At 46.5% G+C, this 105,193-nt stretch overlaps 2 protein-coding genes across 7 annotated transcripts; one reads left to right on the forward strand and one right to left on the reverse strand.

Moving 5' to 3' along the window:
* Positions 1-5,128: 5,128 nt before the first annotated feature.
* ZPBP (zona pellucida binding protein) lies at positions 5,129-52,715 on the reverse strand. 6 transcript variants are annotated; one of them, XR_012504385.1, is made up of 9 exons: positions 52,491-52,713; positions 47,762-47,842; positions 41,163-41,288; positions 34,750-34,899; positions 30,430-30,648; positions 27,686-27,762; positions 17,972-18,149; positions 10,310-10,425; positions 5,129-5,339 (listed from the first exon to the last, which is right to left on the reverse strand). XR_012504385.1 is itself a non-coding variant. In XM_074358640.1 (8 exons), the coding sequence occupies exons 1-8, from the start codon at positions 52,615-52,617 to the stop codon at positions 5,245-5,247; spliced, it is 1,053 nt and encodes a 350-aa protein (XP_074214741.1). In that variant the 5' UTR covers positions 52,618-52,710; the 3' UTR covers positions 5,129-5,244. The 6 variants fall into 6 exon arrangements, 5 of the variants coding, with proteins under 5 accessions (XP_074214741.1, XP_074214743.1, XP_074214742.1 ...); XM_074358640.1 differs by lacking the exon at positions 10,310-10,425 and having other exon boundaries at positions 52,491-52,710; XM_074358642.1 differs by lacking the exons at positions 10,310-10,425; positions 41,163-41,288 and having other exon boundaries at positions 52,491-52,715.
* A 3-nt stretch (positions 52,716-52,718) lies between these two features.
* Positions 52,719-88,096, forward strand: SPMIP7 (sperm microtubule inner protein 7). The gene is made up of 9 exons (XM_010950220.3): positions 52,719-56,115; positions 59,247-59,344; positions 64,477-64,553; positions 67,002-67,140; positions 68,030-68,097; positions 73,704-73,745; positions 75,042-75,149; positions 83,527-83,634; positions 87,939-88,096. The coding sequence occupies exons 1-9, from the start codon at positions 55,557-55,559 to the stop codon at positions 88,060-88,062; spliced, it is 1,323 nt and encodes a 440-aa protein (XP_010948522.2). The 5' UTR covers positions 52,719-55,556; the 3' UTR covers positions 88,063-88,096.
* The last annotated feature ends 17,097 nt before the right edge of the window (positions 88,097-105,193 follow it).

Raw genomic sequence — 105,193 nt, forward strand, 5'->3', positions numbered from 1 at the left:
CTGCCTGTTTGCAACTTTGGGGCTATAAATCTCTCATCTTAAGACTTTCCTTCACGGTTTTGAGTGCTCCTACATAGTTTAATATTTTTGCATGACATAAGCAAGCACCTCAGTGATGAGACATCTGTGCAAAAACAAACAAACAAAAACCACAAGTTTCCACAGCCTGTAGGAAAAGCGTTAAAAAGTGATGGTTGTCTGTTACTTCACCACGGTGTCAAATTTCGGTCTCAGTTTGGCAAAGCACCTACTGTTTTAACCTAACACATAAAAAAGGGGCAGAAATTAAGTCCCAAAGCCTAATTTTAAAAGGAATAAACCCCACTGAACATTAGGTGACCCCGGACACTCATGACGGCTGGGAATGCTCGCCCCAAGTTCCAATAACACTTAGAAAACTTAAATGGAAATGTGCTCTAAATGCCTGGCACGTGGGCGTCTCGTGGCCTAAGAGATGCGTACAGCTTACCTCCCCCCCGGTACGTTCAGGGAAGTACACAGAGCCTGTGGCTCCCACATTACACAGACACAGAATTACCCAAAATTATTTAAAAATATCAAATCATATACCTGAGCCATCGTAGCAGACTGTTGACACAGCCTGATGAATGAAAATGACTGTCAATATTGACATCTTAAGTCTTAAATTCCATTTTCATTCCATTCATTCCTCAGTTTTACTTGATATTTAATAATATTCAATGATTAATAATATTCAATGATTAATATTCAATATTTAATATTCAATGATTAATTTAATAATATTCAATGATTAATATTCAATATTTAATAATACTCAATGATTAATAATTAAATAATATTCAATTAATTAATTTTAAACAGTTCCTGGAATTAGTTTGAGGCAGAACTGTTTTTAAATATACTTTGTGGCAATACTTACTTCCCACTTTCTTTCTTTAATGTATTTTTATATTATCACATGGATGCAATTCTATTTTTATTTCTATTTGATTTAAGGGATTATTCCCTTCGTAAGCATGGATTTCTTACAAAATGATAAACAGTGAAAAGTGTGCACTAAGTAAGGTCTTTCTAAGAAATTATTAATGTCCCGGTATAACAAAGGAATTTATTCTTAGCTTCAAGCAATCCACTATCAGCATATCCATAAAGGTATGTTGCAAGCCAAGAATTACGCAGTTTCCCCAGGCAGCGGTTAACATTACCCCCCCTTTTTTTTTTTGCAGAAAACTCAATGTACGAGCAGGGAGTTCAGAAAGTGGCTCAAATTTCAGTCTAGTGAGCAGTGGGCTTGACTTAGGAACCAGGCTGTGCTTCACAACAGAGCCCGGAACTCGGTGTCTTAACCACTCGCTGTTAGGGCAGAAATTAGCCAGGAAATTTCAAAATGCTCCTCTAGGCTAAGAGAGGGAATGGACGGCCACAAACTCCCCCCCCCGACTCAACTGTGGTCATCTCGACAGTTCTGAGAGTGAGGGGCACTGCTTGCAAAAACGTCGTGACCCCCATCGTCGTCATGTTTGCTGTGTGCTTTTACTCCTAAGCAAGCTGTAGCCGGCTCTCGTGGGAAACCAACGTTCAAGCATCAATAGTGTTTTGTGGGTCTTTGTTCAGGTGTGGTCCTCGCCCTGAAATTTACAGGACACGACCACATGCTATGACCCATCTCCCTGCAACTAAACGAAGGAAACTGCCGTTCGCTGTGAGCCAGTTATGTGACAAGCACGACGCTGGACATCGCGGATTCTCTCATCTGGTCTCCCTTGTCACCTGTGCTGCGTCACCGAGGAGGGGGCACACGGCACACACGCGCCCAGGTCTCAGCGACGGAACGGAGGCCAGGTCTGTGCGCTCCCAGCCCTGCGATGGGCCCTCGCCAGGGCTGGGGCGGGCAGAACTACCTGATCGGACCTTCCTCCAGAGGACCACGTGCTGACCTGTCAGTCACCGAGACCCCCGGACGGACATTTACGGCGTGCCTCCTGTATGTCCAGAGTAAGGTTAGGCCCACGGGGCTCTCGGGCCAGGATCCCCACAGAGGCCCCGGGGTCAGTAAAGACAGGCCACCCTGTCACCTGCATTCAAGCCATCCACTTGCATAGGTGTTGTCATTTATAATTTAACATGAAAAGCCCGCTACCTCCTGATAGACAGCAGCAACTGAATTACGAAGTCACTACGGTATGGAACCGGAGCAGCCTGGGGCTCAGGCATGAGGGCAAACGCAGCGGCGTTACCAAGGCCCCAGGCCCCAGGCCCCCGTGCCTCCACGCTGCGCGGTCGTCCCGGGGCGCAGCCACGTGCTGCTGGCTGGGGAGGACCGGCCCCCGAGGGAACACCCCTGGGGCTGCGCCGGGAGGGCGGGGAGAAGTGCGCTGACACTGGACGCGCAGTGTTGAAAAACTGATTTCAAAGCAGGAGGTGGCTGCCGAAGTGGAAAGGTCCCCCCTCTACCCCGGGCTATTACTTTAACTTTTCAAAGTATGTTTACTGCCTCTGGGGTTTTGAAGAGTAATTCATCTCACTGCAGAAAATCTGTAAGACAGAGGGTTATCAGAAGCCTCACACGTGGCCCTGTTACATCAGACAACCATCGTTGGCATCTTGGTTCGGCTGTTTTAAAAGTCTAAACAGCACTCCACTAACATTCGACCTTGTAGAAATTGCCTAATTTATTCAACCCCTCCACTGTTGTAGATAATTAACATTAATTCCATTTTCATTATTGTCTATAATGTAGCTAGGACCAACGGACACAGTATTTCACATCACTTCCAGTTTACTTATTTTAGGACCGTTTCCTTCAAGTGAAATTAGTGGACCAAACGTACGACTCTTTTTACATACTGCCAGGTGACAACACATTACACGTCTATAATGAGAAAAATAATCTAATGAAATACACAATGGGAATCATATGTGCCCTAACGTCACAGGTCAATGTAAACATCAGATGGTATAATTTTTTAAAAAAAATGCTTTGTTAAAATTAAGGCATTGTATAAATGTAAGATACTATTTTTGACGTAAAGAAAAATAATAAAAGAGTTGAAACAATCATCCCAGTTAGGGGTTGGTTTATATCCTATTGTCATTGCTTAAAACAACTTTCAGCATTGCACAACCCGTCTGTTAATATAATAGAAGCAATTTTTATCTCAGTTGTTAAAGCATTTATACATACAGGACCTTAACAGTCTAGTAATTAATTTTTAAAATTATTAAGCACGTTAAGTATGTGCTATGAGGAGGGCCAGGAAAGGAGGAAGACCTTGGTATAGCTGAGTGTGGAAGACAGATACACAACCAACTAAATTACATGAGATGTAAGTGACAAAGAGCAAAGCGCATTTCACTATGGGAACCAAGAAAAAAAGTAAACAATCCTTCTCTTTCTTCTCCTGGTTCATTCTCTGCTTAAATTTCCATAAGCTGTTCTCTGTGGCTGGACTTTCAAATCTTACCTTGTTCTGAAACGTGTGGGGTCTTGTGCCCGGTCTGTCTTCAGAAGCTAAAAACCTTTAACTTCCTCGGACCACTCTCCTGTTATCGGTACACTCTCCTCCCAGGTCACTCTCCGGCCTCGATGGGACTCCGGCCTCCGGTAACGGTCACCACCACCACCGTGACGGCCGCTGCTGTCCCGGGCTCGTGAGCCAGACGGCCGATCCTGTTCACGCCTCAGAAAAATGCACCGGAGGTTAAATTCCCCTGCGCTTTTGAACAACGGGAAAAAAGTGATCCCAGCTTCCGGAGTACAGGGGGAAGTAAGTATTGCATTTCATCCTTCCACAATCGAGACATTTGGAAAATCTGAGGAGGCTGCACCTTTTACAGATGGAGACGTAACAGGTTTTTCCTAGTTCCGGACAACATACGCTAGAGGAAGCATAACTCACCCCAACAGTCAAGTGGCAAATGTGTGACTTAATAGTGGAAAGCAGGTTCTTGGAAAACCTCTCAAAAATATATGGAAACAATTAAGTCACGATCGGACACTGCGAACGTCCGAAAGGGACTGTTGAACAGACATCGGCAGGGCTGACACAGAGGTGTCACCTCTGTTCCCTCTGGAGCTGTGAGAATCCCAGGGTGACGCTGTCCACAGGCTGAGCAAACTATTAATTGGCCATTTTTAAACGCCCCGTGGAGTCTAGAAACAAGCAAGCATTTTTCCTGCCCAGTGTGTCGCACCCTTGTGGCTCGATCCGACCTTTGTGTATGTGCCATTTACAAGTGTGCGTGTCTTAAGAAAGGAAACAGGGAAGAGAAAAACGGGGAACGTTCCGATGGAGTGTGAGGTGGAAACAAACACAATTAAAGCAGTAATTAGAAAAGCGAGAAGCTACTGATTTTGCAATTTTCTCATGTTATTTCCCAGGTATTTAAGTATTTAAACGCCTGGTAAGTTTTCACCTTCAGACACAACATCGCAGGGTAAGCGAGGTTAAGACCGGGTGGTGGCCGCAGTGGTTTCTGCAGCATGACGCTGACGGGGAAGGAGGTGACCGTGCTGTGTGTGACAGATGTGATGACCGTCTGGCTCTCGTTCCCAGACGTGCTGTCCGGGAGAGGAACTGCTCAGTTTCTCTTCCTCTCCACCTGGTGGAGGTTGACATACATGCGACTTGATGCCCATACAATGATTACTCCATTCTAAAATGTCAAAAACATAAGTTAAGGGACTTTAACCCGGAAAGTTTAAGACAGTCACGCTGAACTGTGTTAAAAGCCCATGGTGTGGCTGGGATGAGCCACTTAAAAGTGGCCAAAAAGTGCAGTAACAATTAGACCTGCAGGCTTTTAAAAAAGTGACTTTGAACCAAGAAAGGTCAACTGGAAGGTACAAAGTCCCCCAAAATTAAAGCAAAGGAATGAAACGGACACATTAAAATGACTGTGGAAGAAAACAGTGGCCTGAGATTAGTCAAAATGTAGTAGTGATGGAACGGGCTAGTTTTGAAAAATCATGAAAAATCTTTTGAGCTAACTAAATACATTACATTTTAAAACCATTCTTAAATCCGTTATCCAGGAAATACGTTGGGAGTCATATGCAGGTCTGGCAGCAGTGAACAAAGACTATTGGATTTTCAATTCATAAAGCATTTGGACGTACAGTGTTTCAATTAAAACGAGGACACCATTTTTTGGTAAAATCTGATACATTTAATTTTGGCATAATAGTAATTTATGACATTTTAATATTTCAGAAATACACTTTTGTGTTTAACAAATCACGGAAGAGCTCAAAATAGTGGCCTACAAGCACGCTTTCGCTCCGAACACCAGGCTGCCGTTGCACTGCAGGCAGTGCGTGCCGTCCCGGGGGTTGTAAGATCCAGGGCTGCAGATCACTGCGGAGGAAAGAGGAGTCAGTAAGGAGCGGGGTCCCAGGGCCACGCAGATCAGCTCTGCACAGAGGACACGCTTTCAGAGAAGATTTTTTTTTTTCAATTGTGGTAAAATACACATAAAGTTCACCATCTTCAGTGGTGTTAAATACAGTCAAATCGCTGTACAACGGATCTCCACAACTTTCTCACCCGGGAAAAACTGCAAATCTGTCCCCGCTAAACTTCCCGCAGGTCCCCATCTCCTCACTCCCGGCAGCCGCCAGTCCACAGCTTGTTTCTACAAGTTTGACTCCTCTGAACACCTCGTGTAAGTCAAAAGTCGTGACTTTTCAGCTTAAACCAAGACCATGACCTCAAACAGGTTTCCTAATCATGTGATGTGATGCTGGAAGGCTGACGGGGCCGTCCCGTAAGGCGCAGAAGCAATTAAAGGTCAGGAACCAAGTGTGACGGTCAGCCGGTCCAATCTCACTGTGTTCAGAGGTGCCGAGACCGCTCGCCACGTGGGGAGGCCTGCGGGTTACTTCTGACGGTCCTGATTCCAGTTCCTACTTCTGCCCCGGGCTGAAATGTGTGGCTTGGGAAAACTTCCTTAGCCTAACTTCCCTCAGGGCGACATGCCAACAAAAGGACAACGTGCATCGTGAGAAAGCAGCCAAGGTCACACACATCCCCGCCCCCGAGTAACTGCGGGATGCTGGGCCAGGAGGTCAGTTCTCTTAGTTCCAGTCTTCCCCGCGGCGTGGGGCCAGGGAGCCCATGCGATGCCACCGGTCCTCCACCCCGGTTACCCTGTTCCTCCTTGTCCTGCTGCAAACGCTGCAGGCCGCCCAGGACGCACGCGGATGCTAACGGCACCCCTGAGCCCGGGGACTACAGGCCGTCTTCCTCTAGCGCCACGATTTAATAAACAGTACATGCCACCGACCGGATCTGGGTCATAGCATATTGTGTAATTTCACATCGTTCCCTCTAAAATATTTTTTTTTCAAGTTGGGAAATATTTTAACTGTCACTCAGAGGAAGTATTTTCCATTCTAGGTTCTAAGGAGTTCCTGAAGTTTTAATAAGCATTTTATTTGGGAAATAATGTTCCAGATGCAAAAAAAAATTACTGGGTAAACAAAACTAGATAGACTTGTTTGCTGCTGTAATGGCGACGTGTGTGAAGTGAGACCATGTGTGGTTAAACTCTCCTGGTACGATGTTTCTCGCAGGCGTGTGACGACGGCACACTTTCTCTCAAAACACGTACTAGTATCTCTAAATTTCTATAATTAAAGTTAAAACTTAACCAAAAAAAAAAAAACAAATAAAAGTAACAACAGTCAAGCAACAAAAGGGGAACCAGTTTGCAGCTAGAAAATCAGCGATGTCTGCTAAACAGAAAACATAAACAGTTCAGATGAAGCCATGATGAAAGGACAGAAAACTAATTTAAAAATAGGCATGAAGGAACAGAAAATCTGGAGGAACCTGTAGCGAGCAACGGGATTGAGTCAATAATTCAAAACCCCCCAATAAGGAAACTCTCAGGGCAGGCTGGCTGCGCTGGTGCTACTACCAGAAAGTCAAAGGAGGGTTGAACCAATGCTGCTAAAACGCTTACAAACACAGAAGAGAAGGAACACTTCTTACTGAACCTATGAGGTCGGCACTGCCTCAAGTGGATACTCAAGCAGGTGTTCTTCCGTAAATGTTCCCAGAAGCAGCGTTTACAGCAGCCAAGATGTATAAAGAACCCAAACGTCCACCAGTGGATGCGGGTAAACAAGTTAGGTATGAACCAACAACGCAGTACTGTTCAACCATAAAAGGAACGGCATATGGACACATGCTCCGACGGGGCTGAATCGCAAAAACATTACGCTGGGTGAAAATGAGCCACACCCGAAGCGACACGTATGGTGTCTTTTCATTTATGTGAAATGGCCAGAATAGGGACAGAAAGCAGCCTGGCAGTGGAGAGGGGCAGAGGGTAGCGAGAGCAGGGAGCAACCACTGAACAGGCACCGAGCTTCTACTGGAGACGATTCAGGTACCTGGGAACTCGGCAGCGCGGTGTTTGCACAGCACTGGGTACTCAACGCCACTGAGCTGCTCGCATTACAATGTTCGCGTGGAGCTGCATTTGACCCATGGGCCAATATAAACTGGTGCAGCGCGTGTAAGTGATAACCAGAAAGGGAAGAGAGAATAGCGCAGAAAGCAATAAATGACACAGATGACCCAAATTCGGTGCTAAAAGGCAGACTACAAAGCCACGGTGAACTCTTAAACGCATATTACTAAGGGAAGGAAGTGGATCTGAAAACGCTACACACCGTGTAATTCCAAATCTGTGACACTCACACTACATACAAATATTAACTATGACCTTAACGTAAGAGCAAAAAATTCCTAAAAGAAAACATAGGGCTAACTGTTCATGACTTTGGGTATGGCAGTAAATGTTTAGATACGGCAACAAAAAAATAAATAGGACTTCATTAAAATTTAAAAAAATGTGTGCATTAAAAGACATTGTCAAGAACTCTGTCAAATGGCTGAGAAGCAACGTTAACAGGGTGTATCTCCAACTGACACGAGATCTAAGAAACCGGGAGTGATTACATTAATGTCTAACAACGTAGACTTCCACGCAAGGACTATGACTAGGAACAAACAGGTGTGTCACATAATAATGGAGAGTCCAGTCATCAAGAAAAACAGCAATCCTAAATGCTTAATTAATCACTTAATTACTGAGTTTCAAAAGCCTTGGAAGGAAGTAAAGGCGGAGCAGTCTGACCCACAGCCACAGCCGGGAGCGTCGGCGCCTCACTCCCACAGACCGACGCAGCACGTGGGAGCCGGAGCCACGGGTCTTCTGCAGGAGGCGACCGCCACCGCCGCAGGCACGAGACCGAGCTTGCTACTCAAGTGCGCACGGAGCGTTCGCTCATCAGGACGAGCCTCTTCCTGAGCCTCAGAGCCTTTCTCAGAACAACTCAAAGTTAATACATGGTGTGTTTTCTAAACAGACAAAGTTAGTTGGAAATCAACAGAATAAAGACATACTGGGAATGACCGGTTATATGGGAATTAAAAAGAATGCCACTAAGTGGGCCCTGGGCCAAAAAAAAAGAAATCACAAAAACCAAAAACTAGAAAGTATTTTGTGCTGATTGAAAACTTAAAAATAAATCAAATTAGTGGGATGAAGGTAAACCAATGTTAGGGAGAAACATACAGCTTCACATGCTCACGTAAGAAAAGAGAAAGATGTAAAACCAACGCAGTGTGATGCTCCCTTAAGAACCTAAAGACAGAAGAGCACATTAAGTTCCAATGAGAAAGAAAGCAAAAAAAAAAAAAAAAAAAAGAAGAAAATGTTAAAGAGAAGATATTAATGAAAGAGAAATCAATCAATGGAAAAAATTAATGAAGTGAAAGCTGACTCCTTGAAGCCACTAATAAACTTGATAAACCTCCAGCTAAAGCTTGTAAAACCGAAAAGAATTAGTCAAGATAAATGAGCAGTATCAATAATTAATGAAGAGACATTACTACACATTCTACAAAATTAGTGGTAAAATAAGACAACATGGGGATAAACGTGTGGAATAAATCTGACCGTTTAAAGAAAACGGACAAACACCTTGCACATACAAATTCTAAAAATGGGCTCAGAAAACCTGAAAAGCACTTTGTCCCTTCACCACTGTAATTACAATTCCTCCCACAGGGAGCTGCAGTCCTGCTGGAGGGGCAAACCCTCCTCTCATGCCCACTCAGCCCACTGATGGCGGCTGAAAACTAGAACCAAGACTGTCCTGACTGCCTGGGGGGGGGGGGGTCGCTAAAAAGCAAAAGACATTGGGTGACTCTAGAAAGGAAGTTAACAGAAGCGACTCACACAGAGACAAGCGTCACATTTTTTTTTTTAAGTTTTCTCTCCAAACTGAGATTTGCAATCATACAGGTTACAGCCTAACTACCATGTTCACTGTTTGGAAGATTAAGTATGTTCTGGATGACAAGTTTTCATCGATTCTGCCTCTAGAGGGGATGCAATCTATTCACATCACAGTAGGCTTCTTTGAAGAGACTGACATGCTAATTCTAAATTATATATATAGTACTTAAAAAGCCACAGAATAAGCAAAGTAATTTTTAACATAACAGGATAGTCATTATTATAAACCTACAGTAATGAAGCTTTGGTGAAACAATAAACATAAAGGTGAACAGAGCAGAATTAACCCCACATGAATATAGTCAGTTACATTTTTGACAGAGGTACCAGGAAAATTTAATGGGAAAGGAAAAGTCTTCAACAAATGGTGCTGGATCTCCAGGACAGGCTATCTGCATTTGTGAAAAATGATTATGGACTCTTATCTCATATCAAATAGAAAAATCAACTCAACACCCAGCGTAGACTTACATGCCCAACCCCAAAATACCAAACAAAAAGCCCAGCTGAAAATCTTTGTGACCTTAGGGTAGGAAAAGGTTTATTAGAACACAAAAACACACGAATCACAGAGAAAAAAATTAATAAACTGGATTTCTTCAACTTTTTGCTTTGAAAACAAAAATTCAAGCCACAGCCCAGGAGAATGTATTCATGGCACATATATCAGGAAAAAACTTTTGTCCATACTATACTGAGAACTCTTACAACTCAGTAAGACGAACAACCCACTTAAAAACGGGGAAGATATTCAAACAGACACTGTGCAAAAGAATATCAACATCCAATAAGAACTTGAAAATACCTTTTAAAAGGAAAATTAAAACCAGAATGAGATACCACTACACATACACACATTTGAGTGGCTACAATTAAAAACAGTGACCATATTATGTTTTAGAAAGTATTTACAATAGCTGGAACTCCACAGTTTTGCTGGTGGAATATAAAATTGTACAGCCACTTCAGAAGTAATTTGGCATTTTTTTTATAAAGTTAAACATACACTTACCGTATGACCCAGCAATCACAATCATAGGTATTTTTCCAGAAGAACTGAAAACATATGTCCACACAAAGACGTGTACAGGAATGTTCATAAGCAGCTTTATTTGTAATGGCCTAAAACTGGAAACAACCCAAATGCCCATCATCAGGTGAATGGATAAACAGACTGTGGTATGTCCATTCAATGGACTACTTACTACTCAGCAACAGAAAGGAGCAGACTATCAATACATGCAGTAATACTGACGCCGCCCAAAATCATTGTGCTGAGGGAAAGAATTCAGACAGAGGTTACGTACTGCATGATCCCATTTACACAAAATGATAAAAATGCATGCAAATGTATAACGACACAAACACACCAGTATTTGCTTGAGAATGAGTGCTGAGGTAGGACTGATTCCAAAAAGGCACGAGCAAAATTCAGAGCCATGGCCAAGGTCCTTCTCTTGACTGCAGTGATAGATTCATGGCCACATACGCGTCCAAGCCATTAAACTGTGTGATTTCAGCATGTGTAGTTAGTTAATTGTATGTTAATGCTGAGCCCAAATTAATGTTTAGCTGAGACATCATTTATTGATTATTGTGTTGACTGACTCAATAAAGGCTAAACGTATAAAATCCTGAATTGGGATGAAAATACCAATTTCTGATAATGGATCTATTATCCATTTGTATGTGCAGAAAGGGGAGAAATGGATTGCTCAGGCCTTCACTGGAGGCTTCAGCTGTGTCCTACTTAAATCACTTTAAATCTTAGGACACGAAGCAAGTGACAGAACACGGAACTTGTTTGCAATGAGTGATGTATGTGTGTTTACAACATCATATTCTATATTTCTAGATGTTTGAAATATAACATTATAAAGAAAGATTTTGCTTCCAAAGAATCATAATGTATCACACACACACACACACACACCTTCCCCTAAAAACCAAAACCAAACAAACCTCAAGGTATAGACAGCTTCAATGAGAATGAAACATTTGAGGAAAAAACTATTAAAAATTTTACACAAACCATTTAGAAAAAAAGCAAGAAGAGGGAACATTTGCAATTCATTTTATGAACAGCAATGCCCTAATAAAAAAAAGTTTACAAGTATTTACAAGAAAACTACAGATCCAAGTTCCACATGAATACAGACACAAAAATCCTTAATTAAGTATTAGCATTTACACCCCAACAATACATAGAAATTAGGAACAATGATTGCATGTAGTTTACGAGGTCAGTTCAAACAAAGTTGGCTTAACTCCTATGTATCAATCAGTGCATCATAAAATGTGATAAAAGACACTAAACATATAATCAACTCAATGGTCTATAAAAATATGACAAAACTCAACCTCATTTATGACGGAAAATCAGAATAAATAAGGAATGGAAGGGAATTTCCTTTGTCAACTGGATTAACGGCATCTCTGAAAACCCTCCCACTAGAACCACGTCTAACTGGAACAGGAGGAGGCGGCCAGCTCTCACCACTTGTGCTGAGCACTTTGCTGAGCGTTCTAGCCAGACGAATGGAAATCACAGATGAAGCAGTAAAATTGTCTTTACTCCTAACTGGGATGATTAGGTATGAAGAAAATCAAAAAAATAAAGAATAATTCTTAGAACTAAAACTGAGTTTTAGCAAGGCCACGCAATACAAGGTCAGTATTTCTGGAAGAAAACAGGAAAAAGTCGTCAGGAATCTGAGGTAAGCAGAAATCTCTTGAATGGACACAGTATCTTTGAAGCAAAAATTGAAAAACTCAGTTTTGTCAGAGTTAAAACTTCTGTATTTGAAAGATATCATTAATAAAGTAAAAAGAATACATATGGACTTGTTGCTAGCATATGTAAATAAACCTTCTAAGTCACTATCTAGAAGAAATATAACCCAATAAAAGGGTAGAAGAAAAGGTTTCAACAGTTCACAGAAGAATACAAGTGAGCGCTCAATGAGAACGTGGGAAGATGTTTGACATCGTTAGTTACAAAGTAAATACAAAGTGCACCACAGACAAAACAGTACCACACCCTCATCGGGACGGTGAAAATCTAAAAGATGGCCAGTACCAAGACCGCAGGAAAAACGAAACAGCTAGAAAGCTCACACACTGCCCGGTGGAGGTATAAAACCAAACAGCTGCTCTGTAGAAGTCTGGGAATTTCTCAGTAGTTTTAAAATACGTTTTACCATTTTTAACCTACAACTTAATTCTTACGTGTTTACCCCAGAGAAATGAAGACGCAGTTCCACAACAACGCTTACAGAGAAGCTTTATTCACAATAGCCAAAAGCTAGGAACAACCCAAATGCTGATCAAAAACGGAATGGATAAGTAAGTAGTGCTGAGGTTAACAGGCAGTTGTAAGTGGTTACAGGGTGGCGTAAGGGAACAATCTGGGGCAATGGAAATTCCTGTATCTTCACTGTGGTATTGGTTAAATGGATGAATACACCTGCCCCAACTCACTGAACTGTGCAGTTAAAACGTGCACGTTCAAAGGTAAAATGAGTGCATTTATTACATCTTAATAAAGTTGCTCAAAACATATTTCCCCACAAATACTGCGTGGTCTCATCGAATTGGGTTTAAAGATCCCAAGTAAGAGGCAGATGCCATCTGATTGGATTTAACGAGCCAGATCAAATTATCTGCTGCCTAAACAAGTGTGAAGACATAAATTTAAAGTAAGGGGCTAGTAAGAGTTACAGCGTTTGTAGCAGTCAGTGTCATATGTCCGTCTGGCTAAGGGATACAGGCATGGCTGTGAAGGCTTTGTAGATGAGATAAAAGTTTACAATCAGCTGACTTTCAGGAGGCAGGCTGGTGGGAATGACTTAATCAGCCAAGAGCCTACGAACGGAGCCGAGGCTCCCCTGAGAAGGAGGAAATTCTGCCGGTGGACTTCCGCTTCAGACTGTGCCCAAGAGTCCTGCGCCTGCCCTTCCTGAGGGCTTGCTCTGTAAATCTGACAACGACGTAGCTAGCTGTCACAAGCACATAAGCCAACTTCTTGCAGTAAATCCCTCAATATGCATATATCCTACCGATTCTCTGGTGTAACTCTGACTGATAAACCGTGGTAACACTGCGATTAGAAGAAGAAGAAGAATCTGAAGTTGGCAGTATTAATGTCAGACAAAGTCAAGGCAGAGGAAAGGCTGTTACAAGGAATGAAAAAATATTTCATAATGATCACGGTGTGACTATAACCAGAAGATACAGCATGAAACATGTTTCAGTAAATTAAAAAGTGTTCTAACCACACAAAGCATGTTCTCTGATAGCTGAATTGTATAAGGTTTCAATAAAAGAAGGATCTCTGGAAATCCCCGTAACATTTGGAAACTGAACATCACAATTCTAAAAAACAACTACCTGAAGAAGAAATCAAGAGAGAAACGAGCATTTTGAAGTGAATGGAAATGAAAGCACAACAGGGCAGGTCCTGTGAGGTGCCCCTGAAGCTGTGGAGAAATCAATAGCTGGAATGCCGCAAGTTATTAAAATGTTGCCCTCCCCCGAATAACCTGAACAGCCACATGTACTAAAGAAACTGAATTTTTAGCAAAAAAAAAGACCAAACAAACAAACAGAAAACCAAAAAAATAAACTTCTCAACAAAGAAAACAAAGGTTTTACTCCGCTGTTTCAGCTGGTCTCACCCTGCTGCTTCCAGGAAAATGCAGGAGGCAAGGCGGAAACTGATGAGGGCACTGTTAACGGATTCTTTCAAGCAGATTTACAGATGCAACACGCTGACAACCAAAATGCAGCAGCCGTTTTTACAGAACGTGGCAAGCGGATTCAAGAATCGGAGCGGAGGGGCAGCGGACCTCCTGGTACAGACGGACGGAGACTGGGACTCACTGAAAGTTACAGCGACCTGCTGCAGGGACCGAGTAGGAATCAGGGGAGCAAGAGAGGATTCAGAAACACGCCCACCCATGTGGACAGCTGAGCGCAGCACCGGGTAAGGATGAGCTCTGCAATAAACGTCTCTGAGAAACATGAAGTAGAAAAGACTCAGCTGGGGTCTCAGTGCCGACCGCCTCCTCACACTCAGCCAGCGCTCTTAGGCATTTCTGAATTCTAACACCTCCTGGATGAACCAACGTAAGTGTTACAATAAAGGCATTTTTGAGTTTCTAAAGACAAGGAAGATTTGGTTTATAAAGGGCATGTGGTGAGTTAGGCAATGAAGCCGGGGTTTTAGTACTGAAGGTTTAAAGTAAGGAGATGATTACATTTGGAACTGAGACGTGTAACTGGAAGCCATGTGGGGTAGGGGCTAAAACGGGGAAAAAGTAGAGGGATCCCACTCAGGGAAGGACCGGGACCAGCCCAGGCACAAGGAAAAAGGATCCAAATTAAAATTGTTACAGCGGGAATGAAGACAAGGGGATAAATCCGGGAGGAGGGCAGTGAGGGAGAAAGAAGGGAAGGAGGACTTCCGCTGCCCAGTTAGCAAGCCCTGACTGGCAAAACCGCGATTCCTGTGGGTGAGGCTTCCACCCTGAGCAGACAGCGGCCGGGGGGGAGACACAGTCCTCACTCCACGTGGCTGTAAAAGTTTGCCTTCATTTTCTGAAAAGTCACGTGCAGAATCCATTAAAGGAAATTCCAAAATGTCTACGGTTACCCATACACTGAGAGAGAGCTTAATTTAAGATGCTGTGAACATTCTGAACTGTTAAAGCAACATACCAAAAAAATGTGAAAAATCAAAGTGTTCATTTTTTTGAGATCAGTACTCACATTTCTGTAAATCCACACAAGGAAACGACTCAAAAAATTAAAGCTAGTTAAGTACAACTGTAAATAACATTTAACGCAACAGTAAAAACAGGAAACACTCTAAAGGCCAACATAGACGAAATGTTTGAACGTAACTCCTGTAATTAGCCGTTTTCAGTAAACAGAAGCCATGTGCAGACAACAGAAGGGCATGGAAGCGTGTCGACAACTTAACGGTTAACAGAGCAAAAGGCATACTGATTTCATCGTTCCTGCGAGCCATTTATTGATGGCTCTGTTAGAGTGGTAAATTCATGAAGGCAAAGATCAGGTGATAGCCACACACAAAGGAAATGTCTGAATGTCGGAGAAATAAACACTTGTGAACGTTTATTTTTCTTGAGTATGCCTTCAGTGTTACAGTGTTCAAGCTTTAAGGGAAGATTTAAATTTTTTACCTTTTTACTATGAAATGTTACACACAGGAAAAAAAAAAAGAGACATGAATGTACCGTGTGATGAATGTCAGCACAGAACACCTGTCTGGGGACGATTCAGGCCACACGCGGAACGCTGCCACCGCCTCAGAATCCCTCTGTGTTCCTCTCTGTTCGTACTTCCACCCCGCCCTCCAGAAGTCAACACTATTCTTCTGTGTTACGGTAATGATTTCCTTGGACTGCGTGGCAGTTTTAGCTGTTAGTGTTCGTGAACAAATCTCTATAACACAGACCTTACTTACGCCTAAGCGGCATGCATTGACTCTACTGCATTTGGCTTCTTTTCCACACGTTGATAAAATGCACCCAGACGCTTGTGCCCCCCAACCCATGGATCGCGGTCACGCCCCTGCAGTGTTCCAGCGGATAAACGTCTTACTGTTACTCACACATTCTACCACGAATGGACATTTGGGTTGTCTCTAGTTTGGGACTATTAGCAAATACGCTGCAAGGAAAGTTCCCTGAGAGTCAGACGCTAGATCACAGAGCACGCGCACCGTCACGTTTACAGTAACGCCAAACGGCCCCCCAAGGGGCATCACTTACACACTCGGGCAGCGTGACCACATCTGGGACGGCACAACACACCCTTCTCCGCACCTAGCATGCGAGGGCTGGGTAGCTTCTCCAGCCTGACAGCTGTGTAGCCGGATCTCATTGTGTTTTTAATGTACATTTCCCTAGTTACAAAAAGGTTGGACCCATTTTCACGTGTCCATTGACCATCTGGAATTACGTGTTTGTGAACTACTTGTTCAAATCCTCTCCCATTTTTCAAAACTGTTTTGTCCTTTCCAGAAACGTTTTCTAGGGGCCCTGGATATGTTCTGGGTGCCAGAAGTCTGAGGCTCAGTCACGCCCTAGCTTGGGTGGTGCTTGCTAAGACTGTCTTCAAAGTCCTGCCACGGGTCTCCAGTCACCCACAAAGCCCTCTTCAGGGACACAAGTTCATCTTTCAGGCCCCGCCGACCTCTGACCTAGGCTGCTGTATATAATCTCCCCTTGGGTCCCCTCCCTGTGGTTTAGCGGTTTCAGGTTCTCTAATTAATTCATGGATGCACCTCCTGTGTCTCCAGACTTTGCCAGCTGAGAGCACATATTTGGGGGGAGCAAAACAGTTATTTTTAGAGGCAGAAAACATTATAGAGATTTTTACATACGTTCACTTATATAGTTTCCATGGTGTCTGTTGTCAGGAATAAAAAAGTTGCTTAATGAACTTGATCACGCAGGACAGCACGTAGTAACATTAATGTGAAAACCACACAGTAAAATTAGGGTACCTGAGAACAGTGTTCTCTGAACTTTCATAAAGGCAAAAAATATTGAAAGGTAAAATTATTTGTACCTCTGCTCAGAGGTTCAAAACCTATTATTTCACTTAAAAGAGCTATGTTTAACTATTGCAGAATGCTTAGAATAAATAAGATGCAAGTATGTAAAAATTCTAGTTCGCCTTAAGACGTCACTGAGTGACGGTATAAACGCACTTAACAGGCAGCCGCAGCACTCAGTTTCGTTTTCACTGCTTGAGTGATAAACATCACCACAGGTTATCAAAACAGTGGCAAGGCTGGCACTTCTAAGTGCTTCATTAAATCGGTACTGTATTTCCTAAGATAAACATCTCAGTACATTTTATCCAATTTCATACCCTTAAGCAAAAAACAAAATCATGAAAAAGTTAAAGCAAAACACAACCAAATTAAACAAAGCGAAGCAAAAATAGCATTCAGCGCTCTGTCATTCAGAAAGGTCTGTAATCTGACGTAAGACGGGAGGAAGAGGAAAGGACAGAAAAGACTGAATGACCACGGTGCCAACTCAGTGATACTGTATCAGGAAGGCTTCCGAGACTGACGGCCAACTGGCTCACTCGGCAGCTCGAAGCGGAAATTCAAAGACTCTGAGGCCCCGGGCTCGCGGTAAACAGCCTCCCCGGGCCTCTTCCCCCAAAAGCCCGCAGATGGGGGGAGCCTGACAGCCGCTCACACCCTGCAGGGCTAGGGTCAAAGGTCGGAAGCAGCTCCCGGGGAGAAACAACTCACAGACTTATTTTCTGCAAAGGTAAACAGGTACCGAATGTACACTATACAAATGCAAATTCACCCCAAAAAATGATTCTAAAAGAAACATATTTTAGCTCTTAAGGCAAGTGACTCTAAGTGACTTGGAACCATCATCTGCATTTCCTGCTCCGAAGCCCTCTTTCCTGCCACGTGAAAACAAGGCAAAAATCAGGTTAGATTTTTTTTATCCTGTTCTGTCTTCAGATTGACACGGCCTTTTCAGATACATGACTTCAAATAAATTAGAGAAATATCTTAGTGATAATAAAAATAAGCGACAGACATTGTTAGGTAGCATGAAAATAAGTGAATTTTCACAAACGTAAGCCGTGAGAATCAGAGCTCGTCACATACCACAGCACTCAGGACACTTTGGGTGTTTCAGGACGTTTATCCCGAACCCGGGAAAGCAGCGGTTAATCCACACCATCTGGAGAGTGCCTTCGATGTGGTAAATCTCAGGCAGGGATTCTGCGCGTCTGCCCACCACTTCCACTTGCTGATTGAAAAATCTCTCTATGAGATTTTTAGCCTAAAATAGAAATAGAACTTTTTTCATATTATATTATCATAAATATATCATTATATTATATTATCATAAAGAGATGTATTTTAGGACAAATAAAGTTGCTTGTGTATTCAGAAGCAGGAGAAACAAACTCTCAGTCTTTATTTTTTCTTGAGTTCACAGAATATAAATCATACACGTAAAACTGAAAAGATGTCACCCAGAGGCCTCAAATATTTGCAAATGTACTTCCTGAGACAACACAAAGGAAAATTTCAATACATAACCAAACTTTTCTGGTCCCCCTGCGTTTGAAGAATACATGGATGGACACTGGAGCAATACGAAGACAGCTCTTTGAAGTTAAATTTACTTTTAAGCAATGCTCTCTAGCAATGAACTGTTCTTAGAGAAATGTACTTTAAGAATCTTCGTAAGAAGTACCCTGAGGCGGCCAGCCGCTCCACTCTTCCCACAAAGAAAAATTAGGTTTAGAGACAAGAGGGAACAGAGCACATGTTAAAACTCGTAGCTCTGTTTCAGAAGTCAAATGTACAAAGTAATCGAGGCTTCACTCCAATCTCTGATAATTAATTACCTCTTGCCTGGTAATAATTACCGTGGTGCGAGTCCTAAGGTCCACAAGAGGCTTGTAACATCTCAGTGACTGGTGCGCTTCACCGTCGGAGCAGGAGTTGCGGGCAGGAGCTCACACCCTCCGGCAGCCAGCCGCCCTCCAGCCCCCCTGCGCTGCCCTGCCCTCTGGTCCCGCCAGGAGCACGGGCTCCTGGCACCACGCTCATCTACGACCACTAACGGTGTACCCCGATCTACTCATTTCTTCAGTATCTTGCAAACTGCGTCCCTCCCACGAAAATGTCTATAAATAACTGTGAAAAACATTTTTCAATATACTGTATTCAAGTCTTATTCTATTCCTGAATTGCTGCATTTTTTACAGATTAAATAGTTTTCCTGGGCTTCTAATAAATTCTGTCAAGTTTGCCGCTATTTACAATTTTGGTTAAGGAAGTGCTTTTATGAAGTAATCAGCTACAAATGTGGTATTTAATTAAGTATATTTAAATGCAGGACTGCCAATGGAAGTTTTAGGAGACACAAACATAATCACTTGGCTTCCTGACATCTTATCCAGAAAAAAACAAAAACAAAAAACAAAAAGCAATGAAACTGGGCCTGAGAAAACCTGATAGGAACAAAAATCATGTTGTAAACCAGATGCCTGTTTTCCTTGTGAAAAGGAGAATGAGGCTAAATCTCTTATTTGACAAAAATGGAAAGAAGGTAAGGAATTACCTGAATCATTAACAGATTTTTTTTTATATTAAGTACGTTGATGGTCGACAAAGGGTTAAATTGTACCAAACAAAGGGTGAAATGGAGGAACTCTCTCAGTTGGGCAAGGATTAAAGATGAGAAAGTAAAACTTCCTGGACCAGTCTGGACGACGACGCAAGAACCAACCGTAATTACAGAGACACAGATAAATTAATCAGCTGATTTAACTGAACAGACATCAGATTGCCTGGCCCAGGCTACTTCTCCCTTCACTCCCCTAAAGAAAACTTTACAGAAGGATCAAGTGTACATACAAGGGGTAAGTTCTGTAATTACCAGGTATTGATTGCTGGACGATAGTAAGAAACCATTACCACCTCGACAAGAAGCAGTTTGTAAAATAAACTTCTGGGGGGGCGGGGGTTATAGCTCAAGTGGTAGAGGGCCTGCCAAGCATGCGTGAGGTCCTGGGTTCAATCCGCAGGACCTCCACTAAAGAAAAAAAAATTAAATGAATAAACGTGATTACCTCCCCCACCCTCTCCAAAATAAAATAAACTTCTGCATGGAGAGGCTGAACAGCTTGCTTTAAATGCCATAATCTGTTCCCCTGTTCATCAAATTAGGGACCGAGAAAAGTGCCGAGAGAGGCTTTCGTATTTGTTCGACTGAGTCCAGCCAGCCCAGAAAGCAACTACTTAAAACTACGGCGTCCCAGGACGGGTAAGAAACGTCACACCGCGCACACGCCCCGAGTCCACCTGGTGCCCCGCCACGCCCACGGGGAGAGCGAGCACGTGCCAGGTGCTGCAGACAGGGCGCTTTCAGGACCGAGTCCGATGGAGACCTCTGGTTAACATCTGTATGGGGTATCTCTCTGGACAAGAGCTACAGTTATCAGATGGGGCTGGAACAACAACAACAACAAATGGAAACAGAGGTAAGGTGTCTTAGAGGAAAGGGAAAAGAACTGCGAATCCGCACGGGATTGCTCAGCGAGAAGAAGATCGGGAGGGTGTCCGGACCCTGCAGGACATGTCCCAGTGAAGAACTCCTGAAAACGATTAAGTGAAAACACAGAGGCGTCCCTGTCACGCAGGAACACAGCACGGACAACGCACATGCATGCGTACAGTGAGCGGGCGGAGACTCTGTGGCAAAGCCTGGCTGCGAAGCAGAGCCGACGGGCAGAGGGTGGAGGGGAAGGGTCACGTCACCCCGTGAGTGCTGTGAAAGCTGGGATCCATGCTAAGAAGTGCACTGAGTCCCAGAACTTGGCAACACAAAAGTGTAGCCTCACTCTGTAGAGACGGCTTCAATCCTGAAGCCAAAGACAAGAGTCCCCTCTCCACCCCGGACGTCCCTGAGGACGCGGCTGTTCCCCAAGGCCTGAAACCTGCTCTAGAAAACAGGGTTCTCTCCGAGAAAAAGTAAAGGCAAATTACAATTCAGGTTTTGAAATTATTAGAGATCTAAACTGTGACATTAAGGTGTTTAAAGCAGCATATTTCAAATCGGAGAAAGCAGAAAGGGAGTGGGAGGACAGAAGCGACACTTAAAAATGCAGAAGGCGCCACATCTGCAACCACACGGTGGGCCAGACACTCTGAGGGATCCTCCTGCTACAAAGCACCCAACTGGACAGAACAGAACAAAGGTCTTGTGTAGCTGCGTTTCAACAGCAAGAGAGGGAGAAAAGCAGCAGAAGGGAAAAAAGGACAAGGGCAGAGAGAGAGAGAGAGAGCGCAAAGGGCATTAAAAATGAAGAGGAAATTACAAACCGAGCACTAGCCAAGTGCCCATGTCATTTCACGTCAGTCTGAGTACTCCAGTGCTGTAATTTACCAGCCGAAAGAGACAAGGAAGAAAAGCCTTGAACCTGTTGAAAAACAGGCAAAGCAAAGCACTGAGCAAGACGCTAAGTACAACAGCAGAGCGAGGGCGATGAACTTCAGTCACAAAAGGGAAATAACAAGAAACCTGCCTGCCGGCCCTGGGGTAGGGAGGGGCGGGGGTGGTGGAGAGCAGACTCCTCCGTGAACTCCTGCACAAGGGCTGCCTCGCAGAGCGGGTGTGGGCATCGTTACTGGGTTTGCTGTGTGGCACAAGACGCCCTCGTCAGAAACTACCGTAACGTCTGGCTTTGCTGGAGAACGGCCGTGGACCGCCAGGCAAGAGCCAACACCGAGACGCTGCGGACAAGCACAGACAACCTAAGCCAATGGGGCGCATCTGCCGACAAAGCGCTGCTGGTGAGAGAGGCCGCATCGGCCAGAATTAAGAGGAAGGGGATGGAGTGAGAAGCGACAGGAGCGACAGCAAGCTGCCAAGTCAGACCGTCAGCGGCACCTCAGTTACCCACACTGGAAAACAACGATACGAAGCACATCCAGACCTAAGAGCGCTTAAGGAAGCACAGGAGAAGAAATTTACACACCACAATCAAAGAGACGGAGTATCTGAAAAGTAAGCCACTTAACCACAACCAACGGAGGGAGTGGAAAACGGAGTGAAATTTAAAACGCACCGGACAGACTGAACGTCAGATGAGACCCAGCTGGGCCAGAAATGCTGAACACTATGAATGACTCGAGAAATTACTCAGAATAAAGAACACATAAAAGAAGGGGGGAGAAGAAGCAGGAGACACGGAGAAATCGAGATAATCTAAAAACGTACGAAATGGAAGTTCCAGAGAAGCAAATGGAGCCAAAGGCAATTTTCAGGAGTGTTCTGGCAGAAAATCTCCAGAACTGATGAAAGCAATGAATCCTCAGGCTGCAGTGGAACAGTACGTACTGGAAGAGGAAGAATGACCTGACCAGGAAGGCTGGGGTGCAAGGAGGAGCGGAGAGCAGAAGGAAAGAAAAAAACGGGCAAAACTCTGAGGAAACCTAGATGGACACTGACACTCTGAAACAATCCTAAGAGTAAGTAAAAAAATTTTTAAAAAGAACTACAACACTAGAAAACCAAACCTTGAAAGATTAAAGCAGGTCCTAAGAGTAAAATGTCTTTAAGGTCCTTGTTCGTTTCTGGGAGGCGCCATGAACTATGGAACTTTTGGTTCTGTTATCAAGAATGGATGTTACAATTTGAAGCAAATCCACAAAAAGAGTAAAAAATATATATATAAAACAAGAAAATACATATAAAACAACAAAAAGTCAATTTAAAAACCTTTAATCAATCCCAAAAAATAGGGAAGGAACAAAACCTGAACAGAAAACCTGGGTAAATGATATGATGCATTACGCTAATTGCAGTAAGTCTAAGAAAGACATATACTGCATAATCTCACCTACAAACAGAATCATAAAAGTATCAAACTCACAGGTACAGAGAACAGACTGGTAGTTGCCAGAAGCACGGGTTAAAGGGTGGATGAAGTTAATCAAAATGTAGTCAAAAGGTACAAACTTCCCGTTGTGAGGTAAGTCAGTCCGGGGAACGTGATGCACCGCACGGCGACTCTCGGTAATACTGCTCTGTATATCTGAAAGTTGCTCAGACAGCAAATCTTAAAATTGTCATCACAAGGGAAAAGATGGCTAACTACACGTGGTAACAGATATTAAGTGACTGTGGTAACTGTATCAGAATATATACATATATCAGATCACTACGTTGTACACCTGAAACTAATACAGTGTTACTGCTTACATCTTAGTATAAATAAATAAATACATAAATGAAACTCTAAAAATACTTTAACAACTGAGTAAGAGTGGCATAGGAAACAGAGGAGGAACAAAAATAACAAAAGACGACGGAAAATGAGGAAAAATGAGGAAAATAGTAGGTATTTACAGCCAATCATATCAAGAGTTACATTAAATGTTACTGAAGTAAGTATTTCAACTAAAGAGTTTTTTACTGGGGGAAACGGGGGTCAATCGCATGCTTTCTACAAAAGACATGCATTTAAAATATAAAGACAGACACACTGAAACTAAATGGATAGAAACACACAGCTCTTGCGAATAGTAACCATCAGAAGACAGGTAACAATATTAATTTTAGACGCAATTTGAGAATAAGAGATAAAGGGGGCGTTTATGAGGATAAAAGCATAAAAGGATAAGGGAGGCACAAGGCTTTTAAGTGTACATGTGCGCAATACACAGAGCTTCACAATGAATGAGATGAAAACTGACAGAAGTGAAGGAAGAAATAAATAATTCCACAATCATAAATACAGATTTTAACACCACCTTTTTTTTAGCAAATGATAGAACTACACTTTTCAACAAAAATCAGCAAAGACACGGGAACAGGGCTGACAAACTATACACTGCCCACCAGCGAGCCACCCGTTTCTGTAAATGAAGCTGCACTGAAGCACAGCGACAGGATGATGGCAGATTTCTTGGTTGTGAAAAAACTAGTGGGTTTGTGAAGTCTGAAATATTTACTGTTTGGCCCTTTACAAGGAAAATTTTATCAACCCCTTAAAAAAAACCTAACAACTGGATCACTCACCTTTATCTGATGACAAAACATTACGCCCAGCATCTACATAACACTCATCCTTTCAGATGTACATAGTACATTTCACAAAACTCGGCCATGTGATGAATAAACTTAGAAAGACTTAACATACACAGTGTTTTGACCACAACGGAATTAAACTAGAAATCAGGAACAATACAATATAAAAAATGCAAAATATTTAGAACTTAAGCAACCTTTTACTAAATAATTTATGGGTCAAAAAAAAAAAAAAGGGAAGCTAGAAAACATTTTGAAACAGAGAACACATACAACTCAACAATGCAGAAATGAGAGATTACCAGTACAGATGCTACGTATGTTAAAAGCGAAATGAGGGGATGCTGGGCAAAGAGCACAAAGGTCCAGGGATGTGGGATGAGTAACTTCTGGAGATCTAACGTACAGCCTGGTGACGCCAGTCACCCAGACTGCACTGTACACTTGAGATCAGCCAAGAGATGATCTCAAGTGTGCTCACCACTCCCACCAAAAAGCAAGCACCTGAGGTGACAGACACTTTAATTAGCTGAACTGTGCTATCATCTGTATATATCAAACCATTCTGCTGTACACCTTAAATATATACAATTTTTATCAAGTATATTTCAGTAAAGCAATCAAAAATATAATTTCTAAAAATGATGCTAGAAACAATTTTATGCCCATACAGTTTGACAGTCTGGATGCAATGTATGATTACCTTGTCAAGTATAATTTACCAAAACTGAACAAAATGAAAACAAAAATCCAGATAGTCCTACATCTAATTAACAAATGTCATTGCTAACGAAAATGTGCCTCAAAAGGACACTGCAAGCCGAGGTGCTGTCACCAGTGAATTTCACCAAACATTTAAAGAAAAAGAGTAATCCGATCGTTAAAACCTCTTTCCGAAAATGCTGAGCAAAGAGAATGTTTATTAACTCACTGTGTAAGGCCAGTGTTCCCCAATATCAAAACCTGACCAAGTCATTACAGAAATAATAATGTAACTATTCACACAGACACAAAATACTTAACAAAATTTTAATATAATGAACATACGTCTTTCTTCAATAGAAGCAGAAAAAGTATTGGACACAACTGAACAAACATTCATAACATGATCTCTCAGGAAACTAGGAATAACAGGGAACTTCCTGGATTGCATAAAAGTCATCAGTGAAAAATTCAAGTTAATATCTCACTTAATGGTGAAAGACTAAAAGCCTTCCCCTCAGATCAGGAACAAGAAAAAGGCGTCCACTCTCACTGCATCTGTGCAGCATGACACTGTAGACTCTAGCCATTCCAACAAGATCAGGCAAGAAACATCAGAAAGAAGAAATGCTGTCTGTCTGTCCGTGACAGGATGGTCCCACAGAAAATCCTAAGTATTTCATAAAGCAACTCTGATGAACTAACAAATGAACTGAACAAAACAGCAGGATACAGCCTGCAGATATGCAATATGCAGACATTCGCTGGGAATCGAAACAATCTGACAGACCAAATGATTTCTTTAAATATTCCATTTATGACAGCACCAAGAAACCGCACAGAACACTGAGGAATGAATTCAGCAGAAAACATGTAAGACCTTTAAGCCGAAAAATGCAAACAAACAAACATGGTGAGTGTTTTTTAAACCTAAATAAATGGAGAAAGACACCATTTTCAGGTATTAGAAGACGTGATGCGTAATGTCCCTTCTCACCAGCTGACCTGCAGATACACTGCCACTCCAATCAGAGGCCAGGGTTATTTTTAGAAAAATGACATGCTGATGCGGATTTTCAAAAAATTTTGGAAGTGAAAAGGACCCAGAACACCCAGAACAATCTCGACAGAGAATTAAGATAAAGCATTTCTACTACTTGAGATTATTACTAAACTTGCTGCAGAGGTGCAGAAGTGAAAAAGCGGGGCCCTGGCATGAGCACGAACAGATCAATGGAAGAAGACAGCGCAGCTAAGAGGAAATATAAACTATCTGGATCAAATCCCCAAAGAGCCAGACAGATCTTCACTGGGGCAAATATGCCCAAATAAATTTGGACTTAGTTTGGGGACAATTTCAAATTACTTAAGTCTTGCTAAAACCAAAGAAACAAATTTAGTAACACATAAGGAGCTAATGCCAGATGAAGAAGCCCTAAGGCAGAAAACTGAATGAAACCAACAACAAGGCAGATAGATATAGTCAATCGTCTTTTAAGTCCCCAGAATGTTTCCGTAAAAACACTCCTGCCTGTAACTTCTAAATTGTTTTTATTATGATGCTAGACATTTATAATGTTATCATATTAGCAACAAGCCAGAAAGCATCAATCTTTGTTTTGCCCTATGAAACCAAAAAGAGACTATTTTATGCCAAGAAAAGAAGGAAAGAAAAGAGGAGGAGGGGAATGGGAAAGAAGGGAAGGGGGGAAAAAAAGAAAGGAAGAAAGACAGGTATATAGCAAAACAAAACAAAACAAAAACCCAAGTGACAGAAAGTCACAGGGAAGAATGTTCCCAGAGCAACGTAATATAAGCACATTAAGTTCTAAAGGAGCCAACAGAGCTAACACAATTGCAGACCTTTCTCACTGAAAGCTTCACGATTGGACAGTTTCATTTTCAATTCTGCGTTTCTATTTAACAAGCAGATGGGAAGCTGGCCCTCAGCGTTACAAGCGACGTAAGAAAACCGCGCGAACGCCTCTACGAGACCATCCTGGAGGACGACCGCGAGTGGCACGTCCTCTCCCTGCTCCCGGCTTCTAGGCTTCAACGCACGTTCCCGCTCCTCCCGCACAGAAATGACATCAGCTGAGGGTCTGTGACTATTTACAAGTTTAAATATTGGTAGGAGGCTAAAAGGTACAGCAGGCAGTAGGTAAACTGTGATTAGTAAAGATTAATAAAAAGTCTTAGAAAAATAATGTGACCTTCTATTCTTGGTGCCCCCCTAATTTAAGTCTCATTTCCAAAGTAAAGAAAAAAACCTGTCCTAGGAATGGGATGTTTTTCAAATGAAAACACCTTGCCATATATAAACAGACAATTTAAACCGTATTTCAGGACGCTGAGCGAGTACAAATTAAGAAACCACCCCTCCGTCAGTTTCACCGGGCAGAACGTGATGGACGCTGACCTGAAGGCGTTACCTGTAGTTTTAGTAGGAGATTTTCACACTCATCATGATGTAAATTATTTCATATTCCAAATATGTTAAAGTGCTGTTTTTAACAAAGTGTTCGGAGTCCCTGAACAGTAATCTGAGATGGGAAAGTTTGCCACAGATTTACTGAACATGAAAACGATGTTAAACATAAGGTAAAAGAGAGACTAAATTAAAGTGTGGCTGGGAATTACAGGGTAATCTCCATCCTGAGCACAGATACGACGTGCTGGGCATCAAGCAAGATGAAAAGAGCGAACACACGGCACGGATCAAGTTTAACATCCAGGACGAGTCACAGTAACATGGAGAGAACTTTGCCCAATTGTGATTAAATTACTTCGCAACAGCCAACAAGGCCGGATAAATGGGAAAACTGTCTTTCTTAATACGGTTACAGAATGCTCGATTTCAAAGCGTTTCATAAAAACAGGAACTCTACTAAACCCTTACCATTTACTGTTTGATGTCATTTGATACAGTTTCAGTTCTATTGTCGAGTTCCCTACATGTGTCGGGGGGGCGGTGGGGGTAACGCATTTCACAAATATCTAAGGTGCTTACCTACACACTGAGCATGTTCTTTTTTTTTTTCTCTTTTTTCTCACCTCACATAACATACCTTAGCTAGTCTTTTGGAAGATTCACAATTATGGCCTGTACATGGCTTGGGTCCTTTGTCAGTGTCTACAGAGGAAACTGAGAAAATATGATATATTTTATCATGGGTCTAGGTACCACACCACAATATTTAAATCGGCTTTTGAAATATAAAACAGATCGTATGTCTAATATTTCTATTCCACTAAAAATAAAGCTATTTTTCTAATGTTACATCACTCTTTTCAGCTAAAACCTAAGTCAAAAATTATTTATACAAATCAGGAAAACCTCACCATCACAGTGAAGTTAAGAATTAAGCAACCACGTTGACAGTATTTGGCAACTGTAACAATGGAATTATTTTGACTTCTATACCATATTTATGTATATGTATGTATAAATGTGTGTATTCACTCAATATTAGACTTAACTCTACCCATATTAATAATACAGTGTCTATCATTTGACCAACTCACTCAATTCTTAATCTCTGCAAAGAGATAAACCATTATAACACCAGGGGGAGGAGGAGGTCGGACTTCAGTCGCGGCCATGGCAACCACAATCGTGAACACATTCGTATGTGCACGCGTGTATACACCTATTCACTCCACAGGTAATTACTGAGCACCTACTGCATACTAGGAGCCAAGCTAGGAGCCCGAGATACACAAGCGGTCAAAGTCTGCAAACTCCCGGACTTTCTGAAAACTGTGTTCTAATGCAGAAAATCAGAATAAACAGTAACACACAGAAACAATAACCCATGATCACCGCAGAGACACACTGTAGGGTGAGGTGCTACGTCCTAGAAAAGAGAGAGAAGGGAAGACAGCTGTCACCTGCAAACTGTCCTTGGAGAGCGAGAGGGCAATGAAGACTTCCCAACACGCACACAAGCTGAGGGGTCCACCACCTCTGCACCTGCCTGCGGGAGCTGCTCGGGGGGGCCCTGCGGGGCAGGGAAAGGCCACGAGACAGCCGTGCGGGGCGGAGGAAGAACACGGGCCTCGACAGAGGGAGGCGCGCGGACAACACGGAAGAGCTGCCAGCACTGTGAGACTGGGTCCTAACGGCAACTGCCCTACACGTGATTTAAGAGCCTCATGTGCTTGAGGAAAAACAATTCGTCCGAGAGCCAGTGTTACCGCAACTCTGGCTTGTCACTCTACGCTCTGCTCGCTATATGATTTGAGAAACCGGTTATCTGGGGGCACACAATGTATAGAGTGGCAGTTTACGCCACCAAACAACAGAAAGGTGGGAACAGAGCTGTGAAAGGAGAGCGTGCTACTGGATAGAGGTTAGGCGGGGAGAGGTTCAGACTAGAGTGCTCTAAAATGAGGGTGCTCAGTGTAATTCCCTCGCCAGCAACAGGGAAAATCACTACAGAGTACACACAAAAGGAAATGAGAGAGACCGAAACATTTAACTACAAAAAAGACCGTAATGAAGCAATGAGGAACAAAGCTGCTGTAAAGCACAAAGAAAACAAACAGCAAGACGGCACAGGTGAGCCCATGATCCTTTTAACATAAATGGATGAAATTCCAAATGAAAAGACCGAGATTTCAGAATGAGTCAAAAACAGAATCCAACTGTATGCTGTCTACAGGACTCACTTTAAATACAAAACCAAAAATATATTGCAAATAAAAGGACGGGAAAAGATACTGCATGCAAACAGTAACTAAAGCAGAGCAACAGACAAAGGAGGACACTGTAAATTGATAAAAGGTTCAACACAGCAAGAATCTGCAACCATTATCAACACTTGCAGACCGAATACAAGACAATAAAAAGGCTTGAAACAAAAAGCCAACAGAACTCAGAAGAGAAATACGCAGCTCGACAGTAACACCTGGACACTCCGATACCTCACGATGATGGACAGAACAGTCAAACTGAAGACAAGGAAATAGAGGACTTCGCAAACAGCTGGTTTCAAGCGTGAGGTCTAGCCACAATCAAGAATCAACACCAATCCTCTCAAACGCTTCCAGAAAGCTGAAGAGGAGGAAACACTTTTAAACTCATCTGTTGAAGCCAGCATCATCCGGACACAAAAGCCAGACCAAGACACGATGAGGAGACTACAGATTAATATCCCAGATGAACACTGATGCAAAAGCCCTCAACGAGACACCAATAAACCACACCCAGGGGCTAATTAGCAGGATTGCGCACCATGACCAAGCAGGACTCACTGCCAGAACAGTGATGGGGCAGCAACAGAACAAAACCCATTACTGTGACTTAGAGCATACACATGAAAAAGAATGAAAGGGAAAAAGCCCACAGGAACATCTCGTCCGATGCAGAAAAAGCATTTTACAAAATTTAACATCCTTTCATGAAACAAAGCTAGGAAACACAGAAATCGGAGGGAAATAACACAACCTTAAAAAAAGCCATCTATTAAAATTCCACAGTGAACACGACAGTCAGTGGTGAAAACCTGAAAGCTTCTCCTCTAAAATGAACCAGCAAGAACGTGCACTGTGCCATTTCTTCCCAACACAGGAATGGGCGGCCCAGCCGGGGTCTCACGGCCAGGAAAGGATGTCGGGAGTACCCAAGTCGGAAAGGAAGGCGTGAGCTCATTTCTGCTCCCAGGTAACGTGACCGCACGCGTAGGCACTAGGATTCCACCAGAAACGTGTAGACTGACACTCTATGAGAGCTCCCAGGACTTGACAACGTGTCTTTAGAAGCAGCCTTGCATTCTCAGTGTGCCCCCTTTAAGGAGGTGCATTCACTTACCTGAAAACGTGAAGAACAGCTCATTTTGCAGACCGGCTCTCTGCATCTTAACGCGATGGCACTCAGACTTCAGCAGGGAAACTTCACAGGAAAGGTCAAGAACCAGTTTGCTTAAAATCTGAAGCAGTTTCTTCTCAAAAGAAATGTTATAAATACTATTGCAGGGGGCCGCGTGGTACCGGGCCGTGAACTGGTAGTAGCTATGGGGCTCCCGGTAAGCTGAAAGACAGGGGCCACAGGACGACAGTCAGGGTTATTCTGGCAACGCAAACATACCGATATACCGCAGCCATTCGAGAGAAGTCACTATTTGGAATAAATTCACCGTGCAGCTGGCCCCTGAACAACCCACGGTCAGGAACGCCCACCCCCAGCTCGGCTGAAAGCGTGCACCTGACTCCTACAGGGCCCCCCTTGCCCGGGTTCCTCTGCGCCCAGGGTTCCGCATCCGGCAAGGCACGTCACGTGACCCTGAAGAACGGCCACGTCCAACCGGAGCCACAGTTCAAGTTCACGTTGTCCAAGGGCCAGCTGTGTACGGCTGTGTGTACAACTGCATATATTCTCTTTTGTTTGGTCGGCTTTGTTTTGTTTTTTTTTAATATGTTTTTACTGAAGCATAGTCAGTTTACAACGTGTTGATTTCTGGTGCTCAGCACAGTGCTCCAGTCATACATGAACAGACATATATTTGTTTTCACATTCTTTTTAACCGTAAGTTACTACAAGATATTGAGTACAGTTCCCTGTGCTGTACAATGTAAACTTATTTATCTAACATTCTTTTTAATTTAACACTTACTTAGCAATTACTAAGTGACAAACACTTTAGGCACTTCACAAATGGTAACTCATTTAAATCTCCTAAAATTATTACAGATCGGACCTTCACATCTATCGCGAGGAAACTGAGAGACACAGGGGTGAGGTCACACGCCCCACGCCTATGCTCTGAAAAGGAATATACGTATGTGCATGTGTGACTGAAGCACTGTGCTGGGCACCAGAAACTGACACAGCATTGTCAACTGACTACACTTCAATAAAAATATATATAAACAAACAAACAAAAAAACCCAAAACAAAAACAAAAACAGCGAACAAGGTTAAAAATGTAATGATACGTTTGGAGACCAGGTGATGCATTCTCACTCGGCACAGAGCGAAATCAGAAACAGAACGGTACGAGGGGCAGGGGGCGAGCCCGGACACGCAGCGTGAAACGGAAGGAGCGCCAGAAGGAGAGCAGAGAGGGCAGGGCCGGAGGCAACTGAGGGGCAAATGGAAAGCACTCTGCAAGCTGGACAAAGAACCCTATCACCGCACCACAAAGGTCCACGGGCCTGTCAATACGCACGCTGAGAAGAAGTGTCACACTGAGACACAGACGGTAAAACCCAGCACGCGTTTCCCGAGACACCCCGCGGCACCTGCGCGTGCACGCCGATCCGCACGTCGATCGTGTCGTGACTGATCACACCGAAGCCCGTGACGGATCCACATGCGGCACACAGAGGAGGAGCCCTGGCAGATGGGGCTGGAAGCTGGGGCAAGGCTCACGGCAAAGCCGGAGCACAGAGCACGTGCTCCTCTGCTCAGGGGATTGGAAAAACCCCTTTTCTCTCCGGAAATCTGGCACGTTATCAAGCTATCAGCTTTGACAGAAAGGAGTCTGAATATAAGGCAAAATATTGGCAAAATGCCCTCAAACCTGTCTCGGATGCATCCGCCTCTGAGAGAGCCCCAATCTCCGGGGGACGCTCCCCACACACAGCAGCCCAGGGCCAGCCACAGCGGGACGAGGGTCACAGAACAGCGGCATGGGAGGGAACGCGGCAGGCTGGAGGCCGCACACTGCCTGGCACGGCTCCCCGCGGGACAAAACTGCTCCCCAGTCGAGGGGCCGCCCCTCACCGCGGGGCGTCTGCGGCCTCTGCCAGGCAGAGGGAACCTGCGTGAGCTGGAACCTCGGTGCCGAGTCTCTCCGGCTCCCCGGACAGACACAGAAGCCTACAGGGGCTGTTCTCAAGGTCTGGCTCTAGGGTCCCTTTACATCCTTGAAAATGACCGACGGCCGCCAAAGACCTTCCACGCAGGCTGCATCTAACAATACCTGCAGTGTTCGAAACTCAACCTGGGAAACTTTTTAAATGTTTATTAGTTCATTTTAAAATGAGAAAAGCCCATGAGACATAAAGAACCATGAAGGAACAGACCTTCAGGCACTGGAACACGCTTTCCGGTCAGGGGCAAGAGCGACACCGCTTTATGCTTTGGGAAGCTCTGTCCCGTGCGGCTCGGGAGGAGGCAGCCGGCCCCCCGCTCCTGGGCGCCCAGTGACAGGCGAGGCGTGGCCCCTCAGACACGTGCAGCTGGCTGGAGGGACAGCGTTCTTAACAGTCCTTTCAAGTGACTGTGGAGGACTGTTCCACAGCGGTTCACCCACCAAAACTGAAAATCTCAACACAGTGGAAACAGTGAATTATATCACAGTATAGTTACAGAAATAGCGTTCACCTTACTGACCCCTCGGGAAGGACTCAGGGTCCCCCAGGAGCCCAGGGACTACACCTTGAAAACTACTCATCTATATTCGGTTAGAGTATTTGATCTTACTAGAAACTGACAAGAACACAACTTAGAAAAATAGGGTAAAAAAAAAGCATAGAAAACCTCAACAGGAGTAATAAACACAGGAAAAGCTGCTCTAAGGGAAACGCAATCCTAACAGTGGTACAGAATTTTACACCTGTTTTCATGTGTACTGCTGGATGAACAGATAGAGAATTTATGTAAAGTTTACACACTCACACAAAACACCCACTCCATGCCTGTTTCCTCATCTCTACAGGGAGGAGAACTACCCTGCCTATTAAATAAGGTAAATAATAAACAGAGCACTTCAAAAAAAAAAAAGCCTTGCAAAAATAAGCAGTGCATGTGTTTCGCTGTTGCTACTGTAATTACACGTGAAACAGCCAGCACCGCCTGGTGAGCCTGGCCCCTGGTAAATGCTCAGTAAATATCAGCAATCATTTTCATTACTATAAACCAGCATTCACGTCATGCAATTACATTTGTGAACACACGAGTGTCCCCTTATGAGAGATTCCAAGGCGTATTCGTTATGAACTACATGAAATAACATACATCCACGTCTGTATCATGCATTACAGAAAAAACCACGTGACAAAAATGAAGTGTGACTGATGACAAAGTTTAAACAGATTATTTGCCTCCCCAAGTTAACACAACTTGTCACAAAAATGACGTCTTTCTTCGGATGTCTGGGGTGGTGTGTGTCAGTGACCCGGGACGCTCGGGAAACCACTCATAGTTCCGCCACCCGCTCTGCATCCAGCTGCGACAACAACGCCTGTCAGCTTCCTACTGCTACTGTAAGAAACTGCCACAAACTCAGTGGCTTAAAAGAGCACAGACTGACTGTCTTCCAGTTCTGGGGATCAGAGGTCCGAAACGAGTCTTACAAGGCTGGTGTCAAGGTGCATCCTTCTGGAAGCCCCAGGGGTGAACCCACTTCTTTGCCACCTCCAGGCTCCAAGACGTCCTGCGTCCCTTGGCTTGGGGCCCCCTCCTCCGTCTTCAGAGGAAGCCACTCCAGCCTCCCCTTGCACGGCCACGCTTCCCTTCCTGCCTCGGGCCCTCCCGCCTCTTACACTGGGCCCGCCCAGGTGACTCAGCGTAGGCTCCCCTCCTCAGGATCCTTGACCTCACTGTCTCTGCAAGCCCCTTCTGCCCTGGCAGGGCCACGCATTCAGGGCTGCTGGCGGGTAGACACGGCCATCCCTGAGGACCCTTCCTCGTCTACCACACGCGGGTCCCACCAGGGGCACGGAACTCTGCTTCGGGCTGTCCTGGCCGCTCCACTAGCAACTCAGCTCTCCAGTCTCAAACCTCAACTTGTCAAACTGCTTGTAGAAAAGGGTTCTGCAGACAGTGGCCATTCCTGCCCCTGCATGGGGGGGGATGGCAGTGCACCATCAAAGACATGCAGACTTTAAAAGCAGTGCAGACTACGGTATCAGCACCTCAATCTGAAAACAGGACTCCACACTGCTCTGTTTTTATGCATTGTCTTAAACTGACCCTTGCAAGCCAGTCCTCCCCTGAAGAGAAAAACGGGCTTCCCTAACCACGAACCCCTTACAGAGCACTCTGCAAGATGCAGGCAGCCAGTGACTTTTCTTTAATTAAAAGAGACTAAAAACAACAGACCCCCTTTAATACAAGCCTGTTAAAATGTGCAAGTATTTGAAAACATTAAGAAATGTTAAAAAAGCAAGCGGCAGCACTTCTCACCGTAGATGACGTACTTCAGCGGCAGGTTTCTGACCACCGCCTCCACAGTCGGCTTGTACTGCAGGAAACACGTGTACACGCCGCTCATGCTCTCCTCGAAGTTCTGGAACACCAGGCTCCCTGTGGATGTGATCTGCGTGGTGCTGTTCTCTAGTACAGGGACAAGGAACGGCCATCAGCTGCTTAGGTTAAGTAAGAATGGAGACAAAAACCCAAAATATTCTCTAAACAGAGAAAGTCCTTCCAAATTGACTTGCAGAATCATTAAAGGAGTTGGGGACAGAGTCGTGACGTGTGGCATTTGTTGACAGTGGGTCCCAGGACGAACTTCTTAGGGTCAGGATTTCACTAACCGGAGATCATCAAGTGTGTGGCTGTCCAGGCGCTGGGACTAACAAGTCCACGTGCACAACGTGCTCCTGACCGGCTCACGGGGCCGGAATGGGCACCACCAGATACTCGTGCATGTATGAAATAACACTGATTCTAACATAGATCTACAAAGTAATCGGATACACACATGTATATATACTTATTGGGGAGTTACGTTTTCAACTATCTGTGAAAGGGAGGGAACAAGGTACCCACAACAAAGGCTACCTCAACACAGTCACCGGCAACCGGGGATTTCTCGTCATTACACACGGCACTAAGGAATACCCGGGCTACAGCCCTCGGGGCTGCAGAAGGCAGACGAGAGGTGGTAGGGGCACGGGGACTGCCCAAAGCCACACAGTCAGACCCGCGGCGCTGGGCGTCAGCGCTGGACGGAAGAGCCCTTTCCACGTCAACGTGCTCCGTGACTTAGGCATCACGCTAGGAGAAGGCGACGACGTGGGACGCAAAAGCGGCCTGATTTAGAAGCATGAAGACCTGGATCTGAGGTACACGTTTCTTTCTCACAAACTGTGTAACCCTGGGGTAATCACTAAATCTTTCTGAAGTCTAGCTCCTTCGTCTGTAAAACAAAGAATCCTAATAGACGATAACGTGTCTCATAGAATTGTCTCCATGTAACAAACGCAATGAATGTTAAAATACTTGAAAAAGCTATAAATCATTAAGCTTAAATTCAAGTTGTTAATTCTGAAAGTGCCATGGTTTTCCATCAGAAAAAATTGTTAGTTATTAAAAGTCACTCAATAAACCACTCTTTATAATTGAAAGTATTAGTAAATAATTGCTTTTCTTTTTCAATTTTAAGAAAATGATTTATTGCTTATAAATCTCAGGTTGAAATTCACTTTGAAGTTTATTTCTTCAAGACAAAACAGAAGATGAATGTTCTTAGTGATGAAATGTTCGTTATTAATTTTTTCACGAACGATTTGTTGGGTTTCTAGCACATGGAAGCCCCTGTTTCAGACGCTGAAGGAGAAATGAACAGATGGCACACCCACCCTCAGGGAACTTACACAGAGCCTGGTGCCTTGATGACTCCCTTTTCTACGCCCCGGACGAAGCCGAGAAATGCGATACATGTTTAGAACGCATTTCTATTGCGTTGCCCATTTCTTCATGAGTATCTTTTGGTGAAAGATTACATATTTATCAATAACATGCCTCTTTTTTAGAACAGAGTAGGAGGTTTTCAAGTGTTTGCAGACACAGAAAGAAACATTGCAGTAACGCGATAAAAGGTGCCACAAACTGTAAAGAAGGTTGAGAATATCACATAAGCATCGAGGCTACGCATTCCTTGGCGATAATCTGCAACAGAAATTTCCCAAACCGGAAGCACCACCCAGGAAGCGTATTAATATACATCTCAGTGCCTACCTCAGTGTTAAATATTACCACAGCCAGAACCTCTAGCAGCATGTACTTCTTAAGAACATACCCTCTGGCCACTTCTTATTTTAAAAAGCTTAAACGTGGCACACTTTGAAGAGATGCCCAGAGGGCTTCACAGCCAAGAGAGGAACCCACTTAACAAATCAGATCTTTAAATAACTCAGTTTAACTGGGAATTTCAGGATGCCAAGGTTTAACAATATTAAAAAAAGGTGTTCATCTCAAAGCATAAAAACACTTATCTCAATTCTACGGTCTCATTCAGGAAGTCCAACACTAACAGCAAATTAAGAAGCATACAGGAAGGCTAGGAATGGCACATTTCCCAAATACCAAGCAATGCTCGAGGTCAGACTTAAATGAGACGGATGTCAGAAGTCTGAGTTTGTTTAAAATAACTGTGAATAATGTATTAAAGAATGCAGTGGAAAATGTAGAAAGCACGCAAGATGAGACAGGAGATTTCAGCACAGACTGAAACTATAAGAAAGAATTAAATGGAAACGTTAGAACTAAAAACAAAACAAAATGAACAGAAACTATAAAAAATACAGTAACACAGATGGAGCCTTGCTTCAATGGGCTCATAAATTAAGAAAAGAATCAACGAACTTGAAGACAGGTCAAAAGAAATTTACCCAACCAGAATCAGAAAGAGGAAAAACAAAATAACAACAGAAAAGAAGAAAGAATCCAAGATCCGTGGAACAATATCTAACAGTGTCACCCACGTGTGACAGGGATCTCAGAAGGAGCAGATGGACAGGACGGAGCAGAACTGTCTCAACATACAACGGCAGAGAATTTTCCCAAAAGCAATGACAAACCCAAACTACAGACCCAAGACGCTTATAGAACATAAGCAGAATAATACAAATAACAAAAAAACAAAAAAAAATCATTTAATATCCAAATCACTGAAAACGGAAGGCCAAGAGAAAATCCTGACATTAATCAGAAAAAAAAAAAGCACACTGCCCCGAGAGAGCCAGGGATGAGGTTACAGCAGCCTTCTCATGAGAAACTCTCCAAGCCAAAAGAACACATGGGGTCACCTTTAGCATGTTGAAAGAAAAAAACCTGCCAACCCAGAATTCTACAACCAGCAAAAGAAAAAGATGAGCAAATTTGACCCAAAGCAGACAGAAGAAAGGAAATAATAAAGGTAAATGCAGAAATCAACGAAACTGAAAACAGAAAAATACCAGAGGAAAATAAATCAAACCAAAAGCTGGTCCCTTGAAAAACGGATAAAACTGTTAGCCAGAGACCAAAGTGAAAGAGAAGAGACACGACCAACAGCAGGAGTGAATGAGGGCACATCAGAGAGGTCCTGAACATACCGAAAAGACAGCAAGAAGGTAGCACAAACCGCGTTACACGTTAATTCACCAAGTCCAAGAAAATCAAAGCTGGACAGATTCCTTAAAGGATACAAAGCACGAAAACTCACAAAACGGCGTGAAGGAAAACCCGATGTATTCCTCATTTAGGTTATTACCTGTGAAGTCTGAGGCCAGACTCCAAAGGCACATGACCTCATTCTCTCCAGGCCTCTACTTTTCATGGAGGACATGGCTGTACTTACTGCAAAGAATTGCTATGAAATTTAAATGATGAGTATGTGCAAATTGCTCAGAACAGTGGCTGCCGTATGATTCAATTTAGATGTGTTTACTGTTTTTATAAAATTCAAAATAAAAATGAAAATACGTTCTTGTGGAATACATAATACATACAGATCTATATTTATATCCATAAATATGTGCATTTACTCTATGCGTGAACACACACACAGATACAGATATGCATTTATACACACACAAACACATCTATGACACAGGTCACAGAAACGTGCTTGTGTACTCATGAACATAGTAAATGCACGTATGTGTATATAACGTGTTTATATGTGTAGCATTATATATAAACACGTTAATTATATATAACATATATAATGTGTATCATGTGTTTAACGCACGTAGTAAACGCACTGAAAAAAAGCCACGGAATAGCATTGTGAAAGGGCGGCACAGGGCTTCCCTGGCAGGCGCCTGGGCTCAGGAGAACGGGGGCTTTGGACACGAGAAGGTTCAACAGGCTTGATGATGGTGTCCCTTGTCTTCTTACTCTTAGGCGGTTTTATGATGCCTCAGACCCTACCTCTACCTCATGTAGGGCTGTGCATATCGGACGCTTCACAGTAAAAGCACTGCGGGAGAGTAAGACATAACCTATGACCTTTCTTCACAAAACACAGCGAGGATGCAGGCCCGGGGTACAGGTCAGCGTGTGTGCGGGCCCGAGTCTGCGAGGACACTTAGAAAAGTGGTCCCGCTACGCACCAGGAAGAGTTCACCCACCAGGACGGCATCAGGGCTGGAGCAGGAGGCACAGGCCCCGTGGCCATAAATGCTCCGCCCCGTAACTAAAAGCCGCCGAGGGGGAGGCACGCGGCGGGGGGCAGGGGGGAGGCAGACGCCGCGTCTCAGGCTTGGAGCCCACACTCTGCAACCGCGCGAACCCCCCGGCCGTTTCTCGCCAAAGCAGCGTGCAAGTACGGACTGCGCGCTCCTTCGGTTCAACTTCAGGGGAACCACCTTTGGCACATCCACAGAAAGATACCTAAAGGACAGCGTAGTTAAACCTAGGGTCCAAAAGGGTTCTCTGTTTCCCAGGCTGTAAGAAAATCAGACACTTCCTCAGGTCTTCCTGAAAGAACTGAGAAGACTAACGAGCTTCAAACGGCTGACAGTGAACTAGGATGCGATACCGCATGAAATACCAAAATAGAATCATGATGTCAGAATCCCAGGGTTTTCTGGGAACAGCTTTTACAAATATTTATAAATTACAGATACAAAAACAATTGCATTAATACAATTTTATCCTTACCTGGAAACAGCTACATTTCTGAAAATCTATTTTTCCGTTACAAAAGTAAGTAAAAAAAAAAAAAAATGTCACTTCCAGTTAAAGCATTCAAAATTCACTTACACACTATATTTCGCAACACTGGCATGGCATCTTGGAGGAGAAAATGCTTCAAGTTCCAATTTCCAAATCAAAGGAGCAGCAAATTACAGCAGAGCAACGTAATACTTAAACGCTTCTATTTTTGAACTCAGGGTTTCAGTATCAAATGCAAAACAGATTTAATATTTCTGTTTGTATTACGTTCTGTGTTTTCAGGGAGCAATGAAAATAAAATTTGGTTCTATCCTCAGCACCGGATGCCTTTACACCTGGCCCATTGCACTGACTTGTGCTAACGGCCCAGCCTGTCAGGGTTCCCGTTCCTGGCCTCTGCCGGCTTCTCCCCGCCGCTCTCCGGCTGCAGTCGGCTCCCCGGGCCTCCCACGATGCGTAGCACCACGCAGTCACCCCTTGAGAGCTGAAGAACTCACGCTGAAGAAACGCCACCTCGCGTACAGCGTCGAGTCACTCTCTAAGCCTTGAGTTATTTTAGAATCAACGTAAATATTAGAATAACGTACAAGGGATCGTTCAACTACATACAATGTGAATTAAAACGTAAAATATTTCTTCAGCAAGTCTTCGTGTGAATATACTGTTTTTCTCTGTTCCAGTTTACAGAAGGAGCCGGTGGGAAGAAATATTTTGGACGAAAATTCACTAATATGAAGGCTGGAAACAAAACCAGCTAAGCTGATTTATATTTTTGAAACAACACCGCAAAAGCAAACCAGCTCTTAGCAAACAAAAAAATTTAGAATGAAGTAAGATAGGTGTTTCAAAATAGCAAAATAAGACGGTGAATGGAGAAAATGTTGACCAAATCAATCAGACCAATAGTAGTCCCCCTGTGGAAAAAGCACCTTCAGGGGAAGGAGAGCTTGCTTTCTCAAAAATCTGAAAACTTAAAGGCTGCCGTTAGGGTGCGCCTCAAGTCCCCCCTCTCTGGCTGAACACCCGAGCACTCAATTTCCGCTTTTGTAAGCACAGCATTGATACCGTGTCAGTACATGGCCACTGCCAAACCATGCAGGATATTTAATTAAAAGTATGTTCTTAACACTAAAATATGTTACATTTAGTCATTTTTTTCAAAATGGATAGTAACACTTAAGTTAAATTCACCTATAATCCATACTGTGCGGTCAGGACTTTGGTCGGAATGAAACAGAAGTTCAAATACACACAAGAGCGTAACTACTAATAAAAGCCTCGAGCTGCCTACGTGGGGCTGTGTAAAACACACACCTCCACGGTTACAGATCCAGAGCTCAAAGTGCTCATTGGTCTTCTGACCAAAAGCCAGAGTCACATTTGTGTCTTCATACATTCTGTGCGAACAGAAGTCTGACTCAAGTAACCAAAATGATTTTATGAACTTTACAAAGAAAAGGCAGCACTGTCTTGAAATAAGGATGCTCAGAGAATTTTCCACTTTAATCATCCTGCATGTATCTATCTCAGACTCAGCTCTGCGAAGCGTGGCCGCACCACGTACACTTTGAGACCCTGACTCCAGAAAGAAGTCACAAGTAAGGCACTGAGTTAAGAGATGAATGTGGACGAGATACAAGGATTCCTTCTGCTCTGAGCACAGCTCACACATGTCATTTTTAATCACGACAACTGACACCGAGTCCTACCTGAAACAATTTTCCCTTTCGGCCCGTGCCACTGGAACGACGGGTCCACCAGCTCGGAATTCCGGAGTTGCTGCGTGACACACAACACGTGCGGGCTCTTCCGATGGAGCAGGACGTACACTTTCACTGCAAATACAACATTAACATGTTCTCATAGCATTTCAGGCTCATTCACGTTCCACAGCGGCTTGCATCTGGCACTATGGGCTGCACGTTTTCGTCCGTTTTCTTTGGACTGTTGCTATTACCTGATGAGAACTCAGTGCCACTGCGCTCCACAAAACTAACACTCAAGACGCACTTACTTGGGTGTGAGAACGTATCTCAGTCTCAGCACAATGCACTGGTCTTTTTATTCAGAGCTCACAAACACTAACTTATTTTATTCTCAGAAATGTATTTTAATTACAGAGTACTAATTAATTCTATAACTAGACTTTATCCGTTTTGCGAAGACCAAACCTGAAAGAAAGTGACAAGATAAATTTGTTGATTACAGGAGTAACAGACTGAAGATAAGAAGGCAATCGTTATTTAAATAAAATATAAAGTAATACTTTGTATCTTTGGGATATGGAATGATTCTTAACGTAAGAAGCATAAACATAAAAAGAAAAACACCTAACTCAACTCCTTAAATAATAACAATTTCTGTTCAGTCCTACAACACAGACAAAGTTGACATCTGGGACCAAAAGCACAACCAACTTGGCATCTGGGAGAAGCTGTCTGCAAAAAACACAGTCAATAATGAATTTATAACTGGAGTATAAATAATATGAAACTGACTCCTTCGAGGACAGCAAGAGAATGATGGGCAGAGGTAATTTAACTTTCAGTTTAGCCAAAATGGAAAACCTGGACGGCACGTCACGCCGTGAGGGTGTGGGGCCCAGTGCGTGAAGCGGAAACTGCAGAGCAGCTCAGCGGAGCGGCTCTCCTGACGCTGAGAACGCCCCGTCCTGCGATGAGGACCTTCTAATCCTGCGTATGGCAAACTCAGAAACCTTCTCAACAGGCACAGGGTGAAACCGAGAAAAAGGTCTTCACACACAACAACAACAAAAAAAAGAAATGAATTCCAAGTGCAACAAAGATGTAAAGAAATAATTACTGAATGAATGGAAACATGAGGGATGAAACTAGAAAGAAGAAGTAAAAAGGGAACAAGATAAAGAGGTCACAGAATGGAAAGCCAGCTGACCTCACGTGACAGAAGAAACTGAAGAGGTTCTAGGTGAGAAAAATCAGGCAGCCAGCATTTTACACAGGGACAACTGGCAAAATATATAAGAACCTACTCTGGGATATGAGAAATACGTATCAAACAAAACTAATGCGTTTTAAGGATAAATGTAAGCATATCCGGTAGAAGAAAGCAACAAAAAGGGAAATTAGTTACATGTAACTTTTATAATTTATGTTTAAAAGCTATATAGTTTTTTTTTTTAAAGTTGTGATGATCAGTGAAAATGGCAGAGTAAAGAATTCCAAAAATCACCCCTTCATAAAGGTAATGAGAAAAATGGCATAAACTGTCAGAATCAACATTTTCAGAACTCTGGAAATTAATCAAGACTTGCAGCAACCCAGCAAAAGCAACCGGATCTGGGCATGACGGGTTAACTGATCTTCGTTCAGTTACCAACGATAATTCAGCTGCCCCACTCCCATCACCCCTCCCCAGCTCTGCGTAACCTGGAAAACCACCTGCCGCAATGGCTCCAAGAACCAGCAGCCTGGCAGCCGCCGGGGGGCAGACGGGCTCAGACGGCCTTCAGCGCCTCCCTCCTGGGGCAGCGTCATCACCCGACCTTTCTGGCAGGGTCCTGGACGGCAGCACTCACAAGGCGGGCTTCACCGGATCCAGCTCGGAGCACGCCCACCGCAAAAAGCCTTTTCCACGAAGGGCATTTGTCAGAAACCACAGCGGTAGACAGAGGCGGCCACTGAGCGCTGCAAATGCCTGGCCCCGTGGGCACGGCCGGGGGAGCATCGGGCTACCGAAAAGCTTCCGAGGAAAAGTGGGGCGTGACACGCCAAGGGCGCTCTGCAAGGCCTGGCACATCCCTAGGGAGACAGGCGGCCAAGTGCCCGCGGCGTGCGGCACTCGGCCAAGGCCGGGCGAGCTCGGGGAACAACGAGAGGCCTTGCCGTTCCCTCCTCGGGCTGAACCCGAGGCCCTGCACACAGCAGAGCCATCAAATGCCGGCTGGCAGTGGAGGGCATGCCACGGCGGGCACACCTCCCAAGAACCAGCATACTAACCGTTCTGGGCGTTAAATGAAATGCCTGCCGAGCCATCAGCCCAGCTAAGCCACCTGAGCGGCCTCGCCAGTGGCTACACAAGACAGAGAACACATAACGTAAGAGCTAGCTCAGAGAAGTCACTCAACAAACACCAGAGGAACACCTCGGCTCACCGCGCCTCACTTTACTGTGCTTCACAGATACTGAATTTTTTTACCTTCAGTGGCTTGTAGCAAGCCTGCGTTTCAGATGACGGTAAGCATTTTTTAGCAGCAAAGTATTTTTAAAATAAGGTAAGTACATTGCTTTTTAAGCTGCAATGCTATTATTGCACACTTAATAGAACACAGCACAGCGTAAGCATAACTTTCACAGGCCTGGGGAAAGCGAAAAGCTTCATGCGACTCGCTCTACCGCGACACTGGCTCCGCTGCAGTGGTCTGGACCTGGCCCCGCAGCGGACTCCGAGCTGTGCCTGTACAGCCAGCCGCGACGACGTGAATCCCGGTGAGGGGGAGGAACGCGGCCTCCCGGGCACTGCACAGTATCACCTACAACGTCCAGTTTTCAGCCAAAAATAGGAGTCGTGCAAAAACCAAGGAAGTGTAACCACAGTCAAGGGGAAAAAAACAAACAACAGAAGTGTCTCTGAGGAAGGCCGAACTTCCGAGTCATTGGACGGTGACTTTAAATCGGTTATTTTAAATATGGTCAAAGCACGTCATGAAGTACCAGAGAAAGGTATGCAAATCACGTCTCTCCAAAGAGAAAACACCAATAAAGCATCAGAAACTATAAAACAGAGCCAAAGAAAAATTCTGCATTGAAAAGTACAACAACTGAAGCGAACATTCGCCGTAAGGAATGAAGGGCAGAACTGGGCAGAGGGAACAAAGGATCAGCAAGCTTTAAAACAGAGCGACCTTGCATTATTCCACCCGAGAAGCAGAAAACCAGACACATAAAGATGAACGGAGCGCGGTAAGAGGCCGGTGGGAAGCCATCAAGCTGGACGGCAGATACTCAACAGCCATGGGAGAGTGCAGAGAGAGGGGCAGGAAGAGTACTTGAAGGGAAAAGGCAACGCTTCCCCAAACTGATGAAAAGCCTGAGCCCACACATCAAAGCAGCTCAGTGAACCCGACCTGTAGTAAGTAGAAAGAGCCCCCACCTCAGGCCCATCGTAAACAGCTGGGAGAGCCCCAAAGCAAAGGCAGAATCCTGGGGGCAGCAAGAAGAGAAGCAACTCATCGCACGCGCGTGACCCTCGACGCAATTAGCTTATTTCTCAACAGGAACCACAGTGAAGTGGACGGTCTGAAGGGGCCGAAAATAAGTAAACTGACCGACTTAACAACAAAATGTTCTCCCCAAGGAAAAGCCCAGCAGCAGCCGAACTCACTGCTGGCTGCCAACAGGCGCGGGAAGGAGAGCTGACAACAGCGCGCCCCAAACTCCCAGAAAGCAGAGCAGGCGGGAACACGCCCCACCTCAGTCTGCGAAGCCACTACGGCCCTGAAAGCAAAACCAGACACAGACAACGAGAGAGAACGTCAGACCACTTTTCCTTATGACTCAGGACCTAAAAATCCTCAAAGTACCAGCAACCAAGCACGGCAGAATGAAAAAGGATTATGCACCATCATCAACTTAGATTTATTCCAGAAATACGAGGCTGGTTCAAAATACAAAAATCAATCGATGTATTCCTATATCATATCAACAGGAAAAAGGACAAAAACCACATGATCATCTCAATATGCACAGAAAACAGTTTGACAAAATCCAATACCCTTTAACAATAAAAGCACTCAACAAACCAGGTACAGAAGGGAACTTTCTTAACCTGATAAAGGCCATCTGCAAAAAACAGCTCACATCACGCTTAATGGTGAGAGACTGAAACCCGTCCCACCTGCCACCCTCAGGTACAAAACAAGGCCTGCCTGATGACATCAATACTGAACGGGAGGTTCTATCTGGAGCAACTAGCAAGGAGAGAAAGGCATTCATATTGGAAAGGAAGAAATAAAACTATTTCTATTTGCAAGTGACACGATCTTTAATTTAGAAAATCCTAAAAAAAGAAAAGGTTGGAGAGCTAATAAATGATTCAATGAGGAGACAGGATACAAGGATACAACAACAATTTACAAAACTCAATTGCATTTCCATACAACTGCAATGAGCAATCCAAACACTAAACTGAGAAAAACGTTCTATTCACAATAGCATCAGAAAGAGTAAAATATTTACGGATAAATTTAACAAAAAAAAAGTACGAGACTCATACACTGAGAACTTTAAAACACCACTGAGAGAAATCAAAGAACACCTAAATGAATGAAAAGGCACTCCACGTTTATGAACTGGAAGACGTTACAGTGTTAACGTGGTAATACTCCCGAACAGACTGCATGCAGTCCCTATGACCATCCCAGAGGGTTTTTTTCCAAAAATTGACAAGCATGGAATCTCAGAGGACCCAGAGTAGCCAAAACAATCTTGAAAAAGAGCAAATTTGAAGAACTCACACTTAATACTTTCAAAACTGGCTATAAAGCAACATTAATCATGGCAGCATGGTACTGGCGTAGGGGCAGACATACGTATCAGTGGAATTTAGAGTCCATTGAAAAAATACATCTATGGCAAAATGCTCTTCAACAAGGGCGCCAAGACAATTCAACAGAGGGGGAAACGTCTCTGAGACACACAGTGCTGGAACAAGCGGATATCCGCACGCAAAAGAATGAAGGCTGGCATCTACATCACACCACATGCAAAAAAATTAAATATGGATCAAACACCTAAATGTAGGAGCCAAAGCTATAAAGTTCTTACAAGAAAACAGAGGATAACACTATGTGACGTTGACTGAACAATCATTTCTGAGATATGGCTCCTAAAGCAACAGTACCAAAGGAAAAATAGAAATGAGACTTTATCATAGTTTAAAATGTGCTCTTAAAGAACACCATTAAAAAGTGAAAACACAATCCACAGAACAGAAGACAATATTTGCAAATCCAATATCTGACAAGGGTCTAGCATCCAGAACGTATTTTAAAAAACTCTTCCAACTCAACAAAAGACAACCAAATTAAAAATGGGCAAAAGACCTGAACAGGCATTTCTGCAAAGAAATTTGTTTATTCAAATAGTCAATAAACATATGAAATGAAGTTCCACGTATCAGTCACTGGGGAAATGCAAATCAAAACCACAATGAGAATCCACTTCACACACACTAGGATGACTATGATTTAAAAAGATGGACAATAATAAATGTTAATATGGATGTTGGGAAATTTGAATCCTCATACATTTCTGATGTGAAAGTACAACAGCTCAGGCTCTCTGAAAAACAGTTCGTCAGTTCCTGAAAATGTGAAACACAGAGCTAACATATGTCCCAGCAATTTCACTCATAGGTATATACCCAAGAGAACAGAAAACATAGGCTCACACAGAAACCTGTACAGGAATGTTCACAACAGCACTCTTCAAAATAGTCAAAAAGTGGAAACTTTCTAAATAGCCATCAACTTGATGGACACACAAGTATAGTATATCTATACAGCGGAATATTATTCAGCCATAAAAAATGAAATATTGATATATTCTCTATAACACAAATGAACCCTGAAAACATCATACTAAGTGAAAGAAGCCAGACACTAAACAGCACATAGTGTTTGATTCCACTTATATGAACTGTCTCAAATGGGAGAATGCAGATAGAACAGAGAGTGGATCAGTGGTTTCCAGGGGCTGGAATGTGATTGCTTAATGGGTATAGTGTTTCTTTTTGGAGCAATGAAAATGCTGTGAAATTACATATTGCTGATGGTTTCACAAGCTGGTCATTATACCCAAAACTAATCAGGTGTATACATTAAAGGAAGAATTTTAAGGTATGTAAATTTACCTCAATAAAAATAATATATATACATAATATATACAAAAAGTTGTAGACGCTCATGTAACTACTGCAAAATCTCATTAATCCAAAATCTTTATGATTTATAGCTCTCATCTGAAAAAAGTTTTAGCATACTGAGCTGCATACATTTAATGCTTATTATATAACAAGCAAAAACACTATAGACAAGTTTAATTAGATAATCTTTAGAAATAATTATTTCTTGCACACTTAAGCAGTTACAGCAAACAGAATTAGTATGAATCTAACTGTATGGAAATAGCTTTAATCGGCTTCCGTAGTAGGAAAGGGGCCATAGGAGAGGAGGGTAAATGGGGAACAGCAGCCTTTTGAAAAGGGCTGACAAAATTAAGCCAGATGCCAGTTGCTTTCTTACCGTCGCTGCAAATCTACTTATTAATACCTGGAAAACCTGGTGATCCCACTATTTTCGCTGAATCCTGGGTATAGCGGAAACCTCTTGGTAATCGAAGCAAATCTCCAACTATCAAACATAAGAAGAACAGAAATGGTCAACAATCTGCCTCATTAGTAATTTTGAACTATTCAAAGAGCGCAGTGTCACGGTATATTGGTGTCCGTTGAGGGGGAGAGCCATGAATCAACATCCTCTGATGTCTGGTAGCTCTGTCCCGCCTCTACCCCCCACAGGCTCCAATGAAATTAACGCACCCACTGCTCCTCCCGTCATGCCTCACCTCTGGCTTTTTCTACACCCACTTAGAATACTCTCTTCGTTTTTAAAAGTCTAAATCTCCACCCTCCAAAACTCAAATCACAAATCCCTCCTCCCCCAAGCTTTGTCCTTATTTCTTACTTTCCACAGAGCATTACCCTCTCATCACACTCACTCTATATTGTATTACAGTTCTTTATACACATATATAGTTCTCCTTATTTGATTACAAGCTCAATTGATAGCAGAATCCATGTTTATGTCAACTTATCAAAATGAGTACCTTTTGATTGCCTTCTTCCAACTCCCTTACCCCCCACCCCCACTCCCACCTCTGGCAACCACAAGTCCAATCTCTTTTCCTGAGTTTGTTTGCTTTTGAAATAGAATTGACCTACAACGCTGTGTTAGCTCCTGTTACACAACACGATGATTCGCCATTTCCATACACATCAAGATGATCACCGTGGTAGGTCTACTTACGAAAGCTCACCATACAAAGACATTGTAGTTACTGACTACATTCCCCACACTGTGCATTTCCTACCTGTGGCTCATTTATCTTGCAACTGGAACTGTGTATCTCAATCTCCCTGGTCTAGCTCTTTCCTCTGTATGTTCTGTTTCTATAAATCTGTTTATGTTTTGGTATGTTTGTTCGGTTTTTTTTTTAATTCCATACGGAAGTGAAAACATGTAGTGTTTGTCTTTCTCTCATGTATTTCACTCAGCATAATACCTCTATCCCCATCAATGTTGTTGCAAAAGGCAAGATCTCATTATTTCTTATGGCTGAGTCCACTAAATGTATGTGTAATCTGTATATACACACACACGTTTTTTATCCAGTCATCTACTGGTACACACTTAGGGTGCTTCCGTATGTTGGCTATTGTAAGTAATGCTGCTATGGACATTGGGGTGCATGTACCTTCTCTAATTAGCATTTTTGTTTTCTTCAGGTAAATACCCAGGAGCGATGTTGTTGGATCATAGGGCAGTTCTATTTTTAATTCTTTGAGGAGTCTCCATGCTGTTTTCCATAGTGGCTGCACCAATTTACATCCCCACCAACAGAGCACAAGGGTTCCCTTTTCTTCACATCCTCAACAACACTTGTTCTTTGTCGTCTTTTTGATGATAGCCATTCTGACAGGTGGAGGGCGGTATCTCATTATGGTTTTGATACGCATTTCCCTGATGATTAATGTGCTGAGAACATTTTCATCTGCCTGTTGGCCATCTGCATGTCTTCTTTGGAAAAATGTCTATCCGATCCTTCACTCATTTTTTAAATGTTAATAGTTGGTTTTTTGATGTTGAGTTGTATGAGTTCTTTGCATATTTTGGATATTAGCCCCTTATCAGATATATTGTTGGCCACTATCTTCTCCCACTCAGTAGGAGGTGGCAGTCAAAGGCACAAACTTCCAGTTATAAGGTAAATAAGTGGTGGGGATGTAATGTGCAACATGATAAATATAATTAACACTGCCATATGTTATGTAGGAAAGTTGTTGAGAGTAAACCCTAGAAGTTCTCAAGACAAGGAAACTTTTTCCTATTTCTTTAACTTTGTACCTATGAGACGTGGATGTTCACTAGACTTGCTGTGATAACCACTTCACGATGTATGTAAATCAAACCGTTATGCTGTGTACTTTAAACTTACACGGTGCGCTGTGTCAATTACAACTCAACACAACTGTAAGGAAAAAAGAATGTTCCTTAAACCTGGAGGAGAGAGGGAAGGGAGGCAGAAAAGGAAGGTAGGGTGAGACTGGGGCGGTCTTTGTAAGCCATGCTTTTAACTCTGCAAAAACCAGAGTAAATAAAAGAGTTAATCAAAAGAAAAAAAATCCGTACCAAGCACTACACCTTGCACACAGCATCTGCTACAGACAACATACGCTGGTACTGCTCGGTCATCGGTGAATGAGCCCATGTGACCGACGTGGCAGTGTACACAAAACACGTGGGAGAAGCAGCATGAGAAACGCAATGACGCTTACACCCAAGTAATCTCGGTTAACAGGGAGGGAGCACTCCACAAAGAAAGGCGTACGTATTCAAAGCCCGGTGACCTGGGTTTAAACCCCAGCGGCCGCTCTCTGCTCTTAGGACAGTCTTGTCAGTTTTCTCATCTGCAAAACGAGACTAAATTCCAGACACAGGGCCACTGGAGGAACTGAACGGACTATTGTATGAACAACACTGCAAACCATACCAGTAAACAAAGAATGCTGAAGCCATCAAGGCACCAGTGGCTGCCACCACCCCACAGTGAAGACCAGCCTGCAGCCCGGCTCCTGCAGCCACTCACAATGGTGCCCTCTGAGCAGACTCAGAATAAGAAAGGACAGGACACTGGCCCGACAGCTAGGTGCTTCTCAAAGGAATGAATTCAGTGAGCCCAAATGTTTGCTCCCTCCCATACTAGAAAAGCACTAAATTCTTTAACTTGAAATGTCTATTTTTCTTTAGATAAGTAATCTTTCATTGTTCCGACTCCCTGGTCTTTGCTGTAAAGCTGCTGTATGTCCTAGCTCCTCCCCTGCCTCTTCGGAGGGGTCCCTCAGAGCCATCTAAGAGGCTGTCATCCCGGCTCGAGTCCTCCCACCAAATAAAACATAACTCTCAACTTTCAGGCCGTGCATTTATTCCAGTCGACAAACTATAAAACGCTACAGGAACGCCCCCTCGCTACTCATAAGGTATCGCCTGCTTATTCTGCACCTTATACCTCACGTCTGATCTTACTCTTAGACCAGACAGTGCGTGCGTGTGCATGCACGTGCGTGCGCGCACACACCCCGCTGCAAGTCTAGTCTAAGGTCGCGGGCATGGTCAAGACGCACCCTCCTCCCACAGGGCAACCCACGGCTGTTCTGGAACGATCCTTGGGCTCCCGGTGCCTGGACTTGGCGCGTTTCGCACCATTTCCTTTTGTTCCCCCGCACATCCCATGCCTGCCTCCACGGCCCTTCCCCACTCACATTCCGGGGTGGGGGGACTTCTCTTCCCCATGCGCCCCCTTCCCTGAACAACTTTCACTTTAAACGAACCTCTCCTGTGCCTCTTGACTATTCAATTCCGGGAGACTCTTTCTTTTTAAAAAAGGTCTAAAATGGGGCACACAAAATAATGCAGCCGAAGCCTTTCTAGTCAAGTGACAACCATTTAAACTCTCACTTCTGAATTATCACTTATATTTCAGACACATAAAACAGCCTTTCAGATCTCTGGATACAAAGGAGGAAACATAATTATACGTAGAATCTAAAAAAAAAAAAAAAGACAAAGGAACTTATTTACAAAACAGAAACACTCACAGACAGAGAACACTCGGTTACCAGGGGAGAAAGGAGGTGGGAAGGGATAAATTGGGAGTTTCAGATTCGCAGATATTAATAAATATGAAACAGATAAACAAGTTTATATTGTAAAGCACAGGGAACTATATTCAATATTTTGAAACCTATGGTGAAGAATATGAGAATGGATGCATGTATGTCTCTATGTGACTGAAACATGGCGCTGGGCACCAGAAACTGACACAACATTGTAAACTGACTATACTTTTAAAAAAATATTATTAACATAATAATAATGACACAAGTGGACTAATTATCATTTGCTTTCTTGAATATGGGAAAGTACATCTGACTGTCCTTTATAATTGGATTACCGCGTTGTTCTTATTTTGTGATTGGCTTTGTTTCTTTGGTAACTAAGTAAGTTTAAAAAGCTATAGATGTATTCTGTTCTTAGAAACAATAATTAATACATATATGAAAACTAAAGAAAGCGCAGTATACTCTCTCTCTGTATTTACATGCAGTATAATGTGTATGTGCAGTAGAACTATAATAATTACAGCTAATAAAACTGAAAAGGAGGAGAATAAAGTAGTGAAAAGGAAAAAATAAAGTGAAAAAGAAAAAAATAGTGAAAAAGAAAAAATAAAGTAGTGAAAAAGAAAAAAGTAGTGAAAAATATAGCGAAAAAAGTGAAAAAGAAAGTCATAAAAAATTTAGTGAAAAAGAAAAAATATAGTGAAAAATAAAGTAGTGAAAAAGAAAAAAAAGTAGTGAAAAAGAAAAAGAACAAAGTAGTGAAAAAGAAAAAAAAGTGAAAAAAAGCAGTGAAAAAGAAACAACCAGCAGCAAAGAAACGAGCAGCCTCTGGAAGCCCCGCCCCCCTGCACTTCCCGGCCAGCCCGGCAGGGGGAGCCCCCGGCCGCGGGAACCTAGGCATCCGCGGGAAGTCCGCCCGTTTTGAAGCGCAGGGGCCGTCGTGCGGGGCGGGCCCGGCAGGGCGGTCACCTCACGGCTCGGGCGGCGCGGCCGCGGGGCGCCGCTCCCTCCCTCCCTCCCCGCCCCGCCCCGCCCCGCCCCGGGAGGCCCGGGGGACACAGGGGACCCGCCGCGCCCGCGCCGCGCCGACGCCGCCTCACCTGACGGAGGCGCCAGCACCGCCGAGGCGGAGAGCAGGAGGACGACCGCCGCCGGCGAAAGCGGAGAGCCCGCGGCCCGGGCCCGCCGCCAGCCCCGCCGCGCCCGGCCGGGGGCCGAGGCCGCCATCCACACGCCGCCGCCGCCGCCGCCTGCCCACCGTCAGCGCAGAAGGTCGTTAGGCGGCGCGCGCCCACCGCCCGCCGGAAGTCGGCGCGGAGGACCGGAAGTCGGCGGGCTAGGGCGGAAGGCCAGAAGGACCGCCCAGTTCCGCCCGGCCGGGGGCGGGGCAGTGCGGCCGGAGGAGAGGCGCGCGTGCCGGGCAGCCGCCGCCGCTCGGGGACGCCTGGGGCGCACGGGCGCCGGGGAGCAGGTTCTGCAGCCGGAGAAGAGGGCTTGGCCCTCGGGGGGCCCGCGTCGCGGGGCGGGGCGGGCGTGTGGAGCCCGCGCGCGGGCCGAGCGCCCGGGCCGAGCGCCCGGCGCGGCCTGGGGCCGGGCTGGGGAGGCCCGGCGCCCGGAGACGCGGACCGCCCCGACCTCCCCGCCGCGCTCCGCCCGGAGGGTCGCCCGGCCCCGCGCGCGCGGGTAGCCGGAGCGGCTCGGGGAGGAGCAGCCCGCCTGTGTGCGGCTGGGAGAGTTCACCGCGTGTGGACACTGCACACCCGGTGCTCGGGGCCCGGCCGAGGACGGTGCGCCCTGCCGCCTTCGGGAGGAAGGAGCGGGCGGCCTCCAGCCGGCGGGCCCCCGCCTGCGTGGGCCCGGGTCTCAGGGAGTTGGCGCCGTTAGGAGCGGGCGGGCCCCGCCCCGGAGGGCGTCGCCCGTGCTGCCCTGGTGGACGCGCTGGGCGCCCGGTCGGCCAAGCTGGGGCCCGGTCGGCTTTGCAACCGTTTTAACCTCAGCCTCGTAGGGTGGCTTCTGGTATACTGCAGGCATTCGGATAGTCCACAATTTAAAAAAAGGAAGGGAAAGGGGAGGAAAAAGGAAAGAAGGAAAGGGAAAAGGGGGGGGGAAGGGAGGAGACAAAAGGAAAAAAGGGAAAGAAAGAGAAAGGAAGGAAAAAAGGGAAGGGAAGAGAGAAAGAAAAGGAAAAAAGGGAAAGGAAGAGAGGAAGGAAAAGACGGAAGGGAAGAGAGAAAAGGAAAAAGGGAAGAAAGAAAAGGAAAAAAGAGAAGGGGAAGGGAAGAGACAAAAAAGGAAAAGGAAAAAAGGGAAGGGAAGAGAGAAAGAAAGAAGGAAAAAGGCAAGAAAGAAAAGGAAGAAAGAGAAGGGGAAGGGAAGAGAAAAGGAAAGAAAAGGAAAAAAGAGAAAGAAGGGGAAGGGAAGAGACACAAAGAAAGAGGGAAAAAAGGAAAAAAGGGAAGGGAAGAGAGAAGGAAAGGGCCCACCTGGTGGGACCAGGATGAAGGCCTTTCTTAAGGGTTATGTAAATACCCTAGGAAATCCTTAGTTCTTATTAACAAAGTAAATTGAAATTTCTGCATTTCCCTTGTGGTTTTTTTTTGGCTACAATTATACATGTGTTAATTAGTAAGATGTATACAGTACAGTTTATTGCACTGAGTAGATTTACTCCTTCAGGACTTCTAATCTACATAAAGTTCTGCATTAATTTAGCTTGTTCCCGCGTGTTTAATAAAGAGAGACCTGGAGGGCTTCGATCCAGCTGGCACTTTGGCCAAGGTCTTGCTGTTCCTCTACACCTGGTAAACATATCTATTTACTGAATAGTGCCCAGTCACTACATTTGTCTAGGCACATATTCTACTACAACTTTTAATTTTTATAAGCAAGTAAACCTGCATGATACGATTTTTACCAAATCAGTGTTGAACTGTGGGCTTCTAGTGAATAAAGGGTACAGGGGACAATTCAGGCCGTGCTAAATCCTGAGGCCTTTGTTTTCTGTCACCAAGAATTGGCTTCAGTTCATCAGTCCATCCCCCCCCCCCCCCCAGCCTGGGTCTGCTGTGCAAATTCCAAATAGTCAACCTGAGAATAGGAAGTAATATTGGCGACCTCAGTTAATGGGTGGTGTGAGTCCGAAGGGGGAAAACTTATGGCTGAAAATCAGAAAGTAGGTCTGCATTCATGTTTGCATTTTGCACTCCAGCAGGGATGCTGTGAGCCATTGCACCCAAATGCTATGGCCTGGAGTTCCTTCGGTAGCAGTTTTCAAGCAAGACCAAGTTAATCTAGTTGAAATGAGCTTTTAAGTGGACAGTATATTGATCTCTCTCTCTTTTTTATTTTTTTTCCACATGTGAGCTAATGGCTGCTACGTGCTGCAGTTTCCTGAAATGACTTAGGGACCTCCTTGCTCTCACTCTGGACGTCAGTCAGGGTAGCAAAAAGATAAGTAAGGACAGTTTAGGGCACGTGAACAGTGAGTCTGTACTTTGACTATAAACTGCAAAGTACTTCCCTTAAAAATTAGATTCACTAGTTTAACCATTGTATAATACACCTTCATTTTTTTGCCTTGCATTTAAATGTACATTTATTTAGGTAGTGTGTTTTGTGATTTATTATAAGGTAAATAACTAATTACAGTCAGATACATTTTAAAAAATATATTGTCACGCGGTTAACTGCTTTAACTTAGACTCTTTGCCGACTCTCACTTGCCCATGAAATACCACCTTAGGGGAAAATTTAAAAAATTACACTTGCACGGTTTCCCTGAGCGTTGGTGAGGAGACCGTCATGGGGGTGGCACCCACAAAACTGCTTTGTTCTTCCTAAGAATTAAATTATGATGTACGTAATAAATGGTCCAGTGTGGTACAGTTCTAGCCGTTGCCAAGCAACAGGGACTCTTGTTTGTTTTGTTTCTGTTCTGGTCCCTATTAAGGACCTGTCGTTTCTTTGGTGCAGGAAAAATACCTTAAAAATTAAAAGAAAAAAAAAAAGCAACCTACTCTATTGATATTTAGAAAGCCAGATCGAAAACTATATTAGATTAACCCATCCTCCTTGATGATTGGAAATCCAGGAGTTTTATAGTTAAAGGGAAAGGGGACACCAGAAGACTTAATACACAGTCACGCAGAGTTTTAAAGAGGAAAGCCATGGCCCTGGATTGGCAGCACGCGCCTGGAAAGATAAGCATCGCTGAACGGTCCTTCCTTTCCGGAGCGAAGGCTGTTGAGAACAGAGATTACCCACACTACTGTCAGCTCTTAAGGAAAATGAACATGCCTTTTGTGAGAGGGGTTGAGGACAGACACGACTGCGGCAGGATTGAGAAGAAGGGCAGCCCAGCTTTCCTCAAGTTCCAGCCCCACCCGCCTTCCGTGCTGCCGGACTACCATTTGCATTACCCTCACCCGCCGCCGCCCAGCCCGGGTTACCCGCTGTTTCCCCTGCGGGATGATGTCCCCCTGGGGGATCCCTGCTCGGGGTTTCTGAGTCCTGGTGGCGACGCCGAGTTAAGGCCTGGCGTTGGCAGGAGCGTCCCAAGCCTGGCAGACGTCAGCGACGTGAAGCCCCAGCATCGCGTCCCCAGGCCGGACACGGGATTTCAGACGACGCTGAAAAGGGAAAAAGTTTTATTGGAAGAGCTGCAGCAGGACAGGAGGTGGAATTCCAGGGCAGTACCAGACGTCTCCATCAGAGCAAGCCTTGGAGGTAAAGAGACTGACCTGGGTTTTGCTACTTGTAAACACCCAGACCAGGGAGGAGGGTGTGGATCCAAGATTCAGGATGCGGCCGTTAACGTAAAACTGCCAAGAACCGGAGAAGGAATTCTTGTTTTTAAACCACAGATTGTAGGGGGAAAAGGAGGAGGAATGGTAAGCCTTTTATGAACCTATTTGTAGCAGAATATTGGTTTTCGTGAGTGTAAGTGATCAACACGAAGTGTGTATCGGATAACTTAGTCTAAACGTGGAAACAACCTAATTTCACCACAAGGGGATTTATGTTTGATTTTAATAATTGTGTATCATGCCTCCTTAGCTGTCCGTCTCCCTTGAAAGAATAAATCGGCTGGTGATTATGAACGAGTTAGGTTCCAGGGCCTGAGACGGAAGGGGGAGGTCGTCGGAAGTAAATTGCTGGGGTCTCGTAAAAACAGCAGCTGAAGGATGGGTGGGTAAGCGCAGCGCAGCCCTGGGCGCAGGGTTGATAACCGCTGCCTGAGAGCTGCCCCTTGCGGGGGTCTCTGTAAGGACCCCCGGGGGTGTCACAGGCCTGGCCCGGAGGCGGCGGGAAACGCTTCCAAAGCAAAGCCCCAGGCAGCGTGCCTGTTAGAAACGTGTCTGGCAGGCGGGGGGCGACAGGTGATGAACCTGTGCTGGCCAGGTGCTGGAGGAACAGACGCGGAGCTGGCCTCCTCCGCAGTGAGAGGCCGCGCCCGCCTCCACCCCCTTCAGCACCCCGCCAGGCCCGACGGGCCCACGAGGGGAGCAGCAGTTGGCATCCCCACTTTTTGGAGCAGTGGGGATCCGTGGTTCCTGCCACTCCTCCGAGAAGAGAGGCCATCGGCACTTGGGGCCAGGAAGGGGGTAGGAATAAAGGCAGGGGTCGTAGGAATGAAAAACCCCACCAGACAATGGTCCCCATCCCCACGCTCCAGATACCCAACCTTTGAACGAGAAGGAACAACTTGCTAAGAGATGAGCACAGAATAAGAGTTAACGCTTTTAATAGACCTCCAGCAGGTGGTCTCCGGGAAATTCCTTAGTTTGGAATTTTCAAATAAATAATATAGCTGAGGTTCAGCGACCTATTTTAAGAAATACTTTATAATCCAGCGGCAATGCCGTCGAGGGACATACGGTACCACTGAGAAGCAAGTGCAATTCATGCTGAGGGAGCCCTTGGTGAGTTCAGGTCCGTCTGGCAGATACAGGACGTTTTTCGTCGATGCTGAGCTACCGACCAACTTCCGAACCTGTCAGGAAGGGAGCTCGAGCTCAGCCTTTCACTAAGGTTTCCATGGACTGTAATCGTCGTTTCAAGAACACATCTTTAAAGAATGCAACGCATTTTCCACTGGAGTCCATTTTAGACCAGGGTGTCACTTTGTAAGCAGCAAATCCCAGCCTCGTCCGATGTTCAAGGGCAAACTTGTTGGTTTGTTTTTGTGAGTTTTTCCAAGGGTGGACTGAAAAAAATGATTCCAGCAAGTTAGAGGTTGCAGAAATCATTTCTTGAAGCTAACTTATGGATAGAACTTATTATCTTAGTGTCAACTTTAAAGTATTAACTTAGGGTTAACAGGCATTACGCCTGCAGGTTAGAACCAAGTATAGAGTTCGTCCAGCCTCTGTTTCACTGCCTAGGTCAGGACAACAGAATCCACTCAAATCCTAGCAGAAAGCTTCCTGTCTAATGTAATTCGTGTAAAAATATTTACGACAAGGGAACGAGCCAGTAACGTTTGTTAGATGTGGGAGCGAACCAGTAACGTTTGTTACGAAGCCTGCAATTTTCACTTCCTTTGTGCATAAATTCTCTTATAAAATCGTAAGAATTCAATGAATCAAGATGGTTAAAATACGTGGCACAATTTGTGGAAGCTGGTAAAGCATTTAATCAGTCGTAGCTGTTAACTAGCCCTACCTGCAGTGCAGGGATTGGGTTCAATGTCGTTTCCCCTGGGCCTCCAGGGGTGTTGAGGATTCTGGAAATAATCATTAAGTATAAGTGATAAGTGTGTACAGTTTTTAGCCAGACCTAAATACGCATAGTTTCTCGTACATTCTGATAAAAAAAAAAAAAAGACAGGCTGTTTTCTCAGAATGAAGTACGTCACACACCAGCGTGCTTGTCAGTGGGCTTATGTAAATGTCAAAACATGATCCTAAGAATAAAAAAAATAAATAAAAATAAAAAACCATGATCCTAAGAGATTGCATTGCTGACGTCCACGCAGCCACCAAGCCCAGCTCACCTCACCTCTGCTTAGACGTCTCTGTGCTGCCCCCCCCCCGTCTCCCAAACTGTAACTTTTTAGTTCATCTTTTGCTGAGTTAGACTAATTCATGGGGCAGAGCTAAAAAGCAGGGGCCAGAGTCACAAGCCCCCGTGGAGTAGGGGAAGGACGTCTGTGGTCCAAGAGTCATCCTCACTGACACTCGTCCCCAGTCCAGACCAGAGGCATCGGCCAAAGTTGTCAGTCTCTCCGATTAAACCTTGCCCAGGGCGGTCTGTCTGGAGCTTAGGTCCGTGGCCGCTTGGCCCTGACTTTGGCCTGCCTCTTGTTCATCTTCCGCCATCGCCTGCAGTCTCACGATGCAGCCGTGCGCATCCTTGGGTCAGTCCTCATGAGGACTGTGATGTTGCTGTCACAGGGCAGGCCTACCGTCCGCACACCGTTCGTGAGCATCTCAAAACCAGGAAACCTGTTTTCCGTCTTCATGCGTCATCTGCTTCCCTTTGTCGTGCAGTAAATACTTGTTTAAGGCAACCTTCACATTTTGTAGTCTGTTGTATCAGCAGGTGAGTCGCTACATAGTAAACTCTGTGTCTCGCCAGCCCCAACACATCCACACACACACACACACACACGCAGATTCACGGCACCCAACAGGTCTCTTCCATTAACGCGTAATAAACAACAAATAATTCTGCACTATTGCAATTACCCCAACACGTAAGTTCCAGAGCTATTCTGTTCTCTCTGCTGAGACAAGCTGTCAGATAGTCCCTTGAAAAATCAATTAGCACCACGCAGTTTAGCTTTCTGGTGGGAGAAGGAATTCCTGCTGCATTTTGTGTGTATGCATCCCAAACACGTGCACCTTTGTTTTCAGGTTGGACGAGCCCCGTGAAGGTCACTCCGCTGCAGCCTCTTCGTGAAGGATGCTCAGTAAATCACACATACACGTTTGATGAGGACGCAGCGCCTACAGTAAGGTTTTCTTTCCAGATGGTGTTGTGTTTGTAACCAGTTTGTGTCATTGTCTGTGTATTTGGTATTTTATGCCCTGTAAAAAATAGCTGCCATTTACAAAGTACTTCTTACGTGCCCGGCACTGTGGGAAACCTCGCTGTCATTGTGTATCGTGTCCCAACAACGTTGTGAAACAGGAGTGAGTGGCAGGTGATGGTGGGACCCAACCCAGGCCCCCTTTGCTGACCAGTGCGCCTTCCCCGGTGGCCGTGAGCAATGGCCACCAAGTGTGTGACGGCCACCCGCAGGAGGACAGCTCCCTCCCACACCGTCCCCCTCAGAACCTGGCCAGTGACTGACACCCTCGAGGAAACAGATTCAGGCCAGTCTTTAGCTGAAACCACGTTCCCGTGTTATCTTTTCCCCGTCCTATCCTCCGCTTCACCTCGAGCACGCCCACCGGGCATTAAATGAACAAAAGCTGTGTTCCAGGCCCTGCTTCCAGGCAAGACGGTGGTGTTAGCCCCATAGTATTTGAGGAAGCTGAAGCCGAGGGATGTCAAGGAACTGGCTTTTGACCACCAAGATAGTAAATATCAAATCAGACATTAAACATAGATGTATTTCTGGATTGAAGGATTATGTTATTAACCATTATCCCACGTGGATTTTATAGACTAAACCCTTGGTGTTTGAATTACTTGAAGACTTCCCAGGGGTACGTGGGTATGACGAGTTTGGTTTTTTATTTTTAAAGAACATCTTTATTGAGATACATTTTGCATACCATAAAATTTACCCACTTGAAGTGTTCAGTTCAGTAGTTTTAGGCTATTTACAGAATTGTACAGCCATCACCACAGTCTGATTTTTGATCATTTTCATCACCCCAAAAAGAAACCCCGTGAAGATACGGATGCTTTCAAAATCAGTTTCCACTTCTGTTACTCTTACATGACCTCCTTCTTGAAGTTGATCTGCCTGATAATTCATCTGCAGTTAGACACTCAGATGTTTTGAAATGCTCAAAAAGTAAAAAAGATGAGCTCACAATTTTTGTAAATAAATTAGAAATTAGAAAATGGAAAATTAGGAAATTGGGAGGGGGGGGAGTAGTTCCAGAACTGAAAAATACAGTAAACAAGGAACAGGAAGTGGGGTGCAGCAGCAGACGAGGCAGTTAAAGCAAGAATTGGGGAAATGGTTGATGAAAGAGAAGAAGCTACACAAATTTACAGAAACATGGAAAGTGCCTCAGTGAGAGTAAGAAACATGGACAATACGGCAAAAAGAAGAACATATGTTTATTTGAAATCCCAGATGTGCAAAAGAACAGGACAGAAGCGATATGTGGAGACACACTTGGTACCCCCGCTGCTGTGTTTATTTCTGGGGGCTCCCCGAGGCGTCCCCACACGTTTTCTGCTGCACATTCAGGATTACTCACGGTTCCACGCCAAGTGAGCCAGACGTGACCCCCACAGCAGGAGTCTCGGGAGACAAAGCCCGGACGACACAGAGATGCAAAGAAGCAGGATGTTTCTGAAAGTTACTTTTCACGTTGTTTACTGCAGTGTTTGGAACCCAGGCATCAGTTGTCCGCTATTGTTAGGTTTTGTGGAAATGAAGAAATTCTAGGGAACTGAGGAATTCATGACAATGATGCTGATGGAGGGTCTTCCTGTGAATAATGCCGAGGTGTCAGGATGTAAAGGAGGAACCCTTCAGTGTCGTTCTTAAGACTCGATATGGTGGAATAAAACAGTGCAATTAACAAGCTGACGTAACAGACATAGTTAAATAAATTCTTTTGCAAGGACCGTTAATAAAAATGACCACAGACTATGCCATAAAACAAGTGTAAATTTTTTTTTCCAAATGTTTCAATCATACGGAGCAGATTCTTTGTCCACGAGACAATTATGACAGATCACAACATCTGGGAAATTGTGTGCTTAGAAATGGGCACCTATACTTACGAATGAGCTTCGGGCCAAAGAAATCCTAAAGTAGAAACGAGAAAACATCTTGAACTAAATAATAATAAAATTATTAATAGCCATGTGTGTGAAAATTGCAACTATAATGACACCCTGGGGAAAACGCATAATCTTAATATTTTATAACAGAAGAAAACCTGAAAATTTTCAGAACTGAGCAAGTATCCATCTCAAAAAGTGAGAAAAACATGGCGAAATTTTTTTTTTTTTTTTAGGGAGGGAGGAAACGGTAAAGATAAAATAAGAAATGAAGGAAATGGAAAATAAACATATTTTAAAAGACTACCAGAGCCACAGGTTAGCTCACTGAGAAGAAAATTGACACATACCTGCCAATGCTGATAAGAAGAACAAAAAAAAGAAACAAAAAAAGAAAAAAAAATATGACTTTAGGGGAGCCAGATGCAATGGTGGCCGCATACAGCTATGCTTCCCCACATGCCTGAAAAAAAATGCCGAACAAGACAAGACGTAGCATATGAAAACTGTGCCACAAACATAGCTAGAAGACAGAGAAACCCTAAACTTCAAATTACTGCAAGTTTAAAAAAAAAGGAAATATAAAATCGTAACAAGTCAAGTCTCAAACTTTCAACAGAAATATTATTATGATTGTTGTTTTTTGGTAAATGAGAGCAGTATTGGAAAACTGGTAGACAGAAGCCAGCCTAAACTTGGTTAAAAAAAAAAAAAACACTGATAGAGAGAGAAACAGACTCTAACTGTTCAGAGAAGGAGTGGAAACACGTGATTTGAATGTTTGAAAGGCGCTGATTGTGCAGGAGAAGAAGGTTAAACAGAAGGAGAGTCACGCTTTGGAGGCTGGGTGGTAGGTAAAGGGAAAAAAGAAAAAGGAACAGTTAAGATCCTGAAAGACTGAAAAATTAATTAATGGGGGTTACATGACTTCCCTGGTGGCAGTCATCTAAGATAAGGGAAAAATGTTATTAAAGAAACTGTACTTGGCGGCCCTGGCAGAAGAGGGCGCCACTGAGCTATGGACGTGTAAACCACAGCACGTTCACAGAACGAAGGCAGAACACAGAGTAGGTCTGCAAAGAAACTGAAAACAAGACTCGAAATACTTTAGTAAAGGCTCTCCACCCCCAACCAACTATAAAGCAGGAGAAAAGTGCAATATAACACTCCAGAGTGAATTAGTATATTTTCAAACAAGCATTTGGGGATATGGAAACCTGCCTTCAGACAGAATTTCAACAATTAACTACTAATACAGTTGTAGGTGAAAGAAAATTCATTCAGAAATTAAGACTTAATTACATGATGTCCCAAGGGAGGGAGACTGAAGTGAAAATTTAATGAGGGATCCTGAGGTTTAAAGACAAGACAATAAAAAGAAAAAAGCTACAAAATGAACAGTGTAATAAACTCCGAAAAAGCACAAAAAAGAGAAAAAAACGATAAGAGAAAAAATTAATCGGGGGGGGTGGAGGGTAGAGCTCAGTAGCAGAGCACGTGCTTAGCATGCACAAGTTCCTGGGTTCAGTCCCCAGCCCCTCCATCAAAATACATAAATTAATGCCTAATTACACCTCCCCCAAAAACAAAGCAAAAAAAAAAAAAAGATTTTAAGTTAAAAACAATCAATGAAGTAGAGGAGATGGAGTGTCGCACGCTCAACGTACCTTCTTGCTCTAAACAAACAGAAAGCTGAGCAAACTATTATCTGGACTGAAGGCTCAATGTTTTTCAGAAATTTAGACTTTTCTAAGTTGACTTCCAGTTTCAGGGCAATTCCAGCCAATATCCTAGCTGTGTTTTTGTGGAAATGGAAATTTTCTTTATAGAGTCAGAATAAACCAAGACTATTCTTAAGAAGAGGGAAAAATGAATATTTATTAGTAATAAAAACTCTCAACAGATTAGGGAACTTCCCCAACCTGATATAAGGTATCTATGAAGAACTAAGGCTAAATTAATGATGAAAGTTTCAATTTTTCTTCTGTAAAACCAGGAAAAAGACAAAAATATCTGCTTAACACTTTAATTTTCTACCTGATGGAGGTGATGGCTATTCCAGTGAGGTAAAGGAACGAAGTCATAAATAATTGAAAAGGAAGCAATGAATCCATCTCTACACAGAGATGACCTAATATTTGTAGAAAATCCTCAGGTACTTACAAAACAGCTACTAAATGTAATAGTTGAATTTATTTAAAGTCATAGGTTTATTGCTAATACGCAAAAACCAGTTGCATTTTCACATATCAGAAGCAAACAATTAAAAAATGAAATTGTGAAAGTCTGTTTACAAGCGTTAAAACCAGCATACAACGTAATGAAACACATGCACATTTTCCTCACCGACAACCACAGTACGTTACTGGATGAAATAAGTTAAAGACCTTAAATAAATGGAAAACAAACCCGATTCATGGGCTGAAAGACTTATTCTGGCTAATATGTTAATGGTTGCCCAGTTGATCTACAGGTAGTTTCAACGCAAACTCCATCAAAAATCCAAAGAGGCGCTTTTGAAGAAACTGGCAAACTAATTATAAAATCTGTGTAAAATGGAAACCTGAAAAAGCTAAACCAAGTTTGAATAAAAAGAATAAAGTTGGAGCATTTTGCCGTCTGATTTCAAGCCTTCCTATAAAGTTACAATAATCAGTACCAGTTGGCAAAATGATGGACAGGGTAATGGGACATAAAATAGAGCCACTTACATACCCATTTGATTTTTCTAATATGCCAAGGCATTTTAGTAAAGAAGGGAAAGTCTTTTAACATATTACTGAACAGCCGGATATCCTATGGGGAAAAAAACCAAGCTTCACTGCAGAAACATCTACAAAAAATTAACCTCAGAATGGATAATGGGCCTCGGTATAACATTAAGATGATAAAACTGCTGGAAATATTTAGATTTTCAAAACGCATCATTAAGAAAAAGAGGCAGCAAGCCACCCAAAGGGCAAATATTCTGTAAATTTTAACTTAATCACCAGGAGAATGTAAATTTGCCAGACAACAGAGGAAGGTAGGAAAGCGTTTAATCTGGTTGATCCAAGAGATGCTGTGAAAGAAGGACACTGGAGAGGAAGAAAAGAAAGCATGGTGAATAGAGAGCGTTAACAATTCCCTTTTATATCTAATCGCTTTTAACGTACTGTTCACCCCTTCTAGGATGATGGAGAGCTGCTTTTACAGCCAAACAAGAAATCTAATGCCAAAAGCTCATTTTACAAGTCCTCTACACAAAAGTAAGCATGGGTTTCCCCGTAGAATTTGATTTAAAGATGTGTTTAAGAACACCTCCCCTTTGTGTCCACAATATCCTGGGTCCTGTGAGGAATTCAAAGAACATCAGACACCGGTCTTTACTCACTTACACGATGGCTAGAAATAAGCAGCTCAGGGAGGAAGACCTACATTTACTAGCTGCAGGCCGGCTTCACATTTCCAATGGCAGCTCCAGCTACGTTTTTATGAAACACACACGTGCATAAATATTACCCCGAAAGGTCAGCAAAAACATAAAGACGTATATGATGCAGAGATGCAATTCAGAATCTTAGAACAATTTTAGAAAAGAGCATGTATTCGTAAGTCTTGGGTTCTAGTTAAATTTTGCTAAGGAATTTTTTTTTTTTTGGTCTGTTCTGTGCATATTAGACTGTAATTTTTCTTGCAACTTTTTTCACAGTTTGGCAACAGGATTCTTTTGTCCTCAAATGTGTCATTTGGGTAACATGACATTATTTCTTCCTTAAATTTGACTTTGGCATCCTCCAATAATTTGGGCCCTCAGTTTTTCTCATCTTAAAAATGAAGGATTGTAACTGAAAGGCCTTGAAAGTCCTGTCTGGTTTTTCAGCTCATTCCCTGTTGTATTCTTATCTCGGTTTTTAGCAGGAAAACATTCCAGTGGTCATTTTAGAAACAGTTAATAATGAGTTGGTTAAATTTATTCTTTACTCAGAATACAGTAGTCGTTTTTACAGAACAAAGTGTGAAATTATGCCATTTACTCGTCTCTTTTTAAAGTAGTTTATAAAAGTTTTCTTGGTGAAAAAACTTGTGTAACTGCTATGGAAAGTCCATGAAATACTCATGAAATACACAAGGCTGAGAGGTAACTTGCCTTTCAAGCTCTGGTTCAACTCAGAGATTAACTTCTTAATACAAACTAGTTAAATGTGTCAAAAGAATAATGCAGCATTTAAGCCTTGAGCACAATTAATTACATTTTATTAGGTTTTGCTTTTCCTTAGGATACTGGTTTCAGAATGAGCAACATTCAAAATCTATACACAACAGTGAAAACAAGGTGGACCCATCACTGTGCTATTTACTGTTACTAATATTATTTTATTGAATCCTTACAACATTACTGTGGAAACTATAATTTTAATTTTAGTCTGTATTCATTCCTCTTATCCTAAGCACCTAGCACAGTGCTTGAAATATAGTAATCACTCAGTAAATATTTTCTGAGAGACTGAAGGTCACAAACAGACTTTGACTAACCCTGAGATTGTTTGGAAGGTAGTGGCTTGATCAAAAGATCAGCAACAGCACCACCTTTGGGTGGGGCAGGAGGGGGATCCCCGTGTCCAGGCAGCAGGAAACAGGGCCCGTGTTCACTGGTCCCGTCAGAGGAGTCTCTGAAAGGCGGGATTGTTGGTTTTTTAATTTGCGACCAAACCGGAGTGCGTTTCACTGCATCTGTCATGTACGTCCGTCAAAAAAGAACAGCCCTCAAAACTCTAAACACAAGAGGATCCCTTAAGATTCAAGTCCTTACGTATGTGATGATTGCATTTGCTAAGATGCTTGGGGTCCTCGCTCCACACTCATGACTTTATAACCTTGGCTACACGTGTGTGGAACAGTGGGCATCCTTCAGACTCTTCACAGGCAGATAATCAACATCTGAGACCTGGCCTCCACCATCAGTAGCCGAGTGACCATAAGCCAACGAGTTCAATTTTCTCAGCCTTAATTTATTTGTGAATCAGTGGTCTTCCTGCCCTACTGCAAAGGCCAAATTAATTTTGTTTTTGAAAAGTGTAAGATGTATGTAAGTCTACGCGTTGGGGTTCTAGTGCTGTAGCAGATTGCCACACACATGGCAGCTTTAAAGTGCACTCATTTATTGTCTCAGAGTCCCACAGGTCAGAGTGCAGGCACGTCCCAGCTGGGCTCCATGCAATGGGTCCCTCAGGCTGGAATCAGAGTGTCAGCTGTCGTCCTCATCTTCCAGGGTCATCCCGATTGTTGGCAGACTCCAGCTCAGTGAAGCTGAGGGACTCGCGGGCTCTGTTTAAGGATAACAGAAGAGTGTCTGCTGCTGGTTGCTTTTTTGCCTCATTTTAGGGCTCAGCTGCTTAGATCAGACCCACTTAGGATAGTCTGCCTTTCGAGCAACTCAAGTTCAGCTGATTAGGAACCACAATTACAAACACACAAAACCATTTACTATGTAAAATTGCCATGGACACTGTCATGAGAGTGACATCCTATCATAGTCATTTGCTCTGCACACACCTGAGGGGAGGTGATTACACACAGAACGCACACCAAGGGGCAGGAATCTTGGGGGTCATTGTCGAATTCTGCCTACCACAGAAAATGATCTTGTGAAGAACTGTACCAGTTGAATATGTGGTTTTTCTCACAATGTGTGTCATGATTTAATAATTTCCTAGAGCTTACGAAGTGGTCCCTTGGGACAAGATGATACCGCCAAAACTTGATCCAGAAGAAACAACAGTGGAAAAAGCTGCTGACCTCGTCTCACAGTGTTTTACACTGAAGAGATATGAACCATCTCCAGCAATAACTCAGGTCAGCAGTGAGTAACCTTAACTACACATGCAGAGTCCCTTCTACTGTATGACGTTACAGTTTTGCAACAACGCATTTGTTACTGCACCAACCTCCAAACTGTATGTCTCGGTAGTACTTCTTTTATTGTTAAGAATTATGGAAAGAACAAAGTGAATATATGCATTTATGGAAATTTTTATGAAAATGCCATAATCATAAAAGTCATCAATGTCCTTAAATACATTAATATCTATATTGAAATTTTAAAAGTTTCATTTAAAGATTACCTTTTCCTCAAGTCATTTGCAAAGACTTGATTTAAAAAATCTAAATGTCCATCGACAGATGACTGGATAAAGAAGCTGTTGTCTATTTATACAATGGAATACTACTCAGCCATGAAAAAGAATGAAGTAATGCCATTTGCAACAACATGGATGTCCCTGGAGAATGTCGTTATAAGTCAAGAAAGCCAGAAAGAGAAAGAAAAATACCATATGATGTCATTCATATGTGGAATCTAAAAAAAAAAAAAAAGACAAATTAACTTATGTATAAAACAGAAACAGACTCACAGGCATAAAATACAGACTTATGGTTACTGGGGGGAAGGGAGTGGGAACAGGTAAACAGGAGTGCAAGATTTGCAGATACTGACTGGTGTATATAAAATAGATAAACAAGTTTATACTGTATAGCACAGGGAAATATATTCAATATATTGTAGTAGCTCTTGGTGAAAAAGAATATGAAAACAAATATATGTATATTCATTTATGACTAAAAAACTGTGCTGTACACCAGAAATTGACACAATATTGTAAACTGACTATACCTCAATAAAAAAAAAGAAATTACAGTATCTTGTTAGTTAAATATCTGAAATTCGTTTTGGTGATGATTGCAGATGGTCGGTGGACTCTGGGACAGGTTTCAAACGAGATCTTTCTTGGCCCCAGTGAAACCAGTTAACTTGTAAGTTGTATCTGCTAACCTTGTCATTATCACTAGACTTCTCACGTCTTTATCGTAAGACTCTGCTGCTCTGGCCCTGGGCTACAGAAAGGGTGGGGCTGTTCCAGGGTCCTCAGACTTCCATCCCCTGGACTGGAATGAGAACCCAAATCCAGGTCCACACTCAGCATTGCCAGCTTTCTCTTGTCTTCTCTCAGCCCTTCCTAGAATTTAGACCATTAAATACACCACAACCATTTAAAAATAGGGAGTGTTTTATAAATAATTTGAGATGAAGAATTATAATGTTGTAAAATTCATGGACTTCAATGGATTGTACATTATTTTCTGTCAACTTTTGTACCATGGAGTTTTTTTGTGTTCTATTCATGCTAGAAACAATGACTGTGTTACTAATCTTCCCACACAAGTAATTTTGTGCATTTAGTCTAAAAAACTTGGTGTTTCTGTCTTTGAAAATGTCACAATTTTGTCTCTTTTTTTGGTTCTCATTTTAACCGACCATCCAGCCATCACCTCTGTTTTTATTTTTTTAATTTATTTTTGAATATTTCCTGTATAACAGTGTGTCAGTAAAAATGTGATATAATCTGTGTATCTACTTCCCAACTTCAAAAATAAACCATCATTAACACCAGGGAAGCCCTGAAGTACATCCCTCCACACAGGTGCCTCCCTAAGGGGTCACTGTCATTCTAGACTTGATGTTTCACATTTCCATGCACCCCTTTGATCCTTAAAACATACGTGTTATTCTTAACCGAGACATGGAACTGTGTTCCGTGTTTATCAGCTCATTATAAGTGACATCAAACATATATTTATCATCCAACTTAACATTTCTATTCAGTACTGTGTGCATGAGATTCACACATGCTGGCACCTCTCAGTGTTCATTTTCCCGGATGCACCAGCTTCCGTGAATGGATATACTGCAATCGATTCATCCAGTCTCATAACTTAAATTTTTTTCTATTCCAGTTGGAAACAGTGTCCCCGTGTCTTTATGCACCCAAGTATAAAACTCTTCCTGGGTTCTATATGCACACCCTCACAGCTACAATTGCTATGTCATGAGGTGTGCACTCTATTTATGTCCTCAATGTGGTACGTCATTCTCCAGTTTTGCCAGTGGACTCAACCATCGGCAACGTGGGGTTCCCACTACCGCACATCGGGCCCAGCATGTGGAATCTTCGAATTAAAAAAAATTCCAATCTTAGACGTATGAAATTGTGCTTCATTATAATTTTAACTTACATTTACCTGGTGGCCAATAAGCATTTTTTTGGGTAAGTTATGACTTATTTGGGTGTTCATCTGTGTAACTTACCTGCTTTTATATTTTGCCCCTTTTGCAGTTAGTTTGGTGGTTTTTTATGTATTAATTGCAGAAATTCTTACGTCTGTTGTTCTGGATGGGAAGGGACAGACTGGGAGTTTGAGATTTGCAGATACTGACTGGTATACATAGAATAGATAAACAAGTTTACACTGTAGAGCACAGGGAAATACATTCAAGATGTTGTAGTAGCTCACTGTGAAAAAGAATATGAAAATGAATATATGTGTGCTCATGTATGACTGAAGCGTTGTGCTGCGCACCAGAAATTGACATGACATTGTAAACTGACTGTAACTCAATAAAAAAAATCACACAACACACACAAAAATCCTTTATTCATAATATGCATCAAAATATCTACTTCTAGTTGGTGACTTTCTCTTTTATGGTGCCCTTTGCTGAGCTGAAGTTTTGAATTTTAATATAACTGAATTCATCAACATCATCCTCTCTGTCTTGTTATTTTTGTGGAATTTTCAAAATAGATCTTCTCCCTCTCCAGAAGTAGTAAACATACTATTCCTCTTTACTTACTTTTTTCCTCTAAAAATTTCAAAACTTTGCTATGCACACTTACCTCTATAAACCACGTGAAATCCACTCTTGCTTTCGGTGTGACCCAGGGTTCCATTTCTCAGCACGGCAGGCAGTTATCCTGGTCCACTGTAATGAGCAGCCCCTTCTGAGTCATTGAATGAGTGCTTCATAGCCTATGGGTTGCAGCCCATTATTGGGGAGTCACAGTCAGCATTTTGTGAAAATTAAATAGAACAGAAAATCTAAGAATGCCTCACAGGGAACTTTAAACAGATACGTGTATTCTGCAGCAAATACTGTGGCCAGTTATGAAGAACAGCATGAGACAGACAGATAAAGCATAAGAAAAATGTAGGTGACCACAGTGAAGTTATGCCATCTTTTGTTCCCTGGAGTTTTCCCTGATTTTCTGGTTTGATGATGGTCAAATTGATCATTGCCTCAATAGGAGAGTTTTTAATCTTGCACATTTAATTTTATATTTACTTAATTCACAGTTAATTGCAGAGCAAATATGGGAGTTTTTTTAGTCTTAGCAAAATTAACACGTTTTTGACAAATTTCAATTATGGAAAAATAACATCAAAGATGACACTTTTAAAATCTTTCACACTTGTATGTATCACTTCAATAAAACCAGCATAAATTGCCCTTTAAACAAGGATTTTTTAAATTATTAGAAGGAAAAAGAACAACAAAGTGGAAACATGGAAAATTACAGTCAAGTTTAAATCCTGAATCTGAAACTGAGAATAGTGACAATGTTGAGAAAAAATACTAAGTTTCGTCAGCAAACAGATTCCATTGAGCCATATTCTAAAAGTAGCGTGTAAAATTCTTGATAAAGATTATTTAAAAAGATCATTTTGCCAAATATGTAGAATGATCTCAGTATAAATAGTAGATTCCAAAGTATAAATTGAATGGTAGTCATTTAATAAAAGATTAAAACATTCAAAAATATAAGATCCTTGTTAACCCAGCAAGCTGAAATTATTGGTAATCCTGTTCAAATGTCTGGTAAAAGAATAAAGATGTAAATTATTGACACTAACTCAATATTATGTGAGTGCTAATAAAAAAATGTCATCATCATCTTTTTATTTACGTATTGTGTGGTAGAATAGCACACAGCTCACCCGGTTTATACAGGTCCATGGCACTTACAGTTTCAGTGATTAATCATCCAATGAACTAAAGCTAAATGTCTGCGTTCTGCCCCATCTCCGAGCTCCTGAGGGTTCCACACACCCTGGTGCCTTCCTCTGTCAAATGTTGCTCCCATGAGCAACAAAACCTATGTGTGAATGCTTGTAACAGCTCCATTCACAGTCTTCAAGACCTAGAAACAACCAAGCCATCTTTTACCAGGGGCCGCTGGACAGAGGCACGAGGGCACACCCATGTGGTGGAATACTAGTCAGCCGTGAAAAAGGACAGGGGCGACACCAACAATGCAGGGGCATGTTAAATGCATTTTGCTCAGTGAAAGTGGTCAGACTCCAAAGGTCACATAGTGCACGATTGCATTTCCATGACATGCTGGAAAAGGCAAAACTCCAGAGATGGAGATAGATTGGTGGCTGCCAGGATTTGGGGGAAGGGGAAGATTTGACTACAGAGAGCCTGGAAAGGAAAATGTAGGGGATGGAACAGCTCTGTACAGATCTGTGGTGGTCTTTTTATTTGTCAAACCCTTAGAACTATACACTACAGGGAACAAACTTTACTAAATGCAAAGTAAAAAAATAAATGGATGGATGGATGGATAGATAAATTGATGGATGGATAGATAGATAAATGGATGGATGGATAGATAGATAAATAGATTGGATGGATGGATAGATAGGATGGCTGGATGGATGCATAGATAAGATGGATGGATGGATGGATGGATGGAAAGACAGATAAATAGATAGACAGATAGATAATCTACCAGGATGTTGGGAAAACCCAGGATGGAATGCAGACACGACTGACAAGTGTTTCTGTGTTACAAATGACGTAACTGTATTTAAGTGGATGGGGAGACGGGAGCGGTCCTAAATTAATTTGGACTTTCATACATTTGGAAACAGTATTTTGACCAAAAACTGTACGGCTAAAGACAAAAGGAACTATCTGCGAGCACCGTGCGCTGCTCAGTACGTGCGTTTCTCGCCAGGAAATGGCCGCAGTTGTAAAACTTCTTGCATGCATTCCAGGTTTGAGCAGAAAAGTTGACGGTCGGTAGGAGGCGGGTTTCGCACTGTCCAAGAAGGAAAGCGCAAGTAAATGGGGTGGGGGGAGGCTAAGCGTGGACCCTGCGGTGCTGGATGGGTTAGGAGAGGCCCCGCCAGCTTATATTTGCAGGCAGACCTCGTTTCACTGCGCTTGGCAGATACGACGTTATTTACAGACTGAAAGTTTGCAGCCGCCCTGCCTCGAGCAAGTCTGTCGGTGCCATTTTCCCAGCAGCCCTGGCTCACTCATGTCTCTGTGTCACATCTGGGTAGTTCTCCCAGTATTCCGAACTTCCCCATTATCATCGCATTTGTACTGGTGACCCGTGATCAGCGATGCTTGATATCGCTGTTGTGACAAGTGCACAGCCCACTGAAGGCCTACACGATGGTCAGATTGCTTAGCATTGAAGTATTGTTTAATTGAGGAATGTGCTTTTCCTTAGACATGACGTTCTTGCATGCTTAATAGACCCCCCTGTTGTACACACATAACTTTTATATGCACTGGGGAACCCAAAAATTGTGACTCCCTTTACTGCGGTGTTGGCGTTATTGCCGTGGTCTGGAAGTGAACCCACAACATCTCCGAGGCACCCCTTTACGTACATATGCAGAAAGTGGATACAAATCTCTGCAGATATGTGGGTAGACACGGGTGCGTGTCTACCCACATATTCCTAGTGCTGGCCACGGAGAGCACCTGGCGTTTAAATGCCATTCCACTTAAAAAACCACGTTGAGACCCTTGGAGAAGTGGCTGGTTCCAGGGTCGGAACAGGGAGAACACAGTCCGAATGCCCTGAGTACCTGCAATCTTGTGAGTTTCTGCATTTCCTTGGGCCACGGTGGTGGCTTCAGCTCCGGGGCATCCCTTTGTGTGGACATACTGGCTCTCCACCCTGGAGGACCACACCGGCTGGTCAGGGAGATCCAGTCAGACGTGAGCATCCTGTGTGTCTGAGAAAGGGGGAGGTCAGCTCTGCCAAGCATCGCCTGTTTGCTCACTGGGGACCCGGCACAGAAACGCCCGGGAGGAGGCGGCTTTGAAACGGAAGCGTCAGCAAAGACGTATGTGCCGTTGGTCGCTTGCCGTCAATTTGTTCTGCGCTTGACTTTCGTTTACAGCGATATCTTTCTCATTTCACTTTAGCTTTAGTTTTTTTTAATGCCTTTGCCAAATACGTACAAAAGTTTCAGAATTATTTGGGATCAGACTGTTGGCAAGATTTTAAAATTGCTACGAATCAGCGAGAGAAATAACGGAAATAATGTGACCCCCACGGGTCTTAAACCAAGGGGATGGATGCTAAAGGGAAACTCAAGTTTTCACCAGGGATAAACTGCGTCATTTCTGTTTTAAAATCACCGCCTTCGGGAAGCCAATTCCTGTGCGGTATCCCGGAATATTTGTTTTAATTTTAATAAGAGAAATACTGAAATAGTCTGGTGTGTAGGAACCTAATGCCAGTGACTCAGTTGCCTGTATCTTCTTTTCTCAGTGTGAGTCCGAGTTCCAGAAGCAAATACGTTCCCCTCTATACGTAAGTAATGTTTCTTAACGTCCCCAAAATGACTAGATTTACATCTAGTTGTCTTGGCTTTCAGCTCACTCATGTCTGTAATTCACTTTTTGGAACAACTTCTGCTTTCTGACCAACTTCTGGTGTCTTCCTAGCGTGGTACCTGCTGAAGGTCAGGAGTTCCATCAAAGATTTGTTAAAAGATTTTGGTGAATGAAGGAAAGGGGGACCGTATTTTCAGTTTTCCCAAATTGGTTATTTTATGAAATGAAGTACCTTGGGTGCGACTAACACTGGGTGTTGTCAACCAGAAAGACTTATTTTTGACGTGGAAATGGGGCCGCCTGCTTTTCTAAATTTAAGTCTGGCTGTCCATGGATGGCAGAGATATGAATCTCCCACCACGTGGGGTCTTCTTGGCCATAAATAGAAGGAAAGAACTTGTTTTAGTCTGTTGGCTGCTACAAGAAATGTCACAGACCGGGCGAGTTACAAGCCACGGACGTGTCTGTGTCACGGCTCTGGAGGCTGGAAGTCCCAGACGTCCGGGTGACGGGGCTCTTCTGGGTCACAGTGATGGAGCGGGGAGCTCTGTGGGGTCTCTTTTGTAAGAGCTCTAATTCCTTTCCTGAGGGCTCCCCCCTCATGACCTAAGCACCTCCCACCTCCAGCTACCGTCACCTTTGGGCATCAGGATTTCAACCCGGGGGGGTGGACACAAACAATCAGATCATGGTACCTTGGAAGGAAGCAAGCCAGGAAAGGGGGGGGATCCGGGCCCTTCATCCTTGCCCCGCATCATGCCCGGCTCTCTGCTCCACTGCGGAGCAGACGCCTCGTTCTCCTAGTGGCCCCAGAAGGACCTCAAGGACACCCCCTGACTGGTGTCCCCTAAGCGGACCCTCTCTCTGGATCCAGAGCCGCATCACTGGTTGCCCAGCATCCCCGGCACCTGCCAGGTTCCCAGCTCCACAGGAGGCCCCTTGGCCCTGGGCGAGACCCGTCCCCGCCTGGCCCCAGGCCGCCTCCCCATCCCAGAGGAGGACTTGTCTCAGGGCTGCAGGACAGCGGCCTCTCTGCTCAGAATCTCAAACCAGCTGTCCCTCTCACTCTGGCTCAAACGTAAGATCAGCTGTTACTCTGAAAAATCTGAAGTCTACCTCCTTTTTGTTCCAGCATCGTGGTTCATTTTTTATGTATTGATCTATTTTGGCAAGATTTCCTCTGTAAGTTAGGATATGTTCATCTATTTTTTTTTTTCTGTTTGTTCTAACCCCCCCCCCACCACACACACATCTTTTCTTTTCATCCTGACAGTGGCTGTGTGCAGTCTACAGATGCCGATGACCTTGACAACCCCTGGGGCGACATCACGTCCCTCGCCAAGCCCCGGAGCTCGGAAATTCTCCGCACAACCGCGAGTCGGTGAGTTGCTCTTACGGTCACTTCCCTTTATTCTTAGGGGGGAAATGCGGCGACCGGCTTTGCTAAGCAGGAAGGAATCAGCAGAGTCCTCATGCTGAGCTGGGTCGGGATGGAAGCTGCCCGTCCTCTGTAAGAGCTGGAGTTGGTCACAGAGGAGGTGGCAGCTTCCAGCATTAGCCTGGGCCTCTGCAGCGTGACATTCTGTGTTTACCAGTGGAGACCCCGAGGCTGGGAAGTCACTGCCCAGGATTCGCAATGGCCCATGACCGCAAGCTGCAGTCCTGGGTTCTCGTCCTTAAACCACTGGGAATTTGATACCATCGATTTCTGCAATGACTGAAAAGCTCTCAGGAAAGATCTTGCAGGACTGCAGTGTGAATCTCGAATGTATTTTAAATATTAATTGATTTCTTTTTTTTTTTAAACCATCAGTTGTACCCACAAAACCAACTAGTTGAATTCACATTGGCTGTCCTTCAGACCTAGCCTACATCTTATAATTTATTTTATTTTATTTTATTTTATTTTATTTTATTTTATTTTATTTTATTGAGTTACAGTCAGTTTACAATGTTGTGTTAGTTTCTGGTGTCCAGCACAGTGATTCAGTCATATATATATATATATATATATATATATATATATATATATATATTCCTTTTCATATTCCTTGTCGTTACAGGCCATTAGAAGGTATTAAATATAGTTCCCTGTGCTGTACGGTATAAACTTGTTGTTTATCTGTTTTATATTTAGTAGTTAGTATCTGCAAATCCCAAAGTCCCAATTTATCCCTTCCTACTTCCCTCCCCCACTGGTAACCATAAGTTTGTTCTCTACGTCTGTGAGTCTGTCTCTGTTTCGTAAATATGTTCATTTGTGTCCTTTTTTTAGATTCCACGTATAAGTGACATCATATGGTATTTTTCTTTCTCTGTCTGGCTTACTTCACTTAGAATGACATTCTCCAGGTCCATCCATGTTGCTGCAAATGGTGTTATTTCATTCTTTTTTATGGCTGAGTAGTATTCCACCACCATGCTATAATAACTTTGAATTTTCCCCCTGGGGAATTCTGACTCTCTGATTCTTTGGACTCCTTAGCTAAACTAAAGTATTTTTCAAAACTAACTTTTGTTTCAAAGTATATTTCTGTAACTTATTGCTCTGATGAATTAAATAAGTTGATCTATTTCAACAAAAAAAAAAAAAGAAAAAGAAATGGGTACATAAATATTCCAGGCACTGTGTGAAAGACTTTGCCTTCACATAGCTTAAAAATCTGAAGGGCTGGTAAGCTGTGCACACCAGTAATTTTAACACAAAGCAGGATGGAGTGGGTCTGAGGAAGAGTGTATTGGTTTGGTCCTTCTGTAGTTTCTGCAGGGAAACTGGTAGTGTTGAATGTAGTAATTCTGAAAAATTTTTAAGAAAGGACATGAGGATAAAACCAATTCAAAATATGCCCCCGGCATTAAAATTTAGACAGTTTCTTCTTTGCAATGTGCGTCTGAATTTTGGAACGTTTTACGAAACATTCTTAAAAGACTCAAAAGGTGTTCTTTCCGGCCATTCTCCAAAGAGAGTGGAGAGCAGTCCGGCAGCTGCTTTATAATCTGAGTAAATCGGGAAGCAGGCCCTCCCGCCCCGCCTGTGTTTTGGGAAATTGTGCGTGGACCCTGCGGAAGAATTGAAGACGCTAACTGTACTTACCCAGAGTGGACACTTGAGGGCCCCCGAGGCTGCAAAGTTTTCTTCCTGGGACTCTAGTTGTCGATTTTTAACGGGATCTTAACCTCTTAGCACAAAGAAATGCTTTCCATTTTTACTGTGAGATACTGGGACAAAAATACGCATAGTGTCATATGTAAAATACAAACTAAAATAGAGGTAAATGCCTGTGTGACCTGGGCCTGGCGAGGGGAGTGGTATTTTATTAAAATCTCGCTGCCTCACTCGTCGCCTGGGCCTCCTTCCCTGCCGGATTTCAAGCCTCTCCCTGGCTTGCTTTTCTCCCTGAACCTCTGGACGAAATGTCCTGTCTTTTCCACGGTTCCACACTGAGCAGATTACGGAAGAATGCACACAGTGCGATGCCATTTGCATGAAGTCCAGAACCCAGAGACACAAACGTCCTAACTCTGGGCCAAGCAGCGTGTAGAGGACCATCCTATTCAAAAGGAAACCTGAGTCTCTCTCTGCTTCCTCCTCTTAAACTTCCTTAAAGGAAAAGATCTTCATTGTATGATCTTTAAGTTTCCGCTCATGACCATGACATTTATTCGTGGCGGGGGAGCCATGCCCGCCCCACCTCCTTCAGTGGAGGTCCCATTTCAGAGTCCAGGCTACTGACTCCTTGGGCTTAACTGGTTCCCCTGTCAGAATCACCAATTTCCCCAAAAGGCAAATGTTTTCAAATTTTCCTCATTAACCGATTTTGTATTCTGGCCACCAAGTCATTTGATTATACTAAATTTTAAAAATAGCTTTTTTTTTTTAAATTGTAGAACTGAATCTGATTATTAGGGGGGGAAAAAGCACAGAAAACAATTAATAACAATAAAAACATAGCCAAACTTCCACACAGAAGCATAACCCATCACCATTATTAAGGTTTTGACATATTTCCATCTGTTGTATGCGTCTTGAATCTTTCTTGCATATATATTCACACAGCCTGATCCGTGTACACTTTTTACTGCCTTCACATTACAGTGTCATCCTGGGTGCATCTAATTGTAACTCATCCTAATTTTTATTCTTGTAGATGTGCTGTCATTGGCTATTGCATTTATGTTACATGTGTAAATTCTCTCCATTTTTAAAATTTTTGCTATGATGCTGTCAAACACTTTTTAAGTGAATCTTCTGCACGATTTGGAATTATTTATTTACAGGGGAGATCCCTTGAAATGCATTAAATGGGGTCAAACTATATCAACGTTCTGAAGCATGTTGCCAAACATTTTCCTAGAAGTATTATGTACGTTTACAATTAGGTTTCAATTTTTAACGGGATCTTAACCTCTTAGCACAAACCCAGAATTTACGTTCAACGTGGATGCTCGGACACCTTCGATAATAGCGTTAAAACTCACCAAGTATCATATTTCTTTTCCTTCCAAATGTGTTCATTGTAAAAACAGTTGAAATACGTTTGTACAAAGTAAAATGCTTCTTTAAAAATAACTCAAGTACGTTTGTAAAAAGTAACATATTTCCTTAAAAATCATTCAACTACGTTGGTAAAAAAAGTAAACCATCTCTTCCATTTGAAATCCCAATATTGAAAGTTGATACATGATATGTCCTTTTAGACTGTTGCCCCCAGCGTGCCTGGCTGGCTGCAAGGCGGAGACAGCGGCCCGGCCCGACGTGGTGTGCGCATGCGCGTGCGGGCTGTGTGGGTGGGGCTGAAACAGAACGTTTTCCGTGACTCTTAACATCTGTTTTCAGTGGCTGCACGCTATCCCACTACGAGCTATGTTATCGTTCACACAGGCCAATTCATTACAAAAATATTTCCTATTATTTAAAAATACAGCAATGAACAACCTCCACATAGATCTTTGCACAGTTATGCATCCGTTTCTGTAGAACGGTGCCTAAAAACAGAGCTGCTGCACAAACTGTCTCATTCAAATCAAAATGTTTCCTGATTTGGCAGGCATGCCCAGTTATTAAGAGATATTTAGAATTAAGGAACTGAAGGCATTAAGTCCGTTTCCACTGAGGTTCCTAACTGGGACCTAACACTGGGGACCAGTTTAGGGACTGGAATCCACAATCTCCATTGGATTCAAGAGGAATTCGTGAAGCTCGGGGCACTGTGTAAGCATTACAAAAAAATAAAAATAAAAAGACAGAGATACGAGTCACTGCTCACTTATAATCTGTGCCAAGCAAACAAGTTAAAGTCAAACTGACATAAGGATTCCCCCCCATTTTTTTTTCCCCAAATCTGATTTTTCTCTTTCTCTTAAATACTAAGGCTGTATTCTTTGCAGGAGCTTAACGGACCAGGGTGACGCGAAGTCTGTTTCCTGTTGGTGTTTATTTTGTGGTTCCATGTAGTTTCAGAATGCCTTGCATTCAGGCATCGCCACAGAGAAGCACTGACCTCTGCAGCCAGGACCCCAGGGCATGCAGCCTCGCCCTTCCCTTGGAAAATGGAACCTGGCTTTTCTTTTGCAATGGAACCCCAGTATCTCACGTCCGTGTGTCTCAGCTGGTCCAGATCCTTTTCTTGACCAGCGAGGCCCCTGGGGCTCCGAGCTGGACGGGTGCCCATCCAGGCGACAGAGCAGATTGCTGTGCAAGCCCCCCGGCCCCGCCCCCGGCCCCGCCCCCGGTGCTTTCCAGACACCGTTTGCCCTTTGGTTTCCCAAAGCAGCCCGGCCCCTTCCATCAAGCTGTCCGTCTGTCGTTTCAGCACTTTGTACGGTTTCATCTTCATCTGTGCCTTCCCCTCAGTTGTCTCTGACGAAGCATCAGCAAATGATGAGGACTTGACCCACCTGGGCAGCGGCTGGCCGAGGTCGCAGGCGGGAGAGGAGTCCTCCCCTGCCGTCAGCTCCTTTAAGAACATCTCACCACCACAGGTCTAGGACAAGGCTGTGAACAGGAGGTCCCTTCCCCAGGGCCTCTTCTGCCTTTTCAGCGGACTTTCACAAACAGTGTGATGAGGCCAGAGCTGCTGCAACAGGCTTGAACCCCCAGGAGACCGACAGGAGGCTGGGATGGCGTGCGTGGTGTCCGGAGCCTGGGTCACTCATTCCGGGAGCCGTAGGAGGACGGTGCCCTGTCCCCAGGGCGAGCCGCCGGCCTGGGAGCGCTTGCCGGGGTTCAGCAGTGGCTCGTTTCTGCGTTCCCTTCCAAGAGCAGAGGAGGGGACGAGGCCAGCGAGAGGAAACCAAGTCCCGAACAGATCCGGGGCCCCAGCATCTGATCACATGCCGAGAAACGCAGTTGCACCCCACCTTAGTGTGCCCTGTGGCCCCCTTCCCTCAGCCCTGCCCCCCACACCTGCACGATGTCAGCAGGCGACCCGGCCCCCAGCCCCCCGCAGGGAGCTGCGGGCCCCCCGACGCGGGTAGACCATGGCTCGGAGGGTTTTAGCTCTGGGCCCAGGCTGTGCCGGTCACTGTGTCCCCCTGCGCCCGGCCTCCTCTGTCCCCCTCCGACGCCCCCCTCCTCCTCTGCATCAGTGATCTGTGCCGCACGCAGGTCTGCAAACCTCTAGTTGTGCATTTAACGAATGCACTCATTGATGGGAGCGTTCTCGGGAGCCAGGCCTGCTCGGTTTCCGCCCTCAGTCAGCCGCTGGCAGAGAACAGCTCTCAGTAAACGGGAGTCAGAATGAACTGAGCTTAGACAAACCTACACCCGCCGTCCGCTCTGACCTCACAGAGCTTCCTGTCTGGGCCTGAGGGGCGCTTCCCCCCCGAGCCCGCTGGGTAGGGCTCCGTTCTGCCACCAGCCAGCTCAGGGGTCTCCGGGCACATCACTTAGACGTTTACTAGAGCCTCAGTTTTTGCATCTGCAAAATGGGCAGGACACCGAGACCTACATCACGGGTGTTGTGAGATTAAGTGAGCCACCTCGTGTCCGTGTTATAAAGGGTGCTGGGCTACAGGACGCACTGGGTGGGGGGTCACATCTGTAGCACCGACAGACGTCGCGTGCACGCTGAAATTCTAATGCGCGCGTGCGTGACCCACCTTCCACCTATAACGTGCTTTTCCCGTGTTCTCTGCATTTCCTGCTTAGCTCTTAATCCCACACCACCCGGGCCCCCTTCTTCTAACTGAAGCACTGCACTTCCTTATACTCTCAAGGCATTTAACTTCTCTTTGATTATGCTTTGTTGAGCAAAGCCGATTAGTTGCAAACTGAGGCAGTGATTGAGTCAAGTTTACCCCCAAGTTCGCACCATCTCGGCTTCTTTTTGGCAAGCGGGCCCAAAAGGAGGCGTTCAGAAGGCTGGGAGCCATGGAACAAAGACAGAAGGGAAGGCCCCTCTGGCTTGCAGAGGGCTTCCTGCTCCTCTTGGTTTCCCGTAAATGGGAGAGTGGGTTTGAAGCGACAGCCGGTCTGGGAACAGTGTCTTTGGGAACATTGATTGCTTCTTCCATTTAAAAAAAAAAAGCCATGTCACGTCGCAGCAGCAGGTGGGCAGGTGGAGCCCAGAGGCCCTTCCCTTCCTGATGCCAGGCCGGCGTGGCGCGCTCCAGGCGGAAAAAAGTCCCCTTGTGATGTCGCTGCCAAGGGGTTGCAGGGAACAGGGTCTAGGAGCAGCGTGGGTGAGGACTTTCGTTTTCAAACACTTGGCAGTTGGTTACACAACTGAATTCGTTTCTCAAGCCTGAGCAGCTCGCCTGTAATCCAGACGCCTGGCTCGTGCGTGTTGTTTTTTTAGCTGCGAAGTGATACCTTGTCATTATTCTCGTGTGACGTGTGATAGCGGTGAGTGTCGGTAACCTGCGTGCCACGCGGCACGGGGAACTGGCTGGACGTCGCACGTCGAGCCCTCCTCGTGATTTTGGCAAATCTCCTGATTCCGTCTGTGACTCCTTAGCGGATTCCTGAGAGCCATTTTCACCCTGCAGGTGTTTTAGGGGCAGTGGAAAAAACCTGTCACCCAGAGGAAGGGGATTTCCTTTGTAACATGCATGGAAGCTTTAATGAATCTTAAGGGGAGAGACCGACGCCTGGATGATCTTGCCCCATTTTTTTTTTTTTAATTGCTTCTCTGACACACAGCTGTGATTCTTCGAGAAAATTCCAAGGAGCCCTAAAGGCCACTGCCTGGAAGGGGACAGTGGTGGTTCGCCCCCCCCGGCTCCCTCCACCAGACCTGAAACACAGACTTCCAAACCTCGATGCCCGCTAGAATTATCCGGGGAGATTTGAAGAAAGCCCCTGATTCCCAGGTCACACCCCTGACCGATTCAATCAGTGTCTGGGGACTGGGGGGGAGCTGGGCATCGCGACCTTTGAAAAATCCCCGTGAGTTTTCAGTGCTTACTTTGCAGACCGCCTGCCTTCCCATCCCTCCAGCGGCCCGGGCTGGATGCACGCTGCGTTCTCCACCCACTGGGCTGCTGTCTTGTCAACTTCTTGTTCCTTTCAAGGCTTGTATTTCAGCTAAGTTTAGTTGAGCAGGTGCTCAGCTACTACGTGCTTTCCCGTTCGCTGACTCCCTCTGAGCCCAGGGTGCCTGGAGAGGCGGCGTGCTGTGTCCCGGCCACAGGTGACCCAGTGGCCAAGGGGTCGGTAGAGCCAGCTTGGAAGGGAGGCCCGGCTCCCTGAATTTGCTGGTCTCACAAGATCCGTTAACTCCTGCTGCATTGGGGTCCCCTGTTTCATTGTGCACAAGCCAGTGGGTCACGGACACGCGGAGGGCCTGCCTTCCCACCCTTGAGCTTGGAATTATGACCCTTCCGTAGCCGAGGTCTGGGGCCCAGGGGCCCAGATTGGAGCCCCACCCCTCAAACACTCGGCTGTCCCTGCCCTGCCCTCTGCCGTCTGCCTGGCCCCTGACGCTGCAAGGGACAGCCTCCCTGGAGCGCCCTGTTTGGAAATTTCCTCCTAAGGGAAATGGTCCCTGGAGGTTTCCTTGGCTTGTGGGGGGTGTGGGGAGGACGCGAGGGGACTAAGGGACCCACAGGGGAGCTGTCCCCTGGCCTTCTGCAGAGTCTTGGTTATGTCTGTGCATCACCTGGGAAGAGGGACAGGCCGAAGTGATGCCCGACTCCTGAACAGGGGCAGCCCTGAGGCACACTGACACCCGGCCCTGCCCTCCCACCAGAAGGCCAGCGACGGCGGGCTTCTCCTCTGCCGCCGGGAGCTGGGCCGGCGCACCGGCAGGACTCCCATGTTCTTTTTCATTACTGGTGACTACAAGACATTGAATGCAGTTCCCTGTGCTGCACAGTAGGACCTTGTGGTTTATCTGTTTTATATGCAGCAGTGTGTATCTGCAAATCTCCAACTCCCAGTTTATCCCTCCCACCCCCTTCCCTGTGTGCGAACGCAGGCCTGCCCTTCTGTACAGGATGAGGGTCCACCTCCATCAGGAAACAGAGCCCAGCGCTGAGTCACGCATGCAAAACACATGCACATGCAAACAGCGGAATAACATGGACTTGAAGTTTCTCTGGTCCTGGAGCAGGGCTGTCATCGGCACCGCTCTGCATCCCAGTGCCCCCGCCTGCACGGAAAATTTCCGTGGAAATTTCCAGACCTTACACAGATCAAGACCAATTACACTGCGTCCTCCCCCGGGGTCGTCACATGCGGGTGCTGGGGACCACAGCCATTTTATAAATTGCAATTCTCATTTCCTGTCTTCCCCCTTTTTACCTCTTTCCCCTAGCTCTGCACATATGCCTGGATACGCTGGTAAGGTTCATTTCGCAGCCACCCACCCGGCAAATTCGGATATTCCATCGACGACCCCCTCTCCAGATTCAGAAGTGCAGAGGTAAGTGTGGGTCCTGTGACTCAACGTGTTCAGGTTTGCTGCGGGGTTGGGGCCCTAATCACAGTTATTCCATTAAAGAACAATTAAGTCCTAAGAGTAAATTTACGTGGTTTAAAAAATTAGGGTGTCAAGTCCAAAAAGACAGGAGAGTCCATTTTCCCATTTAAGGAGCATTTTCAGATATTTAAAGCGTGTTAGGTGAATGGCCTCTTTGCATCTCGGACTCACAGCTCCTTCTGCACCATCATCCGAACACGCAGCCGGGGACATGAGACGTGCGTTCACATCTTGTGAATAACCACCTGATTTTTCATAAGAAACAATCTCGGATCGGAAGCCATATATATATGTATGCATTAGACACCATTCTGCAAACTGAAAACCGGAGACGTTAGCTGGGGGGGTCACCCAGACCCCGTTCCCCGAAGCTGCTGGGGGGAGCGGCACGGCACCGCTCATTGTGACTCACATTTGAAAGCGTCGGATGGAAGCCTCGGCCTTGCAAGCGAGATGACACGGCTCTGAAAATGCACGTGCAGGCTTAACCAGGTCCAGTCGCCGGGCTGGTGCAAGGAAATCAGGTCTCCTGGTGGGTCGCTGTGTGCCTGGGAAGGGGAGCCAGGCAGCACCCCCTCTCCCCCAAGGGTGCCGTTTCTCCTTTTTGGAAGAGAATCCATTTCTTTACCAGACGCCGATGGCACATCCACTCTGGACCAGGCACTGTTTAAGGCACTGAGCGCACAGGGTTTGAACAGAAAAGATCCAACAGCAGAAGGGGACTCAAGCAACTCGGCAGGGTGGGGGGCATGGCTTTGGAAGGAGACAAGGCAGGGTGACCATGGAGCTTGGCAGTCAGGGAGGGCTTCCCGGCGGTGACCTTCAGGCCGAGTCGGACCTTGTGCCCCAGTGGACTTTTCTAAATGCTCCGCGAAGGGCCCCCTGGACCAGGGTTTGTGGTTCACACGGCCATTCCCTCTCTTGCTCACTCATCTGTCTGCTCACTCTGATGTTTCACCGGCTCGGCCGTGTGTTTACGGCGCCCCAGGAGTTCGCAAGGATTAGACCCAGCTGGCGAGGGGCTCACAGTCTAAACGTGAGCAGGGGACACGCAGCTGTCCGTGAGGACGCCGAGGTCATCGGGGCGCCAGCCAGTGTCTGAGGCCGCCCCAGATGCCGGGGCTTCTAGCGAGGCAAGCATCTTGCTATTGCGGGGACGGATGAGGAAACCACGTGCAAGGTCGCAGGGGGTGCACGTGGGGCACCAAAGGGGACTGCACGGAGGAGGTGGTTCCGCCGTGAATCTGGGACGAGGGGAGTTGGTCCTACGGGTGCTTGAGGCCAGGGCTCTGCTTCCTCCTGGGACCCAAGACAAGGAGCCCCTCACCACCCAACTGTGGGGTCCCCGGAAGGCGGCTCCGGGTCCTGCCTGCCTGCCGTCGTGGGAGCTGCGTGCAGAGGGCCCTCCGCCCCGGGCGCGCGACCTAGTTCTACAGGTGGTGACCATCGGGGAGCTTCCCGCTGACAGTGCCGTGTCCCCTGAGCTGAACGTGGGTTTGACAGCCGTCTGGTCTAGGCCATCGGATGAAAAACGTCTGAGAGGAGGTCGCTGGCTTTCAAGGCTAGTGCTTTGCATTCAATTGATTTTCTCTCAAGACACATTATTAAGTTTCTTTTTGGGGTGGGGTAATTAAATTTACATACTTATTTTTAGTGGAGGCACCAGGGATCGAACCCAGGTCCTCGTGCATGCTAAGTGCACGCTGTACCCCTGAGCCACACCCTCCCCACAAGACACAGTTTTCAAATGTCACAAATTTGTTTGCAAAGGCAGGGCTGCTGGAAATTTAGACAACGTGCTTTATTTCAGGCAGAGGACCCAAAGAAACCATGTCAAAAGTAAATGCAGCCTTTTATCTGTCGTGGAGACTTACTGTCCAGAAAGAGCTGCGAGGACGCTGTGTCTGGACCATTCACGATGGGGGAGGGACCAAACTCAAAAGCCGCTTTTTCGGGGCGAATGCCAGCGGTCCTGATCCCTGACCTTTTGGTTCACCATCCATCGTCTCGCCCCAAACATCTCAGACCTCCTCCCCGACGGCCTGTTGGCCTAGAATGTTTCCACAGTCACCAGACCTCTAGGTACCCAGTGTCCCTGTGCATTTGAAAGAAATCTTTATTTCTGCAGAAAACTCATCCTCCCCGTCACTGCAACTGTTACAGGAGAACCTGAGCGTTGAGGCCACAGGTTCACGTCCGTGGCCCACCCGCCCTCACCCCCCAGGCCCTGCGCACACAGCTGTCACCCGCTGCCCCAGGGAGGGGACTGAGAACCCCCCGAGCTGTCTTCCCCGGGGTCCTTGTTCTCTGGGTGCACGTCGGCTCTGGAAACAGTGACAGCATCCCAAGGGCCACCCACTAAGTGACAGTGAGCGATGGGGTCGTGCTCTGCCGGGTGCCCCGGTCTCCGCCCCCACCTGCGGACGCGCACCTCGGGCAGCGGCTCCTGGAGGGCGGGCGGCTCGGCCGCGAGGAAGCCCCCGAGACGCTCCGGCTGGACGAAGCCCCGTTCTAGCAGAGGGACGGCAGCCTGGAGCAGGGAGGCCCGGGCTCTGCGTCCCTCCGGCCCTGGGACCAGAGGCCTCTGAGGCTCTCCATCACGAAGCTGTGCTCTGATTTTGTTTTTTGGTGACACTATACTGCTTTTTGGCTAAAAATTTCCAGTGGAAGTGGGAGTCTAGGTCTGTCTCTGGTGAGTGTCACGAGAACCCAGCGAGCAAGCCTCCTCTTGGTCGTGGCTGCCGGGTCTCCCGTGATGCGCCCGGCTGTTCCTGGGCGCCAGGCGCTGGCGCTCGCCCTCTCCGCTCTCCGCACTGCGGCCCCGTCTCCCAAAGGCCTGCCCACCCCCGCGGAGGCCGCGTCCACACCGCTGTGTTCCCGCGGCCCCAAGCTGCTCCAGCGGGCCCCCCCGCCCCCCCACCCCCCCATCAGAATGTCTGCTCCCACCGCAGTTCTGTGTCCTTTCCTCCCAGAAAGACAGGCTCTCACTTTTCTAAACCTTCACAGCCTTCCCGCTGAGCTCTGGGCCCTCTTCAGCGCTGCTCCCCCAACCCCCGCCAGCGGCCTCCATGCTGGAGAAATCAGACGTGACCCCCCCCAACTCCAAGCTGCCGTCCGGCACTCCCACCCCTTCCTTTCACTCCTAAACGCCTTTAAAAAGTGAACAGCCCTTCCCGTCCCCCCCCACCCCACGTCCTCCCAGCCCGCCCCTCCCCAGATCTTGCGGTGGAATGATGTGACCGGGAGGGACCTTTGAACCCCCTTCGCGCCCATTTGCCGGGGACCTTTGTGGTTGATGGTCTACACCGGCGGTTTGGGGCCAGGCGGCTTGGGCCGTGACTGTGAGCACCAGGGGGCTGAGGGCCGTGTGGTCCCCGTGCCACACCTGGAGCGAGCTGTGCAGGACACCAGCAGCCCCCGGGGCTTGGCCCTGAGACGTGATGCCACGCAGCAAGGAAGGGGACTTGGGACGAGATTGGAGGGGGCGCGGGAGGTGGGTCAGAAGGGATGCTGTGGGCCTCGGGCTGTGAGGGGACGGGCCTGCGCCCTGGACCCCAGTCTCCATCCAGCCCAGCGTCTCCTGCGCGGTCCTTCTGGCCAGGGTGCACTTCCACGGAAGAATCACGAGCTCTCACTCTGACGGCCTCTTTTCCCGACGTAATAAAAAAAAATAATCAGAGCACAAAAACAAGGCCCTTCAGGTCCCGCGGCCGTGGGCTCTGTCACTCCTGCCGCACGCAAGCGTCGCCGTGTGCTCGCGCACGCGTGTGTGAGCCAGCTGTTCAAGACGGATGGCATGACGCGTGTCCACGGTGGGCGGACGGCCCTGGCCATCAGCCGTGTTTGGAAAGCATCGCTTGCCTCCTAGTCGACATTTTCAGGTCTTTTAATTTTCACGGGAATCTTGGTAGGTCATTATTGCCCTGGGATAGGTGAGCCAAGGACACGTGAGGTCAGGGGCGTCGTGTGAGGGCAGTCAGGTGTCCCCAGGGGCAGGGCGACACCGGCTCTGGGCCCTGCACGTGGCCCGTCCACCCCCACCCTCCTCCCACTCTCCCGTTCGCTGCCAGCCCTGCCCACGTGCTCCGTGCCTCCCACCTTCCCGTCTCCCTGAACTCTGACCTCGGCCTGCACCGCCCTGCCTTCACCCTGAGCCCCGTAACTATGAGTTGGAGAACATACGAGGTTGTATGTTTTATTTACATTACGTTTATTTTTCTTTCTGTTTTTCCTCCACCCCGTTCTAGCGTCTTACGGCAAGCAACGGTGGTCGACGTGTTCCGTCACCAGGCCCCGCTGTCCCGGATGGTCACAACTGTGAAACCCTACAACCCCTTCAATAAGAAGGAAAATGGAACGGTTGGCTACTGAGAGACACCCGCCCTCCGAGGGGGCGGGGCCTGAGGCACTGCACAAGGTGCAGGGGCAAATAAAGGAAATTTTAAAAAGGCACGTTTGGAGTGTGTCCACAGAATCTGACAAGGCTGGGTGGACCCCAGCCTCGGTCATTCCCTTGGCTCAGCCCTGGAGTGCCCCCATTCCGTGATGGCAGTCAAGATTTTCTGGAAGCCACCAGCAGTGGAGGTTTTATTGTAGAGGATTCTTCTTGAGAGTGGCGATGCCAGGCTGCCTGGAGGTTTCAGGCTGAGGGACGGGTTGTAACTGCAGATCATAGATTCTGCAATCACAGATTATCCCGCCCAAAACCTGTATGTTGTTAATGAGAAAGCCGAGTGCTGAGAGAGACAGTGGCGTTCTCTTCACAGAGGGTGCATCACACGGAGACAGCACCTGTGGTGAGGAAGACCAGAGCCTCCGTGGCCTGACTCCGGCGTTTCAGAGAGAGGGAGGCACTCCCCGGGCTCCGTGAGGGTCTGAGGCAGGAATGGCCACCACGTCCACTTTAGGGTCAGCCCATGGCCTGGCTGGGTCTTGACCCAACTGAGCACCAGCTTCAGCGTCACCCAGGTGTGTTGTGGGCTCGTGGGACCCTCCGTGCACCCACGCATGGTTATGTTCCTATACCCAGGCCTGTAGGTCCTGTTAGGGTCACTGGACCCTGCAACCCCACGGCAGGCATTTCGCAAACATCCTGCTATGTTATGAACAGGCCGCCTGAGACCAGGAGAAGGGAGGTTTTGATCTAAGGTCACGCAAGTCATAACTAGCAGGCTTAGAGCTAGAGCCCAGGTTTTCTGAATCTAGAAAACTGCCCCGCTCCATTTCTCTGCAGACCAGACCATCTGTGCATCACTCAGGAATAAACCAAACAGAAGCGGAACGCCTTCTCCTTCTCCCAGGAGATCCAGGATGCACCAGGGGTCCCCCAGAGCTCCCCGCATGTGTGTAAATCCTTTGGGGGTGGCTTGGCGCTGCTTCTCCCACTGGAGGGGCAAAATCAGCTATTTTGGCTTGGGCCTCTCCTGTTGCTTCGGCTGACAACTCGAGAGACTTGGATGTTGACTGCAGACCCTCCCCGAGCACTGCCTTTCTGCCCAGACAGACAGGAAGGCATGCGTCCGTCCGTCCACCCTCCATCCGTCCTGGGGAGCCGACTCGCCTTCAAGGAAAAGGAGTGACTTCACCTGAATCTGACCTTGCAATTCTAATTATTTTCAGAAAGAGCAATTCTCTCTCTCTCTTAAAAAAAAAAGACAAACAAAAACAAAAATCTTCATCTCGGAAGATTCTCACCCAAACACACGCGGGGAAGTTGAGCCCCGCCCGGGGAGTGGATTCACGCACGTTAGTTACGTCTCGTGAGCTGACGTTCTGCGGTGGACGTCCACATTGTCAGGAGGCGTTGCTGCTCCACAGCCGAGGCTCCTGTTGGTCATTCTGGGCTTTTCTACGGCTAGGATGCCGGAAGCACCTGACCCCAACCCCAGCAGGCCCCGATGATTGTGGCCACCCTCCCAGTGCGGGCACCGGGGCGCCCGCCAGAGCTCCCAGCATCTCGAAGCTGCTTCTCGGAAGATGGGGGCCTTGTCTGCAGCATGCCGGGGGCCCCTGCAGGAGAAGGGAGGGGGCGGCTCTGCATTTTAACCCCCCCATCGGCTCAGACGTCCCCCCTGCGACGCTAAGGTGCCAACCCCGCCCCCCGCAGACCTGGAGTCCAAGGCCAGCAGAGCGGTACCCGCATGCCTGGCCCTCGCCTCTGGATGTGAGCCGTGTGACTTGGGTCTCCACGGTCAGCAGTCCAACTGAAAAGCACCGAGATCAGAGGAGGCACCTACAGGGGGAGCCATCTGTTTGCCAAGCTCCGAATTCTGCTCTTGGGTGTTTTGTATCCACACCTCCCGAGGCTGCACTGGCCACGTGCCGTCAACCCCTCTCCCCACAGCTCGGGCTCCCCTAAACGTTACTCTCTCTGCTTTTATTTCACCCCAGGGGCGACACAAACACAGGCCACCCCTGCAATTTTGTAAGACGTAGGTGGAAGACAGGGTCAGAAGTTAGTAAGGAGGTCACAGGAAGAGAGCCTGAATCTCAGGCAGGATTCAGACACACAGATGTCGAATGTGTTCCCATCAGCGTCTCCTGTGCAAAATGGGGCAAAGGAAGGAGGCACCCACACTGGGTCGAATGGGACATCTGTCCTGTTGCCTCCGTGGGGAGCGACCTCCAGTCCTGACAGTCCTGCCCAGAACATGCTGTCCATGGGAGGGGGCAGATGGCCCAGAGGGAGCAGCCTGACGGCCCGGACTTCCTTTTAATAAACGCGAATGTTCTAAATTCGGTCCCTTCGCTCCACTGAGCCTGGGGGAGACCGGCCGCTCCTGCTCTCTGGGAATCCAAGCGCCCTCCGCTGTGATCTGTAAACTGCTGGAGCACACGAGACAGAAGAGGAGGCAGAGGGACCAGAGTTAAGTCAGGAACAGGTGTGCGTCTTCGTGAAATACATTTGCAGGATTATTTTTAGGATGTCTGCGTCCAAGGCGGTGTTCTGTCATCACCATTTTTGTGGAAAGCCTGGGAGGCGAGGAGGCACTCTGGCTGCAAAAACGGGCTTCAGGATCGGCCCAAAGGGGGTCCGAGTCCTGGTTCCCACTCTGCCCACGTGAGCCGCCTCAGCGCTCCGAGCCGCACGCAGGATGGGTTTAATGGTCGCCACACAATACAGAGACTCTCACTACCGGACAGAACACGGGAACGTGGTCTTCACTCTGCTGGTGCACATTCGTCTTTCCACAAACACCCCGAGACGCAGCCACAGGGGAGATGCCTGCGGTGCAGGGGCGCTGGGTCCTCGTCCAGCGCTCACGCCACCCAGCAGCCAGGAGCCAGGGAAAAAGTCGGCTCACGCTGATTGTCCTAAACTGGCCACGGATGACAGCAGTGCGTTAATCTCTCAGCTCCGACACGTACACAGACGAACTCCCCAGTCTAGTAAATTGAGCAATTTCTCTTCCCAAAACTATGCTGCACTTTTCAAAACAAAAATACATCCTATTGAAAGACAGGTGTCCTCACGTACACACACAGAGATACACTGAACGGATAATTATGTGTCTTTGGCATAAAAGACTCTGGTTTACCCAAAGTAGCACTCTGCTTGAAAATGGGGGGAAATATATTGCCTTTAAGGGGGAGCACCAAGTTTTTGGGGTGCTGGCACAAGTTTTTATTAAACTGGCATGGAAAGGCAATAGCTGGGTGTTCTCAAGATTTTTTTCTGACTTTGTGTCCCAGCAAATCTTTATGTCTTCTATCCAAAAGGGTCACACGCTGTGTGGTGGTTTTATTGGGTGCACTTCTGTACGTATTTTTTTTATTACGATTGGTTTTGAATACGTTCGGTTTCGAATACGTTCACGATCCCTGCCATCGAAGCGACTCCCCCCTCCACGCCCTGTAAGTGGGGGTTCCTCACGCCCCGGTGGAAACTGACGTGGAAACCGGGGCTCCGCCCGCCCCGCGCCCCCTGCCGACCGCAGGTGCACAGGAAGGGGGCCCGCTTCCTGCCGCCCCCACGCGGCAGCCGCCCAGCGTGGGTTCCCGGGGCAAACCCCGCGGCCCAGCCCTGCAAACTGCGAGCGAGCAGCGCTCTACCTCCCCGCGTGACCACTTTGGAAATGAAGTGCCACCGGGCCGTATAAATCTGTTTTTCCAGTGCCGGCAGACTGACTGTGTGTGACTCCTGTGGGCGGGCCCAGGACATGCAGGACAGAGCAGACTTGGCAACGTGCCCATAGCGGGTGGCAGGGGCGGGCGGGCGGTGGGCACGGGGTCCCTGGGGTTGAAGGTGACGTTTGGAGAGGGTCGCGGGACCTGCGTGGAGGATCCGGGCAGGTGGGGACAGCCCAGCGCCATGCGCAGCCTGGGGCTCCCAGGCAGGCCGGACTGAGAGCTCAGGGCTGGTCTGGAGGGGGGAGAGGGGGCGTGCAGCGGGGTGGGACGTTCACCCGCGAAGCTGCGCCAAGGAGAAACCCCATCAGGTGGGCTGGGTGGGACACCACCTGAAGAGCAACCCCATGGTCTCATTTCTGCAGGTCAGAGGTTTCAAGCCCGTATCAGCAGGGTCACTAAGAGTTACAGGCTTTGAGCGAGATGTCCTGGGGGCGCTCACTGCGATGTCCGCAGGCCCCTGCAGAGCCGCGATCAAACACGGAAGCTAGACAAAGACCCCGACGTTACAGCTGTCCCACGTGCCGGCGGGGGGGCCCCAGACTGGTTCCTGAGGGACCGTGGCCTCCGGTCCTCCGTGTGCATCGTGACTCGGACGGCGGGGTCTCCCCTCCAGCTTCGCGCGCCCCCGACGCGCCGAGCCCCCATCACAGTGTGAACACGGCGGGGAAAGTCGCTGCAGCTCAACCGCTTGGACCCACCAGGGAGGACGTCCGCGGCTGCAAAATAAATCCAGGTCTGGAGGGCAGGCGTGGCCCCCGGGACCGACACCGACGCAAACCGAGGGGCGCTTGGTCCAGAGCCGGTGAGATGCTCGGGGCTTGTGGCTGCGGCCCGGCCTCAGGGCTGCGGGGCCCTCTGACCCACGGCTTCCTCTCTCACCTGTGTTGTCATCCAGGCACTGACTCTGCGTGTAACCCTGTAAAACTCAAGTAAATTGCCTGAGTTACAACGCGGAACTGAAAGGTGCAGAAGGCACTACAGCACATCAAAGGTGAATCGGGAGCCTGTCTGCAAGACGCTGGAGTCCACCCTTTACCTGTCTGTTTGTCTGTCTGTCTACCTACCTACCTACATACCTACATACCTACCTATCCATCCATCCATCCAACCATTATATCTATCTATCTATCTATCTATCTATCTATCTATCTATCTATCTATCTATCTATCTATCTATCTATCTATCTACCTACCTACCCATCCATCCATCCATCCATTTATCTATCTATCTACCTACCTACCTACCTATCCATCTATCCATCCATCTATCCATTTATCTATCTATCCATTTATCTATCTATCTATCTATCTATCTATGTATCTATCTATATATCTATCTACCTACCTACCTATCCATCCATCTATCCATTTATCTATCTATCCATCTATCTATCTATCTATCTATCTATCTATCTACCTACCTACCTATCATCTATCATTTCTGTCTGTCTGTCTCTCTCTCTGTCTATCCGTAGCATCTGTCTATAATCAATCTCCTTGAACTTTCCAAGTCCCCCTGAGTTTCTCTTTCCTTCGGGACAAGATTTATCTCTCCAAATTGGTTGATGAGACTGGGGTCAGTGAATTTGCACGTCAGGTGATTGGTTTTCTCGGTTTTGCTGTTTAAAAGACTGTGTCTGAGCTGCCGTCTCATAAAGGTCACAGAAATCTTCATCTATTTCTCAGACAAGAGGACCAGAACACAAGTTAAAGTGTGGTGATGCAAATTGCAGAAAACCAGTGGCCTGTATCTCTCCAAGAATGATTTCATAATGAACTTACCAGTTGAAAAATAAAAGGACCTCTCCGGGGTCAGCAGTGGAATACACACGGGGGTCATGGATTTTCAAAGAGACCCTCTGAGAGCAGGGGGAGGACGGGGGAGTAATGACCACGTGGCCTGGGGGTGGGGGTGCAGGGTGACCCAAGACACTAGGGGGCAGAACAAAGGGGCAGCTGGACGAAACACCCTCCAGTTGGGTACCAGGTCATCCCTGGAGACGGCTCCCCGAGCACAGACCTGACCATGGACGTGACAGCTTCTGGCGTTTCTCCAAAGCACAGGGACCTTTACCAGACCTTTACCCTTTTCTGCTTAACAGGTGAGGTTCGCTAAAGCAGGGGTGTGGTGGTGTTTGTGCCGGCTGTGGTTGGATCGGAGTTCCTTTGAATTCTTCATGGTTTGCCCTTTGGGGTGCCTGGAGTCCAGGCTCCTGCAACAAGCTCAGAAAGCCTCAGTCCTCTCCAGCCACAGTGACCGCACCCCTCCCTTCCTCAGGGCCCTGCAGAGAGGTGACCGTCGCCATCAGAAGCACCCCTTGTCAGTGGATTCCTCGCGCTTACGTCCTGCCTGAGACGGAAGCAGTGGGTTCTCAGGTGGAGGGGTGGGCCGAGCAGGAGGACAGGCTTATCGGGGGTCAAAGGATGGAGGGACCCCAGATTTCTGCCTCTGCTGCTCCTGGGGCCTGGCCACCGACGGGGAATGCAGAGCATTTGCTTAATTTAGGTCCAAGTTTTCTCCCCATTCTTAATGCATATATATTTTCTTAACTTTCTAAATCCACACGGATAACCCCTGAAGACAGTGATCTTGTCCCTTGCAAAGGGGCAATGTACCCGTGAGGCCCGCCCTGGAGCTGACGCGCCAGCCCACGTCACAGTCTCCTCTGAGCCGTGTGTCCCCACGGCACCTGCCTTGATCTGTGGCAGGGAAGTTATGTCCTCAATTGTCACACTTCTCATTAGGAAAACGCTGGGTTGTTGAGGGCGTTAAAGGAGAGAACATACAAAAATGCCTGGCATGTTAGAAACATTCAATAATATCAATAATTATTATCATTAAGAATAACATTCCTTGGGGGTAAGGGTTAGCTCGAGTGGTAGAGCGCGTGCTTAGCGTGCACGAGGTCCCGGCTTCAATCCCCAGCACCTTCTCTTAAAAAAATATAAATAAATCTAATTACCTCCCTTACCCAAAAAATAATAAAATTAAAAAATAATTTTTTTAAATAACATTTCTCTGAAACAGACCTTGGCTTCCCTAGAGTGTGTGTAATGTTCACGTAACAACCGGCCTTTCCTCCACTTCCCACCATGTCCTGTGGCCTCCGACCCTTCTCTGCCCTGGAGGTCCTGATAAGCCGGTGGTCCCAGAACTCACCCTGCGCCCAAGCCGGAAGCTGAGGGTCTCCTAGGTCCAAGCTGGATCCTACTTTCTGTCTCTTCCAGTACAGCTCTTGAACGAGTCCCCTTCTCGTACTGTCTTACTCCAGTTCTGTGTGTGACACAGCAATTATGTCATTGCAATGAAAGTGCCCGTTTACTTATTTTCATTCTCCTTTCCTTGAAGTCTGGAACCAACTGCGTTTTATTCATCTTGGTGTCAACCAGGTCCTATACTAGCCAGGCCCTTATTAGGTACTTAAAATATCTGTGTAATAGTGAAGGGATGGATGGAGGTACAGAGGGATGGATGGATGGATGGATAGGTGGGTGGGTGGATGGATGGATGGATGGATGGATGGATGGATGGATGGATGTGTGGATGGATGGATGGATGGATGGATGGATGGATGGATGGATGTGTGGATGGATGGATGGATGGATGGATGGATGGATGGATGGGTGGGTGGGTGGGTGGATGGATGGATGGAGGGATGGATGGGTGGGTGGGTGGATGGATGGAGGGATGGATGGAGGGAGGGATGGATGGGAGGATGGGTGGATGGGTGGATGGGTGGATGGGTGGATGGGTGGATGGATGGGAGGATGGGTGGATGGATGGGTGGATGGATGGGTGGGTGGGTGGATGGGTGGATGGATGGATGGATGGATGGATGGATGGGTGGGTGGGTGGATGGATGGAGGGATGGATGGATGGATGGATGGATGTGTGGATGGATGGATGGATGGATGGATGGATGGATGGGTGGGTGGGTGGGTGGATGGATGGATGGAGGGATGGATGGGTGGGTGGGTGGATGGATGGAGGGAGGGATGGAGGGAGGGATGGATGGGAGGATGGGTGGATGGGTGGATGGGTGGATGGGTGGATGGGTGGATGGATGGGAGGATGGGTGGATGGATGGGTGGATGGATGGGTGGGTGGGTGGATGGGTGGAGGGATGGATGGGTGGATGGATGGATGTGTGGATGGAGGGATGGATGGGTGGATGGACGGATGGGTGGATGGACGGATGGATGGATGGGTGGATGGATGTGTGGATGGAGGGATGGATGGGTGGATGGGTGGATGGGTGGAGGGATGGATGGATGGAGGGATGGATGGGTGGATGGATGGATGTGTGGATGGAGGGATGGATGGATGGATGGATGTGTGGATGGATAGATGGGTAGATGGATGGATGGGTGGATGGGTGGATGGACATATGGATGAATGGACAGGTGACGGTTCACCCAGGGCTCTGAGCTGTCCCCTTGACAGAAGATTAATTTGAACCCCCAACTTGTAAAACTCAAAATCAGGAATCCCCTATACATTTTCTTCTTATGTCTGTATTTCCACTTACTCCCTCTTTTTGTTCCCTGTGTTTCCTCCCTCAAACCACTTTTCTTCGTCTTGGGCTCAGGTCAGCATCCTTCCTGTTCTTGTTTTCTGCCTTCTTCTGCTCTCTCCATCCCCCCCTCATTTCTTAGTAGCTGAATCTGCTGCTCTGTAAGTGCACCTGCTGGCCGTGTGCACCCACCACATGGAGGAGCATGTGATCTCTGCTTAGCACTGAGAGGAGGTATCCGTGTTCCTCCCTCCCCATCGAGGGGACTGCATGCTCTAAAGTCACTCACATGCATGCACGCACATATGTTTTACTGGGAGAGCTTCTGAGACCCAGAAAATGTTAAGTTCTTCTCCTTTAGCTGCAGAATCTTGGTTAACAGCAAGATCACGTGTCACCAGGGCTAAATTATACGGTGCAGGTTACACACACTTTAGAGCCTCAGAGAAAAGAAACTGTCGGTCCAGATTCATTGTCCTCGGTGGTGCCTTGGGATGGCTCTAAACTGCAAATCTGTTCATTGGGCTAAAAGTCTTTCTACCTTCAGGACAAATCCCAACAAATCCCAGGACAAATCCTTCGCCCTTAGCAGGGTGTTGCAGGCCTTTCCCAGCGTGGTTCCGCCTTCCCTTCCAGGCTCGTCTGCTGCCTGTCACCTTGGCATCCTGCGTCACCACCTACCCATCCGGCATGGCCATCGCACGGGCTGCCGGTTTGGTTTTACACCTTCCTACAACCCTCCTGCCTTTGCCTGGAAGGCTTCCTCACCCCAAACCTCAAGACTAGACAGAAACATTCCAGGCCCTGCTAACCCCCTGGGGAAATCAGTTACTCCTTCTTCTTGTTTATTGCACTTTGTGTCTCTTAGTAAATGGTGTCATAATTGCTTATCTGCACGCCATCTGTCCCATAATGTGTACATAGACCCGTCTCCAAATAAAAATACACACCAGGCACATGAAGTCTTGCCTAGTGTCACCAACCTTTAGGGAAATACAAGTCAAAACCACAATGAGATCGTACTGCACACCCATTTTGATGACTACTATCAAAAAGAAAAAAAAAAAAAGAAAAAGAAAATATCAAGTGTTGGTGAGGATGTTGAGAAAATAGAACCATTGTGCCCTGTTGGTGGGAATGTAAAACAGTGCAGCTGCGATGGAGAACAGCGCAGAGGTTCCTCAAAAACTTAAAAAAGCATGATTCAGGAATTCCATCAAAAGAACTGAAAACGGGTCTCGAGGAGATCTTTGTACACCCATGTGATGGGGCAAGATCATTCACAACAACTGACACATGGAAGCAACTCAAGTGTCTCCCCCGGGGTGAATGGATAACAAAATGCGGAATATTACTGAGCCTGGAAAAAGAAGCAAATTCTGACACATATTACAACACACATGAACCTTGAGGACCGAATGCTACGTGAAACAAACCAGTGATGAAAAATATATATACTGCATGATTCCATCTCAGAGGGGCGTACAGACGTCAAAATCAGAGACAGAAGGTGGAATGGTGCTTGTCGGGAGCTGGGGTGGGGTGGCGTTGGGGGGAGGGGAGGGTTGCTGTTTCATGGGAACCGTGACACTTTTGCAAGATGAAAAAGTTCCAGAGATCACACCTCGATGCACTTAGCTCTGTTGAACCGTGCACTTAAAAATGGTAACGATGGCAAATTTTGTTATGTGTATCCGAACTCAATAAAAATAAAACTTATGCTAGGAGACACGATCAGGACTGGCAACAGGAAGGAAAAGGGGGGATGTCTGGAGAGAATCAGCCGGTGCTCCAGGGAGCCAGGTTTGGAGAGAGCGTGGCTTGGTCGAGCGAAGCAGGACGTCAGTATTTTGCACCGTCCCCTGGGCACCTGGTACATTCATGGTCACCTGAGAGGACAGAACAGGCTTCCAGACCATTGTGGGCAAAAATAGGCAATAATGGAAACTATGCCCTGTGCCTTTCAGGAGCTAACTCCCCTGGGGGACGGACACTTATCCAGTTAGCAGCACTAGGATTCCCTCATTGCTTTTAGGGAAACAGAAACAGTTTCACGAAAGCAGTTCGTTTTCCCTGAACGCATCAGAGAAGCCGTCAGAGGGACCAGTCCTTCCAAAGACCCAGGGATCTTTCAGACGGAGGAAGGCACGAACCGCAGGCGGGGTCCAGGCGACCACACAGAGATGCTGGAATCATCATTTTCATCATTCTGGAGACCAAGCACCAGTGCATCAGAGCTCGGAGCTGCGAGGAGGAAGACGGAGGTACAGGAGAAGTTTGGGCTGGACAGGACTGGCCTCTCTCTGCCTGCCACCACTGCCGCCCCCCGGCCAGCACAGAAGGTCCCCATGGATGCCCTCCAGAGGTGGCACACGTGTCCCTGACAACGAAGATGTGACTGCGCTCCCAACGTGGTCACTGGAAAAGCACCGCACGCCAAGCTGGGGCACAAACGCACTTCACCCGGAGGCAGGGGTGAAGCTGGCGGGTTTCCTGCCCTACGCTGGTGGCCAGGGTGCCCGTGGACCCCCGCCCCCCATCCTCTGGTCGGTGTAGTGAGTTCCAGAGCCTCAAGACAGGCGCAAACCAGACCAGCGGGGGCATTTGGATGGAGGAAGACTGAGGTTTCCAAATGAGAGACTCCATGGTCCCCAGCTGTCCTTCGAGACCCGGAAGACTGCAGTTCCCCCCCCGCCCCCACTTAGCCGTAATCTTCAAGCACCTGTGACGATCTGGCCGCGTCTGGACTAGGTCGAGGGAGCACAATGGAAAACAAAGCACACTGCCCGGCCTCACGGCGCTCGGGGGAGAGCAGAGAGCAGCACACCCAGAGTTAGCCCGGCGCCAGGTGACGCCGCGGCTGTTCCGAGACCGCACAATCGGGGTTGTCACGTGCTCGTCACAGGCCAAGCCCGGGGCTCCCTTCGTGCCCCAGGACCCCTGAGGGTAAACCTACCGCCATTCAAACCCCCATTTTACAGACCGGAAAACTGAGACCCAGAGACCCAGTGACTGGCGGGAAATGGTGCAGAGCTGGGGCGGAGCGGCAGCCTCCACCATCACAAAGGGGCCAGCGCATCCTTTGAAACAAATGAATGGAGAGCGCAGACCGGGGCCTGCCCGGGGCCGGCAGACGCAGAGGGGAGGCCAGGAGGGGACCATCGGATGGCAGCTGCTCCAGTCACGCAATTTTCCATCATGCCCGGAGACTGGGCAGCTTTCCTCGGCGTTCCTGCTTTCTCGGTGGCCCTGGAGTTAATTAAACTGATGCGCTGGCGGCGATCGCTGGGCAGTTACGCTCCCAAGTGCTGTCACACATGGCTGGCTTTCACACCGGCGGGGGCACAACCTGGCTGTGCACGCCGCTCAGTGAAGGCTGGCCGTCCCGGTCCGAATTCGCTTCCGAAGCATCTGGGTCAGAGCTGGGGGACGGCACGGGGCCAGCGTGAGCCCGGGGACGCACCCTGGAGCCCCTGCAGGTCCGGCTCCCACCAGCCCCGTGAGCCACCTGCCACCCCCACCCCGGGGATGCGGGGACAAAGCCCGAACTGGTCCCCAGCTGCCAAACTTTCCCGGAATCCTGTCCACTTCACCGAGTTCCTCCCCTCTCCAGACGCTTCCATCAGAAACGCGTTTTTGTGTGCAATCAATTGCTTCTCCTTGGCGGAAAATCGCTTCTGGCTGTTATCTCTGTGATCGGCGACTAGTGCGCTCACTTAATGGACTGGCCCCGATTACGCGGCGAGTCATTAAAAGCTTAGCGCCAGCACAATGGTGTCTTACGTCCAGCGATCCCGGGGAGCCTGCTAGAGACTTACCAGCCACGGCCTTAATTTCACTCATTCGTCTTAATTTTTTGTAATCATTTTTTTGTAAAGAGGGTATAATGTCGGGGTTGCTTCCCTGCCTCTGACAGATCCAATCTAGCAGATAATTACCATACGGAAATTGATGCTTTAGTGTGCGGGAGAGAATTTAATTTACTCAGACATCCTCCCGTACAATGCATTCCAGAAGATATGAGGATTTAAGTTTTGAAGAAATTAAATTTTACTTTTTAACATGATCACTTACGTCGAACACCATTAACCAGCTTTTTTAACTCTTTGAAATAATTACAAGCACCCTTGCTGTCTCTCGAAATCCAACGTCGACATTAAATGTGGGTTAAAGATCCATGAAATGGAAAGAAAATCCTGTGTTCTTTTTTTTCTTTTTTTTTCCCCCCCTCTCTCTCTCCCGTCTTCCAAAATCCGCTCCTTCAAATCCGCAGGGGAGAGCTAAGAAGATCCTGTCTTTGAAAAATATATGTTCTTTCCGGCTTTAAAGTGGACTTTAGGAGACGTGTTATAGTAACTGGTCTGGCCTGGATTCCTTAAATTTTTAAAATTTTTTTAAATTTATTTTTTAGTGGAAGGACTGGGGATAGAACCCAGGACCTCGTGCATGCGAAGCAGGTGTTCTGCCCCGGAGCTACACCGCCCTCCCCCTCGGATTTCTATTTCAGTTGCTCTGGCCGGCGGCGGGTGGGGGGCAAGGTTATTGGCCTCCAGGATCAGAAGAAACAAAAAAACTTCGGCGGGTGGCTCCACGGTGCTGTTCCGTGCGCCAGGCTGTGCTGCAGACGCAAACCAGTTTCAGCATTTCCTGTTTTTCTTCTTCTTTTGTAAGACCTGGAAAGAGAAAAAAAAAATACAGGCGACGCCACGTGCAAGCTCAGGACCCCCGTGGAGACCCAGAGACCAGACATCAAACAGCCTCCACGTCTCGGAGGCGAGGCCCGGCCTCCCCGGTGGCCCCGGGCCCCAGCGGCCCCGGAGGGAGGCCTGGCTGGAGAAGGTCTTTTCGGGGAGCCTGGGCCCTGGAGGACTGGATTCCCAAGAGTTCCTCATCCTTCCCTAAACGTGAAGTGAAACAGTCGACAGGAAATTTCTGGACGAGGCGGGCCCAGCAGTTCCTTTATCCAGCCCCCCGGCCCTTCTTGTGCTTCCCCTCGGGACAAGCCCTCCCTGTGCTGCGTCCGACAGAGCCTGTGACCGTTTGGGTCACAGCGGGGGATTGCCCAATGGTCCCCACGGAAAATTCCCCCTCTCCCAGGGCGAGGAAGCTGGGGCCGGGCTGGCCTCTGCGGTGGTCCCGCCCTAAGGGGCCTCCGGGGTCCGGGCGGCGGCGCGGGCTTGTGGGCTGGGCTGCGCCCCTCCCGGGGTCTGGGGGTGCACGCTGAGGTCTCAGATGCATTGCATCCGGGCCGAACCAGGAGGTGTCCTCAGGACAGCTGAGGGCCCCGAGACGCAGAGCCCTTCCCTAAACCCAAAAGAGAAACGCCAAGGTTCAGATAACCATCCTCATCAGAGCTGAGGACGGTGCATCCCGTCCTTACTAACCAGTCACCTCTCTCCGGGAGCCGCTCGATGCTCTGAAACCTTCATAGCGTTTTCATTTGAGAACACATTTGCAGCTTCCGTGTGTATTTTTAACAAAATCAAGGAAGCAAAGAATGCAGGTGATGACAAAGTTGCAACGACACAGTGTCGGCCTGAATCGAGTGACAAGGGAGGATCGGGGCCAGATCCCAGGGCCACGTTGTCCTGTTTCTCTTTCACAGCCGTTCCATGAAGTGGACATGCCCGTATGTGTGCTTAGAAAACACGGGAACGCTGGCGCTTGGGTTACGTGCGTGTGCATGCATGCGGCGGCCGTTACAACGCATAACACAGGCTGATCATTTCAGAAATGTTACTTTGATCACATGTATAGGCTCTCTTACACACACACACACACACATGCACGCACAGGGCACTATTACACTCTGTTTCATAGTTGGGGAAACCTGCGTACAGAAACTTAAGTGACACACTCGCGGTCTCGCAGGTGACAGGTGGCCGAGCCGGGATGCGAACCCGGGTGTCCGTGCTCTGAACTGCCTGGGCCAGGCTGGCGGGGATGCGGGCCTACCCAGGCGCCCGGACCCACCCCCGCCGTGCCCAAGGCGGCTAGCTTCAGCAGGGGGCATCGCCGTCACAGTCAAGGCGCTGCCACGTGCTCGGTCACTGCATCAGTCTCCTTTCCGCACCGGCCACCTGCCAGACACAGGGCCCCGAGGTGGCCAGTGGCTGGGACGTCAGATACACCTCGTCCCCCATGGGTGACACTTATCCGTGAGCTTCTGCACAGAGGCACCTGTGTCCCGTGAACCTGCGGAAAAACGGTTAGCCTTTCAGAGGACTTTGTTTTCCATCCAGCCCGGGGCCGACCCCCCCACCCCCCCCGCCCAGTCCGGGAGGCTCCCGGTCCAGCCCCCCCACCGCCCCGCCCCGCCCTTCCCCAGCCTGACCGCACCAGCTCCAGCCAGAGCTTCCTCTTTCCAGCAAGGCAGGCTCTTCCCAGCGTGTGCGCTCCCGACTTCTGCCCTCCATGGACGGGCACCCGGCGTGGGCAGCGCATGTTAACCCCTTGGTGACTGGATCTAGTCCGGAGGCCCCCCTCCAGCCTCCTGCTTGTCTGGAAGGCTGGGTTCTGGGCTGTAAATCAGCAGAGCATTCGGCGAGGGTGGGTAGACTGCCCTTCCTCATCTGTATCTGCGTCGGCAAGGCTCATCTTGTTCCCCAGCTGGGGGGAGGCGCGGCCAGGTGCCCTGCTGCTCTGCAGGAGGGGCTGAGCCTGGGGGCCGGGCCGGAGGGGACATCCAGGACGTCGCCCGGCAGGGCCTGGACCCCACTCCTGTTCACAGAAACGCCCCACGGTGGGGCACACGTCATCACCATGCTGTCACAGGTGCATCAGAAGAAACGGAGGCTGGAGAGGGAGCATCTCCAAGTGTGCCCACCCCCACCCTGCACCTTCCAGAATGTTCCACAGTGGAACATGTGGACAGTGCTGAGTATTCATGTGCCACTGAAGGGGCCTGGGGTGTAGCAAACTGACCGCCTCTAAGTCCAGAATTGCCAGGGAAAAGGTTTTAGGAATGTCGGTGCTGAGAGACTCCAGCAGGTGACAACCAGGGGCCACCCCTGGATCGAAAGGGCGGCGCGTCCCCCTCTGCCCAGGCTCATTCACTGACGACTTTGACAACGTTTAGTCCCACAAGGTCACGGGTCCTCGTCCTTCAGCCTGGTCCCGGTGCTCGGCACACACACACAGGCACATGATGGAGTTAATGAATGAATGAGAGACTGTGGTTCTCTGTGCTTCTCCTTCAGATGGGCTTCCTTTTAAATCGTGGGGAGTTTGTTTGTAAAACCGGTTTATATTTTACAGTCCGACGTACTATCCATGCGCTATACATTTAAAACAATTTTTTTTTTTTAGTTTTTTAAACCAGAGTACAGTTGATTTACAATGTTGTGTTAATTTCAAGCGTGCAGAGTCGTGATTCAGACATATTCTCTCTGCTCATGAAAAAATAGACTAGTTCTCTTCCTTTTCTAGAGAGAAAGGTTGGATCTTAATCTTGGAGGACACTTGGCTGAAGGTCCCGGCACCCTCCACCAAGCTCAATTTAAGGCGGGTCCCTCCCTCCCTCGCCTCCCGCACCCCCTGGGGACGTGTGACTTTTTTCTTACAGCACATGGTCCTGCAAGCGTCTGCTCACATTTGGAGTCAAGGAGAAACCAGGGGAAACAGAGGTTCACCACGTGCTGCCATGAGCAAGCCTGAGGGCCCACGTCCCCCTCACGGCATGGAGGGCCTTGCAGCCGCCCTGGTCAGGCCCCTTGGAGGTGAGGATTTCAGATCTTTGTGTCTCTGAGCTGTGCTAACTAACTTTCTTCAGATAAAGACCTCTTTGGCTTAAGTCAGCCCATTTCTTTTTTTTTTTTTTTTCCTTTCATTTTTTAGCAATCCCACTCCTGGGCATATATCTGGAGGGAACTCTAATTCAAAAAGGCACCTGCATCCCAATGCTCAGAGCAGCACTATTTACAACAGCCAAGACATGGAGACAGCCTAAACGTCCATCGACAGATGACTGGATAAAGAAGCTGTGGTGTATTTATATTATGGAATACTACTCAGCCATGAAAAAGAATAAAATAATGCCATTTGCAGCAACATGGATGTCCCTGGAGATGGACATACTCAGTGAAGTAAGCCAGAAAGAGAAAGAAAAATAGCATATGACATCACGCATATGTGGTGACACAAATAAACTTATTTGCACAACAGACTCACAGATGTAGAAAACAAACTCATGGTAATTGCAGGGCAGAGGGGGACGGAGTCAGCCCGTTTCTGCTGCTTGTCCTGCAGACCTGGATGCCTTAGTTACCGTCCCCGCTCGGTGCACGTGCCCACCCACTTATTCACAGGGTCCTGATGATTCTGCCCGTGAAACAGGCCTTAAAGTCAACTGTCTCCTCCCCTTTGCAGCGGCCTTCACATCCTCATTGCGCTCCCCTGGACCATCGCAGTAGCCACATAAGCGGTCCCCACCCCCAGCTCTCCTCTGCCTGCACCGCCTCCCCTCCTCCTGTTCCCACTGCACACACAACCTCAGCCAGCATCCTAATGCCCACATTCGATTGCCCCGCTCCTGGGGTCCCTGCTTTCTCTAAGGGCTCCCCGTCGTGGGCTGGATCAAACCCCCAGGCCTGGCAGAGCCACGGGGCCCTCCGTGACCTGACCCCCAGCCCCCTCAGCTTCACCACTTCCTCTTCCCTCCCTATCTCCCTGCCCCACCCTCGCCAGGAAGTTCACATCAGTAACACTACCTGCGGTTCCCCAAACATGAGGTGACCTTGACCTCCGGGCTCTGGCGCGTACAATTTCCTCAGCTGGAAAGTTTCACCTCTTCTTGTTCACAGGGCAGATCTTGACTCAAGCTTTACAATTCCAATCAAACATTGCCTCCTCCATGCAGC

The sequence above is a fragment of the Camelus bactrianus genome, chromosome 36 (genome assembly GCF_048773025.1).
Source record: "Camelus bactrianus isolate YW-2024 breed Bactrian camel chromosome 36, ASM4877302v1, whole genome shotgun sequence".
NCBI lineage: Eukaryota > Metazoa > Chordata > Mammalia > Artiodactyla > Camelidae > Camelus > Camelus bactrianus.

Excerpts from the sequence above, each read along its gene's own strand:
- SPMIP7 (XM_010950220.3), top strand. The coding sequence starts at position 55,557 with ATGGCCCTGGATTGGCAGCACGCGCCTGGAAAGATAAGCATCGCTGAA. Across the intron at positions 67,141-68,029 it reads CATCTCCAGCAATAACTCAG|ATGGTCGGTGGACTCTGGGA; the intron begins GTCAGCAGTGAG and ends TGATGATTGCAG. Across the intron at positions 68,098-73,703 it reads CCAGTGAAACCAGTTAACTT|TGTGAGTCCGAGTTCCAGAA; the intron begins GTAAGTTGTATC and ends TTCTTTTCTCAG.
- ZPBP (XM_074358640.1), bottom strand. The coding sequence starts at position 52,617 with ATGGCGGCCTCGGCCCCCGGCCGGGCGCGGCGGGGCTGGCGGCGGGCC. Across the intron at positions 30,649-34,749 it reads GCTGAAGTACGTCATCTACG|CTTACCGGGAGCCCCATAGC; the intron begins GTGAGAAGTGCT and ends CCTGTCTTTCAG. Across the intron at positions 18,150-27,685 it reads CTTCCAAAAGACTAGCTAAG|GCTAAAAATCTCATAGAGAG; the intron begins GTATGTTATGTG and ends TTTCTATTTTAG.